At 48.9% G+C, this 143,560-nt stretch overlaps 2 protein-coding genes across 9 annotated transcripts; both read right to left on the reverse strand.

The window, feature by feature from the left end:
- Window positions 1–10,127: 10,127 nt before the first annotated feature.
- On the reverse strand, window positions 10,128–18,400 carry CUNH13orf46 (chromosome unknown C13orf46 homolog). The gene is made up of 7 exons (XM_042697237.1): window positions 17,860–18,400; window positions 16,244–16,295; window positions 14,998–15,172; window positions 14,004–14,051; window positions 12,832–12,899; window positions 11,063–11,141; window positions 10,128–10,422 (listed from the first exon to the last, which is right to left on the reverse strand). The coding sequence occupies exons 1-7, from the start codon at window positions 18,044–18,046 to the stop codon at window positions 10,417–10,419; spliced, it is 615 nt and encodes a 204-aa protein (XP_042553171.1). The 5' UTR covers window positions 18,047–18,400; the 3' UTR covers window positions 10,128–10,416.
- A 2,259-nt stretch (window positions 18,401–20,659) lies between these two features.
- On the reverse strand, window positions 20,660–112,705 carry Rasa3 (RAS p21 protein activator 3). Of its 8 annotated transcripts, none has more exons than XM_042697333.1 (25): window positions 112,474–112,692; window positions 109,241–109,320; window positions 75,931–76,048; window positions 60,545–60,648; window positions 55,568–55,662; window positions 50,620–50,696; window positions 46,018–46,098; window positions 45,553–45,625; window positions 44,082–44,158; window positions 42,083–42,187; window positions 40,684–40,840; window positions 39,596–39,744; window positions 38,469–38,583; window positions 37,750–37,824; window positions 36,498–36,621; window positions 34,870–34,976; window positions 33,575–33,652; window positions 32,670–32,747; window positions 31,769–31,842; window positions 28,952–29,058; window positions 28,512–28,594; window positions 26,726–26,934; window positions 25,585–25,688; window positions 23,408–23,591; window positions 20,660–22,069 (listed from the first exon to the last, which is right to left on the reverse strand). In XM_042697333.1, the coding sequence occupies exons 3-25, from the start codon at window positions 76,005–76,007 to the stop codon at window positions 21,994–21,996; spliced, it is 2,409 nt and encodes an 802-aa protein (XP_042553267.1). In that variant the 5' UTR covers window positions 76,008–76,048; window positions 109,241–109,320; window positions 112,474–112,692; the 3' UTR covers window positions 20,660–21,993. The 8 variants fall into 8 exon arrangements, with proteins under 8 accessions (XP_042553267.1, XP_042553266.1, XP_042553265.1 ...); XM_042697332.1 differs by having other exon boundaries at window positions 109,241–109,330; XM_042697331.1 differs by lacking the exon at window positions 109,241–109,320.
- Between the last annotated feature and the right edge of the window lie 30,855 nt (window positions 112,706–143,560).

Genomic DNA, 143,560 nt, shown 5'->3' on the forward strand with positions numbered 1-143,560 from the left:
CTGCCTTGCCTGGGAGCTTGCAGACAGGGCCTCGGACAAACTTACCTTCCTGATCCCACCTGAGACTCGTCAGCACCCCCCTCTCTGCATCTCCTCTAGCCTTCACCCTGCAGGCCTGTACACCATTGGCTTTTGGTGCTTGCAAGGTCCTGACTGACAAAGTACAGCTCTACCTGCCCTGGAGGAGCATGTGACCCCAGGGGCCTATTCAATAGGACATCCAGAGAGAATCACTTGGCTTGTGGCTTGTGGCTCTGGGTGCCAAGGATGGCAATGGAGAGTTCCCACCAGAGCTCCTCATCAGACCTCTCTGTGGTAGGCCAATCAGTACCTGAAAGTAGACCCGTCAGGCCACCAGGCAGCAAATGGGGTCTGCAGAGCTGCGTCTGCTCCACTTATTCTATCTCCCAGTCTGCAGGCCACTTCACCCATCCTCCTTCCCTCTCCAGACCCAGAGGGCAGCCCTTGCTTCTCTCTTCTGCCTTTGTCTTTGGGAGCCGCTCACAGGAAATGCTTGTTACCCGTGCCAGAAGCCAGGCTTCCCTACTAGGACCCACCTGTCCCCAGCCCTCAGTGGGTGGAGTGCTCATGCAGGCATCCGTGCACGTCAGCAAAAGCAGAATAGTTAATGACTGTGACTCAGTTAGAAGGCTCAGTCATGTCTGGATCTGCCAGACTTTCCAGCTCACTGGCCAAGTGTGAGATGAGCTGCCTGGCTCACGTCTGTCTCCCAGGGGCCGGCTGTCCGTGGGCCTTGGATAGACAGAGCCACTCCGGACTTTCAACTGTCAGTACCCCAGGCCATCTTTCAACACGTCTCCTCATGCACACTCACAGCCTGGAGCGAGGAGAGCCTTGCGGAGTGAGCGGTCCCTTTCCCTCTGTTGATAAAAGAATGTGGTGTGCAGGCAGTGACCCACAAAACCCCGCTAGATTCTTGGAAGAGAAAACATTGTGTTCCTCCAGATGTGTTGAAACATTAACTCTAAAAGTAGCCAAAGTATTTTGGAAGGAGAGGGAGTTTTTGTTTTTCCTTTCAGGCAACAGTTATTCGCTGTGCCAGTTCCAGAACGAGTAGGGCAGGGGTCCTGCCCCAGGCTCGGGGCACAGACTCAGCCATCTGGGGAGGCGATTGCACTCCAGAGGTGTGAGGCTGGACGTTTGTTCTGTGGGCTCTGTAGAAGCCAAGAACTCTTTTCGTGGATTTAAACTGAAGTGCCAGAGGCGTGGGTGGGGCCGACTCATACTGGGACCGTGGCCCACCGTCCTGTGGAGAGGCTTCACGGTGGCCTCCGGCCTCCACAGAGGCCTCAGGCGAGCTGGAGCCTCACGGGACACCAAGGCACGAGCCTGTACTGCTCACGGGACACCGAGGCACGAGCCTGTCCCACTCACGATGGACAGGGTGGAGTCAGGGGGAAAGGATTGAAGCCCAAGATGAGACAGGAAGATCCTGGATGCCCCCAAGGGGGGGCTGCACCGCATCTTCAGGGTGCATCTGTGCCCCCCCAGGTGATTTCACATCACCGCAGCCGCAGTGCTCCTTTGTGTCCCCTCTGTGATGTGGAGTGGAAAGCAGAGCTACGCCACCCGGGGCGCCCGGGGAAGGCAGAGCCTACCGCCCGGCGTGCCCCAAAGAAGGCAGAGCCACACTGCCCGGCATGCCAACCACCCGTGAAGCCAACCACCTGAGGTGTCCCATGAAGCTGTGCTGTCCGGCACACTCTGAAGTACTCCTGGCACAGAAGGAGCACCACCCTCTCTGGCAAGCTGTTTTCATGCTAATCAGTCTGTTTCCTTTTAAGCCTTTACACATCTTCAGTACCCGGGAAGGCCCGTTGCCAACTCTGACACCACGCTCTCTGCCCCCTTTGCGCAGCCCAGCATGGGGCAGGCCATGCTCTTGCTCAGAGCGGCAGCTTTGAAGGATGGGACTGGTCCTTGGCTGTTCTAGCTGGATCCACGGGCTTCGGACATCAGGTACCTGCAGCAGGGCTGCAGATCTGGGGGAAGCCTGACCCCGCACGGGGTGCCCATCCTGCAGCCAGGCCCCGCAGCCGTCTCTCATGGGGCTGTCAAACAGGGTGCACTGAGGGCACCTGACCCTGAGTGTCTGGGCAGTGGTAAGCAGGCCTCGAGGGAGGTAAACCTTCCTGCATTGCATTCCCAGGCTGCTTAGCACCCAGCAAAACACCGGGAACGGCACTCACTCCCGAGCCATGTGGCTCGGGAACTGGCTGGCTATCCACATCCCAATTCTATCTACACAGCCCCTGGTATCGCATACAACCACCCACCTTGTGCAGGGGCTCCTGCCGCCTGCCCTTGGGCTATGGCCACTGTGCGGGGCTGCCTCTTCCTCACCAGGTGCCCGTGGGTATCCAGGAGGGCAGGAACCTGCCAGGAAGGCTGAGCTCAGCCCTGCTCCAGGGCAGAGGTCTGTGTGCTCCATCTGTTGGCTGCCAGATGTCTACATAGAACAACCCAGGTGGTTCTCTGTGTGACATCCATGTGAGATGGGTCTTGATGAGTCTTTGCCTCTGAGTCAGGATGCCCATGTCCCAGGGCTGAGTCCCTGGAAAGCCCAGGCCTGGCCAGAGCGGCCTGGGAACCTGTATTCCACTCATGTCTCCAGGACCTGCTCAGTGCTGAGGACCTGCAAAGCAGGCTCAGGGAGCCAGGATTGGACATGGTGATCCCGGGGTTTTCCTTCAGCAGCTGGGGTATGAGACTGGTGACTGGACTGTGTTCTGGACAGAAGGGTTGGGCTCTAGGCAGGGGCTGGAGTCCTGTGTGCACTGATCATGGGTTCTAGGCAGGGGCTGGAGTCCTGTGTATGCTGATCATGGGTTCTAGGCAGGGGTGGAGTCCTGTGTGCACTGATCATGGGTTCTAGGCAGGGCTGGAGTCCTATGTGCACTGATGGGTTCTAGGCAGGGGCTGGAGTCCTGTGTGCACTGATCATGGGTTCTAGGCAAGGGTTGGAGTCCTGTGTATGCTGTCATGGGTTCTAGGCAGGGCTGGAGTCCTATGTGCACTGATCACGGGTTTTAGGCAGGGGCTGGAGTCCTATGTGCACTGACCATGAATTCTAGGCAGGGGTGGAGCCCTGTGTGTACTGAGTATGGGTTGTAGGCAGAGGTGGAGCCCTGTGTGCACTGATCATGGGTTCTAGGCAGGAGTAGAGTCCTGGGTGCGCTGATCACAGGTTCTAGGCAGGGGTGGAGTCCTGGGTGCACTGATCACAGGTTCTAGGCAGGGGTGGAGTCCTGGGTGCACTGACCATGGGATCTAGGCAGGGGCTGGAATCCTGCATGTGCTATCCACCCGTGAGGAGGCATGGTGGTTATTGTACCTCAGGGCCTGTCTTCAAGTCATCTGAGAGAGGTGGAGACTACACTTGTTCCCTTGTGTGTATTACCTGGGGTCGGTACTGATATGTCGCATAGGCACTGCTGACCAGCTCCATTAATGAAGATCTGGACTGAGATGGACCCCAGCTCCCTGGCCTTCTGAGGGGTGACCTAAATGCCAGGCTCTCGTGGACTCCCTTACCCATTCCAGACCCTGGGATAAATGGAACTGCAGTGAGGAGGTCCCTGCCACAGTTCCCACTGGATAATGTAGCAAGATTCGAAACACCTTTCCTTAGTCGTGCACTCTAAATACTCCAGGTAAGGCAATGTAGCCTTGACCTCCACGATGCATGGAGGGGTGAGATGAATCAACTGTTTAGTGGAAGAATTCACTCAGGGGTGTGTGTGTGTATGTGTGTGTGTGTGCGCGTGCGCGCGTGCACATGTGTCTCTGTGAACCACAGTCCACTGTGTGAAGGGTATGTCCACTAATTACCACTGACCTCCTCAGGGGACGTGAGCAGCGAGGGGTTAGCACTATGACAAGCAGACTCTAGTTCAGCATATTTTCCCAAGCAATGCCACGGACCCAGCCTGTCACTCTGCCAACCCAAGTCTGTCTCAGTTCAGCTGATACCACTGGCTGTGCTTTGCACCTGTTTCCATATTCGGCACATAATGAAATGCCCATGAGGTATGGTGACCATCATGGTCAAGATCATGACGTGTCTGCCATCCACAGAACTTCCTCTCCCTGGCTCCTTTCCTGTCCCTATTTCCTTTCTGTCACTTCAGAGCAATTCACAGGCTGTGGAATTCGCTAAGAATGGCAGAGTACTTTCACTTCCTGACCTTGTCCATGCACTATCATTTTGAGATTCATCTAGTAATGTATTCCTGTTAAAATGCTGCTGGATGGGCCCCTTGCAACTTTAACCACTAGCCCAACACTGGACATTCTGGTTGCTTCCAGATTTTGGCACAGTAAAGCTTCTGGGAATATTTGTGTTCCAGTCTCTGTGTGGGCAAACCCAGAAAAGGAATGTGTAAGAGGAAAGCTCGTGTTCACCTTGTTAAAAAAAAACTGCCAAGTGATTTTCCAAGTGGTTGTTGCTTCACCACCGGCCAACATCCTGGTCAACACTTAAATGGTCTTGTTTGCAACTTCAGTCCTTTGGTCAATTTGCAATTGTCGTAATAGTTTTCCTTTGCATTTCCCTAATGACTAAATGACATTCGGCATTGTTTGTGTTTCACTGCTATCCACACATCCTCCCTGTTTCCTGCTTCTTCACAGAACAACCTACCTTATTATTGGGTTGTAAGACTTCATATTTTAGATCAAAGTCCTTGTTAGGGACATTCTGCAAATATGTCCCCACGCAACTGCTGGCTTTTCTTTTTTTCTTTTTTTTAAAGAGTCTCTTGAAAGACCAAAGACTTAAGTTAGCCGGGCGCTGGTGGCTCACGCCTGTAATCCTAGCTACTCAGGAGGCTGAGATCTGAGGATCACGGTTCAAAGCCAGCCTGGGCAGGAAAATCCGTGAGACTCTTATCTCCAATAAACCACTAGAAAGCCGGAAGTGGTGCTCTAGCTCAAGCGGTAGAGCACTCACCTTGAGCTGAAGAGCTGAGAGATAGTGCCCAAGCCCAGACTTCAAGACCCATGACCGACAAAAACAAAAACGAAGGCTTAAGTTAATGAAATTCAGCTTACTGGGTTTTTCCATGTTTTACAAGCTGAAAGTCACTATGATTTTAGCTTATATTCATTTTAGGAGTTATGTGAGCCATATGCTCAGATTACGCTCACTTCAAGTTGATCTTCACATTGAGAATGGGGATGTCTCAGTGGTCCAGCCTCTCCTGATTAATCAACTGCTCTTCCTTTCAAACTGCCAAGTCCCCCGGCTATGCACAGACGGTTCTGTTCCTGGGCTTTCTTCCTTTGTTTCTGTTGCAGTTCTGTGGATGGAATCCAAGACCTCACACGTGCTAGGCCAGCACTTCCTATGAGTCACATCCCAATCCCAGCTCTGTCTCTGATAAGCTTTAAAATCAAGGACAGTAGACTCTTGCTATCCATAGTATGTACATAGTTCCAGGAGTCTGCCACCGAGGAAAAAAAAAAACATGCTCAGGACACAGAGTTCATTCTGTATTTTGGTGATTGATTCATTTTTCCAAATAGTCCCAACTTCTGCTAAAGATATGCCACCCATCAACAAACCTAAAATGTTCACTTCAGCATTTAAACGGGTGCCCTTTGCTCACTGGGAGCATTACCATCGCTTTTGTTGGCAGATTTTCACAAAATGAAGGGCAGGGAAGCACTTAGTGGCTTCCCCAACAACATGCACACAGCTGATAGCACCTGATCGACTGAGACTGCCCAGCACGCGTGTGGGGAGATTTGTTTGGAAATTCCTTTTTACCTATTTTTGCCATGCTTGGTCAGAACCATATGAAGTCTGTGAATAAGTTGTACTCGTGTCTGTTCTTCAGCTCTGTTCTTCATGCTTGCTGAGTCACCCTAAGCCCTTCCCAGTTTTAGATAAATCTTGGAAATAGCCCATCACTTTCCACAAGGCCTGCTGGGATCTGGGTTGGAATTGTGTTGTTCAGAGATCAACTTGGAAAGATTTGGTGCCTTCATAACTCAAGTTTTCATCTTGAACATGGTATGGCTTTCTTCTTACTTCTCAGCCAGCTTTTCAGTTCTTAGTGTGTGGATTTTGTGAATCTTCTCTCAAATATACTTCCAAGTGTTTTTTTTTTTTCTTTCTTCTTTATGGTGCTGGTATTGGAGCTTGAACTCAGGGCTTGGGCAGTGTCCTTGAGATCTTTTTTTTGAGGCTACTGTTCTACCACTTGAGCCACAGCTCCACTTCTGGCTTTTTTGGTGATTAGTTGGATGTAAGAGTCTCATGGATTTTTCCTGCCTGAGCTGGTTTCAAATTGTGATCTGCAGACCTCAACCTCCAGGGTAGCTAGGGTTACAGGTGTGAGCCACTGGTGCCTGGCTCCAAGTGTTTTCAACTCTGTATTTTGCACTAGTGACCTCATGGAAGTGGTAGGATATTCCAGACAGGTGCAGTACCCCTGCACCCTGTCCCATGCAGCTTCCTGACAGGGCCTCACTAGCACAACTGGCGAGAGGTCTTCCCGGAACACAGACTGGACGGCACACTCCTATCTCACCAGGACTATGTATGCTCACTGTGTTTATAGAGAGTCTCTGACACTGTACTTTGTGTGTGGGTTCCTGGAGCTGTGGCACAAGGCTGGACAGTATAGAGTACATGCCTATAATATCAGCTAAAAAGAAGTGTAGGTAGGACAACTTTGGCCTGAGATCACTCAGCAAAAATATGAGATCCCATCTGAAAAATAGGGCTGAGGCGTGACCCAAGTGGTAGAGCACCAGTGTAGAAAGTGCAAGGCCCCGAGTTCAATCTCCAGTAATGTCAGCGGTGGAGGCCAACACCCCCCAGTCCTGAGTGTCGGGCAACACAGCCTATCCCCCATCTTCTCCTGGGCCATTGACGAGGTCAGAGTTCATTGTTTTCACTGGGCACCCAAGGCCTGTGCAGTCTGGCAGCCTCCGGGTTCTACCCAGGAGTTGGACGGCTCTGCAGGAGACCCTCCCGCCCAGCAGCCAGCTGGCTCCCCATGCTGTCCTCCCTGCAGAGCACCTCGTCCCTGTCCTGGACAGGGTCAGCGACGCCTTATCTTCCCCAACACCCGACAGAGACATCTAGGAGACACCTGCCACAGACAAAAGCCACCACAGTCCTGACAGGCCACAGCACTGCAGTGGGGTCCCACTCCAGGCCACAGTGGCTGGGGGTCTCTGGGAGACAGGAAAGGCGTCATAGAAAGGGGACCTGTGTCCCCAGAGGGGCATTGCACTCCGTGTAGGACAGGGCACCACAGAGTCGACATGCAGCATGCCTTTGAGGAAAGCAGGCTTTCCACACGGTCCTCCTGGATTCCAGGGAGTCACTCTGAAAAGCCACTTTCAGGAACAGGCCTCTGGTCCTGGCTGTTATTTTTGTGTGAGCAAACTTGGCAGACACTATTAAACCAAAAATGTTTGGCCTCTTCACCCCCTGCTGTGAAAGGCTGGGCTGGAGATCCAGGGCAGACAGCCACGGACTGGCCTCCCACGGGGCAGCCACCCGACTCCGCCAGCCCCAAGTCCTGCTGCGCTTCAAAGGTCCTTACTGGTGTCCCTCCCCCCCCCACCAGTTTCCCCTCCCTTCCCACCCCACCAGTGTCCTCCCCCTTCCCCAGACCCCAGGCTCTTTCCCCACGATAGAGGCAGGGCATCTGCCTCCTCCTGTCTCACTGCAGGGTGGCAGTAGCAGCTAGCAGCACCTCAGGCTTCCTGTTACCCTTGGAAACCACTGTTTGGGTAAACTGTGTCCAAGCCCTGGGGCTGGCGACAGCGTCCAGCTGGAGCGGGTCATGTGGTCTTGCCCTTCCTCCCTCTGCTCTGACCCCCAGCCTGTGGGAGCTGCTGTATGGCTTTGAAATGGTCACATCTCCTACCTGCCACCTAGTGTCAAAAGCCTGAGACAACAACTCTGAAGTTTTGGGGGCAGGGGACACTTGTCATCCTACCCCTCCAGAGGCTGCAGGAGCATCATAAATTCAAGGCCAGCAGGGACTACATGGAGAGGTCTTAACCAACCAACCAACCCTGAAAAGGCAACTCTAAGCCACTGTCACAGACAAGCCTGGTGGTGTGTGACCTGGGCAGTGCTGAGCTGAGTGTTGTCTGAGAGTTCAGAGGTGAGCAGGGCTGAGCTGCCAGGTCACTGGAACTCAAAGTCACTCACAGCTCACAGGGCTGGATGGGGGGTGCTCACCAGGGATAAAGCTGGTAGGAGATGGGATATGTATGTAGTAGAAAAGAAGTTTCTTAACTGCACCATCAGGAGCACTGAAGAGATAGGTCAGCTGATGGTACAATGAATGAATCTGGGGCTCTGGGAACGTGTATTTCCTGCATGACAGGTGCTGTCACAGCCAACATGAAGGCCATATTAGTCTACCCAATGAGGTGATGCTGGGGATGCTCAGGATGGCTTCCAGAGGACCCAGCCTGAGGCCCCTGTGGCTCTGACAGCTACTGCTGTCTGTAGCAGATACTTCCCTGAGTGCTGCGAGTTTAGTGAACCTAAGGGATTGAGCTCACAAACTTTGAAGTCACTGGAAAGCAGCATGGGTTTATGGGGCTGTTTCTGCATGTTCGGTGTGAGCGGGACAGAGTCCCAAGCTTCTGGGTCTGTGGTGACAGCAGGCTGTGTGGAAACCTGGTCGGCTCTCCACCAGCTCGGCTAAGGCTGGTGAGGCTCTGGTGGAGGCCCCGGGTGTCAAGAGCTGGCAGTCCCATTGTTCATTCTCCTCAGCAGGTCCAGCATCAGCCTGTGTCCTTGGCTGTACACGCTCTGACTAGCCTTTCCAGGGGTCTCTGGGGTTTAGGCAAGGTTGGGGCTGTTCCTGGCTACATTCATGGGTCTGTGCTGGTTACTGGTTTGCATTTTATGATGAAAAGGTCCTCTCCTGTCCCCAGCCCGGGAACTGGGAGGACCACATTCTCCTTAGGAAACCATGCTGACAAGTAGAGCAGAGCCTCAAGACTCATACTCTGCAGAGCTCTGTCTGACAGACAAGAGCCCAGCCCCACAGCAGCTGACTCCAGCCTGGCAGGATCCAGGTTCTAGGATGCCCCAGTGCATTCCACCTGTCCTTCCAAGGCTGAGGCCCAAGCAGCTCCCTGGAGTCCGAGGGTTTCCATCTCAGGCAGCAAACTCAGATAGCCGCATGTGGGTTCCCTACCCCTCAGTCCTCAGATTCAGAAGGAGGTGGCCTGGAAGATTCTAGGCAAATCCTGGGCATGCCAGGGCCTGTCCTGCAAGTTTCTGCTGACCTCCAGAACTTCCCTAGTCCCTGAACACCTTTTTTGTTTTCTTTTTTTGCCAGTCCTGGAACTTGAACTCAGAGCCTAAGCTCTGTCTCTGTCAAGGCCTCATGTACACCTGGCTTGGGCTAACAACCCAACATCCCAAGTGCTTGCTCAGAGGTGAGGCAGGAGAGGCCTTTCCGATCTCACACAGCCTGGTGCTATGTCTGGCCTCAAGACTCAGTGGTCTCAGTCTAGTGGAGGCCACCAGATCTCAGAGATACCCTTCCACTCCCAGGAGAAAGAAAATATCTGCTTGGGTCTAATAGTCCCTGCTTCCTGCCTGGGCACTTCAGTTTCCTCTTCTGTGAAGTAGGGAGCCCAACTGACACCTCAAACTTTGCTAGAACCAAACAGTTTGGCTGAACCTAGGGGTTCACTGTAGGCCAGCCTCCCACCCCCTGCACATGACTGCTCACCCCACCAAGCACCACATTCCAGGTCCTTTTTGTCAGAACTCCATGTAGCTGTGACATTCACTGAATCCCAAAGATGGGTCACAAAGCTTGCACAGCAGACAGACCCTGAAATGTCCCTGCAGGTCATCTTGGGGTCATCTCTTCCTGTTGTCCTCCCCAGTTGAGGCCAAGGTCTTTCCCTATACAGGCATTGGTCCCATTCTGTCATCCCACAAGAGCCATAGACTGTCCTTGTGCCCAACATGCCTCCTAACAACCACGTACATCTCAAGGCCTTCAGCTCCAGGGCTGTCTTTGGCTCTGGGCCCTCCAACCCACACCCACCCTGGAACCTCAGGTATCCACATGTAAAGTGTTTTTTGTGGTTTTTTTTGCTTTTTGTTCTGTGGGGTTCATGCGGGAAAGTGCTTTGGGGGCCCCTCACCACCAAGCACCGTCTGAGGACAGGGGTGCCCAGATGAGAGTCTGCATCCCTCAGGGCTCGGAGGGATGCACAGTGGAGTCGTTGGCTGCCCTGAGCCCCAGCTGCAGCCCGGGGCATGGTCATTGATGGCTCAGCAAACACGTGTCACATTCTAGCTTGTCCTCTAGTGAATAATTCGCTGAAGAGTTGAAGTTCTGTGATGGTGACCACGAAGCTCCAGCCACCGACGTCCTGGATGGTCTATTCCTAGGACTGAAGAGAGCTTTGGGTAATCCTGACCACCAGGTGGCATTGTTGGACCAGCTGGGACCTGCTGGGAGTGTGCACTGAATGTGCAGAAGTGCTCCCTCCCAAAGCTGCAGGAAAGACTAACTCAGAGCATGTGTCCTCACTCCATGAGCACCCAGGGGAACAGTGACATGCAGACATGCAAGGCCTCTGTGGCTTCTAAGTCCCGAGGGTCTCATCACCTGCATGCATGTGTGTATGGACTGTATAATTGTGGCAATGCATGAGAGCTGTGTATTTGAACCTGTCGCTATGCACATGCCAACATGTACATGTTCACACATGCACACACATATTGCTGTACTCATGTGTCCACACATAATTGTGGACATACATGAGATCATGTATGCATACCCGTAAGTACAGTTGTGTGGGTTCTATGTGAGTTGTGTGGCTGTGTGTGTGGCTCTGTGTGTGTGTGTGTGTGTGTGTGTCACACCACCATCTGCCCTGTTCCCTCTACCTCTGGGCCTTTTCCATGGGACATGGGAACCTGGGATCCCAGGCAGAGGGCTTTTAGGAAAGAACAGGGCCTGGCCAACCCTGTGCCCTGCCCCTATGCCCCACCCCTGCCTTCTCTGGCCCCCCTCTAGATGCTGAGTACCTTCTCCGGGGCTGCTGTGCTGTCTCGCGCCCTCCTCCTCATGGGGTATGGGATGCAGCACACCCAGCTGGTCCTTGTTCTGGAGGCCAAGAGTGCAGGGGTGAGTAAGGCTGCCTGGGCGTCATTCCAGGGATCTCACCAGCACCCCAGGGCACCCTCCACCAGGGCTTCTCCTACTTCTGCCAAACCTACTCCAGCCCCAGAGCGTGAGGCTTGCCCACAGAGAGCCTAGGGGTTGTAGATTTCTCCAGAGTCAACCAGACTTCTCTTGTCCTTTGTCCTTGTTCTCTGGCCAGGAGAAACCCTGGAAACACTAGCAACCAACGAAGCAAGCCCATTCCTGAAGCCCTAGAGCCTCAAGTGCAGGTGGTGAACCACTGGAAACATGGTAGGCCCATGCTAGACCACTCTGAGTGGTGGCTCATGGTTGTCTTCACAGTGCTCACCCTAGCTCGGGGCAGAACCCGCCTGAGCGGGCAGCAACGGACCATTGGCACATAGCTGCAGTGCCTACCATCTGAGCAGGCCTAGCTGGTAAAGTTGAAGACAACAGAGCACATGGTGGTCAGGGTAGAGCAATGAACCAGTCCCGTCTGTCCAGGCACAGACCATCCAGGTGCCTTCAGGGGTCAAGGACATCTCCTGCCCCACCACACCGGACAGCTCCTTGCAGGAGCAAGCCCTGAGCAAATTCCAGGCCAATACCGAATATCTGCTTGTCTAGCCTCTGCAGTAGAAGGCAAGCTGCCCAAGCTGTACGCCCTGTGGCCAAATACAGCCAAGAAACAATGTGAAACATGCTTATTTGCAAGAGGCCTGCCAATCAGGTCTTGATCTGGAGACAGTCTTAATATCCGGTAAAAGCTGATGTGACCTGGTCATGTGCAGGAGGCCACAGAGACAGAGGCCTTCTGAGTGAAGATGGAACTGAGTTTCCCCACTGACTTGCTCAATGATCATACAAAAGTCTGAAGCAAGGTAATAAAAACAGTAATAATGTCTCAATAGTGAGCAGAATGCCAACCCTCCCGGGGCACCAGCACCCGGGGCATCCCGACACCTAGAAGGCATTTCAGACATGGAGGAGAATGCACCCCATTTGTTTCTAATAAGTGGATTTGGGGGTGATTCTCAAACACTCCCTTTGTTGTGGTACTTCCTACAGTTTGAGTTCCCTCAAGATTATGTATCAGTTTTGCAAACCCAATAGGGCAAGTTTTCTTCTGCAAAAATGTATAAGACAAACTACTAATATAGCTATTAGCTCTCAGCTACTCATTTGGATAATTGCAATTTACTCCTTTGTATGTATATTGTTTGAAATGAAACAAACCCTATCCATGGGCCTTTCTTTGTGGCCAAGGCCCTTGTCCTCAGGAAGTCTTGGGGTATTGCTAGTACATCAGGGTTTGCTTCAAAGGGGTGTGGGTGTTCAGCACCAACATATTCTCCTACCTTCAAATCTGAGGCCTGCTCCAGAGGGCCTGGGCACCAGGCCTGCCTTCCACAGCCTCTGGGCTGCAGCTAAAATCCCAAACTAAAGATGCAAGTACCACACACACAGTCCCCTTGGCTCATTCTCTGTCTCCTTCCCCGTCTGGTCATTTGCTGGCTGAGGATGTGGGGAGATGGAATGGTATGGGGCCCCTGGAGAATGTCCCTGGAACCCACAGAAGCTCTGCTTCCCCTCTGCCCCCAGCCCTTCAGCCCCCATCCAAGCTTGGTCTCTGCCCACACCCAGGGACCAGTGGAAGCTCAGCATCACTTACTCATCCTCCGACAAGTCCCCTGTGTCCACTTCAGGCCGCTTCTCTTCTGCTACGCCACAGATGAGCTCCTGTTGGGAGGGGCAGGAGAGGTTCAGGGGGATGAAGGTGCCAATCTGTGCGATCTGCCCAGGTAACAGGTGGAGACACAGATGAGGTATGGACTTCATTTGGTCCCGGGCATCCCCCACCACATAGGCTCTGCTGAGCATGAGGGTACCCTCACTGGGTACTCTGAGAGGAACTAACATTTGTGTAGGCCTCCAACTCTGCCACTGGCTGATGTCCTGGGGTCCTAAGAACTCAGAGCCATCCTGAGTAAGGCCTAGGGAAACTTAGTATGTCTTTTCAAGGGTCTGGTCTGAGGGCAAACTTGAATAAAAGGTATAATCTGAAAAATAACCAGCCCTTGGGTGAGAGCTTAAAATCACCCATAGATCAGGTCAAGAGGTTTGCAGGGCTGTGGTTGTTCACAGAGGAAGCTCACAGCTAACTATGCTGGACGGGTCCAGACAGATGCACAGTCAGCCTTATTTTTAGATAGTCATGATGGTAGTGATGGTGGTAGTGCTGTGAGGATAGCCATTGTGATGGGGATGGTTGTGGTACTGTGCTTGTGCTGCTGCTGCTAGAAGTAGCAATGAGGGCAGCGAGGATGGTGATATCAATGGCGTGGTGATGATGTGATGTGATGGCAGTTCTGGTCATGGTGGAGATTATGGTAATGGTGATGCTGATGGTAGTGATGATAGTGATGATGGTGATACGTAACACTAAGGCTTTCTGGGCACAGAGCAGTGTTCTGAGAAGTCTATGCAATAACCCTGGGCTATGGGTACTGTGAGCTCCATTCTGCAGGGAAACAGCCAGGCAGGGGCAGTACACAAGTTTGTAAGCAGTTACTGATGGCGCTGACAGCTCCACCTCTGTCAAAGTCTGCTCTCCAGTAACCCAGTGTACTTTGTCCTCCATCCCAGCACGATCCCACAGAGACCCAGGCTGGCATGACGTCTCTGCCAGGATGCACCTGCCTGTGTAAAGGGAGGTGAGGCCCTGAGGCCAGCCCTCGACCCCTTGGTTACCCTGGAGCTTCTGGGCCCGGGTCCCAGCTCCGCCTCTGGCCCAGCCCAGACAGTGCGGTGATCTGACTTTTTTCTCTGGGGTTTTGTCCGTACCTCCTCGACATGGTCTTCCAGATCAATCTCCACAAACACTGATGGTTTCTGTGGGTGGAAACAAAGACATGTGAGTGAGAAGGAGGAAAAGATGTCTCGGGAGGGCCTGTCGACCCGTGGCCTGTGGAAAGCCAGGTTCTAGCAGCTACCAAGGGGCCCACCAGGTGCTAGTGCTAGTAGGGGGGCAGGAAGGAGGAGTGGGGAACAGGAAGACTGGTGAAAAGTCCATGCAGGAGGTATCCATGGGGTCCACTCTGGAGAAGAGCAAGAGAAAAACACAGCCTTCCCATTCCTCCCTATTCCTATTCACTGGAAGCAGAGTATCCCTGAGACCAGTCTTCACCATCAACTTCTGAGTGCAAGGCCTCCAGGAGACAAGGCAATGCTGAGACCAGAAGGAGCCTCATCTCCTCGGGCCTGCTCCACAGGAAAGCACTTAAGATTCTGTCTCTACACACCTTCCTGAAGCCACTTGGCACCAAGGTGGTGGAGACCCATGCTGGCTTGGGACAGGCTTGGCAGCATGTTGTGGGCTTCCCTGTGGTTTCCATCTGGGCATCATCACTGACCCAGAACCACAAGGGCCCCATGTTGTAAGCACTGGTGAACAGTATGCCCAGCTGTCTCCACCCGGTATACTGTCTGAGAGGAAGAGTCAGAGCCACATTCCCTTGTGAGATGCTGTGGGAACTCCTATCATGGTGCTGGTGTGAGGCATCTGTGGCCAGCACACAGGTGAGCTGCTCTGGGGTATCCAGCTTCATAGGATGGTGCCTGCTCAGATGACACCCTGACTGTCTGAGAGAGGCCTGCTTAGCAGTCCTATGCATCTTCCTCCTGCTACTAGAGAAAGCAGCTCTTGCTTCCTTTTCCAGAAGGCTGCTCTGCCTCCCAGACTCTGAATCTTGCTCCTTTAAGTCAAAGAAGATACCCACAGGTGAGCAGAGGGGACCCGTGCAGGAGGACAGAATTCAGAGCTGAGGGTGGGCCTGACCTCAGCCTCTGGGGTGCGTCTTCCCTTGAACTCTCCATCCTGCTCCTCCTTGGCGCTGACTTCAGAATCACTCTTCTCACTCTCTGGCTCTATTTTCCCACTCTTATGGTCCGGCTCCAGCTTTCCCCGTGTATCTAGACTTTTTTCTTTCTTGTCTTCCTCTAGGCTTGCCTGGCTGTGGGGGAAATATAGAAGGAGTGGTTTGGAGCAGATGGCACAGACAGAGGAGAGACTTGGAGCAGATGACACAGACAGAGGAATGGGCTGGAGCAGATGACACAGACAGAGGAGAGACTTGGAGCAGATGACAGACAGCTTCAGGCTAACAACTGCTCTCCATCTCCATCTTGGGCTCCTTCCTTAGTGTTTTGGGGAGTGGATGAACCTGAGGCTGTTGTGGAGATAGAGAAGGACCCTCTGGGAATAGAATAGCCTGGTCTTCCTAGCTCCCTCTGATGACCCATCTTGGCCACAGACATCCTGAGCTCCCCATTTTTGTACTGCCAACAACATAATGGTTCACTGGGGCTTATTGCTCAACTGCCTATATGGTAAGCAAAGACAGGCGGCTCACCAGCAGCTGTGTAGCTCTCCACATGGAGACTCCTGGCCCTGGAGGGAGCAGACTGGAGCAGGCCTGTGTCTGAGTGATTATTCTCTGCGCGAGCGCTTGCGCGCATGCACACATGCTTCATTGGTAAGGCCAAGACCAGAGGAACGTGGGGGGTGGGAAAGGCGGGACTTCCCCACCCAGCAACAGGGGTGTGACTTCTGACTTGGTGGAGGTGGAGAGATACCTCTTCCCTTGGCCAGCCAGGGAGGATGCTCACATGATGTGCGGGCACCTAGTACAGCAGCCAACAGCATCTCTGGTGGTGCTTCATGGCTCAGACACTCAAGAAGGACCACTTGTGAGGGCTGTGGCCCTGTCTTATCTGTGATTGGGGTGAATGGGATTCTAGTATCTGGTTTCTAGCTTCTTGGTGGCAGGGTAAGTAGGTGGCTCCCATCTGGGGCTGCTCTTCCTTCTAACCTGTCACTGGTTATATCAGCATGGCAACTCGGCCTGGTCTAGCTAGGGATGAGGCCTACACTGGACGGATGGGGTTGCCTGAGAGAGGGCGTGTCCTGAGATGCAGCCAGGGGGCCTCTGTTTCTCTAACAAGTCTCCCCCAGGGTCCTCAGGCACCTTCCTCAGGGGCTCTGCTCCCTTGTCTGTCTGTGTTGAGCCACCGCTCCTGCTTACCAGATGATGTCCTCTACTCCACTTCTTGGGTCCTTCCCCAGGTCTTCAGACTCTGAGAGGCAAACACAGCTGGTCAGTCCCATCGGCACCCCAGGCCGTGCCAGTTCAGCCCCCACACTTACTCTGAGCTATACCACTCACCACTCCCTAGTGCACTGCAGGGCCCTGCAGCCACCCAGGTGGCCTACAGCAGGCCTCAAGGAGGTGGGAGCAGCAGAGGGGTTTCTTCCCTCAGCCACTTGGTACCCTTAGCCCATGCACCTTTGTTTTTGCAGGTCCATCACCTTTCACACGCAGGCTAGAGCCACGCAGCCAGCAGCACAGACCCACCCCTAGCTCTTCATTCTCTCTGTAGAATTCAGATGAGCTATCCACTGCATCTAATAGTGTGTCCAAGACCCCAAGGTAACAAATGCCCTCGGTCCATCACAGCTGACCCAGAAGCAGAGCAGGGTGTGGGGAAAAGGGACACCTTCCCGATCCTTCTCCATACACAGACAGAGGGGATGGCTCCCTGAGGAGCATCTCACAGTCCTCTTGTCCTAGGGGGCAGGAGGAAACCTGAACCAACTGCCCAAGGGTGAGGGCATCCTGCATGCCCAGCAAGCAGCACAGGACACGAAGGTAAAGGTAATCCTGGGAGACAGCGGGCTCTCTAGTCCCGTGGCTCCTCAGGGTGCTGCTTCTGCCTGCTCAGAGCACAGCAGCTGTGATTCAGCCCAAGAGCTCTGAAGAGACAGGTGACTCCAGGATCTGTGGGGATCTCTGGGGGTTCTCCCAGGCCAGAACTCAGAGCCTCTCCTGTGCCCCTGCTGCTGCCTGGGCCAGATCTGAGTCTAGAACTACTGGTATCACCTGCTACCTGTGGCAGCCCTGGCATTCAAATCGAACCTGGGGGTTCCAGAGCTTTCAACGAGGCTTTCATGGTTTAAATGGAGGAGCCTGAGCAGGAAAGGAGCCTTCCTGTGAGAACTGGCCAGACCTTCTGTCAGCCTGGGACATGGTCAGCACTCGCCTGCTCTCCAGTCTACCGCTTGTGGAGAAGCACATCTCACACTCCACACTTCACCTGGGCTGTGCATTTGTCCCCTTTCCCACGTGACCCGCTGCTGATCTATCTGCTGACTGTAGTGTTGGACTCGCTTGTGGACCCCTGGCGGGTGGTACCTTCTAGCCCACAGAGAACACAGGAGGCCCAAGTTGTTTGCTGGGGCCGTTAGGGGACTTTCACTACTCTACAAAGTAGCTTTAGACCTTGGTAGCTCTCAAAGGAGAGCTCCAAAAAGAAAAGGCAAGTTGCAGTTCAGTCTCAGCCTTATGTAAGCCCCTTCCAAGCAGCAAGAAGCAACCAGCTTGTGTGTGCACACATGTGGATGTGTCCTAAAACTCCTGAGCGGTCCCCAGGCTGATCTTCCAGGTCTGCCCCTTCATAAGTACATCTGGTAAGGAGTGGGGTTGTAAGGACTGCAGGCAGGGCTACGGCTCAAGCATTCCTGGAATCAGTAGCTACCCACCTACTCTCCACTGGGATGCAGTGCCCACGGGCTCTGTCCCTCCCTGAGGCAGGGCTGGGCCTTCTGCCTGCCCTCCCGGCTCTCCAAGTATCAGTCCCCTACCTGGCTCTCTGCGCAGCTTCCTGACGTGGCTTGGAGGGTCCCCCTTCTGGTGCAGGCCACCCATGCTCCTGCTTCTGTGGAGCTCTGCCCCATCGCTGGCTGCCTTGAGATGTCCGGGGACCATTCCTGGGGGCAGGGCCCCGGGGCCAGGCCGGTGCCTCCTGTGCGTGGTGGTATCCTTCTCCATCCTGACCCCACGTGGAGGAAGGCACTGCCAGGGTACCACCTCAGACCAAGGGCATCGCGGCCAGCCTCTCCTCACCTTGTCTCTTCTAGAATGTGCTCCAGGCCTCCGTTGCCACGGCACAGCTATGATGTCACCTCAGGCTTGAGGGTCAAAGGCTGGCAGCCCCGAGGCCCCTGCAGCTCAAGGGTTGGAGTCTCTTCTACTTGGGAGTTTCTCTTCTACTTCCCCACACTTACTGGTTTCTCCACTAGACAAAGGTTCCCAGGCCAAGTCCACGCTGGGGCTTTCCATCAGAAACAGCCTCACGACTGTGTTCCTACCCAGAAGCTCTGCACTGTACCTTCATTCTTGAAGGAATTAGTGCTAGGGATAAAACTCAGAAAAAACAAATGAGGGAGGCAGCCATCAGACTCTGAACCTAATCTAGCACTGTGCAGGGACAAAACAAACCCGGGGGGGGGGGGGGCGGTTCTGGAGGAAGCCTTTTGGGAAGATGTGCGTTGTCCAGCCATGAGAACCAGTCCATGGAAGACCACAGCTGGCTGGTCTACACCCGGGGTGTCTCGGGGGTCAGCTCCTCTCTTGGCCGCTCAGCATGTAGAAAACATCTTCCCTATGTCCTTGCATGGTCACCCTGGCATCTGGGCCTAATCTTGTGGACACTGGCCACAGGGAGTCAGGCCCCCCTAACGATCTCGTTTGCTTCATACCACCTTAAAGCCTCTCCCTTACCCCCAGCAGTTACCTTCTGTGATGGAAGGACTACAGCGTATGATCTGGGGTACAATTTAACTCCTAACAGAATATTCCCATCTACTGCTCTGAATTCTACCTTTACCCTCTAGGGTTTTGGTTGGGGAGAGAGCTAAACTGACCTAAACAGCAGGCGAAAGTTGATACAAATTTAGTTTTTCTTAGGCACAGAAGCCTCATAAGGAATGTGGCTCAAAGTGACAAAATAAATGCTTGTCTACCAGGTGGAGGAAAGCTTTGGATGGTTGCACAACAGGTGTGTGTATGGGGCTGGGGTAGTGTATGTCCATCCTCAGTGACAAGGCCATTCTTCTCCTGAACAGGCAGGGTGGTGGTCGGTGTGTGTGTGTGTGTGTGTGGTCGGTGTGTGTGTGTGTGTGCGTGTGAAATTCCTCTGCTGGAAAGGACAGAGGCAGGTGAGAACTCTCCAGATGCCTGCTGGTTTTTCCAGTGCCTTTGCTAAAAAAAGCCTTTTTACCAAAGAGGTTTATTTCAGAGTGCAGAGGGCTGTTCTGTCCCTTCAGGGTACCTACTGGTGTGTGTGTGTGTGTGTCTCATTTCCTGACAGCAGTTTGTCCTGAGTGGACTCAAGAACACTCACAGAGAGGCAGGATGGCCCCAGACATAGCCTTCTCTCCTTTCTGGTTGTTTCCTTGGAGTGGCTCTAGCATCTAGGCAGGGGCTGGCTAAAGTACCCAGCCAGCAGTGTTGGGTGGCAACCCCGACCCACATCCAGACGTACTGAAGGTGGGAGCCCAGAACGAAAGCCAGAGGTGGTGTGTGGAGACAGCTTCCTCGGTTCGAAGACAAACAGGCTGTGTGTAGAACAAGAGGATGCATCACTCACCACTGACTGCTCACTGGAGGTCTGCATTCCCTAGTGTTGCCCTTTTTGCCTGTGTGCCTCCTACCTCCATGGGCTGGGCTCACCAGGCTCCCAGTTCCTTCCCATGTGCCCTGCTCCCTTGTGAACTCAGTGTTAACTAGGCCTGCTAAAATGTGAGCGGAGTTAACCAGGCATGCTCCAGTGAGATTTCAGTGTAACTAGGCCCACTCCCCTGTATGCTGCAGTCTAAGTTGAGTATTAACTTGTTATGCTTCATTGTGAGCTAGGTATTAAATCGGCATGCTACAATGTATCCTGGTGAACTTACCCTCTGTGGTGTGATCTCAATGCTGTCTATGCATGCTTCAGTGTGACTTGAGTGTTAACTAGGCCTGAGACAGTGAGTCGAACGTTAACTAGGCCTGCTCCCCTCTGCTCAGTGCCAACTTCTTTTGCTCCAATGAATCCTCTGGCCCTGGGGCTGCCAGAGCTTTCACGGCTGCTTGGGTCTAAGTGCCTTGAGCGGCTCAGGACAGGTATCCGTGGGCAGAGCAGCCATCTGCTACTCACCTCTTCATTTGAACCATAGACCAGGTGGGTATAACCTTCCCTGACCTGCTCCCTGCCCTTCTGTGATGGAGGCTAGTGAGGGGCCCACTCCAGATTCATCTTATTGGGTACAGTTTGTGTGCCTGAGACTTTCCCTTGGTATGCTCCTAGAAATGCTTACTTTGGTGTTAAAATCAAACCCCAGGCTTTCCTCCTACTGAGGGTAGCTCTAGATGGATTTAAAAAAGAAAAAAAAAGTGTAAACCAAATGGAAGACACTATGAAAAACACTAAAGAAACGTCAGAGTGACATCACCCACATCAGAGAGATGCTGTCACCAGAGATAATGTCACCTGTAAGAGGTCATTAGTTATCAAAATACAGCCACCCATATTCCTACGTGTGCCCTCCTGTACTGGGACACCCCCAGCCCCTCCTGTGTAATTCCAAGCACACCCCTCTAGAAAACAATCCAGCCCTCACAAAGAATAAAACATCTGTTTTAATTGGCCAGTAAAATACATCGCAAATCATTAGTATTTTATAAACAGAGACATTAAGTTACAAATCCATGTTAAAAATTGCAGCTCAGTGCAGCAAATAGCTGTGTATCCAAAAGTGTGTTTTTCGCACTTCCACTTCCGCAGTGATGACAAGTACTGTTACTATATGCCATCTCCAGACTATAAGTCTGGACTGTAGTCCAAATAGGAGCAGAGACACGGGTACCAGGACCAGTGGAGTGTCTTCCGAGTGCCTTCAGGCTCTGCCCCGCGGGGAGACCGTGTAGGATGAGGTTCCAGAAGCAGTGTGTGACTCAGCTGAAGTGGTCTGCTTGCCCCTTTTAGGACCCTCCTCCCCCCAACAAAAAGTGACCCAGCCGTCGCCCTGCCCGGCCTCCTGGGGCTGAGGTGTAGGTGGACACAGCCTCAAACCCAGGTCCCTCCTTCTGAGGACTGCAGCCGGTCTGCTGGTGAGACACACCATTCCCTTTGTATTTGTTCTCTGCAGCATCTCCTTTCATGAGTACATTAAAGAGCTAGTTAAAAACGGTCCTTTAAAAACATTACAAAAAACAGCCTGAAAAATGAACATTTCTAGTTAAAAAGTCCTCCCCAAATTTCCATCCTAGTAGCTTAACATCTAGATTCTAGTTTTAAAGACACCGTGTGCTCCAGCTGGGGGGTTAATGGTCACCTAGAGATAACTAGACCTGCTCTCCCAGCTAGGGACTCTGCAGAAAGGGCTTCATTTCCCTGAAGACCAAATTTGAATTTCTCTGCCATTCTGTGTATCCATGCCATAAAACTGACCCTTCAGCCAAGAACAAAACCAACACAAGCCGAATGGAGAGGCTACCTGCTCAGGGCAGTTGAGACAGCAGGCTTGAAAAATACTGCTCTTGAGGTTCCAAATACAGTGAAACAGGGTGAGGGACGGAAGGCCACATAGGTGCAGGCCAGGCCAAAGGGCAACAGCAGGGAACAGAAGTGCACACACTGCAGAACGCACAGGGCTGTGACTGGGCCGGCTCTGTTACCCAAGGAAGGGCAAGGCGGGGTTACTCGAAAGCCCACGCCGCCCCATCAGTCCATGGATCTCCGGATCCCCATGAAGCCAAAGTGAGTAAGAAGATAAATGACCGCATGTTCCCAAATGGCTCATATGGCCTGCCTCTGGCAGATGGGTGAAGTAAGTAAGGTGTAGGCCTCAGCAAGGGCTCTTGTGGGGGAAGGGTTTGCCCGGCTCACAGATGGCCCGCTGGGGCCTGCTCCCAGTGCCGTGGGTTTCCTGAAGCATCTGGTGGCACCAGAGACTTTAAATGGAATGGGTGGAGACCTCGGACTGTTGCCTGATGTAGTTCTGGAAGCTCTTGTCTCCAATGGGGTGCTCCCTGGAAAAGCAAGGGAGTGCAAGTGTCACGCAACACCTGAAGTGTCCACTTGTGCTTCAAAGGGCATTCTTACTTACTTGTAAGTGTGTGATAACTATGGAAAACAGGTAATTTTTTACAAAAGAACTAAGCACAAAGCCTTCTATGGAAGTATCTGCTACAACTGTAATCTCTCATGCACACAATTACACATGGCATGTTGCACTGTGTGTGCACATACATGCACGTAATGCACACACATATAAATGTATATAAACTGCAACCCATGTGTTGCAGCCATGCATAGTGTGTGCATATATTGAAATACTTACACATGCAAATGTGTAGGCTATGTACACATGTATATGGGTTGTGCCTGTGTGCTACAGGGACCATACAACATTGACAGTGTGCACACTCCCAGAGGGCATGGTTCTGTCCTCCTGTGTGCTGCTGAGGCTCTGCACTGAGGGCAGCAGCTGGTGAGTCACAGCACCCAACTGCTGGTTTGGGACTATAAAGCTGACAAGTGTTTAATATCACAATGCAAGGTTTTTACAAGGAATCTAGGTTCCCCAGTTAGAGGCAGTCCAAAGGGACCTGCTGTGCTGCTGTGGTGGTCAGGAGCAGGGACAGGTGGGTCTAGGGTCGGTCCTAGGAGTGACCTGGTACAGTTGGGATGAAGGCCTCTCCACACCCTTCCGTGGGCAGATGTAGTGGACATGTGAGCCTTCATCTTTCTCAGGCTGTGCCACAGCTCTGTCATGGTGGTCCTGGGCACCTGCTAGATGAGGCCAAGGCCCCGCCACCCTCTAACTTGGTACCAAGGCTGTTCTAGTTTCTTTGTAGAAATCCACCTTAATTTTCCCGCATTCTTCCCCCTGTGTAGGCTGGCCTGCCTGAGGCCACAGTCTAGAGGTGGTAGTGGCTGGGAAGGCCCCACCTGGCTCGAGCCTCAATCTTTGCACACCCCGCATTTCTTTCTCATAGGAAGTGTGCCGCCAGTCCAGAGCTGGCCTTGCTGTTGGCACCTTGGGTAGCCTGAGGAAAACAGCAAGGAGCATGTGACACCAAAGCAGGCAGGGCATGGCTCTGAGCCACCACGGATGCTGGAAGTCCAGAAACATTGGAGAGGGACCACTTCCCTGGACCTGGCCAGTGAGCCGCTTGTCCTAAAGGGGAGAGTGAGGCCTAACCTTGGTGGTCACACAGCACGATCAGGCCTCCAGCTGGGCTCCACTGGCACCCTCCTCTGCAGGACGGTGGCCACACAGGGAGGGAGGCCTGGGGGGGCCTGGCCCTGGGGGAATTGCCCACATCACACCCTGCTCCCACAGCCCTTGGCTTCACAGCACTCACTGGCTGCCATATCTCGTCTTCTTGAACTTATCCCTCCGGTACTGGGCATGCTCCTGTTCCAGGGTTCCCACCCCGGCAATGACCTGCTTCAGCGTCTTGTAGGTCTCCTGGGGGTCATCGATGATGAAGGTGGAGTACTCCTCCTGCTCTGGGCCGTCATACACAGACTTGCTCCCACAGGCCTCTGCAGCACAAGGTAAGGGTCAGTGTGGGGAGTGGCCCAGGCTCCAGTGCCTCAGCCCTGACTTTGGTCATCTGTCCAGCTCACCCGCAGCACTCTCCACATCGGCCCTTTCCTGAAACGGCTGCAGACAGAAACAGAAGCCACTCCATGGGCAAGTTCTGCCCTAACGGACCCTGGGAGTGCCTCAGGGAGGCGGGCAGCCAGGGCCCTGCCAACCAACCTCCTGAGGGCCTAATGGCCCAAGCCGCAGCCCTTCCCCCAGCTACACGTCTCAAAGGTGCCTCATGCATCTGTCTAGAACCAGGAGAGAGGACTCTACACTTACATGTTAGGCTGGGCTAGCTCGAAGGCCCCAGTCCAAATGGGAGCCCAAGTGGGACAATCATCTATCCTACAAAGGGCAAAATTGGCACTCTTACCCACCTACCCTTGGGTATGTTCATGGCCAGGACACACTGGCTCTGGGGACAGAAGGTCAGACAGATAACCTAGTAGTTTCACACCTATATCCTTACCCCAGCCAACTCTGGAGGACATCACTGCTGGGGAAGGCTGTGCTGTGGTCTCTTGCCCCTCACGCAGCCCATTCAGCATGCCAGGAGCTCCCACAACCTGTCCCTCAACACCTGACCAAAGCTCCCCCCCCCCCCCCCGTCCCCCTGCCAGTCCCCAGGCATCTCAGCAGCTGCCACCTGCTCCCAAACACTGCCAGGAGCTGCTCATGGGGCCCATCATGCACCTAGGCTCCAGAACCCAGGCCTTGCAATTCTGAACATGCTGTAAATGGAACATTTCACCCCAAATACACATACTGAAATCTTAACTCCCCAGGTATTGTAGTTAGGCGGCACACACGAATGCATTTGTCCATATGCACACGCAGACACAACACACTCACCATCACATGTTCACATGCATTCTCACAATGTAGACACACAGTGACATGATACACATGTGTACCTGTTTATACTTACCCGTGGCCATACATGAACATATGTGCCCACATAATGCTCATGTGTCTATCCCTGTGCATACTCACATTTGCCTACATGCTCACATATACTCACAGAACACACTCACACACGCCCACTCACACAGGTGTATATATATACATGCATATATGTATGTATATGTACATATATGCATGTATATATATATATATATACACACACATGACATACATTCATAAAAGTGCCCCATGCACCCATGTGCCTCCTATATATGTACACAAATTTCCACACTTATACTCACACAATGACCACTCACATAATTCATGTTCAACACAGGCCTACAACCACACAAGTGTCCACACACACACATGTCCATGCGTATACATACATATACTCACACATGCACCATACAAAGCATGCTCAATGACATATACATATACATATATAGTTACACACCTGCTCACTCATATCTACTCCAACAAAATGCACATTCACGAACAATAGAACATTACGAATCATGTGTACATCCACACATAAGTACCCCAGGCATGTGCTTAAACATATACATATACCTGCAAGTATGCACATGAAATACATACATGTCCACCTTACTCATTTGTGTACCCCTCCCACATACACGCATCCACAAGATGCCCACATACATGTATATACATGTGTGGACAACCCCCCACGCATAGCCATACCCACACATATCTACACATGTACACTCACACATCTCTCTATGAAACAAGAAAATCCTGCCTGTAGTATAAAAGTTATTAAGAAAGAGTCTTCGAAAGAATTTGGCAGCTCAGAGAATGAAAGTTACATTCCACCTAAAACATCAATATAATAACATGTTGTCAAACTGCTTTTTTCCCAGTTGATGGCCTGTGTGAAACTTCCCTTCAGTGGTATACCAGACTCGGGCAGGGGCTACAGGGCCCCAAGGCTCTGGGCAGTGTCTCTACTATTCTACATCCCAGGACCTTTTCAGAAGCCATGGCTGCAGCTCCCGGGTGCAGGGTCTGGCCTGCACTCACCCTGCATCTTTTCCAGCTTGCTCATGTACAGGTTGAAGAGGGAATAGATACGTTCTGTCTCTCGGTCCCCGTCAATGTCCAGCTGGATGTTTGCAGGGAGGCCACTGTCCAAATACAGCAGGAACAGAAAGATAAAAACAGTTGCTTAAGCTTTTAATTATGTTGTTTAAAAGAGAATCACTGAAGAGAGAAAGTAGAGAGACCTTAATTAAGACCTCACCCCAAGTTGAATGCCAGTGGGCTCATTCCTACAATCTTAGCTATTCATGGTTCCAAGCCAGCCCAGGCAGAGTAATCTGTAATTAACTAGCAAAAAGCCAGAAAAGGAGGAGTGACTCAAGTGACAGCATCAGCCATGACTGGAATCATCCTCAGGCATAGGTCACTGACAGGCTGGCTGTCCCAGGGGACAGGAGGCCATGGGCTCCAGCTTCTGTGCCAGTTTGATAGAGGAGCCCTTGATCCTCTCTTAGCTTGACAGGCAGCTTCTCTTAAGCTTTGGCTTCTGTGCCAAAGAAGCTGGGTACAAAAGTGGCTCCTCCTCAGGCTTGTGACAGAGCCTGAGAGATGGATGACTGTTGACACACACGAGGGCGTTACCACTGCTGTCATGTACACAGTCACATGAGGTCTAACAAGGGCACCCCAAACCCCAGGGTATCCAGTGAGGCTTGGGTACTTGGTGACCTTCTGGGACTGGTAGAAACGACAGAATCTCAGTGACTGCAACATGTCAGCTGGCAACAGGGCCAGGAGATAGGAGCTGCCTCAGTCTCTGAGGGGGGTAGGATCGAAGCAGTGCAAGGGAGGAAACCAGGTGTCTGTAAGCAGATGGGACTCCCAGGTATCGGTGCTATGTGTCCAGGCTCTCCTTGGAAGAACGGCCTCTGCCCTGGATCCCACTTGGCACCAAGCCCCTTCCTCCCTCCCATCACCAAGGACAGCCATGCTCCAGGAGAACCTGCTAACCTAGCAAAAGCTTTGGAGAGAGCCTGACCTAAGGTTTCCTAGGTGGGACTACTTACCAAATAGCAGGAGTCTGGGCTACATTCAGAATGCATATAGCTCTTGGCTGAACCTCCCTTTCAGTGTACAGTTCAGGTGACCGTGGCTGGTGAACAGGGACTGCAGAGACACTTACCCAGTGCAGGGTGTGCAGCCAGGGGCTGTGTCGGAGGAAGCCCGGCAGCACAGCCAGTGACCATTCAGGTAGGCAGATGGGTGGAAGACAGTGAGGCGCTTCTGGTTACACTGGCTCACTTTGGTAAGGGTGTCGATCCAGTCCTTGGCCTCCACACAGTTGTTGGCCTGAATGTACAATGCACGCTCGGGCTGGATCACCTGGAACATCTGAATACACAGGATGGGCTCAGGGGACCACAGGGACCTCCGGCTGGACTAGAGTCCAGCAGGTGCCAGGCCATCACAGATGCCGTCAGAGGGGCCTCCCAGAATTCTGAAGCTGATGCAGGCCAGGTTGGCCTGGGTCACAGCCTGGCACTGGCTTGATGTTCTGCAGCTCTGAGCACAGGAGAGGCAGCCATGGGTGCCGAGGGTTTATGCACCCTTAAACTGAGGGCTGAGAGGGACGGAGGAGGTAAAAAGCAGTCTCAGGGTTAGGATGGCCAGGGAACTTCCTATCCTACACCTCACAGGTCTCCATCAACATGTTCCAGAGGACATCACACCATCTGAGCTCTTACAGATAGCGACAGGTGTTAGTAACATAGCGTATGTCTGAGTCTTCTTGTGTAAGCCATCAGGAGGCACTGGGGCCTGAGCGCCCACCTCCACAGCCTCAGAGCCCGGGCACATGATACTCTCACCATACAGCAGCTCTTCTTCCCCCCAGATTAGCCAGAGTCTTCCTCATACCAGGTGTAACTTCCTCATAAGGCCTCTTAGGGAATGCACTGCCTTTGCCATTTGTTGTTCATGCAACAAACGTTGCTGAGGGCCAGGTACTGTCCTAGGTCTTGAGGACAGTGTGGATCAGAACCTTTGTCCTTTGAACTTCCAGACAGCAGGAAGACAAAAGTGAACAGAAAGCACAAGTGGCTGTGTAGGGGTAAAAGCCTAATGGGGTTAGGGGGAAAAAAAAGACAGTCCTGTAGCCAAGCTCATATGGGGAACTAAAAATTAAGTGTGTAGAACATGGGAAGTAGGTGATGGAAGGTGTCCAGGCAGAAGAGAGTGAGTAGGCAAAGGTCCTGGGGCCAGAGAGGTAAAGTAATTGGGAGGAGCAGGCTGGGCTGCACACAGCAGAGCAGGCCTAGTGGAAGCCAGAGCCTGGGAAAGACACAGATCACACTGCCCAGGAATCAGGGAGTAGCCAGGAGTGAGGACTTCTACAGTTGATTTGAGGGGCTGAGGGGCTCAGACTCCAACTCCCCCGGGAAATAGCTGGGGCCTCACCTACAGGCCCCAGGTGCCTCCCTGAACAGCCCAGGAGGCCACAAGGCCCAGAGAGTGGTGCAGGGCAGTTAAAAGCTGGGAACAGAGAAGTACCATGCAGCCTGTGCCTGCTCATGTGACTGCAAGGCAGGGAGCTGCGCAGGGTGGGTGGACATTCACCTGGTCAGAAGGTGTGGACGATGCAACGGCACTGTGGTTCTAAAAAGAATGCCTTTGTTTTAGGAATGTGCCTGAAAGGACACAGAGATCACATACTGGGGGCATGGAGGGGCCTGCTAGCTCAAGCCAAGGGGACAGAAAGGAAGGGTCTTGACTGCAGAAAGCTGCCAGGGAGGCCCCAAGTGCTTGGGCCTGGCTTAGGGCCTGGGCAGGGTATGAGGCTTGGATGGACAGCACCTAGACACCAAGGAGATTCAAATTTGGAGACGCAGGGTGGCTGGAGGGCTATGCTCGCAGCCCATGCAGAATGGAGTGTGAGGACGGTTGCCCAGAACAAGCAGGGCCATACTCACGTTTTTCATTCTGAAGGACTCCTCCTCCAGCCGCTCCACAGCCAGGATGTTCTCAATGGGGATGCTGCAGAGGGGCTGGTCTCCTGCCGCAGAGAGGGTATGAAGCTGCACTTGGCCGCAAGCTGTCCTGTGTGCTGGGCTCTCCACAGCACGGGCCCCATCACTACCACTGGCCCAGGACGTGTGCCTCCTGGGTGCATGGGGAAACTGATTTCCTAAGACAGTCTTCCTCACTCAGGAAAGGTAGAGGGAAGAGAATAAGGTCCCTGGGCGGCCCAGCTCACAGGGCCTGCCTGTCCCCTGCCCCTGGGGCTGCAGCTGGCCTGAGCTAGCACTTGGAGGCAAACACCTTTTCTGGCATTCCTCAGAAAGTGGAACTCCCCCCAGAGCTGGACGGGGCTCTTGAACCTCTGAGTGAGGCAGAATGGGAGGCCCATTACCTTTGCTTTTCTGGTAGGTGAACTCATGGTTTGTCAGGCGAAACCATCTCTTCTTGAAATTCTTCATCCCAAAGCGTTTTCTTCCTTGTGCCCTCTTAATCATAAACCTGCCATGAAGGGCACATGGACCAGTGAGTGTCCTCAGCTCAGGGGACAAAACCCTCTCCTCCTGCCCCAGAGGCAAGATCACATGCTTCTCTTTTGTGCGCATAATCCTAGGGTGGGTGGGGGTGCTCAACCTCTTCTTGTTTTTTCCTTTTGTCAATCCTGGGGCTTGAACTCTGGGCCTGGGCACTGTCCCTAAGCCTCTCTGCTCAAGGCTAGCACTACCACTTGAGCCACAACGCCACTTCTGGCTTTTTCTGTATATGTAGTACTGAGGAAATGAACCCAGGGTTTCATACATGCTAGGCAAGCACTCTACCACTAGGCCACATTCCCAGCCCCCCTTGTTTTATTTTCTAATGACAAGAGAAAACTTGAAGGACACATGCTCTGCTTGGAGAAGTATGACCTCCTATAGGTGCCCACCTTACACTACCAGAGGACTGACATGGGCTTCGGCAGACATGTCTCCCTTGCCCTGGGTGCCAACAGAGCAATGTAGAAAACACCAGCAGACACACTCAGGAGGATGTGGTACCGCAACTCACAGAGCATGAGGGCTTGTACTGGGAACTAGAAAGGTGGGCCGGCCGAGAACAGGGAAGACATGGCACGGCTTGGGAGGCAGGGGGATAGGAAACATGAATGCAGCCCAGCTGGGGGTGGGGAAGGGGGTGTCAGCTCACAGGCTTGTCACATGCTAAGAAGCTGGTGCGCCCCTTTGTCCAACCCACCTGGGCTGCTACTACCAGACCTGGTCCCCCCTACTCAGGAGATCAAAACTACTCCTTAAGATCCATGGAGAATGAAACTCCAGTTCATCATCGTTAGTGTAGGATCTTTAATTGATCTAGTATGTTGAGCAGAAAGAGAAGAAAAGAGGAATAAAAAAGAAAAGCAAAAGCAACAGAGAGCAGGGGACAGGTAGAAGGGAACAGAAAAGCAAGGCTGCAGATGAATGTTCTGCTGGGAGGAATGTGGATGTGGAAAACCATGCTAAGGGACTGAAAGCAAAGTTCTAGAAGGAAGCAACCGGGCCTCACAATACAGGTTGTAGAGCATCTTTTCCCTATACTCCCAAGGGCCACAGAGCAAGCCAGGAGTGGCACTCCCAGCCACTGTTGGGGACTCAGCACAGATGGAAAGCTGCATGTCCCCACACACATGGGCAACCTGGTCGTGGTAAGGCTGGCAGCTGAAAGCCCAGCCTGGAGGCGTTACCTTCAAAAGCCAGGAAACACTTATGGAGATTCTGGATCATGCAACAGCTGAGTTAGTAGGTGGAGAGTCCTAAATGTTTTGACTGTAAGATTTCTTGGAAAAACAATTTTTTTTACAGCTGTACATACATTAGGCTTTGTAAATTGTGAACTGTACACACTGCAAACTCTGCATTACTAGGAATTCTAGTCCGGTGCACAGGGAGGAACTGCTGAGTGTAGTTACATATAGAGGATTTGGAGCTCTCTAGAAAAGGGATTTATGAGAATTCATTTGCTCAAGACCTGGCTCAGGCCCAGTAACTCACTCATTAATGACTTGTTTCTATCATCACCCTTCCCCAATGGGAAAGAGGAGGTAGGAGTGCAGGGCTGGGGCAGAGCACCTCTGGCTGCAAATAAGGCATTCTGATCCCATGTTCATAGGATGGCTGAACCTGACACACATGCTAAACTCTGTGGCTCTGTGTCTTGCCAAGTGTGTGTGTATCTTGGGACACAAGCACCTCTACAAACATCTTCAGCACCCTGAGTAAACCTGGATGATCAGGTAGGATATGGTGATCCCTCAGAGCCAAGATGACAGATCTGTTTCAAGATGCCATTTAGGTTCCCCCCGCTGGGCTGATCATAGCTAGGGACACAGATGGGAGGCAGAGGAAGAATCAGCAGCTCAATGTGAGGTAGAGGCTCAAAAGTATAAATGCCCAGGACGCCAGCAGGAATGGCATGTGGTGCCACTACTTGGAAAACCAGTAGGATCTCAGCTTTGTTGGCAAGGGCCCAGGAGAAACCACAGTTCCATGCTGGCCAGTCGTCTGCCATGTATCGCTGCATGCATGTCCATAATTCCCTATACTCATAGGTGATCTGAGCCAGGTCCAATGACTCATGCCTGTGTTCCTAGCTACTGAGATCTGAGGATCGCAGTCTGAAGTCAACCCATTCAGGAAAGTCTGTGAATCTCTTACCTCCAACTAATTACCAAAAAAAGCTGGATGTGAAGCTATAGCTTAAGTGGAAGAGTGCTAGCGTTGAGCACAGCAGCTCAGGGATAGCACCCAGACCCCAAGTTCAAGCCCCAGGACTGGCACCCCCCCCCAAAAAAAAAAAGCAGATGGTTAGGGCAATCTAGTGCTGAGCCAGGAAGGTCTACTGGGACCCTACAGGAACGCTGGCCAAGCTGAGTGAGCAGAGCCCTGCTGGAAGATGGGAACAGGGCCAGGGACAGGACTGGCAGTCATTGATATTCAGACAAGGGGCAGATTATTCTGATGTTCTGGAAGGAAACCCCAGTGCTTAGAGGCAGGACACGGATTGGTCACAGAGCATGGACTGCTCACCAACAAGGCCACCAAGGTTCAGTGGAAGACCTCAGGGTGCAGGAACCTAGGCGTGGTTCCCATTGCCCAGCAAGTCTCTGACCCTGGCTGGCCACCAGTATGACTCACCATCCCCACTCTCTCCCCATCCAGCAGGACTCACTGCTTACCCTTCTTTAAGCAGGATTGGCTGCTCTATGCTCTTGGGGTCCCTTCTTCCCGAAGATGAAATCAAATCCAAGAACTGAAATGGAAAAAGGCCAGACTCAGGTGGGAAGCATATAGGTCCCTTTGTTCTGATAGAAACAAGATGCTAATGCCCCTCTCTCTGACATAGTGGAGAGAATGTGGGGATGTAGGGACCTGAGTCCTGTAAAAACTATAATCTGAAGTCCTCATCTCTACCCAACAGCCCACCCAAGTCCAGTCCTACCAAATCTCTATCGCCCAGGACCTCCTGAGGTGCTGGCAGTGCCAGACAGGACTTCATAGGGAACCCAGGTTGGCCTCTGCTGGCACAGCCAAGGTCAGGAGGGGAGTGGACTGATCCCGCCAGCTCTCCAGGGTCACAGCTGTTCCTTTCTTGGGCTCTCTGTTTTGGCCCAGGACTCTCCCACTCTAACCGACTGTCTTGAGACTTCTTTGGATTCTCCCGTCGTGAAGGGCTACCTTGAACCCCAGTCCCTTCCTTCTCTTCCTTTCAGTGCTTTTCCAGTTTCTGAGAGAAATAGTGGGGACTGCTTCTGATCAGTAGAGAAAAATGAAGCTTGGGGTCACTCTCCCCATGCACAACCCTAATGTAGGGCACAGAGAGGGTGTTTGGGACAACCGCTGGGTACCCAACACACAGCAGGGCTGCTAGGACTGGAGCAGCACACGTGGGCCTAAGGCTGTGGCCACAGAGGACTGAGGAGGAGAAAGCATCCAGACACCGACTCCAAAAGGAGCCACATCCTAGGGGCACAAACAGGGCTGGGTTTGAAGCAGGCATCTGGGATCAGAGAAGCTGTCTAACAATACAAACTAGGTGATAATGTCCTGGGAAAAGTGCACTGACAGTCTCATACTTACATTTTTTACAGCATCAGCATACTTCTGCTCATTGAAGAATTCGTAAAATGTTGCCATATATGACTCCTTAAAACTTGCCTAAAACGAAACAAGTCACTGATGATGGACAACTGGGCCTGAAAGTGCTAGTGTATATGGGGGAAGACAGACCCAGTTCACAGCAAATGAGGAGACCCTAGTTCTTGTGGATAAGCTAGAAGATGCAGGCCCATCCCAGGGCTTAGCCTGAGCCTCTGAACACTGCACACTAAAGGATGCCATTAGAGGTTCAGAATGGACATTTCCTTTGGTACAAAGGACCCAACATGTCCCTGTATGTCACCAACATCTGAGCTCCAGGTTTACAGAACCACATACAGCCTACAGATGTTGACTAGGGTCTGGGGCCATGAGCCCGGCCAGGGCTGACACAGAGCCCTGGGAGTGGCTGGGAGGGTGGTGCCCCAAGGGATGCCTGGCCTACATACAACTCCAACAGAGTTGGACGATAATGAAGAGGAAATGAAGATCCCTTCCTCAGCGTCCCAGCACAGACACTGGAGGCTGCACACAGATGAACTGCTGGTTGCCTTCTGGCACTATGGACATACCCTGGGACAATCAAGTGCCCCCCTGGCTGTCTGTGGTTAGGGGTTCCTGGAGCAAAGGCAGCTTAGGACACTCCTGAGGAGACATGGCCACCCTCTTCATCCACTGAAAGAAAGTCAGGTTGGCCGGTACCCCACCACAGGGAACAGCATGATCTGTGCTCTTCCCAGAGCAGAAGCAGCTGGGAGATGCTCAAATGACCTGTGTCTGTAGCCGATTGGTTTATCGTTAGACATGTGTTGAATACACACTTCATAGTTTCTGAAGAGGTCTATAAAAATCAGTGTTGCTAAAAAAGACAATGAGAACAGACTTACTGACTTGGACTTGGACAAGCTTCCGAGAGTCTGGATTGTTTTTGAGATAAGTGTCAGGGTTCTGGATGTTTGTGGATCCTAGAAGATGAGAAAAGGGCAATACTGGACTTGATTCAGTCCTACAGGGTGCCGTAACCAATTCCAGGGCCACAGGTGACAAGACAGACAACATCATCAAAGCTGCCACAGCGTGAACACTCGGACTAAGAGCAAGGAGGATTCTGGAAGGTCCTTGGGGCCAGATCCTACCCGACTGGCCCGTCACAGAGAGACTCCAGGCTCTGCTCAAAGTGAGCAAATTGCTGCCCAGCTCAGCCTTCCAGCTGACACACAAAGGCACAGCTCAAAATGAGAGGCATCTTGCAGGGCCACAGCGGAAACCCTACCCAGGCTATTAGAGAGCCGGGAAATTTAAACTAGAACCAAGGAAAACACAAGTGTGCCATCCTGCATGCATATGCAGACACCCTTACCAAGGGCGATTTCTCTCCAAGGGGGCTCTAGCTGGCACGTCTATCTGGGATAAGGTACTCTGTTAGCCTAGCAGAGCTCTAGCCTCACAGGCCTGGCCTGTGGCAGGTGCTAGACAATATTGTTCCATGAATAGACAAATAACCAAAACAGGATGAGCACATTGCTTTTCTCATGTAATCAGCCATTTAGGCCCTGGTCAAGCCATTCATATAGCCTTTAAAAATAGTATGCTGGGTACTGGTGGCTCACGCCTATAATCCTAGCTACTCAGGAGGCTGAGATCTGAGGATCACAATTCAAAGCCAGCCTGAGCAGGAAAATCCAGTAGACTCTTATCTCCAATAAGCTGCTTGGAAAAAGCCAGAAGTGACACTGTGGCTCAAGGGAGTACAGTGCTAGCATTGAGGGCAAAAAGGCATAGGCATGGTATCTAGGCCCTGAGTTCAAGCCCCAGGACACATATACACACAAAGTATAGTTTAGTATGGATTAGTACAATAACTTAGCTGAGGGGCTGGGAAGGTGGCTCAGTGGTAGAGCGCTTGCCTTGCATGCATGAGGCCCTGGGTTTGATTCCTCAGCACACATAAGCAAAAAGAAAAAAAAAGCCAGAAGTGGCGCTGTGGCTCAAGTGGTATAGCGCTAGCCTTGAGCTGAAGAGCTGAGGGACAGCACCCAGGCCCAGAGTTCAGGCCCCATGACCGGAGCCCCCCCCCCCCAAAAAAAATAACCTAGCTGCAAGAACAGAAAGGCTGATGAACCAAACTGAACAGAGAAGGGCCGTGCTGGCATGTTCAGGACTGGCTGGCCAGGTCACTTACCGTATGGTGAGGTGTCAGCTGGAAGAGGTTTGGGGACAAAATAGCAGGAGCAAAGAATCTCAGGAAGATGAAGCTACTCACAGCAGTGTACCTCACATCCAGGTCATCTGCAGGTAGATGGAGGATTAATTTCCACTAGGAATTTCAGTGCTAATGTATGGGAGCTCCCAACCTTACCCTGCTGCTCCTTGGGACCTCATAGAGAAGTGGGGTTCTGGTTTTGCCTGCCTCCCTCTCCCTTCCTCCCCTCCCATCTGCTTTTCCCTGGTTCTGTTTCTCTATGCATGCCTATATGTCTTCTTATGTCTCTCTCTCTGTATATTTTCTTCTATTTCTATGACAGTATTTCTCCATCTCTCTGTCCTCAATTTTTTTAAAAATTTTATTCTTTGGAGGTACTGAAGTTTAAAGTTGGGCTTTTTCTTGCTAGCCGGGTGCTATACTGTTTTATGCTGTTTCTTTGTTGTTGCTGCTGTTGTTTTGGTCCAACACTGAGACACTGGTGTCTGAGCACTGTCCCTGAGCTTTTTTTTTTTTTTTTTTAATCCAATTGTTTGGTGATTAACTGGAAATGTAGAGTCTCTCAGATTTTCCTGCCTGGACTGGCTTCCAACTGTAATCCTCCGATCTCAGCCTCCCAAGTAGGTATGATTACTAGCATGAGCCATCGGCACCCAGCTTGCTCTGGTTAGTTTTAAGAAAGCGTCTCTTCTTACCTAGGCTTTCTTGGTCCACAATCGTCCTATTTTAAGCTTTCCTCCATAACTGGGATGACAGGCACAGATTACCATGCCTGGGTTCTATGCTGAGATTAGGATCTCAAGAACTTTTTGTCCTGGCTGGACTTAGACCACCTTTTCTACCTCAGTCTCCAGAGGACCTAGAATGATAGGTATGAGCTGTTAGCTGCTGACCCTCACTTTATTGTCACCGCAGGGCACACTCTCTGGTGGCTTGGGTCACAGAACTCTGGGTCTGTCTAGGGACTCATTATGGAGTGGCCTGGTCTCAGCTGGGTTAAGATGACAGTTTTATCATTTGTTTCCTTCCAGTGTTTCCTTTGGGAACTGCATTCTTGACCCTCTGTACTTGCTGATCCAAGGCTCTGGGGACAGGGCAGTCCTGGGGCTGGCAGGTTCACATCAACCCAGACTGCTAAGCCTGGGAGCAAGGAGCCTGCTCTGCCTGAGAAGTGACTCTAGCCTGAGTTCATCAAACTTGTGCCCTGCTCAGCAGGATGTCTGTACGGGGTGGGATGTCTGCTCAGTGGGATGTCTCTACGGGTTAGGGGATCCAGGGCTGGGAGGTCTGTGTGTAGTGAGGTCCTGGAAGTCAGGAAATCCCATGAGGTTGGACCCTTGCACCCCTAGGAACCACAGGAAGCCCTCTTTTCCTAGCCCTCTAAGGTTCGAGTCACTTGGTGAGGGAAAGCTTCCCTTAGAAGGAAAGGTCTGTTAAAATGGCTCATTTTGACAAACATGGCACAGCGTTCATAACCCTGAAAAAGGAGCTTTAGGGGAACAGGCCCACACCAGGGGACTGATGTTCCTCCCACGAAGCTGGCAACTCTGGATGCCCTCTGTGGCCTGGCGGCTGCGTGCCAACTTGGGCCCTGGCAAGGGGCTCACCTTGGAAGCGCTTGGCAGCTGCCTCCCTCAAGGAGAAGAAGATGTCACACATGACAGTGGGGCAGCTCACCCCTGACTTGGTGATGACGGTGAAGATGCGGTCCACATACTGCCGAAGGCTCTCCTGTAATGGGTGTATGGTTGGTCTGGAGTCTCCTGAAGGCCACAGCAGTGCCAGCGAGCAGATAACCCTCCGTGACATTTGTTTTTTTTTGTTGGTCGTGGGGCTTGAACTCTGGGCCTAAGCACTGTCCCTCAGCTCTTCAGCTCAAGGCAAGCGCTCTACCACTTGAGCTACGGGGCCACTTCGGTTTTCTGGTGGTTTATTGGAGATAAGAGTTTCACGGCCCATGTAATTGTAACTCCTCTGTATGGTAGTCTCACAATAAAAAATAAATAAATAAATAATAAAAAAGAGTTTCACGGACTTTCCTGTCCGGGGCTGGCTTTGAACCGCGATCCTCAGATCTCATCCTCCTGAGTAGCTAGGATTACAGGCGTGAGCCACTGGCGCATGGCTCCTCCGTGACATTTATAAACAACCTCCCTTTAAAAATGCCCTGTACAGGGCCTGGAAGGTGGCTCAGTGGTAGGATGCTCGCTTTGCATGCACAAGGCTCTGGGTTTGATTCCTCAGTACCACATACACAGAAAAAGCCAGAAGTGGTGCTGTGGCTCAAGTGGTAGAGTGCTAGCTCAGGGTCAGTGTGCAGGCCCTGAGTTCAAGCCTCAGGACTGGCAAAAAAAAATAACAAATGCATTGAACAACTCATAGTGAAATAATCATTGCCTTGTCTAGAGGCATGGGCCCCTCTCCTTGGACAGCACAGAGTGGACTGAAGTCCACGAGGGTGCACCTCTGAGGGTTAGAATCTGCCTGTTTACAAGCATGACCCAAATGGAGTCCGAGCTGCATGAGGGTACCACAGGAAGAGATGAAAATGCTAGCTTTGTGATCCCAGTTCCGAGCAGCCCGAGTGCCTGTGCTTTTCCTGAGAAGGAAGCTGCTGGGCACACTGGCCAGATCAAATTTTGGGAGGGCAGCAGGAACTGATGGAACTAGGAGGGGAGCGAGGATACAGGCAAGCGTGACAAGTGTGTTCAGGGCTGTGCGCAAGGCCAAGGGTCAGGAAAGCAACTTGGTGCCCAGTAGTCCTCCCCTTCCCCCCGCCCCCCCCCCAGATCTTAGAACAGTGTCGGAGGGGCTGCTGGTGGAAGCCAGCTGGAAATTAGCTTTGAGAAGGGGCCTCACCATGTTGTTCTCAAGGTTTTCGCCATCTCGCAACTTGACTGGGTCGATTTCACAGGACCTGTGGCTCTGGCAAATCTGGAAGGTGTGATGGAGATGGCATTGCATACATTGCACACAGCACAAAGCAGAGCCCCAGGGTTCTTGAGAGAGGAGGCTTGTTTAGAAGTGTCTGCCAGCAGACTGTCCAGCCAAGGGCACTCTGTATGTGTGTATGTGTGTGTGTGTGTGTGTGTGTGTGTGTGTGTGTGTCCCAGCTGAGAATCCAGTGTGTGTGTGTGTGTGTGTGTGTGTGTGTCCCAGCTGAGAATCCAGCAGTCTAAGGAAGGCCCTGCCTCACGCAACACAACACAGCAACACAGCAAGAGACAGCTGGTCACCTCTTTCCAGACGGCTGAGAGGAACCCAAAAATGTGGACAAAAGCCAGGGAGTGCAGCACTGTATCACAGCCAGTGAGCTTAGGCCCTTTGGACACACAGAGTATAGAAAAGGGTCCCTGGGAAGACCTGGGTTCTCTTGAATGTCCTTTCATCTTTGGCAGAGTAAGGGATTTTCTTGAGTATTTTTTCCATTTGAGAAAGTTAAGATTTTGGCGCTCATGTAGAATATTCCCTCTACAAATCTAATAAAGGGAGTCCCCATAGAGGGACCTTTGCCCACTTCCCTTATTTGTCTTGCACAGAAACACCAGCCACCACACGGCGATGACAGACTGTCTCACCTCTTCTATGGTGGACTTCAAGGTGACATGTAGGTAGTGCATGCCTGCCAGCTTCATTGTCTCATCTATGCACTTGGATGTCAGTGAGTTTCCTCGGAAGATTGTGTTGGGGTCTCTGGAAAATACCATCAGGGAAAGTATTTATCTCCTAGAGGCACTGAGGGAGCAGAGCCTCCCCCGAGCGTCCACTCATCAGATGGAGACTCGAGTCCCCAGTGTCTATTTCCCGAGTGTCCACTCATCAGATGAGGACTCGAGTTCCCAGTGTGTCTATTTCCCGAGTGTCTACTCATCAGATGAGGACTCGAGTTCCCAGTGTGTCTATTTCCTTGAGCATCCACTCATCTGATGAGGACTCGAGTCTCCAGTGTATCTTAAACAGAACCCAAGGTGCAGGACTGTGCTGTGAAAATAACCCTGTCCCAACAGTGTACTACTGTGCCATGGGTCACCCCCAAGCTGTCTCTGCCCTCTGCAGGGTGGCTTCTTCACACCCCAGCCTTAAGCAGAAGGAACAGTGTCCCCTTGTGCTGGTCACTGTAGGAGCTCTCACTCCTGACTATTCCTGACCATCAGGCATTAATGTGGAGGAAGCAGCACCCACAATCCATTTGTGCTGTAGAGATGTGGGCTCTGGACATCTGGAGTTCTCTAGAGCTGGCAGGGTCAGTCCCTAAGCCCCAGAGCCTGTTCCCTTTCCCTATTTCTCCTTTGATCTCTGGAGAAATAGTACTTTCTGAAAGAACCCATATCTGTATCTGTGCAAAGACAGCACGAATCTACAGAGCCCCCAGAGAGCCCCATCGTTTTCATGGACTCTATACTTGGATGTGGTTTTGGAGGGAAACTTGCTACCCTGACAGCCCTGCTCCTGAGGTCCAGCTTCCCATTGTGGTAGGGGAACGGCAGGAGGAAAAGGGAGCAGCATGGGGGTGGGGAATGGGGTGGGGGGGCAGAACAGGAACAGAGACACAGGGGGCAGGGCTGTGAAGGATGTGCAGCGGAGACAGGCACAGAGGGAGGGGAGACAGCAGGCAGGGTGGGGTGTAGTCATGAGAGACAGACTCAGTGGGAAGGGCACCGCAGGTGGGCGTGGGCCCAGCAGGGGAGGGTTGAGGCATACTCACTGGGTCCTCTTCACCTCTGCACTGGCAATGGCGCTGATGAAGGGCACCACCTTGCCATAATGCAGCAGCAGCCGCACCAGGGGGATGGCTGCCTCCTGCTTCTCTCTGCACACCTCACCCAGGATGTGAGCGGCTGAGGCTGAGACAGGCTGGGGAAGGACGGGGTGAGGGTCAGCACCCTGGGCACTGCTCCACTCCCGGGGTAGGGGGGTTTGGGGCAGGGGTGTCCACTGTGAGGGCCAGCACCCTGGGCACTGCTCCACTCCCGGGGTAGGGGGGTTTGGGGCAGGGGTGTCCACTGTGAGGGCCAGCACCCTGGGCACTACTCTACTCGGGGGGAGGGTGTCCAGTGTAAGTGGGGCACAGCAGGGTTACCTGCCAACTATGCTAAACACTGCACAGTTCTCTGCTTTTTTTTTTTTTTTGGTCATGGGGCTTGAACTCTGGGCCTGGGTGCTGTCCTTCAGCTCTTCAGGTCAAGGCTAGTGCTTTACCACTTGAGCCGCAGCACCACTTCCGGCTTTTTCTGTTTATGTGGTGCTGAGGAATCAAACCCAGGGCCTCATGTGTGAAAGGCAAACATTCTACCACCAAGCCACCTTCCCAGCCCAGACAGGGAAATACGACTTTATGAATGCCTACACCAAGACCTCCAATGTGTGCCCTGTCCATCCATGCCTTAGGGTGGGGCTTTTGCTTCCTCCTGTCAAAATCCAGCAGTTCTGAGGCACCTGGCAGACAGTCCCATGATGCTGAGCCACAGCCAATCACAATGAGAGGTTGAGAAGGCCAGGTTCCCATGGCCCTAAACTGCATGGGGCAAGGTGTCCTTGCCCAGCAAAGGGCAGTAAGCTGGGCAGGAAAGGCTCCAGGGAATATCACCAAGGCATTCAGGGGCCACTAGCAGGTAGACAAGGCCTGGACAGGTATCAGGAGAATGAGTGGTACTAGGGTGGATGACTGGGTGTGGTCTGACAGGTAAGTGGGCCTGATAGGTGTCTCAGAAGCTAAGTGAGCAGAGCAGGTGGGCCTGGACCCCCACGACACCTCCCCCCACTGTAAATGGTGAGTGTGATTCCCACAGACACCTCCACATCTGCAGACTTTAACAGCAGGTCCCGCAGGGGGCTGTAGTAGTCGGAAGAGAAGACGTGGTCCTCGGTGTAAACTACATTCAGCCTCAAGGAGCCCAGGTCATCAGGCTTTAGGCTCTTGCTGCCGTTGTCCCGTGGCTGGAGGAAATACCTGGCATGGAGGGAACACAGGGAGAACTGAGAACAGCACCCTCCACAGGCATTTCAGGGCATCTTCAGAGCAGTGGAGCACCTGTGCACAGTTACCCTGCCTCATTACTGTCATGTGGAAAGAGGCCGGGACAGCAGGGCCATTCCACAAGACACTCCAAGGTGTGACCACCTTGGCATTTACAGAGCCACAGACTAGGAAGCCAGTTGATGACAGAGGGATAAGAAATAGGTTTAAAAAAAAAAAAAGAGCAAAATGAACCTGGAACCTGCTAGGAAGAAAGATGAGTAAAAGGCTAGGGAACCTCTGCTGTCGATGTGATTAGTTCTGGACCACAGCACCCATCAGCTCAATATCTGAGCAGCTCTGACAAGTGTGGGGCAGGTTGGCTTGTACAGATGCCCAGTGGTCACTGTATTCTGAGTGGAATTCTTCCCTCCTCCCGCCCAGTCTGGTCATCCCTCTCCACCAGATATTCCTATCCAGAAGGCTGGGGCAGAGCCTCCTCCGAGGCCCTGGACATGGTGCTCTCTGATGATTTTCAGAGACTGCCTCTGACAAGTATCACGGCTTGTAAGCACTGCCGGAAGATGGATCTAGAGGAAAGCCTGAGAGGGTACCACCCTTGTAAATGGGGAAATGAGTGACACAAGAGTGACACAACAGCACACTGGGCCATTGACCAGACACTCAGCACCATGCACCTGTGCTGTGAAGAAAATGTATGGACTAACCACAAAGTACAATCACATTTCCTCTGCCAGATGCAAAATATGGAGAAAAATTAAGGTGCAAGTTTCTCCTGCACTCCAGTGGGCCCCAAGGCAGAGAGAGGCTGCACACGAGGCAAGCCTAGGATGCAAGAATGGACAATTCATCCTGCCAGGGACTCAAGAACTAAGGTGAAGACCATCCACAGGGCCTACCCTGATGATAGCCACCCACTGGCTGGGGAGACCCAGCTCTGTCCAATCTCAGTCTGGCGTTTATCACTCTCCTGTGTTTCTCTTAAGGCTCTGAGTGTCATATCCCTTGCTCCCAATGTGCTTGCCTGTCACCTTCCCTCATCTGCTGTTTCTCATGTGCTGCGAGAGCAGAGACTTGATCAACAAGCTCAAATAAGCCCAAACTACCAACCAAGTAGAAGCAGGTGGAGCCAGGTGGGGCCTCGGCCAGTGTAGAAGTGTCGTCCTGTGGCTCAAGACCACCTGTGGATACTCTGTCCCCATCATGTGCACCTACCATGCTTCATAGGAACTAGACTGTCGCAGCACTTTGAGCGGGATCCTTAGCTCCCCTAAAAATTCGTCTCCAAACTTCAGGTTGCTGGCATTCCAGAGGTCAACTCTGAAAAAGATGAGTGTACTCCAGTCAGCCTGATGAAGGAAGGACTTGGACTGTGCCAGCCTCCAGGCTGGGGGGGTGGGGCAAGAGGGGTGCAGCAGAGGCCTCCACTTCCAGAAGTCAGTGTCTGTGAGGATCTGCCCCGAGAAAGGGTAGGTCAGGCCATGTCTGGTCATTGGATAGGTGGTAAGAGACAGGGCTCTGCATCTGGGTCTGGGGAACAACAACAGGGACACAAATGGCCTGGCAGTGGAGAAAACTACTTAGCATGCCATGCACAAAGGAGACAAGGCTGCCTCCACTCTTGGCTATGGTGGCTTGGGTTCCTTTACCCAAAAGAAGTCAACGGCCCCCACGTGGACAGGGGTCAGGGGGCTCTGGGTGCCTCAGCTCTGCTGTAGCACACAAGCCTGGCTCTTTAGTGTGGGCTCAGCATGGTGGATGGGGAAAAAAAAAAATCTCAGAACCCCAGCAGCTCCCTTGCATGAAGCTGCTGTGTGGCAGGGATGGCTGCCACACTCGCTATGTTTGACACACGTAAGAGGACCAGTGGGTTACTGTGATGCTCCTGCCGGGACACTGAGCCCTGCTTCCCCTGGCTCTGGGATTGACCTGCTGGGGTGATCGCAATCCTCGGGCATTGCCCATGGGTAGGCCAACTGCAGCTGAGTTCCAAGGAGCCAGACACACCTAGTTGGTGGCATCTACACAGTCCAGCCCTTGCCAGCAGGATAGGGCCATGCATTTGATGCTTTTCCCAAGGGGAATGTCTAGTACTCTCATATGTGGGGACATAGAATTATCTGCATCTGGCAGTGACAGATGCTGTCTGTCAATGGTAGGAAGTGCTGTGCAGGTTCTACCACTCTGACTGTCAAAGCATCAGTCAGTCTAGAAGCCTCCGATGGCCCTCCTGAGGCTGTCCTTCCTCATCAGAGTGTAACACTCCACTAGGAAGAGAGGCCTATCTGGGGATAGAGAGGGCTGCTGCATCTTCTCCTGATCATTTCCATACTGAGGAGCACATTCTCTAACAACAGACTAGGGACAGGCCACAAACCAGGCATGGAGAGAGGCCAAGACATAGACGTCCAACATGCTCGCTGATGCGTCCATCCTGTCCTTTCTCCTTTCTCCAGTCCTATTCCTTTCCTCTTTCACATCCTCTTCATGATGAGTGGGAGGCTTAGACCTGAGCCTACCCCATGTCATTGTCCTACAGATCCAGCTTCTGGGATCTAGGATGTCACATAGCAGGGCAGAGTGCAGGGGAAGGCTTAGGAGGATAAGATAGGAAAGACCCACACAGAAACTGCAGCACGGGACAGGACAGGAGCTGTGTTGAGACGTCCAGCCCCCTGGAAGCCTGGCTTCATGGACATAGGAGGCCTTCTACACAGAGGAGCTGTGAGGAACAGACCTGCCAGCTCTCAGTAGGAGCCCCCAGGGACAGTACTAGTGGTAAAATGACTTGATGGTTTCAAAACTAATCCTGGATCTTTGATAATGGCAAACCCAGGGTACACACCAAGGGTTTCAGGAGACCCCAAACCACCCATGGCTATAATGTGCTAAGGCTACCACTTTGACAATTTGGGTTGATAAGGATGGAGTCTCACAGATGCCAAATTATAATCCCCTAATGCTCACTTCTTAGATGGTGCAAAGTGAACCATGATGCTACACTGGCCCCAACATTTAAGTGTGCAGGAGTTCATAACACAGAACATTCTATTCTAATTGCTACCAGTTCTGGTGCTGTACTAGTCAAGAAAAGGACATTCATCTCTATCTGTAGCTCTACTTTGAGAACAAGACAAAAAAAAACAGATAACAAAAGCTTGAGTTCAGATTCAAACTATCCAGTGGGAAGCATGGGTCCTGACTGCTCACTCACCGAATTTCAAGTTTGTCTACATCTTCCTCTTCAAAGTCAAAATGGGACTTCTTGCTGTAGCTGCAGGGTCTGGTGACCTGGAGTGAGACAAAAGCTGAGTCAAAGGGCCACAGGGAGAGGGTGGGCTACAGGCCCATGGGGGTCTGACAAGTACACCACATCATGGCTCTAGTAATTATCTAGGGCCTTAATCAAGGGAGTTGGGACCACTTCCTTAGCAAATGAATAGACGTGTACCATACAGAAACACAGCCTCCCTTGTGAAACGAACATAGGCAAAAACAGATGGAGGCACCCAGCCAAGGAGAGGCCTGTGTCTCATTGCTTGCTGTGTTCAAACAGCATGGGAGGGAGATCAATGCAAGAGGTAACACTGATCAAGACGCACTGACGCTGGTCAAGATAAACTGATGTGCTGAATTAAACCCCTTTGTGCAACTACTTAAAGATGATAAAAATACAAATAAAAGTTAAAAACAGGGATCCTCTGGCCTGAAGCACTCCGTAGCCCACGCAGGAAGATGTTGCTGGTTTGATTTACCTTTCCTACTCAAGCATTCTCACATTTTCTGACCATGGGGACTTTCCTGTTTTGGAGATACTTGAGGTTAGAGTGAAGCCCAGATGCTTCCTGCCTGTTTCTCATCTATGAAACCTTCATCTCTGCTTGGCTATTAAGGACTTTCACAGCTGCCCAGGGCACAGCTCCTTCCTGTAGTATTGGTGAGCCTTCTCTGAAGACCTGCCTCCAGACCTATCAGCTGCCTCTCCCTTGACCTGACCCATGATCTCTCCCTTCCATAGTGCCTGTGGTCACCCACAGGCTAACCACAGGGCCTTTACAGCGGACACACAACTGTCCTGCATCCTTCCCTCCTCAACATGTCAGCATGAGATGAGGCCTTAAGCCACTGGTGCTTCTGGCTTTCTCTCCCTGTAAAGGGCATGTTCTGAAGAGGGGAGCTGAGGTCTTGCTCACATTCCCTCCCAGTGCACATGGTCATTAGGAAGAGCTAAGGCCCAGAAGGAACCTGGCTGCCTGTATCACAAGCTCATGGCTGTGTAACCACAGTCTACCCCACTGTCTCCAGCCTCACCCACCTGACTAATGCCAGCTCCACGTTATACCAGGCAGCCAGGGGACTTCTGAATCATTTCCCCCTGTGCTCAAACCTTCATTTCCAGTGAAAGGAGCCTCTCCCTGCTCAGGGACGCTGGGGTGAATAGCCAGAAAAACAATCCGAAAACCTCTAGCACAGAGCCCCTGTCTAGTGGTTTGGATGATCCTGGCTCCCCATCTCCCCATGCAGTTGGAGAAGTATCCTTTCTCTCCAAGGAGGAAAACCCTGGGGAACTGGCTTCCCATAGACCCCCACAACGGGGGTTGGAGGGGGAGCATGAGTTGGTTCAGATGGAGACTCTGCCCAAGCCTTGGTGCTGTGTTCCAGCATCACCACCCAACAGCACCAACCTCAAAATAAAACACCTCATCAAACTGGGGGTTGTTGGTCTTCTTCTTCACTTTTGTCTTCTTGGCTTCCGACCTTTAGTCAAGAGAGGAAAGGTTAGGGTTAAAAACAACCATCAGCTCCAGAGCTGTTGGAAAATGGAGCTATCTCAGCACAGTGGTTTATTGCCTTATTTATCTTGTAAGTATTCCTGCTTGTCTCCTCCTCCAGACGGTATGCAAATGAGGAAATGTTATGGAGGTCCAGACAACCCAGTGAAGACCAAAATGCTTTGTTTCACAAAGCAATTTTAGAGCAATAAAGGAAACAAACAGGAGCTACAAAGCGCATCCCAGCCCAGCCCACATTGTCCACACCCCAAAGGGCTGCGGGCCTCTCGGCTCACAGGGCTCTGAGCTTGGCCTGGAGAATCCTGTGCCTCAGAACAGATGCGAAACCCCACAGGACAGGACGGGAGGGTAACTTGCCTGAAGGGTCCGGCCAGGGTCACTGTGGCATAGGGGTCACACTGCCCATTCACAATGGGCAGTCCTTGGCACTCGAAGATGCTGAGGGATAAAGGAGCATCGTGAGGTGCAGAACACATGGGCTAAGGTAACCCAGCACAAGCCTGAGGAGATGAACAACTAGAAGCGCTGGAGAGGGATGGGCCACCACAGGCACGACTCCCCACAACACCCTGGCTGACTGCAGTGATGCCTCACTATCTACAGCCCCTCATATACACATCTCCTGCTGATTCCCTAACTGCTGCAGTCAGAACCCATGTTGAGGCTCATAGCTGCCCTACATTCTGGAACAGTCCCTCCTGCTACCCGCCATGCTTTCCAGTTCAGATCATGTCCCAGCTGACTGCTGGTTTTAGGTCACACTTCCCACTTGTTGGCATGAGGTATGGGCAAATACTGGATACTGTGAACTTTGTCTCCCACTGCCATTTGTTGCTCTCTAGTAAACAATAAAGATGACAGGAGAAGCCTGTCGGCTGGACCACAGGAAAGGTTTCAGCTAAGCATATCAATTCTTGTTTTAAAGGATTTTCTCATACAGGGATAGTCTAGCCCTATTACAAAGCTGTGCCCTGTGCCCTGCATGCCCTGGCTGATAACAAGGCTCTCGCTGTATAGGGGGATCCAAGGGGCCCTTTGGTGTTCCACATCCACTTGAGCTTTCTCCTCTAGAACTTACCCCAATGCTGCAGACCCCCTGAACCCTGGCCAGCCTGCTAAACCTCTTCCTGGCAGGAAGAAGAAGACCTAAGAGGAGCGACGTCACTTCCCAGAGGGGCCAGAGCCCTGCCCAGGGAGCCTACATCTGAAATGGTGTGTGCACATGGAATGCTCTTGCTAGTAAGGGTCTAGTGCGGTGACTCCATCACTTGGAAGCAGGAACTTCAACCCTGAAACTGGTGTTCTGAGCTTACCATCATTCCTATCAGCTTCATCTTGTACTATTCAACTGTTTCCTCTGATCTCTGGAGCAAGTCTGCTTATCTTCCACACTGCCTAAGTATCCTTGATAACCTTCTATCCCTACATTAGTTTATTTACTAGACAATTTCACTTGTCCCCTAACATACTCATTGGAGACGTATCTGTCCAGCTCTTTCACCTCTAGGCTACACTGGGAAGAAAACATAGCAGAGCTGGTCAAAGCCAGCTCTGTAAAGTTCATGTCTGCTTGGCTACCATGCTAAATGTGAGACAGTTGTAAACATCACAAGGTTATCCACGTTGCCACACAGAACTGTGTGTAATAAGCACAAGGAAGGAAACAAACTCAACAGGAACATGGTGGCCAACCTCTCAAGGTGGCTGAGACCTCTGAAGGAGAGGAGGTCCAGGGTGAGTCCCTCCCAGTAGGTCAATCTGAGACTCAGCTGGGGGCAAGTCTTGGGCAGTAGGCATGTGTGAATTTGATGTCCTGGGAGGGAGTGGCCTCACACCCCTCGGCATGGACAGCACCACTCAGCTCTCATGTGACCTGTGCAATGCTAGCATCCAGGTGTGTGTGGTTGCTACAAAGAGCCCCAGGCACTGATCTCTTCTCTAGTCCAGTAGATTCTTCTGCAATGGCTGCACAGACATGAGACATCTCAGAGCAAACAGAGAACCTCTGGCAGAGTGCAACTGAATAGCATTGTGCTGGCCTCCTGCACTTTGGTTGCATGATGCCAGGCAATAGCCTCTGCCTTGTAGCTGTGCAGCCCTCGAAGATGAGCACTGGGGTCACTTGAGATCACAGAGAGCCAAGTTTAATCACTTGAAAACAGGGATAGTTACTTAAAACACTACATGAGATAAGTTCCATGAGCAGAAAGGCTGACAAATGCACAAACAAGGGAGTAAAAGGTCTATACTACGTTTCTTCTCAAGCAGCAGCTGATGCCCAGGAACTCTGGAACACATCAAGTCACTGAATCTGGACTCTGAAGTACAAATATAACATTTTGTATTTAAAAGTTTTGATATTCAGCCTACACCCCAAGACAAGGTTTTGTTTCCTGGCCAGGTCAAGAGCTGCGGCTGCTGTGTGGTTAGGGAGTCCTGAGTAAATTTCCTTCCTTTCCTCTTCCACGAGTCTGTGCTGGTCTTTCCCTGCCTGCCACCAGGACAACGTGCTGGAGCCTCCTGAACCGGGATCTGGAGCTCAGGGCCAGTGAGCACATGCTGTGTGAAACAATGATACCACCTGATACCTCTCCCATCACTGCCCCTCCCCTTGTCCTGTGAGAGTCTCCAGAGGGTTCAGAAGGGCAGTCACAAAGCCTCAGCACTCATTCTCTTCAGAACTGCTAATAGCAGGAAACAAGCATTATTTGGTTGCAAGTCTGAAAAGGGACTTCTTATTTTGTCTCCTCTTCACTTGTACTCAACTCCAGTGCTCTCAGAAGCACTCTGTTCTCTAGCTCAAACCCTAAGACTGCTTTCTCTGGGCCTGGGAGGAGAGCCTGGTGATGGTCAGGGGTTAGCTCTATGACTCAGGATTGCCCCCAAGACTCTCTAGCCTACAGGTCAAGCTTGCACTGAAAAGACAGCAGAGCTTGGTCCACAACAAAGTGGATCAGGATGTCAGGAGAAAGACCAAGCCAAAGGTGATAATAGAAGCTCGTTCTCCAAGTCCTGGTCCAGGCGGGTGGCATGTACACTGCTATCTGTTTCTCACACACAGAATCACTTGATAATGGACCCCTAGGCTTGTAGCAGTGTTTATAAATAAAATCCCTGTTATCATTAGCCTAAGGTTCTTTTGTTAAGTTGGAAATAGATATCAGAAATAGGCAAATATAACCTGGATGGGGCTTTACTGGGGTTTATACTTGTACATAGAGAGACAGCACAGGAGACAGTTCTCAGTCAGGCAAAGAAGAAAGCTGTGTAGTCTCAGGTGTTCACTGTCACCACCAAGAATAGTCAAGAGCTGGACATTCTTCATGTTGAAGGAAACAGGTTAAATAAACAGGGGATTGGGGGGAGGGAAAATGATGGAGGGGGTAACAAGTTTGACAAGAAATGTACTCACACCTTACATATGTAATTGTAACCCCTCTGAATATCATCTTGACAACAAAATTAAAAGTAAGTAAATAAACAAGGTCATCCTAGGATAGATAACCTACCTTTTTTTAATATAAAGACAGAAACATAATTGAGAAATGACCCTTTCTATGTCCTCTTCTTATACCTTTATTCAGGCAAGTGGCCAAAGACAGATATGTGCATTGAGCCAAAAAGTGATTGTCACCTGCAAATGGCTACCTCATTCAAACCCAAGCCACTGGCTTCTCTGTGTCTGGAAGCCACCACCCTGCAGACTTTCCTGATAATTTCCTCAACTAACATCCAGAGTGATACATCTATGTGCAGGCCCAGTATGAACATTAGCTCCAGCAGGGTTAGCATGTGGTAAGGTCCATTAAGGGGCTGGGTTTGCTCAGCCAGGAAAGCAACAATGATCCTCCTGAGTCTATCCCTTAGTCCCTTCCCCTTGAGTAACCTCATCTTACAGCATAGACTCTGCCCTCTCTTCACTATATGTTTTAATGTTATAAAAGTTGCCTGCAGCTGGGCACTGGTGGCTCATGCCTATAATCTTAGCTACTCAAGAGGCAGGATTGTGGTTCAAAGCCAGCCTGGGCAGTAAAATCTAGGAGACCCTTATCTCCAATTAATCACCAGAAAACCAGAAGTAGAGCTGTGGCTCAAAGTGGTAGAGCACTAGCCTCAAGAAGAAAAGCTGGAACAGGAACAGGAACAGCACCTATGCCCTGAGTTCAAGTCTTAGGACCAACCAAAAAAAAAAAAAAAAGTTAACTCACTCCTGAGATAATGCCCCAGTTGCTCACACTTACACAGTGTGCCTGCTGCAAAGGCCACAGGCTAGAGCTCTCAGCTTAGCTCATATCTGCATCAGCCAGGCTCTTGTTCTATAAGGACCCCAGCCAAGTCCAGGGACTAGCACTCACACTGACCGTGTGCTCCTGGAGGAATCCTGAGAGTTACCAATGTGAAGTGCCATGGTTGGGGTGCTCAGCAGGTATTTATTAATGAATACATGAGATGCCTGACCTCTGGAACATGCGGTCATTGCTGATCACCTCCTAAAGATGGCATCCTGTCATATCAGCATGTACATGTGTGCACATACACACACACATGGACCATGTGGAGGGACAGAGCCATTGAGAACTGAAAGATGACAAGGCAGAAGCTCCGAATGGTACAAACAACCTGCCCGGCACATTTGGGGTCACAGCCCAGAGGTCAGGGCCAACCCACATCATGTGCAAAATAGAGTAGAGGCATCAGCACTATCCTGGGGCCCACAGCTCCCACCAGATTATTACAGGGGCCTGCACACAAGGGAGCCAGAGACCTGAAGTGAACTCGCGGAACTAACTTTAGCCAGGTGTAGCACATGACCAGGCATTTCCACCTGCGTGGAAGGCCTAAGTTCCAGCCTCCGGGTCCCTCTTCTCTAACACCTGAAGTAGTACCGACCTCTGCGGAAGTGTGGCATGACTAACTGGGCATCTGTGAGAGTCACACGCCACCCGGGGTAGGACTTACCGTGCTGCAAGCTTATGGCAGACAATGCCTGTGTCAGTGATGACCTCACTCAGCCTCAGCTCCAGATGGACCTTGCCCTGCAAGGCACAATGACAGTCTCATGAGATACGGAACTTGGAAGACTTACCTGGTCTTAAAGGTGTTCAGCATGTCCAGAGCACTAGGCTCCAAACTGGCCTCAAGCACCACGAAGGCCTCCTTCAGGAGACCTGCCATGCCCCACCGGCCTGGCCCGCTTCAGAGATAGGTACCAACGTGTTAGTGAATGATACTGGATACACTAGTGTCTACTCACAACACCATGGCCAGGTGTGTTCACCTATAGCCTCAGCAGGGAAAAGTCTTCTGCAAGGTTTCCTATAACCTGAATTCATGTCCTGCTTGGGAGGTCAGAGGCCTGGGTTCTGTTCCTCAGCCAGGAAGTTGACTACCATAGATGCATCTAGATGAGCAACAGATGAACACAGCCTCCAAAGTCCTGCTGAGTTCAGATAGCAACTGAGTTCAGAAGGGCAGCAGACAATGAAGGGCTCAGCCTATAGGTAGGACACAGAGGGGCCTTAGAGTCCATGAGGGACTGGGTACACGAACATAGTAAGATATCTGTTACTAGAAAGGGGAGACTGAACTGGAAAAATCTCTTGAGTTCCCTTCCAACTAAAAACCCTAGACCCTCCCACTGCAGGCCTTCAAACACAGCCTGCTAGGAGAATCAAGGACCTGAGGGAACCACCAGGGAAGAGACACAGGCCTGTTTATAGTAAATTACGACCAGGTCGAGCAATGACTACAAAGAAAGGCTGGGCAAATGGCCCACCATCTAGAGACTCCAAACCCATAATGACACTGCAGCAATGCTGGCACTTCAGGGAAGGAGGCTGCCTTCAGAAATATGTTAAGACTGAAGGGCGGCAGACCTGGGCTACATCAACCTGACCTTAGGAGAGAGAAAACTGAAGCCCTCAGCCTCTTCAGAAAGTAGATGCCACTTCAGGTTTGGTGCTGAACCTGGTATGTGGTACTAGAGCAAGGCCTGTCCAGTTCTGATCTAAATGCCCCTCCTCTTTCAGTGTTACCCTAAGGCCACTGTGCCTTTCAGCATCTCCTTCTCTGCCCCATGCAAATTAAAGCCCTAGAAAGCAGAGGAAAAGAACGAGTAAATTGAGACCAGAAGTCAGTGAAACCGCAAACAGGAAATCAGAGAAAAATCAAAACCCAAATCAGATTGTCTGATAAGATCATGAAAACGATTGGCCCCTTAGCCAGGCCGATCAAGAGCAAAACAGAAAAGACTCAGCTTTCTACAGCCCTGGCCCTGAGGCTGGGCCTGGTGAGTCAACAGCCAGGTCCCACACAACACTGAGGGCAAATTTGAGGCAACTGGATAGGATCCCAGGAGTTGCAAACTTGGCTCTGCTCAATTTCCCTAAAAATGTAAAACCCTCAAAAAGTATAGCTTATTAATTAAAACAAAAACCCCAGGTGGTCCCTATCTATTTCTCAGAAGGTCGTTCCACCAATACTACCTGCAGAACCGAGAACATGCCTCCAAGAGTGCAGGTGAGAATAAGCAGCATCCCTGACCGGCCCCGACTGAAGTATCAACACATCTGAGAAGCCACATGGTCAGGGTAGGCCAGAGAGGAGTCTGGATCCAGTAGCAGAGGAGACAAAGTAGAGGAAAAAGAAGACAAGTAGAGGAAAACTGAAGACAAGAATGGCAGGTAGACAGGCAGGCAAGGAGGGAAGAAACCCACCTATAATTCGGCTTCTGAGACACTGTAAACCTTCCGAAATATGAATGCCAGGCCCTTGGTCACAGAATACACACACACACACACACACACACCCCACACACACACCCTGGGAGCTGTGTCACAAATGGGTCTGTCCTCTGCCCTGAATACAGCATGCATTTCACAACCAGCTTACAAACAGCTTCCTGGAGGGGAGAGAAGCCAGGATCCAGATCCCCTCCACATTCAGAGCCATAAGACCCTGAAGACTTCAGAGACTGGGCAACCCCAGCCCCTACCTCCTGGGTGGGCCCTCCTTGTATCCAATCATTGTGCCAAGTAAAGTGCAGAGGCAACTGACTGTACATAATAAACGGGCTCACCAGAGCCCTTTAAAATCATCCATTCTAAGCTGGGCACCGGTGGCTCACGCCTGTAATCCTAGCTACGCAGGAGGCTGAGATCTGAGGATCACAGTTCAAAGCCAGCAGGGGCAGGAAAATCTGTAAGACTCTTATCTCCAATTAACCTCCAGAAAACTGGAAGTGGTGCTGTGGCTCAATTGGTAGAGCACTTGCCTTGAGCTGAAGAGCTCAGGGACAGTGCCCAGGCCCAGAGTTCAAGCCCCAGGACTGACAAAAAAAAAAAAATCATCAGTCCCAGGGGTCAACAGTGGCTTACACTTACAATTATAGCTACTCAGAAGGCTAAGATTTGAGGATGATGGTTCAAAGCCAGCCTGGGCAAGAAAGTCCATAAGACTCTTATCTCCAATTAACTACCAAAAAACTCTGGAAGTGGAGGTGAGGCTCAAGTGGAAGAGGCCCTTGAGAAAAAAAAGCCCAGGGACAGCACCTAGGCCCTGAGTTCAAGACCCCAGACAGGCATAAAAGCAAAATAAAATAAAACAAAAAACACATCAGTTACAGAAGAAAGCTAAATGCTTCTAAACTGTTTTTTCTCCACTTCTATAATACAAATTTTCTCAAGTGGGCCCTGATTGCAATGCTCTTTCCTGATATATGTCAATTTCAGAGCCAATTACAGAACAGGTAGATCTCGGAAGCCACATGCTGCCCTCTGCCCTTCTAAAAACTGTAAATATGACATTTCAAAATGTACAGCAGCTATGGAGCAAAGATGGTGGTTGAAAGAAGAGGGTCAGACTGGAGGGGGACACTGCCTCCCTGTCTCAGCCACTTTGTAGATGAGAAATTTCCAGAGCTATACACACCAGAACGGAGGTTAAGTACAGTGCCCACTGGGGCCACAGGCATCGTAAACTTCCTCAGCCTCTTAACAGCAACTTCATTCTTTCACAATCTACATTGTGCCGGACAGAATCTGGGGTCAGAATCTACACTCACAGATATGAAAGTCACACTGCTCCAGGGAGGGACTCACCCCTACACTAGCTGCTTTCCGGCATTAGTTAGGAAATTCCCCTCCAGCTGTGAGATTCACATGTGCATTCTTACTTATAGCTTTGTGGTGACAGAAGTTTTGAATCTTGATAATGGTGGTGGCAGTTACACAAATTTAAACATGGGATCAAGTTGTAAAGAATATCCAACAGCCAAACGGCAGTGACTGTTACTCAGCTTTATGAAGGTGGAGAAGCCTGACACATGCCAAACACCGCGCTCAGTGAAATGAGTACCCTCTGGTACTTTTTCCGCTTCCATCAGACATGGGAAGACATAGGTCTCAGGGTGTGCTCCTGAGGTTCTGAGAGTAGCACTCTGAGACAGCAGCATGTAATGGGGATGGAGCTCCAGTTGGAGAAGATGAAAGAGCTCTAGAGCTGCCTCACAGCAGGGTGGAGGCGTGGAGGGCCTCTGGACTGTACTTGCCAGTGGTTAAGATGACATTCTTAGGAAATGTACACACAAAAAACACGAGCCTGTGTGCATGTAAGCTGGTGAGATTGGAGTCTGCCAGGTACAAAGAGAACATACAAACTTTCTGATCACTATTTCCCAAGAAATAAAAATCAAGTAAAAATATAAATGAAAATGCAAAGGCCAGGCAATGAAATGAATAAAATCCCAATAAAATCAAACAAACCCATAGAATAAAACCAGAAGAGATCTAGGTGGTCTCTCTCAGGGAGCTGGGAGGAACAGATTATAGGTCTGCAATCAATGCCGCACACCCACCGCTGCCTCTTCTCAGAGGAGCCAGGGGAGGGAGGGTGTGTCGTGCTGCTGTGCTAAGGTGACCTCTGGCGCACACTCTGCTCTCCTAGCTGGTTGCTTGTACTTCTTCTGCCAGTGGTTACAGCATCTCCTTAATTCTCGCAGCACCAGGGGCTCCAGGAGGCTGAGGTAATCGGTAGGGAGTGCAGTTAGATGCCTCCCTCTAGGCCCAGGGAGGCCCCATCCTGGCTCAGGCTCCACAGGTCTCCAGAGCCAGGCATACCCCAGCAGGGGGAAATTCTGAAGCCCCGACCTGTGTCCACCCTGATGAGGAGGGGCTTAAGGGAATGAGGTAGGCAGGCCTAACAGCCTAATGCCTAAAAGTGCCTGGATATAAGGCATGGAGCTCCATCAGGGGCCCAGCTGTGGAAGAGCTTTTCTGATCTCAGGTCCTGTGCTCCTGGGGTGCCTATTGTGAGGAGCATGCCCCAGATGGGATTAACACACAGAGCTATTCCCCCCACCCCATCAGGTACACCTTGCTCCTTCCTATGCATACCTCTCCCAGCCTGCTGGAGGCTCACATAACAGAGGAGCAATCAGGCATGGGAGGAGAGCCTCACTGCTGTCCAGCTCACCACTGTCCTCGCTCACCTCTCTACGGCCCAGCTCACAGCTGTGCTTACCTCTCTACTCTAGACATCACTGCTGTGCTCACCTCTCTACTCCAGACGTCACTGCTGCGCTCACCTCTCTACTCTAGACCTCACTGCTGTGCTCACTCACCTCTCTACTCCAGAACTCACTGCTGTGCTCACCTCTCTACTGCCCAGCTCACTGCTGGGCTCACACATCTAACAGTCATTACCTCAAGGCCCTTCCCTATCTTTTGCATTTTTAAAGCTGCTTCCATATGCTTGAAAAAGTATAGCAATAACCAAAAGAATGGACTATAATTGTAATTTGGGCAAGAGTAAGTAAGCACGTTTGCTAGGCCTCCTTCCCTTCTGAGGCCCCAGGACACCGTGATTGTGCCTTGTCCAGGACCAGACCTGCCTGGTGCCCGAGCCTCACCTGCACCTCTGAGTCCGCATCTACGTGCTGCAGCTGGAACCACGTGTCCCTGTTGTGGTACTTCTGCAGGTCCTCCTTCTGGATGGCCACCTTCCCTGAGACAAAGGCAAAGCAGGTACACGCATCATGGAGACAAGACCCAGGTTCACAGACAGGTTCACAGACCCAGCAGACACCACTCAACGAGGTAAAGATGTCATGCTCCACACTCCAGGGCTGATTGAGGTCAGGACCAGCCTGCCTGCACAGGAGGGGCTGCCTAGCATGGTGGATGCACACAAGACCCCACGTTCACAAACATGCCCTTTCCTGCCTCACAGGTTATCTGAGGCTGCTGTGGAGGTCAAACGGAAGGGGTCAGCCTTGTCTTCTGAGGCCAGAGGCTCAGGATCTGAGTGGCACAGCAGTCAACTCCTCTTTGCTGCTCTCTCCTCTCCACAAACTATAACAGATGGTGTCAGAACTCACTTTGTAGATTCAGGGGTTTTGGTGACATGTGAATTTAGCTAGGAGATTTAGTAAGGAGCACATGTTCAGCTTCAGTTCACATGATACATGTGTCTGTGCGGGTGCAGTGGTTTTAAAGGCTCATGTGGGCATCCAGTTTATTCAGAGACAGGCAGTGAAGGTCAGCTGGAGTGAACTGCCTTCTCACCATGGTTGTGTTTGGATCCATGCCTCACCAAGTGCTTGGCCCAAGGGTTCTTGGGATAGTAGGCCAGTGTGCCCACTGTGCAAGGAAAGACAGCAGCAAGGGCTGATGTCCACTGAGGGGAACATGTGCTGTGGCCTCGAATAGACCAGCTGCACACCCAGGATGTGGGCGGGCACACCTGAAAATGAACACATATCACAGGATTTCTTATACCTCAAAACAGAATGAAGAAAATATGTTTGCAGTTCTGGCACTTTCTATCTGCACCCAACGACTTCCGCCTTCTGCAGGATCACATCCACAGCAAGAAACCCTGCGTCCTTCCAGCCTGCATCCCTCTGAGTGTGGCCCTGGCTCTTACACCAGCAGCCACCCTGTAACTCCAGCATGCCAAGAGTTCTCTTTTCAAAAGAAGGTTTTTATTAATGCTTCAGAAGTCTCAAGCCTTCACAGGCCCATCTGCCCAATCCCAGCAGCCCCAGGGTGGCCTGTCTCTCCAGCCTGTTCTGTAGTTTCTAGAACATTCTACCTGCCATCTCCTATCATCCTGCAGTGGTCCTGGATGGGCAGAGGTTATTATACAAACACCCCAGTGAAGAAATGGTGGCTGAGTGTGGAGAGGTCTCCGCTGCCTCTTTCCACACATTATCTTACAGTGATGACCCTCTGGTTCCTGGAGGGCAGCACGGGGCACAGACCCCTCTGCCCCAAAGGCTGACAGGTGTGAGCTGCAGAGAGGCTCGCTGTCTGTCCCTCCACAGTCAGCTTCCACTGTGTCTGAGGACTTGACTGGTCTTGTGACAGCCCTCTGTTCCGGCTTCAGACCCCAGAGGTTTCCCTGTTAGGAGGAGCCTCATGCCAGAGGTTTCCCTGTTAGCGGTTTCCCTATTAGGAGGGACCTCATGCCTATGTGGCATGGGGGAGGTCTGGAGGGTGAAACAAAGGGCAAGTAATAAGCTCCCAAATACCTGAGGGTGGCCCAGATGAAGCACCTGCCTTCAGGCTTTGTGTACTGACATTTGTGCCACTGTTCACCACCTCATTCCCATTCTGGTTTATTCTGGTATAGTGTAGAGAGGCAGCTGGGCCCCATATGTCTTCACTGGGAAAAACTCTAGAACAACCTCTTGTCTCAGAGATTCTAAGATTCATGGCTTAGGCAAGGTTAGCCATTTCACATGCCTATTCTACTTGGTTCAACACAAGGGGCATCACAATCGGCCATGGTAAGCCTGTGGCTCAGCTGCTGTCTGTCACATGCAGATTCTGGGGCATGGAACTCTGACAATCACAGCTATTAATGAATCCTGAGAGCTGTCACAACTTGTGGGAGAGCTGAGTGTGATGCAAAAGCAAGATGCAGGTAGGAGAAAGACACCATCACACCCATACAAGCCCACTCACCCACCGTACCTCGTTTCTTCCAAACGGAATCATACAAGGGCCAAACTCCCCCATGGCTCCTCTCCTCTCCTCTCCTCCCACCCTACTTTCCCTACTGGGTATTCCTTGTATTTCTCCATCATTGGGCTCCATGACCTTTCACCACCATCCAAGCTATTCCAGAAGGCACAGAGCAATCCCTCCTCCCCACAAACGGCCACATGGCTTTTGCAAAACAGACCTTACCCCCAGTGGGACACAACTTTTGAGCCTCTCAGGAACAAGATGACTTGAAACAAGTTTCTTAAGACTGAGCGGGGTAATATACTTCTGTGAAAAGGGATAAGGAAACCTCTGAGTGCTGGGATTCATTTGCTGAACTGGAGGGTTGCCTTTTCTAATGGAAAAGCTATTTGCAATGCTGTTGTTTGTGTTTTAGTGGCACAGAGCAGACATACAGTGAGTATTCATGTGAATCTAGCACCTTACACACCTCGGCCATCTTTAGTTTCAGAAGTTCTTCATTTAACTTTTAGACAGGCCATACAGAAACACTGAGCAAAATTCAAAACATTCAGAAGTGTAAAACACAGCTGAGCATGAGCCTTTCCTCCTGGCCTGGTTCCCAGCTGTTGCCCAGCTCCAGCTTGTCTGCCTCGAGGTCTCTTGGAGGGTGCCTCTGAAGGGAGCAGAGCCCCCCCCCCAACGTGGGATGGCTGTATGGCGAAGTGCCCATGTGACTGGGCTCATGTGCCCCATCTACACATAACTCACTCAGCTCCCTGCCAGGCTGTAAGGCAGCCAGGGCTTCAGCAAAGCCAGCACCTTGCAGCTTGGACTCTCCACCTCTTCACTTATATGTTCCTATCACAGGTGTTTGGTTATAGAACCAAAAATGGGCCACAGCATGACACCAGCACTGATGATCTGGGCAGCAGAGGCAATGCAGTGATTTGGGAACAAATAACTCTACAATACCAAATGCAGCTAATTAAACATCTAACTGAAGCTCCACAGATGGCAGGACCAGCCAAAGCTCTGGCATTTTTTGGTTTGTGTTCTCTCTTGTCAGCTTCAGAGGATATTTGCTTGACTTGTTAGATTCATGTGGAAGGTCTCACACTTTTGCCCAGCTGGCCTGGACTGCCGTCCTGCAGTCTTCCATAGAGCTGAAATGCTCAGCTTGTGCCAGCATGACAACCTTATTGGTTGAGATGGGATCTCTCTAACTTTTTTCCTGGGTGGGACTTGAAATACAATACTCCTGATCTCTCTTCTCCAAAGTAGCTGCAATTACAGGTGTGAGCCACTGCACCTGGCCTACAATTTCATTTTTAGGCTTCAGCAGTTCTGGCATTCCTGACATGTGTTCCTGTGGTATTAGAGGTTTTATTTTGTCAGGTATGTTCTTTTATACTATTCCTTTGTAAGGTGTGGCTTGTTTATACTCTTACTCTGTCAGATGTAGAGATGTATGTGTGTGCATGTGCACACACTGGTCCTAGAGCTACCTTCAAGCCCTGGACACTGTCCCTGAGATTTTTAGCTCAAGGATAACACTCTACTACTTGAGCTACATCTCCACATCCAGCTTTTTGGTGAATAATTGGAGATAAGAGTTTCACAGACTTTCCTGCCTGGGCTGGCTTCAAACTATGATCCTCAGATTTCAGTCTCCTGAGCAGTATAACAGGCATGAACCAGCCACTGGCATCCTGCAGGTATGCCCTTTTTTTTCCTCTTCCTTTATCAGATATGTCCTTTCTTCCTCTTCCTCTGAAGCTTCTGCTAGATCTTGCATATCACTTCTAGAATGCAACTGAACATACACGGAGCCTCTACTGTGACCAGACTAGGCTCCACAGGCTCTTCCCACTAAGCTCTCTAACAGATGAATAGACATAGTCTGTGCAAGTGAGACATGTTCAGTCCTCACAGCCAAGGGAAGTCAAACCAGATCCAGGGGCAGCCTGCTCAGATAGCAGTCAACCACATTATACACTTAAGTGGCATGAACTGACACTGTGCAGCAGCTAGTGACAGAACCAACATCCAAGATGGGCCTCCTTCTCCCCAGGACTCTCTCCTTAATGCTGGCACCACTGTGAGAGCACCCTAGAACCTTAGACAGCACCTTGAATATTCCAAGTACCACTAAATCCTGAGGTGGGGAGCCCCAGTACCTTAGGACCTCTAGACCTCAGAGATATCCCCTAAATCCTACAACAGCACTCCATTTGATTAGGGGCTAGGCCTGACAATAGTAGTCCAAGCTTTGTACATCACCAAGAACAGCTGGAAGGAACTGGTCATCCAAGTGCTGATGCCCATACTCAGGAGGGTGGCTTCCTTTGCTGCCCACTAGACTTGGGTCTAGACCATGTGCCCAGTGGAAGAGTCACCTGGACTTTTCACTCAATTATCACAAGAATCTCCTTGAAGCTGGAGGGAAATGGAGGCTCAGGGACCTAAGGGGATCCACTGATCTGGGTGCAAGTCTGCTGGGCCCCAACACCTCTCATAGCTCTTCTGTCTTTACAATCACTGGCTGGAGTCAGGGACAAGAGCAGCTTGGAGGCAAAGAGAAGCTTCTCCTTGAGGGACCCTGGGAGGAATCCATCTCAAAGGTTGTCTGGAGAAGGTGTGGGACATGCTATGCTCCAGCCTTGAAATGCTGCTTAGAAATTGTTCTGAACTCTCTGATATGAAATCTTGGTAGGAGCCAAGATTCAGGAAGACATGGGAGGCCACACACACTAAGACAAGATGACAGGCACCACCATACTCCTGTCAGGGGCTACTCGACTCCACATGCTCACCCTAAAGGCTCCAGACTAATACTGACATTCCCTCTAGGCATAAGAGTAGAGGGTACTTGAGAGAGTATAGAAGAACGAGAGGAGAAAAACAATGAAGGAAACAGCCACTTAAGTACCTACCTATGATGGAATCCCTCCGGAAAACGTCTCTATCGAAAATGTAAAACGAGAGGTGACGAAAACTCCGAGGAATTTCACAGTAAAAGTCTTCTCCATAAAAGGGACTAGACAAACAAACAAAACAAGCATTGTTAGAACCCATGCTGCAGTCAGCTTGTGTTGGCTGAGCAGCAGCCCGGCCTCCCTCCTGGTCAGCCCTGCTCTCAGGAGCACATCAGCGGTCTTATTTTCACATGTGCCATGGGAACAACCATTCTGAGTTCCACTTGTGAGATATGAAACTGGCTCAGAAAACAGACTGCCCCAAACCCTGGTGGAGTGGCTGAGCATTCCTCTCAAAGAACGAACCTCTGTACTTGGTTTAAATAATCGAGTTCAGGAATCAAGAGCTCAGTGTGGATCTTGGCCTTTAACAAAGTGCCCATGTTCAGTGCAGATCCTCAAGACAGCTATGATGTTTTAAAGGCAAATGATTTAGGTAAAGGGTAGCAGTACTCAATTACACATTTAAAGGAAAAAAAACATACAATTCCAGTCTCAGGCACACTTCTCTTTCCCCTCCTCCCACCAAGATCTAGTGCAAAATCTACCCAAAGCACTGTCTTTGATTCTGATGGGGAAAGGTCCCTACTGCTCTTGTGGCTCACAGCCTATGTGTGAGTCATTCCACAGCTGTGGCAGCCTTACACTTAAAAATAAATGAAAGCTCTAATCAAGGGGCAGAAAGCCAGTGGGCTGTCACTAAACAAACCTCCCTATTGTCTTGGAGGGGTACTTGGAAATATCAGCTCTTGACATCACAAAGACACCAGTGGACCTGGTGAGCTGCTTAGGAAACCAAACGACCACTTCAGTACAGACACTGATCTAAGTTGCCATTAGATGCTTCATGTACATTTCTGGCTAAATTCCAAAACAGGAAGCTTGATTATTCAAGGAGGAAGTAAAGCAACGTGTCATGTTCTGAGGCAGAAGCAGGAAGGCACCCAGCACTGGGCCTTGTCGGGTGTCTGTGTGAGATAGCCAGAAGCTGGCCACTGTCATAAACAGAACTAACTCAAAACAGATCACACACCACATGTGAAGGCTGGAATCATAATGCTCTCAGAAGATGGATAAATCTGTAACCTGGAGTCTTATAAAACACTTTTTTTTGGGGGGGGGGGGGGTCTAGTCATGGGGCCTGAACTCTGGGCCTGGGCACTATCCCTCAGCTCTTCAGCTCAAGGCTAGGGCTCTACCACTTGAGCCACAGCGCCACTTCTGGTTTTTTTCTTTTTGCTTATGTGGTGCTGAGGAATCGAGCCCAGGGCCTCATGCATGCAAGGCAAGCGCTCTACCACTGAGCCACCTTCCCAGCCCAATATAAAACACTTCTATATTTTAAACAACACCAATAAGAAAGTAAAGACAGACTTGGGAAATATATTTGCTAGTCAATAATCTGTCCAGAGTATACAAAGGACCTTAACAACTCAGTGAGAGCACATAATTTTAAAATGGGCAAAAGATTTGAACAGATGCATTACCTAAGAGGATAAACGGGCAAGCATATAAAAAGTGTATGAGTGTTGGATGCCTTTGGCTCATGCCTATAATCCTAGTGACAAAGTAGACTAGGATCTGAGAACTATGGTTTAAAGCTAGCCTAGGCAGATAACCCAGAAGACTCTGATCTTCAATTACCAAAAAACTGGAGCCGGAACTATGGTTTAAGTGGTAGAGCTCTAGTCATTAGTGAAGAAGCTGAACAGCAGCATCTGAGTGAAAGAGTTAAACAAGAGCGTAAGACCCAAGCCCTAGTACCAGCATGTACACACATACACACACACACACAGTGCATGAACATATACTGTGGACACAGCTGTGGTTCCATGTGTACACAAACATATACACATGTGCATAAGAACATGTGTGTGGGTTTGCAGGTATCTTGAACGTGTACACAAACCAGCTAGTGTGTAAATGCCATAGACACATTTATATGTGAGTGTGTATGAATATTTGGAGCCAGAACTGTGATTCAAATGTAGGTTGGTGAGCTGCTCCTGGTCACTCAGGCATGATGAGATGAAATGGGCGAGACCCCTTAATTAATTAATTCTTAGAATTACCTGTTTGTACCTTCAAACAGACAGCCATTCTGATATCTGCCTACAGGACTAGGGTGAGCATCACCAAAATACCACAAGACCTTAGTTGTGACCCTGGCTCTGGAGGCATCATTATTATCCACACACCTATAGAAAACTGGGCTCGAAGAGGTTGCTCACTGCTTACTGTCTTCCCGCTCCGCCTGCCAAACAGCTCACAAACTAGACTTCCCACCCCTGCCTGGGCACCAATACACATCTACCAGCCACGCTTGGCCATGGCTGGGATCTGGGTTGAGCTCCCTGTGTTGGAGTTTAATCCTCATTGTGAGAAATTAGGAGGGCAGAAATTTAATTCAACTCTCATGTTTGGAAGGGTGCCTTTGGACGGTGACAAGGGTTAGATAAAGTGAACTAGGCTCCATGGCTCATGTCTGTAATCTCTGTTACTTGAGAGGCTGAGATGGGCAGACTGAGAACTAAGGATATCCTGGGCTACAGACAGACCCTATACCTCCCAAAATTTAGTTCAGGTTCTCAGGATAGACATCCATGGCCGAGGCTTGGGTACAGGCACAACAGCCAGTAAACATACACATGTGCTCACACACATGGATGCATACACACATGCTTACTACAGTCATAAATGTGACGTCACACACCTATACATCCTTATACACATGTACACTGCTCCCATTCTATCCCTAACATGATACATGTACCACAAGATAGCTATCAGCAGATGTGGCTCTCGTCCTTGGACCAGAATGACAGTCTGCCTTAAGTATTTCATAAAACACAGTGTAGCTACTTCAGTCTAAAGTGATTAAAATTAATTCTATTCAAAATTCAGTTCCTCAGTTTCCCCCAGCCACATGTGACCAGGGGCTAGCAGAGTATACGGAACAGGTAGAAGCTGTGTCCAGATTTGTGTGAAGTTCTGTAGAATCTGCTGGCCCTAGAGCAAAGGGGCTGTGTGTTTATTTGAGGTACAGATCCAATTCCACCCTCAGGAGAAGAGTGGCTCCTTCTCTCTCAGGGTGATTCGAACCCTTGCCTTACTGTGAAAACAATATTCTCCTTCTGCAGGCCCTGCCAGGGAGTGGCAGGGAGGCCCAGACCTATCTGGCCACTCTTTCTAGTCCTATCAATCATCTGCATGTCAACCACACAACCGTGGTACCAGAAGCAACTGTGGTGCCCATACACAGGCTGCTTCTGTCCCCAATTCAACCCAAGACCCACACAAACCACTAGGCCCTCCCCCGACATGCAGGAAAGATGACAATTCCTGAAACGTAAGCACTGGCACTGTCAAAAAATGCGGCCCTCACAGCCAGCCAGGTGCAAACCTGGAGGAGTCCTCATGTCCATGTCATTAGGAAAGGGGGATGGAGCCTGGCAGCTGCTTCTGGGGAGTACACAGGGTCCCTGAGCACTGAAGTGTGGCGCAGCTCTGGGAGCTTTGACTGAGAACGGAAATACTACCACTGCTCAGAATTGTTTCATGACACCTGGACCTGCATTAACCAAGCTCATGCTTGCTTCAGTGGACATTCGCGTTGCCAATCCCTGTGCAGACTCTGCAGCAAGGGGGAAAGGCGACAAGTCAAGGCTTTCCAAGGCTCTCCCTATGGGGAAAGATGAGCAAAAGACAATGACATCTGGGCACTGCAAAATGATGAGCACTATGAATCAGGACATTACAGGGCTGCTTCCTGTGGTGAGTGGCAAGCTGACCGGTCAGTGTGGACCATGAAGAGAACTAAGGAGGAAGATGCAAAGACCCTTGGGCCACCAGGGCTCACGACTGGCAAGAAAAAAGTGCAATGAGGAGGACAGGTATCAAGGCAGTGTGAGACAGAGCCCTCTAGCCCAAACACGAGGGTCATGGCGAGAGCAGTAGCGAGCTAGACATGTAGGGCAGGATACCCAGAGTCTCCTGGACCATTAATGGGATGACACTGTGGTGCAGTCCTGCCCCAGCTCCCAGCAGGATCATGACAGAAGCACAGAGGCTCGTTCAAAGGATGAGGGGGCTGGAGGTAACATGGCAGGAAAGCAGACTGGGAGTAAGAATGCCTCCTACCACCTCTGTGGCGCCGAGATAATATACCAGACAAAGGACAACTGGAAATATGGACAGCATGTGTACACAGGCATGCTCAGAGTGGGACTTGGGCTTAGAACCTCATGTAAGAGGAAACCGCCAAGGCCATGCCCCCTTACTGACTTAGAGGAGCAATGGAAGACAGAGACTCCGAGCTGTCCTGAAACCTGGTCACAGAGAGGATAATGGCACTTTATGCCCTTGGGAATACAGAACAGAAAGAACAAATGTCACCACTTGAGACTCTACCTCATAGTACTTCCATTCTTCCATCTCTCCACCAAGCATTCCCAGGAACACAAGAAGACAGACAGGCATCATCAGTCCCTGTAGCTCCCTCTCTCTTCACCCTGTCATGTGGCCTGCTTAGTATGAGGGGCTCTGGCTGCTTTAGGTCTTGCATAGAACTGCGTTTACCTTTAGCATGCAAATAAAAGCAGCATGAAAAGGCTGTGCTGAGGTTTCACCCTGGAGGGGGCTCCTTGGGCAAGATGAGGGTCACACAATAGAAACTGATATCCACACAGCCATCCCTCAGAGTCCACAGGGAATGAGGACTGTTGAAGATACCAACATCCAGCAATGCTTGCCAGCTATCCTATACCAAGGAAGAGGGCATATAGAGTAGCCCAGGATTCCCTAGACTTCGTTGAAGCTGGGCGTGAGTCCCACATGACACCTGACCTCTGTAACTGTGGGTCCTCCATTCCAGCACCCCACCCGTGTATATGAGATGTGCCACAGTTAACATAGAGGCCTCTGTCCACAGTGTTCCTTACAGGGTGGGACAGGCACCTAGCACCAAGGCACAGGGAAGATAGGCCAGCCACACCAACTCTACACAGCCAGCTCTGTGTGGAGTAGTGGTTCACTGGTCAGGAAGGATTCCACAGTGAAGTAGATACCAAGGGCAGATCGGGCCAGGCACATATGCCTCACATGCTAGCAGCAGTCTTCCATTCCCACCAGGCTGTGCCTGGACCTTTCCAGAGACTCAGCAGTATCCCAGAAGACATCATTTTCATGACAAGGTGACCCATAATTATATTTTAATACAAAATTTAAAATTTGTCTGGTATTACTCTTTTGTATTCTGAATTTAGTTTGCTTTCTTAAAAAGGATGCACTCAGGCTGGACACTGGTGGCTCACACCTGTACTGCTAGATACTCAGGAGGCTGAGATCTGAGGATCTCGCTTCAAAGACAGCCTGGGCAGGAAAGATCGTGAGACGCTTATCTCCAATAAACCACCAGAAAACTGGAAGTGGTGCTGTAGTTCAAGTGGTAGAATGCTAGCTTTGACCTGAATTGCTGAGGGACAGTGCCTAGGCCAAGAGTTCAAGCCCCACGACTGACAAAAAAAAAAAAAAAGAGGATGCACTCATGGCAAAGAATACTTCCTTCCATTTTAACTAAAAATAAGAAAATGCTACTTTTTAAGAATGAAAACTAATGTGGACCTACTGGGATAGCTTTGACCAAAACAGATGAGGTGAGGAGGCAGGAGTACAAATCCACTTTTCTAGGAGGGCAAATGTGCAGCAGCTCTGGAGACAAGTCTGGTAGCTGCTCAAGCAGAGTTGCAATTCCACTGAAGCACACACTCAAGCAAAATGAAAACAGGTACATGGGACACACTTGCAGGCATCCAGGGTAGTATTCATAATGGCCCCAAAGTGGAAATACTCAACTTCTTACTGGATGACAGGTGGCTGAAGTGCGTAACTGCAATGACAACAGCCATCAGAAGAAATGACGCTTGAGCCATTGACACAGGTAAGCTTCACCACACCTGAGTCAAGAGGCCACGCAGCATATAACTTTACTACCAGGAGCTGCTCACAGTGGGCAAATCCATGGGAACAGAGAGCAGCTGTGGTTGCGGAGGTAGGAATGGGGGTGGTGGGAGGACATGGTGACAGTCACAGGGGCTGGCTTTTCAGGTGTAAAATGAAATGTTCTAAAATTGCTGTGGTGGCTGCACAACTCTAAATATACTGAAAACCAGTGAACTGTACTTTTAAATGACTCAATTATATGGTCTGTGAATTACATCTCAATAAAACTGTTTTTTCTTAGCTGAAATTCATGTCAGAAATTAGAGATCAGAAAACCAGAAACCAGAACTAACATTTAAGATAGGCCCTCACTGCTAGGGAACGAATCATCCTTGCAGCCAGGAAACTGCTATGAGAAACACCCACACTGGTGCCTTGGGATCTTTTCAGGCCTTCACCATCAGAAGCCGTGAACACCAGGAAAAGCTGCCAACAAAGCCCTAACAATGGGGTTGCAGGTGGAAGAAGAGTCACTGTTCTAAGCTTTGGGGAAATGCCATAGAACCCTCCAGAAATCTGAACGGATTCACATCTCACCCCAATGAGCCTCACCAATATGATAAATGTACTTGGCTGGGAGTGGCTCAATGGTGGACCATTTGCCTAAAGTGCAAGAGTACCTGTGTTCTACCCCCACCACCACCAGCACCACAGCTAAATAAATAGACTTTGCTATATGGACATCAGGGAAGGATGAAAGGAAGAAAGAAGAAAGGGAGGAAGAAAGGGAGGGAAAGAGAGAAGAAGGGAGGGAGGAAGGGAGGGAGACAGGGAGGAAAATGTTCTTAGCTTGCCATGTTTAAGTTGAGTCCTAGTACTACCAGTATTATGTGTCTACAAGCTTGTTAAAGCTTTGCATTCTATTGAAATGCCTGGGCTGTCTTCTATTAGCACGACCACTCTTCTCACACTCAGGATATTAATCCCCTGGGAATTGTGTGATATAATTGGAGAGAGGACAATTCACATGGCTTAAGGAACCTTTTCACACCATAAACTCCACACGTTTGTTCAGTTACCCTCACCAGCAGGCAAGTCTATACAAGGGATCCCCAGATTCTGAAATAGCTCCCTGAGTTGGACGAGAGCCCCTGCACCTGATAGGCCAGGATGGCCAAACTGACCTTAGTGCTGCCCCTCTGGGCAAGGTGGCCACTGGGACCAGCCAAACATCGTGCACATGGCAAGGAAACAGCAGGGTGTGGCCGCAGCACAACAGTGGAAGTTGGGAAGAACCCTTCCAGGCTAAGGAGGACAGGACACCAGGTCTTCTCTTCAGCAAGGACTGGGGCAGGTCCAGAGCGGGAGGGTGCAGGCACACAGCCAGCCCCAGCTCCACACCTTGTGTCCTTGTGTCCTCTCATCACAGAAACTCTGCAAGTGTCTCTTACTAGGCAGCAGAGGGAAAGTATTTTCGCACACAAAAATGGAGACCAGCTCAACATGAAGACATTTCTCCCCCTTGTCCTCCCCTCTCACTGCAGGCTGCCCTGCAAACAATGACCCCTTTTTGCAGAGCTCCAAGGGACATACAGAACCACACTCTCCTTCCCAGAGCAGCACAGCCCCGGGTGTGTCCAGCACAGGCAGGCTTTGTCCAGACTGCAGCCAAGGGCAGTAGATGCATGAGTAATGGGGTGGACAGGCGGCCCCCACCAGCAGCCAGAGGGCTCCAGAACCCTCTTCCAAAACAAGAAAGTCTGCAGGGAAGGGCTTGGCTCCTCTCAAATACTGCTGTTTCACAAGAGGAAATGAATGCAGCCTCTGCCCAAGGTTGCCAGGGTGGCAGATGAGCTCTTTTCACTTTGTATAAAGAAGCCAGTGGAGGCTCAAATAAAGCTTCACAGAATCAATCAAAACCTTCATAAAGAAAAAAGGAATCCTCTTAGAAAACAGTCATCTTCTTTAAGTGATACTTTCGGTACCCCTAGTTTTCTCTTCCTGCCTCTCATCCTCGGCCCCTCCTATAGCCCTCTGAATCCTTCCTCCTCCTCCTCCCTCTTTTTCCTCCTCTAGAGCCTTCTGAATCTCCCCCCCCTCCTGCTTTTCCCATGAGAGCCTTTGAACCCCTCCCTCCTCTTTCCCCACCCATTGCCCACAGAGTTCAGGCCCCACTTGGGTCTTGCAGAGAAACCACCAACCCACCCTTGAGTCATTTCCCGACATCTGCTGGAGGCTGCGGCGGCCCCACCCTACCCCAGCTGCTGAGTCCCGTGACAAGCGGCACTGGTCATGAGAAAGTGACATGGCTGGGTCCCCAGCGCCCTCCTGCAAGCTCCCATATCTGAGGTGTAGGGTGGGTGGATTTGGGGAGAGGGCAAGGGCTGTGTGAGAAGGGTGAAACCCCAGGGATATTTCCATAGGCCTGGTCTTTGTGTTCCAAAGACTGAGGAGCCAGACAGACACACGGTCAGGTTCAAGGACCATTTTGGGGAGAGAACACATGTGGTTCCTGGTGGCTTCCAAGGTAGCCGGTGGCCCTACAGGTGAGGAATGGCTCAAGAAAGGTCACTGTGTTTCTCAATGGATGAATTTTCAGCTAATGAAATGTGCACATGATAAAGTCATTAACTAAAAGCTGGATTGAATTTGCATTAAAGCAAACACTGTATCAAATGTCCACAGGAGCGGGCTGCTCTGGGATGTCAGGCCGCTCACTGTGAGTTGCCACATTCCCCAGAGCAGCTCCGGGCTGGGGATGTCTGGAGACTTCTCCTCCTTCCTCTCACTGGGACCCTAACGCTGTCTGCACAACTCCACACTGTGAGCTTCCACAACAGGCTGCTAGGAGACAGCTGTCTCCTGCTCGGCCGTGGAATCACTGCCTGCATGCTCCCCTATGGGGAACATGCTCTGACACCCCAAAACGACACTATTACCCTCGGGTCCCTAACAAACCTGCTAGGGAGACCGGTGAGGACCTCTGCACTCTCCTGAGGCAGTGGGGACCTGAGGTCAGGTCACAGTTGCTTCTACCAGGGCAGGTTTCCTGCCCTGGGGCCGCAGGGTTGGGGCAGGAAGCCTGCAGCACTTGCTGGGCTGCAGGGTACCTCTGTGTGGTTTAAGACACAGGGTGGGGTTGTTTATTTTGAAATGTGGGCACACAGAGCTGCACATTTTCAAACCAAACCCAGAGACCTGATGAGAAGAGCAGAAGTGCTGAGTGGAACAGGATTCAGTGTGGCCCGCACTGAAAGCATCCTCAGCCCAAGGTCCAGCAGAACAAGGAATACCGACCAGGCTGCTGTGCCAACCTGTTCCCGGGCCCAGGAGGCCCCTGACCCCTGTGCCACTGCCCTTGGGAGCCTGGTATCAAGCCGGTTTCAGGACAGAATGGGCACACCATGGCTGGGATCAGAAGCACTCATCGACATCTAGATACAAGGTGCTTCCTGGTCTAGATCCACAAGGTCATGCAGCCATGACCTCTTCCCTCTGAGACTCTGTTTCCCCTTCTGTATAATGGCAGCAAGAGCCCACTTGGCGCAGAGACTTGTGAGTGCTAAGTATAGCACTGACCACTCCCTGTGGTGCCTAGAGTGCTTAAATCTCAATTTTTCCTTTTATTTCCACAGCCTCTTTCCTCTACCCTATTCCATATCCCAGAGAGAAATCCCAAGTCCCTAGAAACATACTAAAATTGAGGCCTAGCTACGATGCTCAAGAGGACAGGAAGAGGGATTCCTGGGAGAAATACCAAGTCAGATGCTAGTTAATCATGCAACCAAAAGGCCCTGCCAGGGGACATGAGGAGCTGCCCACAGTCAGGAAAGGACTGCAGTCTGGGAAGAGGTGTTCCACAACCCCCAAGAGGAGCAGCAAGAATCCCAGGACAGAGGAAGGTGACATAGCGGGCCAGGCTTCCTTGTGTTTTGTGTGGGAGTAGACCTGCTATCCCACTCTACAGTGTCCCGGCCACACCTGTAGGTAGCACATGCTGATCAGCTCCAGCCTAGTCTGCAGTGACTCACTGAGTGCAGAAGTAAAAAATAAATGAAACATAAAATCCATGCTCTGATGTGTGTTCTGGGTTGGGGAAAAATCCTCAGGATGCTCTGGTGAGTGAGGGTTGGATCAAGATGCTCCACTGGCTTCCCTGCGAGTCTGACGGTAGCTGCTCACTGTCAAGTGTGAGACACCAGAAGCAAATACATTGTCTGAAAGTGTACCAGGACTGGCAGGCTGATGGTGACACATATCCCTCCTATCTGGGGCCAAACAAGATGAGAGACCGCTACTGTAACTGTGAGCCTGGACCACACTGAAAGTAGAGGCAAAGGGCTCCTTGATGCAGGGTCAGCCACAACTGGTGCCCATGAGCCTGGTAGTGTGTATCAGGGACCCCACCAGGCCTGGCCCATATAGCCGACCACACAGCACACACGCGAACCCTGAGACCATCAGGCCTGGCACGTACAGCAATCACACAGCACACATGCGAACCCTGAGACCACCAGGCCTGGCCTGTACAGTGATCACACAGCACACACATGAACTCTGAGACTACCAGGCCTGGCCTGTACAGTGAGCACACAGCATACGCATGGACCCTGGGACCACCAGGCCTGGCCCGTACAGCAACCACACAGCACATGCGTGAACCCTGAGGCCACCAGGCCTGGCCCATATGGCGACCACACAGCACACATGCAAACCCTGAGACTACCAGGCCTGGCCTGTACAGTGACCACACAGCACACGTGCAAACCCTGAGACCCCCTTCTGTGAATGAGAAAGAAAGCTGGGGAAGCCTATCTCTGGCATCATTTCTGTAGCTCCATGCTGAGGGCAGACAGGACAGCAAGAGTGGGTGGACCCCTGCAACTCCCCTTCCTCTGAAGGCTCCTACTAGTCTACTAGGGAACACCTAATGTCCTTTCCAGCCATTTACACCTTACACAGTGACTTTGCCAAATAAACCAAGCTTTAAGGGCAGGACCAAAGCTGGAAAAGCAGTTTCGGGAGGCTGCCAGGGGGACACACTGCAAGGGCCACAGCCACCTGCACAGAGCAACGGCTGTAGTTAAGCTGCAGTTTGGTGTCCTGGCCTGGGCCAATTGCTCTCCCTGTTGTCCCTCAGCTCATTCTTCATCCTCACAAGTCTTTAGGACTGATTCTCCCGCCCTTTGCCTTTACTACAGCAGATACTCAAATTGCCTCTGCTTCTACAAAGCCCACACAGGCCTCCTGAGAGGACCCAGTACCTGTGTACCCCTATCCCTCTTCACACCTTGCTCCGCTTCCTACACTCCCCACCAGGCAAGCTGTGCCATGTTTGCTTCTTCAACCTTTCTAACTCTCTCTCTTGATCTTTATATTTCAGGTTTACCTTCAGTTTCCCATTTGGCTATGGCTATCAGCTTAACTCTTTTAAATCTTTAGGCCCTTGTAGTGTTCAGCTTTAGAAATTTCCCTTTTAGATAAAAATGGCAAAGAAACACATGAAGAAATGTTCATCATCCCTGGCTGTAAAGGAAATGCAAATAAAAACAACACTGAGATACCACCTTACCCCAGTCATAACGGCTCTCGTCCTAAAGTCAGCCAATGACAAATGCTGGAGGGGATGCGGAGAAAGAGGAACCCTACTGCATTGCTGGTGGGAATGTATACTAATACAACCACTTTGGAAAACAGTCTAGAGATACCTTAGAAAGATAAATATGACCCAGCCATACCACTCCTAGGCATCTACCCTGAGTAACAGGGACCAGTATACCAAGACACATGTACCTCCATGTTTATGTAGCACTGTTCACAATAGCCAAGATTTGGAAACAACCCAGATGCCCCACTACTGATGAGTGATCCAAAATTTGTGGTACCTATATACAATGGAATATTATGCAACCATTAGAAAGGACAAAATAATGGCATTTGCAGGGAAATGGATGGAACTAAAGCAGATTATTTTGAGCAAAGTAAGCCAAGAACAAAGTGACAAACGGCACATGGTCTCCCTGACTTGTGAATGCTAAAGCCAAAATACAAGAAGATATGGCAAACAGGACTCAAGAAACAAAGGACAGCCACCCATTTTGCCATATCATTGCTAAATGACTCCATGTTCTGGATCATATATATGGTAGATATATGCACACAACAGAAGGAAGCCAGGAGGAGGAACAGAATAGGTGGGAACAGCCCACACTAAGCAAAAGGAAAGAAATGTAAACATCACCTGATGTGGAAAAAATAACTTGTAATGTCAAAGCTCATACAATTCACAAACTGTACAGACCACGATAATGACAATTTGCCATGTGAAAATTAAAATGTGACTCTAAGTATCACTATTCCACAATACTGTGAAATATGTGAAATTTATGTAATCACCTAATCTCAATTTTTAAGAAAAAAAGTGAGAGAAGGGATGTGTTTAGAGAGATGAGTGACAATGTTGTCAGATACTTTGTACTCGTATACTGTTTTGTAGAATGGCAACTTCTTTGTACAACTACTTTAAGATAATAAAAAAATTAAATTAAGAAAAAGAAATTTCTCTTTTGTTTCACATTGGCTTGGTGATGCTTTATGACTTTTTATCCCACTCATGTTTTTAATCTTGTGTCTCATTACTTTAAACATGATCAACTTAAGCTAGGCACTAGTAGCTCACGCCTATAATCCTAGCTACTCAGGAGGCTGAGATCTGAGGACCACGGTTCAAAGCCAGCCCAGACAGGAAAATCCATGAGATTCTTATCTCCAATTAATCACCAAAAAGCCAGAAGTGGAGCTGGGAATCAAGTGATAGTGCACTAGCCTTAAGCACAAAAGCACAGGGATAGTACTCAGACCCTGAGTTCAGCCTCAGGACTCTTTCTCTCTCTCTCTCACAAACACACACACACATACACACACACAATCAACTTCATTTCTGAGAAAGATAAAAGCTCAGAAACAATAATTCTAATTCTCTCTTTCAAATACACACACACACACACACACACACACACACACACACACACACACACACACATGCTTAACTTCTTTGTGCACTCTCTCCTCTGAGCTCACGGTATTCATAACTTCATGTAGGAAAATTCTTTGAGTCCTGAACTGAGAGATGACTGGATTTGCCCTGACTGTACCTCATGGCCTCAGTAGATACCACTCACTACTGACCCAAGGCACACCAAGATTCATAAGATGAGGCTCTGGACCACACCTGTGTGGAACGCTCTGCACTAGGCTGGACAACAAGCTATCCTGCCCACTTCTTTCCTGAGTGGTAGGTCACTTGCTGTTGGTGCTTGCATCACAATGGAGTTTGGGGTGCCAGCTTTCCAACCCCCAATATGGGGAGGGCAAATGGCCACCTACCATAGCCAAACATACATGCCCTTTTTTAAGCAAAATTTGACAACAGTTTTGTCTGTGTGCATCTGCTCCTTTGCTGTCAGTGTTCTGCCTGTACAGCCTCTCCTTGGACCTGGCACACACCCCCATAAGCACTCTGTGAGAATCTCTGAACCAGTCAATACATGAGCAAACAACAATCAAAGCCTAGTAAGACTATGAGGAGTCGGCTGTGTGGTGCACCCAGGTTCAGGGCTCCCTTTGTCTGTTAACTCCTGGAGACCAAGATCATTGCTCCCATCCTCGTTTGCCTTCAGCCTTCTTTTCTGCTCCAGAGGCACAGTGCCCAGGGACCCACACAAGAAGCCATAACTCCTATCTCTAAACCTGCTGATATGTCTGAAACACAAGGGCCCTTTCTCACCTCACTGGATGGGGTGCCAATGGGTGCGCTCCCATGGCCTCCAAGGAGAAGTCTGCAAGAGCCAAGCCTAGAAAACAGCTTCCCTTCTCCAGGCCCACTCAAACCCAGAAGGCCTTGCTTAGGTGACATCAGCAAACTTGCTAAGTAACATTTTGTTCCTCTTTTGCAAAGTAGAAATTATCACCCTACTGTTATTTTCTTATTCCATAGACGTTCTTCGAAAACAAACAATTCCTGACAATACGTCTCAATCTACTCACTCTCAACAGTTTACTTCAAGGAATCTAAGAGTATGTCAAGTAATACAACCAAATTATTACTCAGCCTCAGTGGGCCAAGTCTCTTTCCTCATTAGGGGCAGGCCTAATGGTTTTCTAAAAATTAAACTTACTAGGTCAGCAGAACAAATTGTTGGTTCCCATGTAGAAATAGCAATAGGCAAGGATATAATTCAACTGCTAAAAATGTCTTCAAAATCAGAATAGCTGTTCTGAAGCCACATGCACCATAATTGCAGACCCAACGGTGGAGTCCCTGGCTCAGAGTTGTCTCCTTTGATCCACCAGTTGGCTCACCACCCAAAACCACTGAGGAAGCTGGTGTGCTCCCAACACCGAGTACCCAACAAGCATCTAGCAACACATCCGCTGGCTCCCTACCTCCTCTCTTGTTTTCCTCTTCTCTGACACCTGAGGCATTGCCACCTCCTATTCCAACAGTTGCCAGCAGCAACTTTGGCTCTCTTCAGATCAGGAATCAATTTGGAAGGCAAAGTCCCTTAGACACCCGGTGACCCCTCCAGTCCTCAAACTGTACCTATAAATGTTTCTAAGTCTCTCTCTTCAGTAAGAAGTCAGCTCAGTTACCTTGGTGCCCATATACATTGAGTCTCTTAAGAAACTTTAGAGCCCAGTGTAGTGGCCCACACCTTTAATCCCAGCTACTTGGGAGGACTGCAGCTCAAGACAAGCCCATGCAAAAACGTCATCCAACAAATAAGCTAAGAGGTGATACTGTGTGCATATGATTCCAGCTACATGGGAGGTAATAATGTGCACATATGATCCCAGCTACATGGGAGGTGATCCCAGCTCATGGGAGATGATACTGTGTGCATATGATCCCAGCTACATGGGAGGCATAGGTAGAAGAATCGTGGTTCAAGACTTGCTCTGGACAAAAAAAATAAAAAGTGAGATCTTGTCTTAAAAGCAACAAAAGGAAAAGGACTAAAATACCTGTCTAGCAAGCACAAGGCCCTGAATCCAAAACCTCAGAACCACCAAAGGAAAAAAAAAAGATGGTTTAAAAATTTAAGTTTTAAAATATACTTCCCCTCCCAAAACTTTAACTTGAACTCTTGTTGCAGTCATCTCTAAAAGAGTTCCTCCTGCCTTTTGGGGAAGAAAGTGGCTCTGGGTGCCTCAGTGCTCAAGGGTCCTGGACATCTGGAGCACCAGCAAACGTCAGCATCCCTGCCAAGACACATCACCACCCACAGCCAAGCCCCATGGGTACTACCTCTTAACCAAGACATGGAAAAGGGCAATGGCCACATAGGGCTTGAAAGACATCTGGATACTGATTCAGAACTAGGGAGAACATTAGCAGAAGTTACCAGAGTGACTTTTCCACAATCTTGGTCCGGAAAACCTCCTCCTGGTCCAGGTTCACAGTACAATAGCAATCTCTCATCTTGTTTGGCCCCGGATAGGAGGGAAGATTCTTGGCTTCACCTAAAAAGCAGAGGTGACACATATCATCAACTCAGCAGCCTGCCAGACCTGGTACATGTCCAGACAATGCATTTGCTTCGTGACCAGGTACCTGCTCTTACATCTGTACAGTCACTTACACTTCACAGCCTTGGTTTTCTTCTACCAGTGAAAATACTGACAAAACGCCATCTGTACTGCTGACTCACAAAGTCACATGCAACATCAACTTCTGGAACAAAGTGATGAGAGCAGAGTTCAACCAGCCTTGGAATTTATTTGATTTTTGTTTTACTACCCACATTAGTCCCTTTAGTTCTCAAAATTTTAATTGTGATAAAATAAATACACATAAATAAACTGTACCTCCATTGCTACCTCTAAAGATAGTGGTAAGTACCTTCCCACAGGTGCACACTGTTATCTCCATCCACTGACTTCATCTTCCCTCTGGAGACCCATGCCCAATGCAATACTAATTTGCATGCCCTACCCTAGTACCCCAATCTGTCTTCTGTCTCCAGGACACTGGTGAGTCTAGGGACCACTTGCTCTTCTGCACTGGTTCGCCTCACTCACAGCAAGGCACGGTGCTCTGCATAGGGGCTGGCCTTCTCGGGGAGGTGGAGCCTGGAGGCAGGGTCAGGTCATTGTGGCCAGGCCCTTTAAAGAGTCCATGAGACTCCAGCCTTTCTCCCTCTTTTGCTTCTAGGCTGTGAGTGCTAAATGGACTGTTCCACATATGCTGCTACCACTGCCACTAGCAAGCCCACCAGATGCCCAAAGCCTGGGTCCACCCAGTCTTGGACTGTGGACTGCAACCTCCAAATCCGTAAGCCAGGATAACCCTTTTTCTATTTATAAGGTAATTATTTCAGGTATTACTTATTGTCACAAAAAGCTAACACACAGCAGATATCAGAATTTCCTTCCTCTTAAGAGTGAATACTATTCCACGTTTATATAGAATACATTTTCTTTATTCGTCTGTCAAGTGCCTTTTTATTTTGAATTTAACAGTATCAGGTCCAAGAATGATATCAAGGAGAAGGACTCTTTTTCATTGGCAAAATTAAACTATAAACTCTGGCTGCTGAGAGCACAATGTGATTTGCAAGTTGGGAAAAAAATCTAGGAGAGACCTAGGATGGATCTCAGTCTTTTCTCCTATAGGCCCCACTTTGTGGAGCCTCAGAAAGATTCTGACCACATTTGGAATAAGTGGGAGCTCCTGGTGTAGCCAGTTTCAGATGGACTCTGCAGAGACACCTGACATGATTCTGTCCAGTGGTCACTGTAGAGCAGCCAACAGCACAACCTATAGTGGACAGTGCTGCTTGGCCCTGGTGGTCAGGTTGGCACTGGTGGTGGCTTCCAGATCTGACACTGACACGTACTTCCATGGCAGTGAGGTCAAGGGAATCAATGTCAAGATGTCTCATTTGTCTCTGAGCTATTCTGACTTTCAAGGCAAGACATCTAGCAATAAATGATAATACACACACACACACAGATAGACACGAAGGAAAAGTGTAGAGACACGGGGAACCCAAAACATAAGACATGCTGATGCCTGTCCACACTCCTTGGGTATGTTGTCTTATGTATAGATCCTGCAGAGCAACACAAATGGCCAGAATTGGGGCTGGACCAATCACAGCTACATGCCTGCTAGGCACATCCAATATGGTACAGAAAACAACCCATCCAAAAAGATGCTGTTTGGCATTTCTGGCCATCTAGTTTGCAAACCAGCATCTTTTTGGATGAGTTGTTTTCTGTACCCTATTGGATGTGCCTAGCAGGCATGTAGCTGTGATTGGTCCAGCCCCAATTCTGGCCATTTGTGTTGCTCTGCAGGATCTATACATAAGACAACACACAGAAGGAGACTAGATGGCCAGAAATCCCAAACCGCAGGGTGAACTCAACTTGATCTTTTTTTTTAACTTTTTGTTAATGTTGTTAACATAAGAAAGTCACTGAGCATATGAGCAAATTAATAGAAATCCTTTTCAATAACTGGGTGATGTCTTCTATGTCAGTAAATTTCTGATTGCCAAAGTGCTGGTATATAGCAGCACCAGCATAATCTACCAGAACTATCTGCAAATGTCTCATGACCATTTCCCGCCCAGAGGCAGCACAAGATCAGACAACAGAAAGTAGCTATCTGGGGCCTCTGCTCTGGACGTGTCAAGTTTAAAGGCCCTGGAATCAATGACTACCCGACTATCCGTGGTGAAGGCAGTTTAGCCATTACCCTGGAAACACTCCACATCAGAGACACTGCAGAAAACCCATCTCTATCTGTGTAGACCACACCACCAACCTCCTGAGAGGTGGTGGAGCTGAGGCGCGCCTCAGAGCTTCGGAAGACAGGGCAACCTGTAGAGCTTAGGATGAATTCTCAGGCACACAAGCAGGCAACGAGGCTTGAGGGCCCCACAGGGAGAAGGGACAAGCTGGCCTCATGGGGAGAAGGTGCTGAGGTGGCACCCACACACATCTGCTCCCATAGTTGGTCTGAGAGACACAGCAGCCCCTGGCCATGTTGGGAAGCACTCTTTCAACCCAGTTCTGGTTGGGGACTGGCATCTCTCACAGCATTCACAAACCCTAAGCCTCCAAACCAGTCCGATCAGGCCTACACCTTTACCACAAGCATTAGGGCTGACCCTAACCTTTGAATTTTAACTGATTTCCCATTTTGGGTTTTTGTGAGGATTTGTTATTGCTTCTGCTTTTTTTTTGCCTTTTAAACAAATGAGTGTAGAATGCCAATAATTAGCTCCAAGTACCTGTTACTTTCTTTCTTTCATTTTAGATGTTTTATTTATGCCTTTTGTCTTTTGTCCTGAAAATGTTCGTTCATAATAACATTAACAAAAGTGCTCATTTGAAGATGTTACCACATCCACAGGCTAGTTTGAAAATAGCAGCAACAGTACCAGTCCTTCCAGAGGGCTAGACATCCCTATCCATTTAAGAAAAATTATTATTAAGGTGATGTACAAAGGGGTTACCATTACACAAGTCAGGTAAAGAGTATATTTCTTTTTAGACAATGTTATCCCTTCTCTTCTTGCTCTCTCCCCACTTTTTCCTCCCATCCTCACCCACAGGTTATATTTCAACATAGTATCTAGGGAGTACTACTGGTGCATTTGTTCACCTTTTGGTGCCTATATCTTGAAAGAAAAAATGTCAAGGAGTCTTTAATTGCCTGCTCCTCATGCAGGAAATAGTTCTCTCTTTTTCTAGACCTCTCTACTTTAACTGTATTATACCTAAGTAAATCCTTGCTAAAACTTAAAAAAAAAAAAAAGTAGCCCTTCATTATTTTGAACATGTCAGCTCTATTTTGTTGGAGCCCTGATAAATGTTGGTGATCCAACTCTGGGCCTTGCAGGTGTTCAACAAATACTCTACCACTGAGGAAAGCCCTGACTAATCCCGGTGAGACTGCAGATATCCCAGTTACGGAGAGAAAGTTCAGGGCCAAGCTGAAGACAGATTCAGAAGCAAAGATGCCCAGAAGAGGAGCTGACAGGTTCCTGCACAAGTAACGTCAGCACAGCTACATTAGGAAGCAGGAGCCCCTACGTGGGAGGAAGAGGCATGTACCAGAACTCTATACACAATACACAACTTTCCAGTGGCTCCAGCCACATCCATCTGCTGGCCTTCCAGCTGCTGAGTCCCACATGAGTACAGTACCTGAAAGAAGTAGGAAGGGGAGAGTTCGGGTAGCTTGGCTGGGAGAAGGGAGTGAAAGTCTGCCAGCTCCCCCTGAAATACTGGATTACTGGAAGGCCTTTGTTCCCACTTCCCTTTGGGGAACAGAGGGAAAGACAGTGGACAGTCAAGACATAAGCCTGAGGTGACTCTTGAAAGTCCTATGGGAGGCAGATGGTCTTTGATAAAACAAAACAGATTTTGTTCCTCTTTATTATCCAGAAAACCTCAAAACATGAGCAGCAGCAGCTGACACTTTGTTGAAGGGTGAGGTCAAAGAAACAGTTGTGACGCCTACTGGTACTGTGATATCTAGTCCCCACACAGCTTTGCATCCCACCAGGACTGCCCTACCTGCATGAGAGTGCAAGTATCTTGGTTGCTATGACAACAGCAATACAGAAATGTAGCTGCTTAGTCTGAACCAGGATTAAATAGGCCTCTCAGACCAGGAGGACCAAACAGCTGCCACATGTGCCTGAGGTCTTCCCCTTGCCACATCCCTATCACTGGGGGCTCCATCTGGAAAGAGCCAAGAACAGTGTTACCTTAAGTAAAGACTTGGATGACTGGATCCAGCTAGACAGGCTGCAGGCCTAACAGCTTCCTAGAGGGCCAAAACCATTTTGGCTGCAGATGTCTGAGTTCCTCCCTGTCATACATCACCACACATCATGGTGTCTCCTCTACTCCCTCCTGACTACACTTGGCGGGTTTCATTTCACGATCCAATTTCAAAACTACAATGCTATTAACCATATTTCAAAAACACATGGTTCTCACTATCCTGTATTACCTAGTAAGAAACAGATTTTTTTGTCTTTTCTTTTGTCTTTCCTTTTTAGTAATAGCACTAAAGTTTGCACTCTGCCTTGCACTTGCTAGGCAGGCGCTATCTCATTTGAATCATACCCTCAGCCTGTTTTGCTTTATTTTTCATGTAGTGTCACGCATTTTTGCCTGAGGCTCACTCAGACCAGCATCTCCCTACCTATGCCCCTCACATGGCGAGAGGTAACATATATAAGAGTGTGTACCATAGTGCCCAGCCTAGGAAACAGGTTTTGAACTGAAAGCCAGGCCCATCCTCGGGGCACTACAGGAAACAGTTCTCAGTTGCTCAGGTCTGAGAGGTTCTAGAAGACAGTCCTTGGTGACCAGGCCTCCTTGATGGGCAGAAGGCTCTAGTGCTAATATGGCCCATCCAAAAAATCTCCCAGGCACAAGGACCAACATCTTCAGAGTCCCAGAAGATACTGGTCTTTGCAGAATGCCTATTAATATCATTATTTTCCAGAAAAGAACAGTTTTGTGATTAAAATATCCCACCTCCTTGAATAGGCGGCTTCTCTGCCTTACCATTTAGTGTTTAGTATTAAATTGAAACATTTATAAAGCTAGATTAGAATGAATTTCTAAGTCACATTTTGCACAACCTCCATCCACACTAGACTAGAGAACCCTTCGGAATCATCCTCCTCCTGGAAGAACCTGCATAGAATGGTCACTGCCTACACCTCAGACTCCTGATCTCCATAAAGGACTCGAAGCACATTGGAGTATAAAAGACAAGTTCAGAATAAGACTGTGAGAGTGGAAACAAGATCAAAACATGACAAAAGGAAGAACAATTATATCTATCCAGCCCCAACATGTGTGACTCAGCACTCAAATGAAGCAAGTTTCCCAGCAGCTAACAATGGAAATATGGTGGGAACAAAACTTTCACAATTTGTTGTAAAATAGAACACACACCAGCTCTCCAGGAAGAAAAAAAAACAACTTTATTGCCAGATGGCATAAGCAAGAACTAATGAGTGATGAACCAAACTATCTTCCATGATCACTGGCAGATTCACAGTGTGTTCTAGGAGGCCCCACTCTCCACTCTCCTACAAACTCCCAGAAAAGATTTTGCTACATAAGAGCTGGCACTAATCAGAATTGCAATGTTTTCAAGAAATTCTGATGCATCTTCCCACTAACACTTTGTCTCTTGGCTGGGCTCCTAAGGACATCAGTAGTTAGTGCTCTGTTAAGGTGAAAATGCTATCAGCAGACCTTCCCCTCCCCCTCCCTCCCCCCCACCTACCCAGCTACAGCAAAGTCCTCTCCCTCCCCACCTCTCACAGATCTTCCTCCTGATTGAGCATCCTGGGGACACGACTGGGCCTCAGCTCTTCTTTGCATTCCAGCACCCAAGTAGCATGTGACCAATGAAGGGCTTCCTGCCTGTGGGGAATACTGAACTCTTTAGATGTGGAAAGAGCACCACTCTGGGAATCCATCAGGAATGTGGCATGACAAGCATGTGGCCACTTCTAACTGTTCCGGCTCTTATGCACAAGCACAAATGATAGTACACGAAGTGTATCCATCCACGGCGACAGATGAGCAGCTGAAATAACGGAAAGAGACAAAAATCACAGAACCAAGCACTTCTTCACAGACAGTGCCTATCAGGAGACTCAAACACAACCTGAACATCTTCAAGCACAACTCTGCTGCAGGCCAAACACCTGGGGAAGTTCTCAAAATGTCCTAATTTAGGAGCTCATGAATACAGGCTAGAGACACCAGATTCTAGATCTGAGAACAGAGGATTTTGTTGTGGAGGCTGAGGTTCAGCCTGTGCCTGTTCCCAGCACCAGCATACAGGGAAGTAGCTAGAAGCCACAGCTAGAAGTCCCTTCTTAGACAGAGTGCAGAGGACAAAGGGAACAGGGTCTGTTCCCAAGCCCCCCAGAGTTGAAAGAAAAACAGCTGTATGGCTGCATCAAGCCTCAGGAGGCAGTGAAGAGAGCATGCCCTCAGCCTATGCTGAGAGGCAGCGAAGAGAGTATTTCCCCAATCTATGTTGAGGCCTAACGGAGCCAATGCCTGCTGGAAAGGGAACTACTTTGCTAGGCTACATCTCTACCAGCAGAGCAGCTGGCAGTAGGAAAGACAGGCATACGTGGGTTTCCACAGTTTATCATACATTGAAAAGGGGTGGGGGGGAGATTATAACACACAGTTCACAAGTACTCATGAAATCCCACTATTTAAATTCACAAGGCTAACTGGTTCTCAGGATGGCTTTACTCCTTTTCTCCATGGCCAACCTGGGCTGCGTGTAATGGAACTTGTACTTGGAGCAAACGTGCCCATCTGCTCACTCTTTCCAAGAACAGGTATCCTGAACCTGTGCTGGCCTAAAATGGTTGCCCATAAACCTCTTCCAGCCTCACCCTAACAGTGTTGGGACTTCACTCATTTGTCAGGGTCCTACGTGCCTTTTTTTTTTTTTTTTGTGCTACTACTAGGGCTTGAACTCGGGGAGCTGTCCCTTAGCTTTTCACTCAAGCCTAAGCCACACCTTCATTTCCTTTTTTGTTTTTTTCCCCCCATAGTTCAGAGACGAGAGTCTCGCAGACTTTCTTGCCTGGACTGACTTTGAGCTGCCACACTCCAATCTCAGGCTCCTGAGATAGCTGAGATAGTGAGTCATGGGCACCCAGCTCTCTAAGTGACTCGAGTCTTAAGTTTTAAAAGTGGAAGATTTTCTCAATTTTCTGTGCTATATACTACGTGACAGTTTCAGGCATGATATTTAATTCACTTTATTAACAGTTTTCTCCATTGTCTTCTTAAGCTTAAGCCATAAGCAAGCAATCTGCCTAAGAGCCTGATTTGCCCTACTCCAGCACCTGCTGGACTATGTGGTGCAGATGTTCTTGATGGGCTTCAAGTGTCACTATAGCCCAAAGAGAGCAGACTATGCTGTCTGCGACCTCATGGTGTAATGCACATACAAATCCTTGAGATGAGCAATGATGTGCAGAAGTAAAATCACTCAAGTACACTTCCCTCAATACAGTGTGTATAATCAAGGCTATATGGTGTGCTCCTGAACACAAAAAATTCCTGCAGATACTGACTGGTGGAAACCACTTGTGACCAGATGATCCAGGGGCCTCATCATGCCCCTAAGTACAAGAAGAGCATTTAAGTGAGAAGTTAGGTATACATGGTGTATAACAAAGACCAGCATGCTGAGAATTATGCAGGCACCTGTAGAAGGCAGAGGTGATGCCTCTTATGGACAGCTGCATTGGAAAAGCCAAGGTTCTGTCATTACTAACCAGCTGATAGACCAAAGAAGAGCATGTCCTACTGAAGAACCAATACCACCACATCTATCACCAGCTACCTAGAAGGAGAGGATGGTAACCTTCCTTTCTGACTTCCACTGTCAGCTGACTACCCCAACAGGCTTGCTGGGCAGGCAGTGGGGACCATATATATCCCGACCTGTGACCCCGGATGGAGGTGCAAGGAGAGGGCTCTGCCAAGCTGTCGGAACAGGTGGTCCAACAGGTGTGTTAGCACAACCAATCCTTCTGGTCCTCATATCTCATCTACTCATTTCTTCCTCAGCTCCACAAGGCACAAACCTGAGTGAAGGGCACTGACCCAAAGGCTTCCACCTACACACACAGGAAGCGTCCTGACCCTGAACCCCTCACAGAACTGTCTTGAGAACTCTGTTTTACTCTGGTCCCTGTATCTGCAAAACAAAAAAATAAAGGATAGAAAACTAGATGTTTATTTGTTTCTGGTCTGGTTACCCTGTGTATCTACTGTTACAACACCCTACAGGAAAGTTACAGGCCTCCAGGACCTGCAGCCAGGAAGGTGAAGTTGTTAGCAGTGGTCCTTGAATGCTCACTGTGTTGGGATCCAAGCCAGCTGCCTAGCCACCAGACTGTAGCACTGAGAGCCAGGTCTGCTGCCTGACCTCCTTGGGCCTCAATTTTCTCTCCCACAGGGGAGAGTAGTTAGTGCCAGGATCTGAAGTTAGCCCAGTAAGTATGTTTGAAGCCTTCAAGACATACCCTGGTTCCTTTTATATCCTCTTCAAGCATTTGCTATTGGCAGTGACACACAGGGAAGCCATGTGTTGGGAAATCCAAGCCAGTCTGCAAAGGTCCACATAACTCATCACTTCTCATAAGTAGGGTGCTCATAATGCTGGATGCTGGGGTTCACACCTGTAATCCCAACTACTCAGGAGGCTGGAATCTGAGATTTGAAGCCATACTGGGCAGGAAAGTACATGAGACTCTTACCTTTAGTTAGTCATCAAAAAGTCAGAAGTGGAGCTGTGGTTCAAGGAGTAGAGTATCTGCATTAAGCAAAAAAGCTCAGAGACAGTGCCCAAGACCTGAGTTCAATCCCCAGGACCAGAGAAAGAAAGAAAGAGAAAGAGAAACTGAGAAAGAGAGAGGGAGGGACAGAGGAAAGGAGGGAAGGAGGGAGGGAGGGAAGGAAGGAGGGAAGGGAAGGAAAGGAGAAGAGAGGAGAGGAGAAGGAGGAGAGGAGGGGAGAAGAGGGGAGGGGAGGGGAGAGAAGGGGAGAGGAGAGGAGAGGAGGAAGAAGTGAAACTATCCCTTTTTGCAGATGGCATGACCCTATACTTAAAGGACCCTATAGACTCCTCCCCCAGACTACTACACCTGATTTAAAACTTTGTTAAAGTAACAGGTTATTAAAATCAACCCACAAAAATCAGTAGCTTTTCTGTACACCAACAATAAGAATTGTCAAGTGAAGTAAGTCAGGCCCAGAGAGACAAAGGATGCATGTTTCCCCTTATATGTGGAAGCCAGGTTTAACTTAAAAACCAGTAATTGAATATGTTTGGTGGTATGCAAGTGTATACAAATGTATTAACTGAAATACAGTAGATTCAAGGAAGATCTCAAATAGTGTAATTCCTTAGAAAGGCAAAATCAAAGTTCAGCAAAATAAAACACCAGGAAGTAGATACTCAAAAGTAGTTGGATGGGGCGAAGGGAAAAGGGTAGATGAATGAAAAGGAGAAGAGGGGTAGAATGCAGACAAGAATCCAGTCTAAGACTGAGATTGTGGCTTAGTGGTAGAACGCTTGCCTAGCATGTATAAGGCTCTGGGTTCAATTCTCACTACCACATAAACAACAACTAAAAGTCATTAAATAAATCATAACTTAAAAAAGAAGAATCCAACGCATAGTCTATAAAATGAAGAAGAGTGAGGGAAGTGGTGGGCAGGGGAGGAACGGGTAAGAATGCTGAAAGGAGTAACACTGATCAACAAGATATAGTGTATCCATAAACTGCTGTGTTCATGGTAGCTCCTTTGCACAACTACTTAAAGATAATAATCAAAATGAAAAAAGTAATGTTTTGGAAAAACAAAGCATTAACATGCCCTTGAGTTAGAAACAGCTATTGTATGATGGGCTTTGCTTTCCAGACTGGGATGCCTTTGCGGTCCACTGGCATCCCCGCCCATGCCTAGCCCCAGCCTAATACATGCCTACACTCACCTCTTGCTACAGTGGCTTCCCAACTACCAGATGTACTTGCTTCTGCAATTACATTGCCCTAAACTGCCTCCTTCCCTCTTAAAGCCTAACCCTTGAAAGGATCAAGTGAGCAGCGGCCTCCACGCCCCCCAGAGAGCCACAATCATCACAGGCAGAAGGCTGGGATTTCCAAACTACTTCCTAAAAGCAACAGAGAAGCATCTGAGAGAAAATAGAGAAATGTTTAAGAAATAAACAGAGGTTGGAAAACAGCAACTCCCTCCTCACTCAGAAACAGTAACACCCAGAGCAACTGTGCTCCTTGTGCCTTCGTGCTTCTCTCGCTCCTTCAAGCTTTGGTTTTCAGTAATGGCACAGTTCTAGTAGGTTTATCATTAAAGGGGTGGGATGAGAAGCCCAGGGTAGCTAAGAAGGGTGAACAGAAGAAAGGAAACAGATATCAGGAGTTATTACAAGATTAAAGAGAAAAACCCTTACAAACTAAAGTCAAGATATTATAGGCACCCCTGAAAATGTGAAAAGAACAGTGATTTGAATAAAATCTGCTCTGCCATGGAAGTCTGCCTTCCCCTAAAACACCTGAAGGGTAAAGAAGGGATAGGAAATGCCCTAAAAGCACAGGCTCTAACAAAGGTAAGAATGCCAGACAAGAATAGGAACCGTGTGTGTCCTCACAGTTGGACAGGAAATTCAGAGGGGAGATGCCTGCCATCACCCCACCAGAGGAAGCAGAGCAGGGGGAGACAAAGGCTAGCCCCACAGGTACCCAAGACTTCTGCTCTCCATGATTATGGTGTTTGGATGTCAGTGTGTGAGTGTGTGTGTGTTTCTTCTTAAGCAGCTCTACTGAGAAAGCATGTCAACACTGCACAGCTCAGTCCAATGGTTCCCAAAACACTCAAAGGGTTGTGTAACTCTAACACAGCCAACGTTAAGAACATTCTCATCTCCTGAAAAGAAACCAACCCTGCAGGCCACTGCTTCCTCTTCCCCACCCTGGCAACTATAGGCCAACTTTCTGCCTCTGCAGATTTGCTTGTTCTGGACATTTAGGTACCACAGATGGAACCCTGTGCCATGTAGTCCTTTTATCAGTTTTCTCTGCTTACTCATATTCTCAGGGCTTACTCACATTATGGCCTTTGTCGGGCTGCACGCCTTTTCACGGCTCCATAGTACTCCACTGCCTGGATGGGCCTCATCTTCACTGACTCCACACCTGGAGGACACTTGCTTTCAGCTGCTGCAAGCAGTGCAGCTGTGAATAATCACCTAAACATTTTTGTGTGGATGCAGGTTTTTTATTCTCTTGAGAACTTGCCTAGTCTGCTGGCTCATGGGGTAAGTTGATGTTTGCTCATAGTAACTGCTGCGTTGCTGTTCATGGCTTCATGGTTCTACATGTCCAACAGCAGCACACAGTGTTACAATTTCCCCCAAGTCCTCAACAACACTCATTAATCTGTCTTTCGATTATACATTTTCTTTAAGTCAGAAACACTTGTCTTTAGACTTTCTGTTTTATGTTGACACAATAGAGGATGAGGGTATCAACAGCTTTGTGAAGAAACCTGTATTTCTGGCAAAAGACGAGGCACATAAAAACTCTGTCTGGGGGCTGGGAAGGTGGCTCAGTGGTAGAGTGCTTGCCTTGCATGCATGAGGCCCTGGGTTCGATTCCTCAGCACTACATAAGCAAAAAAGAAAAAAGCCGGAAGTGGCGCTGTGGCTCAAGTGGTAGAGCGCTAGCCTTGAGCTGAAGAGCTGAGGGACAGCACCCAGGCCCAGAGTTCAGGCCCCACGGCCGGATCCCAAAAAAAAAAACAACAAAAAACTCTGTCTGAAGGGAGCAGCCTGATGTGCCTCCCCACACAACCCAACTCCCTGTGACCTCCTCCCAGATGACAAGAGCCAACCTGGCTGCCTCCGCTCTGCCTTCTCACAACGGGTAGATCAGTGTGGAGGGGAAGACAGGGATCTGGGATCCTGAGGACAGTATCTCAGGCAATACTGTAAGGACTACATAAAGTGGTTAAAAAAGAGAAGAGAAGAAAGCACTTTCACTCACATGTCTGATAGGGTGTAGTAGTATCTACAATACATTTTTTTTTAACTTTTACACTGAATAACAACAACAAAAACCAGCTAAAAGAACCTGAAGATCCTTCCAAAGAAGACACACACATTGTCAACATCAGTAGTCATTATGAAAATGCAAATCAAAACCACAAGATACCACTTCCCACCCACAAGGCTAGCTAAAACTTAAAAAAGAAAGTAGCATGTGCTGAGGAGGCTGTGGAGTAGCTGGGATGCTCCAAGGTTGCTGCAGTGACTCCTCAAGACGTCACACGGGACCGACCACAGACTCCAGCAGGCTACGCAGGTGTCCGCTCAGAAGAACTGAAAACAAGTGTTCAAACAAAAAACACGCACGAAACGTTCACATCAGAGCTAGTCTTCACCACTTGCAGATGGGAACAACCCAAGCACTCACTGACACACAAACCGACAAAATGTGGCTTGTCATCAGGGTGGAGACGGATGTGGTCACTTTAAGGGCACAGGGTGTTCTACAGTGCTTAATATGTTTTAAAACTAGAAGCCAGGTGTTGGTGGCTCACGCCTGTAATTCTAGCTCCCAAGGAAGCTGAGATCTGAGGACCTAGGTTCAAAGCCAGCTCAGGCAGAAAAATTCCTAAGACTCTTATCTCCAATTAATCCCCAAAAAGCCAAAAGTGGAGCTGTGGCTCAAGAGGTAGAGTACCATCTTTGAGGGGAAACAAAAACAAATACAAAAAACAAACAAACAAACAAACAAACAAAAAACCCCTCAGAGACAGTGCCCTGAATTCAAACACTAGGACTGGCATCAAAAAAAAGTTTTAAAAATAGAGAAATGTATAGCTATACAACATTGTAAGTTCTTTAAATATCGATGAAATATCTCAAAAATGACCACAATGCTAATTTCATATTGTGTATTTTGCAGCAATTTTTTTTAAAAAACAGAGGTAATCACCTACATGTTGACAGAGATGATCACTGGAAAATATGATTCCATTACAGTCCACTACATCCTTCTAAGGAACAAGAAAGGGCACAAACACTTCTTTTAGAGTTTATACTTAATTTTATTATTGTTCAGTAACATACTTTTTGTTGGGACATGACATGCATTTGGTAAACTCAGCAGTATATTCAGAACAGCAACCAAGATGCTGACAGCACCAGTGTGCTCTTTCTCTAGCTCAACATACTGCAGAATCGTAGAGGTAGCTATACTTTGCTCTTCATACATCCAAACAGCATGTCAAATGGGACATTAATGCTACCTTTCATTTTAAGTTGAGGTAGTATGAGGAGCCCTTCCTGTACATTAGTAACCCACAGTGTGGCTCACAAAAAGAGTTAGGATAAATGATTGATCACCCCTTTATTTACTGGGTTTGCTAATGAAGACATGACTCCCTGTCACTCTCAGAAGGTGAATGATCTGGAGATTTGTCCTTTTTCTTTTTCTTTTTCCAAGTCTTGAAGCTTGAATTCTGAATCTAGGAACTGTCCCTAAATGCCTTTGCTCAAGGCTAGCACTCTACCACTTGAGCTACAGCTCCACTTCTGGCTTTTTCTGTGATTTAATTGGAGATAAAGAGTCTCATAGACATTCCTGCCCAGGCTGGCTATGAAACAAGATCCTCAGATATCAGCCTCCTACGTAGCTACCATTATAGGTGAGCCATCAGTACCCAACTAATTTTTAGTTTTGTTTTGTTTTTTTTGGTCGGTCATGGGCCTTGAACTCTGGACTTAGGCGCTGTCCCTGCACTCTTTAGCTCAAGGCAAGTGCTCTACCACTTGAGCCACAGCGCCACATCCTAATTTTTAGTTTTTTAATGAGATGTTATCTATACAATTCACCCTTTAAAAAAAATACAACTGAGTGAGGGGGGGGGAGAGTGGTCTTTTCTTTTTCATTGGATTATATTAGTTATACAGGGGGGACTTTCATTGTTATGTCTCCACATATGCTTACACTGTATTACAATTAACTTCACCCATACTATCACATTCCCTGTCCCCTCCCTAGTGTTTTCTCTGTGAGTGCACATGTGTGTGTGAGCACCAATTCTAGGACTTGAAGTCAGGGCCTGGGTGCTTCCCTGAGCTTCTGTGCTCTACCATTGAGTAAGAGCTCCACTTCTGGCTCTTCAGTGGTTAATTGAAGAGGAATGAATCTCATAGACTTTCTTGCCCAGGATGGCTTTGAACTGTGATCCTCAGAGCTCAGACTCCTGAGTAGCTAGGATTACAGCGTGAACCAATGGCATCCAGCTCATTTATTTTCAATATGTCATGGAACTATGAACCATCATCACAATTCCAAAGACCATTTGTCAGCTAAGAAAGAAACTCCATACCACAAAAGTCAGACCACATCTAGAAAACCCAACTTCCATACTGTCTCTACAGATTTTCCCATTTGGACATTTCAAAATCATGGATCAGACATGTGGCTGTTCTATATAGTTTCTGTTACAGAGCTACGCTTCAGAGCTCTTTGGTGTCACCGCCTGATTCACACCCCACTTTTTCTGGCTGAATGACACCGACATTCACCCAGCCAACACCCACAATCCCCATGGCACCAAGCCACAGAGAAGAGACATGGGAAAAAACTGCATCTGACACCATCTGCTTCTGACCCACCACTTGATGGAGTTTTGGGTAGACTCCTGCCTCTTAGACATCACTACCATGAACCCATGAGGCAGAGGATTCCCACCTGGAATGACCTGGTCTTCACCATCCCAGCACCTGCTCCCACCATATCCCACAGCCTCTTCCTACCCCATCCCAGAACCTCTTCCTACCACATCCCAAAGCCTGCATCCACCATATCCCAGGGCCTGCTCCCACCGCATCCCACAGCCTGTTCCCACAACATCCCACACAGCCTGTTCCCACCACATCCCAGAGTCTGTTCCCACATCCCAGAGCCTGTTACCAAAACTTCCCAGAGCCTGTTCCCACCACATTCCAGAGTCTGTTCTCACCACATCCCAGAGCCTGTTCCTACCACATCCCAGTGCCTGTTCCTACCACATCCCACAGCCTGTCCCCATCATATCCCACAGCCTGCTCCCACCGCATCCCAGAGCCTCCTCCCACCACATCCCAGCGCCTGCTCCCAACACATCCCAGAAACTGCTCCCACCACATCCCAGAGCCTGCTCCCACCGCATCCCAGAGCCGGTTCCTACCACATCCCAGTTTATGTTCCCACCACATCCCAGTGTCTGTTCCCACCGCATCTCAGAGCCCACTCCCACCACAATCCAGAGCCTGTTCCCACCCTATCCCAGAACCTGTTCCCTCCACATTCTAGAGCCTGCTCCTACCACATCCCAGAGCCTATTCTGTATATTTTTTAAAATAAAGCATTGAAAAATCTATTTTAATTTAATTATAATAGCAATATATATTCACTGATTTTGTCTGACTTCCTAAAAGCATATATAATGAATACTAGTCCCCTCCTTTCAACCAGTTCCACACACAGAACAACGAAGCTGACCAGCTGGCTTAAAACTGTGTCCCTTTCTCTTTAAGCACACAACTATACAAAGAAGGACTTCATTTACAAATGAGAAGGGGAGTTCAGAACTTTTTACTAACTTTGTATCATCCTGATCTATTGAGCTAGCTCTTTGTTCTCTAGATTATAGGGGAAAAAAAGTACTCTGTGTTCCTAACTATAACTTGCTCTGAATACTTCTTAAGAAGCACTATGTCAAAGACCCCAGATACCCTGAAAATACTACAGGAAGGGATAGAGGAAACACTAGCACTCCTTGGCATGGGTTGAAACTTCCTAAGTAAAGATCCAGAATCACAACAAATCAAAGAAAAACTGAATAAATGGTACTGCATCAAACTGAAGAGTTTCTGCACAGCAAAAGACAAGATAAATGGAGAGCCCACAGAATGAGGCTATTAGCTATGCATCAGACAAGGGTCTCATAGCTAAAATAATACTTAGAGGTCAAAAAATTAACAACTCTCCAAAAAAAACAAAGCCTTAAAGAAATAACAACCCAATTAATTAAATGGGCTGAAAGAGAGACTTCTCAGAAGAAGTAAGAAGGGCCAACAGACACATGAAGACATGGTTCAACATCTCTGGCCATAATATAAATGCAAATCAAAACAACACTGCAATTTCACCTCACCCCATTATCAAGAAAACTAACAATAACAGACACTGGCAGGGATGTGGCCTACACTGTTGGTAGAAATGTAAACTTGTTCAATCATTCTGGAAAGCAGTATGGAGGTGCCTCAAAAGACTGAACATAGAGCTTTCCTGTGACCCAGCAATCTCACTCCTGGGCATCTATCTATCCAATTGACCACAAACTATGCAACACTAAAGCCACCAGGACAACCATGTTCATTGCAGCATTGTTTACCACAGCCAAGATATGCCTCTAAGTGGACAAACAGGTCAAGAAAATGTGGCATATAGACAAAACAGAATTCTATACTTCTATCAGAATGAATGACATTGCCCCATTTGTAAGAAATGGAAAGACTTAGAAAAACTTACATTAAATGAAGTAAGCCCAATCTAAAGAAACATAGGTTGCATGGTTTCCCTCACTTGAAATAATGTCTCTAAATCTACAAGTAAACTTGATGGACAGTAAAAGACAAAAAATTACACTTGGATATGACGAATTAAACAGGGCTTTAAACATTCACACAGTGAGACCAAAGGAGGATATTCTTAGGAGAGAATCCCCCCAGGGACTCAATAGCTATGTGCGTGTGCTCATATAAAATGGTAATTATCAAAATAAACTCTAAGGTATGAAAATGAGAGTTTTTTTAGTTTACTCTTTGTGGTTTTGTTTTTGTTCTTTTTTTGTTTTTCCCCTTTTGTAGCTGTTTTTGATTTCTGTACCTTTTGTCTTATACGTACATTTATCTGCTTTGGGGAGGGGAAGAGGAAGCACAGAAGTTGTGGGACAAAGAGTGAACCAATTCAGCAGTGATACTAGACATTATCTTGAAAATGAACTATACAACTTGTGGGGGTTGAAGAGTCAGGAGGAGAAAACTGTGAGAAAACAAGGGAAGAGGTGACACTTCACTACCTGACTTATGTAACTGTAACCCCTCTATACGTCAACTTTACAATTAAAAAAAGAAGCACTATGTTCTATAGGATGACAGTATCAACCCATAGTAGTCATAGTATTCATATGACTTCTCTACAAACAGTATCGAGATCACAGTATATCTGCCCTCACTTCCAGCAGTCCCATCTCTTCAACAGGTCCTGTCTCAAAGGCTGTTCTGGGAACTACAGCAGCCACACACCTGCCAATACTGTAGAATTGTGCCAACTGTGCCATTGGAACCCCCATAAACATCTCATCACATGTGTGGTGCATGCTTGTACCCAGTGTGACAGGGTTCTGGGTCATAGGCTATATGCCCCAAATACTGTGGGATCTGTGCAAAAATATCGCAGGGCTCCCTACATTTCCCTGTGTGTTTCTAGAATATGTGGTGGGATCAGATGAGTAGATTAAGGTCTATATCATACAGGGTACAAGCCTCCATAGGGCTTGCCTTAGGGAGGTATATGTCACCAGTTCGTGGGACTACAGCTACTATAGACTACAACTGTCATTTAATGTCTTGTAATACATATATTTTTAATTTTTGTATCTGTGTCTGTGTACACGCATACCAGTACTAAGACTTGAACTAAGGACCATGGTATTGTCCCTTCGTGGGTTTTTTTTTTTTTTTTTTCCCTGCTCAAGGCTGGCACTCTACAATTTGAGCCAGACCTCCCTTCAGCTTTTTGCTGGTTAATTGAAGGTAAGAATTTCACAAACTTTCCTGCCCAGGATGGCTTCAACTGTGATCCTAAGATCTCAGCCTCCTAAGTAACTAGTATTACAGGGGTGAGCTACCAACACCCCCACTGTGTATGCACTTTAAATAGTTATACATAATACTCCTTCAGAGTCCACTTGGGACACTGTATTTGGGGCCCGGTACAATGTCCCTCCAGAAACCAAAATCTACAGATGGTCAAGTTCCTTCTATAAAGGGTATAGTATTTACCGGTAACCTACCTCATTTTCCTGTATACTTTAAATCATCTCTAAAAGACTTAAGAGTCTACGCAGTGCAAATGCTATGTAAGTAGCTGTTACACCGTATAATTTATGGAATAGGGTATACATGTTCAATAAAGTTAGTTCTTTTTGTTTAGTGTGTGAAACCCATGGTCAGGTATAGTGGAGACCAGATCTGCCACATTTCCTTCCTCTGTTTTCTAGTTTTCTCTTACTTGAAGAAATTTCTCTATGTTCAGAGGCTCTACACAACATTCTCCAATGTTTTTTTGCTGGTATTTGTTTTGTACTTTTAGATTGTCACCTTTAATCCAATGGAATTTGTGTTTTATATAGGTTTTTTGTTGTTGGGGGGGTAGGGAGGCATGTGTGTGTGTGTGTGTGTGTGTGTGTGTGTGTGTGTGTGTGTGTGTGTGTGTGTGTGTGTGTGTGTGTGTACCTAACTTGGGGCTTGAACTCAGTGCCTGGGCACTGGAGTCTACCACTTAAGCTATAGGTCCACTTTCAGCTTTAGGGAGGGTTAATTGGAGAGAAGAGTCTCACGGACTTTCCTGCCTGGGCTGGCTTCAAAGTGCAATCCTCAGATCTCAGCTCCTGAGTGACTAGGATTTCAGGCCACCTTTTATATAGTTTTTATGTGTTTTATACAAAGTTTTACATAGTGTGAACTAAGTGTAATGCCTGCTAAGGATTACAGGGAGGCCATGAAGTCACCTCTGTTTATAAAATTCACTCCTTTCCTCAGTGAGCTCAGATGTAATCTTCAGCATCAATCAGGCTCCATGTGCATGTGACCTGCTTCTGCACGTCTAGGGTACTTGCTGGCCACCACAGGTGGGCATCCTTGATGGTACACACACTGCACGCCACCTGTTTACCACTTACCCCCCTTTAAGTTTCCCAAGAATAACCATGTTTGCTTTTCCTTATAATAACCTTGTGTCTACACATTAAGGTACACAGTCCTTCATCTTCTGAATATTTTTCTTATTTAAATTTAGCTATAGTTAATAACCAAACTTTAAAATGTCACATTTGTTCTTAAATTACTGAAATTTAAAGTAGCCAAAAGAACAATCTATATATGGCAAATGAACAGACAAAAGAAGAACTATAAAATGGCTAATAATTTCATAAAGAATGTTTAACCACCTTAGCCAAAAAGAAAATGTGAATCAAAATACCACTGAGGGGCTGGGAAGGTGGCTCAGTGGTAGAGCGCTTGCCTTGCATGCCTGAGGCCCTGGGTTCAATTCCTCAGCACCACATAAGCAAAAAGAAAAAAGCCAGAAGTGGTGCTGGGCTCAAGTGGTAGAGCACTAGCCTTGAGCTGAAGAGCTGAGGGACAGCGCCTAGGCCCAGAGTTCAGGCCCCACAACCGGACCCAAAAAAAAAAAAAAAAATACCACTGAGATTCCATCTCACAACATTCAGAATGGCCATCATCGATAAAACACAACAAATTCTGGCAAAAATGTCAAGGGAAAAAGGACTCTTATATACTCTTTCTGGGAATGAAAGTTGGTCTGGCCATTATAGAAATCAATACTGAAAGCTGGGAGCTGGTGGCTCACGCCTGTAATCCTAGCTACTCAGGAGGCTGAGATCTGAGGATCGAGGTTCAAAGCCAGCCCAGGCAGGAAAGTCCATGAGACTCTTATTTCCAATAAAAACCACTAGAAAGCCGGAACTGGCACTGTGGCTCAAGCAGTAGAGCACTCTCCTTGAGCTGAAAAGCACAGGGACAGCACCCAAGCTCAGAGCTCAAGCCCCATGACAGACCAAAAAAAAAAAAAAATCAACACTGAAAGCCAGGTGCTGCTGGCTCACGCCTGTAATACTAGCTACTCAGGAGGCTGAGATCTGAGGATCTCAGTTTAAAGCCAGCCTGGGCAGGAAAGGCCATGAGACTCATCTCCAATAAACCACCAGAAAACCAGAAGTGGCTCTGTGGATCAAGTAGTAGGGCCCTCACCTTGAGCTGAGGAGCTGAGGGACAGCTCTCAGGCCCAGAGTTCAAGCTCCATGACCGACAAAAATAAATAAAGATTCTGAGGATTCTCAAAAAAACTAAAAATAGGATTACCATATGATCCTGCTATACCACTGGAGCATATATACAAAGAAACTCAACATATAATAGATCCATCTGTATACCCATGTTGATAACACTGTTTACAGTAGCCAGGCTATGCATTTGATCCAGGTGTCCATCAACTGATAAAAGATAAAGAAAATGTGGTAAATATATACAATGGGTATACTATTCAGCCATAATAAAAAATGAAATTATTCATTTGCAGAAAACTGGATGGATCTATAAATTAGCATGTTAAGTTAAATAAGGCAGAGAGAGAAAAACAAATGTCACATGTCATACACAGAATACAAAACGAAAAAAGAATGACAAAAGTATAAATAGGAACTGTTTGGAAGTGAGAGCCAACAAGAACAGGGAGGGTAACAGAAAAGGCGAAGAGGAAGTACATATGATTGAAGTACTTCATAAGCATGCATGAATGGGAAACCAGGGAAAACAGATGTTGGTAGCTCATGCCTGTAACCCTAGATGCTCACAGGCTGAAATCAGAAGATCATGATTTGAAGCCAGTCTGGCCCGAAAGTCTGCAAGATCCATCTCCAATTTTATCAGCAAAAATCCAAGCTGGAGGTGTGGCTCAAGTGGTAAAATGCCAGCTATGAGCAAGCCAAGCAATAGCCCAAGGCCCTAAATTCAAGCTCCAATAACAGCAAAAAAAAAAAAAAAAAGTAAAGGAGTGAATGTGATCAAATTACCCTGTTAAGTATATATGAAAATATCACAATAAAACCCCTTTGTACAACCTATCTGTATGTGTGTGAAAAATCACTTTAACAAAAAATAAACAAGTATTTACTGCCCCTAAATTTAAAAAAAAGAAGAAAGGAAAAAAGAAAAAGAAAAAAGCAGTGACATTCACAGGAGTCTCTGGTGCACTGGCACCCACCTTCCCCGAAGCTTTGTGCCCACATGTCCATTTCTTCACCTTACGTTTTTGCTCCTTAGAGTTTCCTCTCCAGTTTAATCCTCCACTAAGCTACTCTTTTTTCCCTCCACTTCTATTTTTAACTCCAAGAATCTGAGCCTTTAGCTGGTGGTTGACTGCTCACTATCCAACCAAGGGCCAATTGTTGATCTTCCATGGATTAAAATAAATTGCTCTCACAGGAAATCCCAGTCTCCACTTCCACCACCATATCTAAAAACTGCAAAGTATACAGAGCAACAGAACCTTCTCTGGCTCCTCTCTGGAGCCTGACAAAGGAGCCCAAGCTGCAGCGGAGGACAGGAAGCACAGTATGTATGAAAAGAGAAAATCAGAAAGGAGATACTACATCTAAGCTTGGGACCAATTCCCTAGAGCCCAGCATAGCTCCCATACGGCCATGGGTCCCTCTAAATCATCCTGGTAGACAGGTGAGGGGGGCCAACTTCCATCTTCCCACCCTTAACTGCTAGATCGTGTGTAGGTATAGCACACCTTTTTAACACCTCAGATTAAAGGGCATCTGCTTCCTTCCCCACCGCCCCACCCTCAGCCTTCAATCCTGTCAAGAGTTTGAAGGGATGAATCCAAAGAAGCAGCAGCCAGCTTTAGCAAGGCAGGGTGAATCAGTCACCACAGGGGAGGAGCTCATGTTACAGCTGCCCTTTCCAGAGGGAGCCACAAGAAACCAGCAACTCAGAAGCAAAGGTCTGCAGCCACTGCAAGGTACTCGGCCCAGTATTCTTGCTGCTGAGCCACCACCGACAAGCAGACACGAGCCTCTCTCAGCCCTAGCACCTACCATTAGAAGAAGACCCTCCTGGCTTGGTTTTCAACCCACACCTCCAGAGCCATGAACCAGCCTGGAGCCCTGTGCCAGGGGCCACATGAAGTTTCACACACCTGTGCCCATTGTAGAAATGCGGGAATGGGAGAAATCCTCCTCAGTAGACCACAGCCACAGCTGGAAGAAGCACCACCTGAGCTCTGGGAGGAAACACCACCTGAGCACACAGGAAGGGAGCTCCACCTGAGCTCTGGGAGGGAACACCACCTGAGCACAGGGAGGGAGCTCCACCTGGGCTCTGGGAGGGAGCTCCACCTGAGCTCTGGGAGGGAGCTCCAACAGAGCACTGGGAGGGAACACCACCTGAGCACTGGGAGGGAGCTCCACTTGATCTCTGGGAGGAAGCTCCACCAGAGCCCTGGGAGGGAGCTCTACCTGAGCCCTGGGAGGGAGCTCCACCTGAGCACTGGGAGGGAGCTCCACCTGAGCACTGGGAGGGAGCTCCACCTGAGCACTGGGAGGGAGCTCCACCTGAGCCCTGGGAGGGAGCTCAACCTGAGCACTGGGAGGGAGCTCCACCTGAGCTCTGGGAGGGAGCACCACCTGATCTCTGGGAGGGAGCACCACCTGATCTCTGGGAGGGAGCACCACCTGATCTCTGGGAGGGAGCTCCACCTGAGCCCTGGGAGGAAGCACCACCTGAGCCCTGGGAGGGAGCTCCACCTGAGCTCTGGGAGGGAACACCACCTGAGCACTGGGAGGGAATACCACCTGATCTCTGGGAGGGAGCTCCACCTGAGCCCTGGGAGGGAGCTCCACCTGAGCACTGGGAGGGAGCTCCACCTGAGCACTGGGAGGGAACACCACCTGAGCACTGGGAGGTGGCTCCACCTGAGCACTGGGAGCTGCCTATGACTGTACAACCATTTACACTGAACAAAAGGAGCATCGAGATGTATTTACTCAAGACAGGTACTGGTCAGTTCATCTGAGAGGACCAAGCTACTTCTAACAAACCTGGGTAATGACAGCAACCTTCTAACAAGAAAAACACACTGGCAGCATTCGCCACCCGAATTCCAGACCCGGGAACAGTAGATGTGAGAGATCAGGCAAACTTAACTCACCTATCCCTCAAATGCTTGCCCTGCATTTCTAAGTTCTAAGCAGACACTAAGCGAGGTGCTTAGTGAGACATTCCTCATCCTCGGTGAGCTGACTGGTTTCTGTGCTATTAGTAAGTCAAACCACAAATTTATCTGTGGACCTTAAAATGAATTTCCTCTGCCATGTGCTAGCTTTCTATTCTGGATTTCCTGAGGTTTCCTTTATTAGACCCAAGTCCAAACCTATCTTGGAAAGAGCTCTAGTACATCCGGGCCTCACATGTCTCCTGAGTGAAGAGAAGGAGGCCTGGAACAGACAGATGAATTAATCAGCATTTCCCAGCTCTGACAGCCAGCATGAGCTCTAGCCATAAAAAGTAGCTGCCCACTTGCCAAATGGTACACAATGAGTCCCAGACCTCATTTTACCCTTAAATTTATAGATAACACCGTAAGCCACAGTGGTGAAAATTAATTAAACCTAATTAGTAATTTACTTATCAAGGCAACTTTGGTTCACTTTGGTCACTTTAATAAGATTTGGCCATCGGTATCCCTACTTACAAAGCATCAATGAAATGATCCAACTAGTCTTGGAGAGGAGGGAACAAGCCCAGGGGATGCCAAGTACTACTACTCAACCCTGGCTATAAGCAGTCAGTAGGCCTGAGCAAGAAAGGAGACCTCCACAGACAGGCTACAGAATGAGGCCTGGAGAGAAATCTGGCAGCCTGAAAACATCTGCATTCATTCGCAGCAGAGGAGTAGCATCATCTTTGCCCCTGTGCAAGGAGAGTGTCCCTGGCATTCTCCAGCTGGGACAAACCAGTCATCCAGCAGATGAACACAACGCCTCGATGGAAGGCAAACCAGCTTCCCAGGGTATGATGCTGGAAGCATGCAGCTGAACCCTCATCTGACCTGACTACATAATACCCAGTGTTCTCTCAGGGAGGCTAGCTGCAAGATCGTTTCCTATAGTCTGTCAGATCATCCAGGATGTGTTCGTACTGGTTCCATTTTGGAAACTCCAGCCCATAGTCAGTTGGCCCACGGCTTGCAGCCTGTTGCTGCACCTCATGGTAGAAGTGTGGGAGGTGTGAGGCTGGGAATGAATGAGCAGGACAAGGCTGGAGTCTGTCTCCTTTGAGGGAAATCTCCAATGACATTCTTTCTGATGGAGGCATAGAATTCCATTGTGTATATATACCACATTTTCTTGATCCATTCATCTATTGAGGGGCATCTGGGTTGGTTCCATATCTTAGCTATGGTAAATAATGCTGCAATAAACATAGTGTGCTGGTAGCTTTAGTGTGGTCTTTTTTGTAAACATTAGGGTAAATGCCCAAAAGTGGAATTGCTGGGTCATAGGGGAGTTCTATGTGAAGTCTTTTGAGGAACCTCCATACTGCTTTCCAAAGTGGTTGAACAAGTTTACATTCCCACCAACAATGAAGTAAGGTTCCTTTCTGTCCACATCCCCTCCAGCATCTGTTGTTGTTAGAGTTCTTGATTTTTGCTGTTCTAACTGGAGTGAGGTGATATCTCAATGTTGTTTTGATTTGCATTTCTTTTATGGCTAGGGATGTTGAACATTTCTTCATGTGTCTATTGGCCATCCTTCTTTCTTCTTCAGAGAAGCTTCTCTTTAAGTCTTTCACCCACTTACTTATTGGGCAGTTGTTTCTTTGAGGATTTGTTGTTGGGTGGTTTAATTTTTTGAGTTCCAAGTATATTTTAGATATGAGACCCTTGTCCGTTGTATGGCTAGTAAAGATCTTCTCCCAGTCCGTGGGCTTTCTATTGATCTTGCTAGCTATGTCATTTGCCCTGCAGAAGCTCTGCAACCTTATACAATCCCATTTGTCCAACCTTTCTTTGATTTGTTGTGTTTCCGGGTCTCTATTCAGAAAATTTCGGCCTGAGCCAAGGAGACCCAGGGTTTCTCCTATTCCATCCTGTAATGTTTTCAGAGTGTCTGCTTTGAGTTCAAGGTCTTTGATCCATTTGGAGTTGATTCTGGTGCAGGGTGATATATAAGGATCTAGCTTTAGTTTTCTACATGTAGTTAACCAGTTTTGCCAGCACCATTTACTGAAGAGGCTGTCTGTCTTCCATTCTATTGTTTTAGCTCCCTTATCGAAGATTAGATGGCTATAGGTCTGTTTGTTAGGAAATGGAAAGGCTTGGAAAAAATTATATTAAGTGAAGTAAGCCAGGCCCAAAGAAACATAGGTCCCATGGTTTCCCTTATTTGCAATATCTAGTATAGGTATGAGTCAAGCGGAAAAAGTCAGAGATGTGATGTTAGGAAAACGAACACTCAAATATGTATTTTAATGTTTTTGTTTCTTTCATGCATGTGTTTCTAACGCATTTATAAGATTATTTCTTTGTTGCTTTGTATGTCCCTCCCCCACAGTGTAACCCCTGCTTTCACTATATTTGATGTCAGTATAACATGTGGAGGAGATGGGGACAAACAAGTCGTTTAAGGATTCAGGTGGACCTGTTGCAACAATGAGAAGTACAAAATGTCATGTCAAAACCAGCTTTACAATGTCGGAGGCGGGGGGAGGGGGGTATGATTGGGTGGGGGGGAGGGGGGAGGCTGGGAAGGGAGGTGAAGGGTAAACAAAGGAGGAGGCTGCAATGCTTGGTAAGAAATGTATGCATTATCCTGACAATGTAATTGTAACCCCTCTGTACAGTATGTTCTCAAATAAAATAAAATAAAATTTAAAAAAAAAAAAAAAGAAATCTCCAATGACTCCAAGGCCTCCAACTCAGCCACCTCCTAATGGCTCTGAGACTCCCCAGTTGTGCTAAGATAGGAAGTAAGCATCTAGCCCATGAACCCTTGGGGGTCATTCAAACTCCCTACCACAGCACATACCCTCTTCCTGTCACAAAAGCCACAGAAGAGAGCCACTGGATGGTCTAGCAAAGGGCACAGAGCTGAGAACCAAGCTGAGTACCTTAGGGGCCACCTGGAATGCATCCTGCCCAGTGGTACTGTAGAAGCCTGTCTTTAGTCACATCTTGTGCCCTGTGCTCTGATTTACTACGCCTATACCAAGTGGCCATCACCAGCTGCAGCAAGAACCAATGCCAAGTTCCCAGTCAAGATCTGGGGAAAGTGGCCAATGATGCCTGCACACCCATGCTTACTCCCCCATGATGCTGCAGTGCATCCATTAGAAGACATTATGCCCAGGATTCTCCACTCAATTAATATTTTACTTACTGTCATAATCAGCATTTTTGCAGCAGTAACTTGTACATCCTCCAGGAGGAAGTGACACAGAAGCTCCCTCCAAGGCCAAGGCCCACTACATTCCAGGTCTACTTGGAGACTGTCATCAGCCCGGTAGAACGAGTGGAAACCCAAAGTCCAGGCAGCCAGCACACAACAGGTGGGGCACATATGGGGCCACAGTGGCCCCACAGCCTGTGCCCTCCTGTCCCAGCTGAGATGCACTCCTAGAGCTCATGAAGAAAATAACATGTGCTCAAGAGAAATCTTTTCTGTTAATTATGTCCTGAGTAACCTTCAGCTCACCCACAGAAGATGAGGCTGTGGACAAGCTCCATACTGCTCCTGTAATAAGAGTAATATTCTCAGAAATGGGCATGGAATTAACACCCAATCTTTTAACCAGCCTACAAAGGAGCAATTTTTATCAACCTCAATAATGACGCTAAAACCTAGAGAACTTAAATAACTCTGGCAAAGGTCACACACAGCTAGTAAGCTACAGGGTTAGAGTTTACACCAAGCAGACTGGCTCCCAATGTCTCTGCCACTCAGCCCTAAGATCAGGACAGTCCAGTCCCACTGGAATGGTTAGTAGCAACTGTGCAGTCTACCATCAGACTACTTTCTCCAGCAGATATGCACAGAACCTGTTTGTTCTCTACCCCCAAAATGTGACTGACAGCTCCAGAGATCCCATTTCCTAAAGAGAAGTTGAAAGACACACCCTCAATACTCCTAGAGTCCAATGCTGTTGATTCAACAACATCCAAGAATGTCACTCAACAAGGGCTTCTCACCCTCAGCACTACATACTCTGGGGCTCTCTGGGGACTACTGTGAGGAGTATGGGGTAATGAAAAAGTGCCCCGCCCTCCACCAGTGGATGTCCATGGTATACCCTCCCATACAGTGATGTCCCAACCAATGCAGATGTCCTCTGGGGAAAGAAGGGACCTGCCTGGAGAGAACCTGTGCATAAAAATAAAATTTAAAAAAAACGTTAAAAAGTTGCTGCTCTGGAAAAGCTCCTTCCCTGGCTAAAAGGTCTAGAAGACCAAGGCAGATGGCCATGCTTATTCTGCATCCACAAGGCCAACCAGCTCTCAAGAGCTGGGATAGGGAGCTAGTCTCCTGAGGACAAGAACTCAGGAGACACTAGATGGTCTCTCTCTCCCTTCTTGGTCATCTTCAGTTCTTGACATTAGGAATGACTTCTGAGCCATGTGTACCAAAGCCAACAAGCCGGGATGATAGGGCTCACAAAGCTATCAAGCCAAGCAAGAGTGGCAGGTAACTTGGCCACCTACTAAAGGTGCTTTTCCACCTCCCAACAGCACCAACTTGGGCGCTGACCCTCTAACACAGAGGCCTCTGAGGACATTCAACATCCCAACCACATCACATTCCTTCTTCTTGTCAAAGGAGACAGTAAGCCAACCAAGGGTGACAGGACCCTACAAGCAACTGCAGGTGCTCATGATCAGCATAACATTGTCCTATATTGCCCTTTAATTGCCCTTGTGACAAGGACCCTACAAATAAGTGAGCACCTTAAGAGAGAGAAGACAAAGGCCAGAACATGAGCCACCTCTGCCTGTTTCCCCTGGGAGACCAACAACTGAAACACATCCAGAATCTGAACATAGAGAACTGCATCTGCATCATCACTCCCTATGTCTACAGACGGCCTCCATGTCCATGTTTTCCTACACAGCACAGGCAGACCCTTCCCACATCACTGGTTCAAGGGGAGCTAGGCAGCAGGTGTGACTGTGGCTTGGGGCGGACATCTGGCCCCTGGCCAAGCAGTGCCACGTAGAGCCGTGGCGAACACAATCACACTGTTCTTGGTGGTGGTGAATGGGAACAGCAAGGAGGAGGCAACGCCAAATTTGACTCAGGAATAATAACTCTGCATATCCCTCCAGCCTACTCATTCCTCCAAACCCTCCCTCCTCCTGCTGTCTAGAGGACCCAGAAAGAAGACAAGGAAGAGAGAGGATACCCTAGATAAAATATGGAAGTATACTTCATTACACAAAATAATTGTAAATCAAGTCATTCAGCAAAGGCACAGTAAAGAATATTTTTTCTTTCCACGTGATCCTTTATTTCCACTCAGATCATGCATAAACACATTCTTGGGTCCTGGTGCTGAGAAAAGCTCTCCAAACACTGAACACACTGCCGGCTAGGAGCAGGAAATGATGAATGGCAAAAGGAATGCCGCAGATCACCAACAACGGATGGGGACAGCGGGGGAGCCGGAGAGCCACACTGAGGGCTCTGCCTCCGCCTCTGCAGACCCTCGAGAGAGTCATCACAGCCTTCCTGGAGCCCAGGGACACCAAAAGCATATGCAGCAGCATGCTCAGAGAGGACTGAGCACTTCAGCAAGGCCCTACATATTCTGTGCCAGCAAGGTCATCTTCCAGGAGTCTACATCAGTGAATTCTGGCCTGAAACAAGCCCTAAAGAGAAGTTACCCACAAGCCTGAGCCAAAGTTACTGATGCGGGTACATCCACCTGAATTCCAGTACCACTTCCTGGGTACAGCCTGGGCATGGGACTGGCCTTAGATCCTACTAACACACAGGTGGAAAACAAAGTCATGAGAAAAAAGTCATGAGAAAGACCCTAAAGGCAAGGTGGGGGGGGGGGGGGGGGGGAAGGAGGGTCCTTAGGGTATAAAGTACTACGCAAACACAAAATATTTAAAATTCAAAAACAATTGGTGAGGTGGGAAGGAAGGAGGTACTTAATGGTAGAGTGCTTGTCTAGCATGCATGAGGCCCTGAGGCCCTGGTACCACATAAACAAACAAACAAACAAAAAAGTGGGAAAAGGTGTCAAGTGCAGACAGGAGAAGGGCAGGTACACCCAGCTCAAAGCCATAGAAGCAGAGACCAAGATATCTTAAGCAGGCTCTCAAATCCCTAAACATACACCTAGAGTGATCCTAAACACACACACTGTGGAGTCAGATCACATGACCGGAAGTGTTAGGTGGCCCAGCCATGTTGGAAAGAAAAAAAAGATTAAGGGTTATGCTAGAATCAAGGGCCATTTTTTACTCCACGTGGCTCACAGGGCCAGGACTGACCTATTCCTACTGGTGTGGATCTCAGCAAAAAGGGACCCAGCGGGAGTCACCCAACTGTAACAGTACACACCAGGGCGTGCACCTCTATCCTGAAGGTGTCCTAAGATGTACATGTGTGCTGTGCATGAGCAGAGCCTATGAAGGTTGCAGATGGTGTGTCCACATTCTTTATGGGTGTATGTGCATATTGTGTAGAGTACCTGTGTACATGTACACCGGTGAAGGCTGTGTACATGAGCACCTGCATATGCGGTACTGTGTCTTTGTAATCATATCACAAGTAGATATTGGTAAAAAGGGAGAAAAGAAAGACTGGCACTTGCCTTCACCTCGATGCCTGCCTCAGGGGTGCAGTCCAGTTCTCTCTCCCTACCCCACTTCTTCACAAGCCCTATGGGTACCAGTCATCAGGCAATGCCAGGTGTGCACAAAGCAATGAGAGCTCTCCCTGTGAGCAGAGAACACAGTTCCCATCCTTAGAACTCAGCCCAAAACAGTAGATAAAGTACCCTGTTATGTGGTCCTAGGTTAAAGCCTATTCACAGCTGTCAATGTCATTCCTGGGGGTCCTGGAAACTCGGGAACAGATGTCTTTGGAGTCCTTCCTGACTTAAAGCTGGGAATCTACTTGCCTCTGCTGTGCACTCAGCCCATGTCCACACCTGCAGGCTAGGCACCAGAAGCACATCCTCCCTGCAAGAAGCCAGCAGAAGGCACATGCCTGTGCTCTACCTCCAGCAAACAGAACCAGCACAAACCCTCAAATCCAGAAGTAGGAATCTGAGAGGTCAGCCAGGGGAATGAGAGATACAACTCTCTCCAAGGGCCCTGGCAACAGAACTTTCCCAGGATTCCAGTCCCACAGCAGCCAGCCATCAGCCATCAGCTCCAGGCCAGCCCAGAAGGACTTCCGGAGAGGGCTGAGCTTGCCAGCTGCAGTACTGAGGGTCTGGAATTCCCCAGCTCAGCCCTCATCCCAAAGATCATGGGAAAACCAGCCTTGTCCTAGCACCCACCCCAGACTAGGAATAGAAGTCCATCCCGGCCGGGGCCCCTGGGACTACACACAGATCAGTTCTGCAGAAGTAGTTCATGTTCTTGGATCTCTGCTAATAACCCTGTGCCTCAGTCTGACCCCAGGGGGCCTGTGGACTTGGGGCTAAATCACCCTTCAGTATGCCAGTTGAGTTACCCCTCCCACCTGTCAGAGCCATCCTGGGGAGCTGGAGCTGAGAGTTGGCCATGATCTACCCAGAGAAGGAAGTCAGGATAGAGGGTGACAGCCACTTCCAGAGGAGCCCCACCCTGTGACCCTGGTCTGAAGGCTGTCAACACAGACCGCCCCAGGAAGCACTGTCTACCAGACAGTGATCAGACCAGGCCCTCACCCAGAGCAGTGCTCACAAGCAGTAACTCCTGAAATCGACTCCTCAGCTCTGTAGCTACAAGAGCTGGTCACCTTAAAGGCTGAGCTCTGCTGACGAGGCCCCAAGAAGGTTGCCTTCAAGACATACCAAAAAATATAATGATAATGGGCCATAGTCTGGGGGGAGTGGAAGGACACTGAAGAGTGAAGGGGCTGGAAGTTCACTATACACATGCTTGAAAAGTAGAGAAGGAAATGAAGATTAAAAGGGTGTGTATGTTCAAAGTTCACCATACACATGTATGGAATTACCACAATGAAATCCCCTAGTATTATTAATGTATGTTTAAAAAAAAAAAAAAAAAGGCAAAGGATTGGCCATCTGTGGGAAGAGCATCCACTGCTGTCAGAGGCAGGGATGTGGCTTGCTGACCACAAGATGTCTAATGTCAGGCTCCAAAAACTCATCAGAGGACCACTGAGTGGCATGGCCCTGGGTGTCTCACCCTGACAGCAAATCTTCTGCTGGGAGCATGACACTGGGAAAGCCACCTGGCTTCTCCAAGCCTAGGACAAGAGGAATTAAAAATACCTGCTCTATACGCCACAGTCTGGACTAGTGCCAACTACCGCACCACACCACAGGTGTCTGCGTGTCCCTGGCTGGTGTGCCGGCCTAGAAACCGGGGCCAATGCTGAGGCAAGGGAAAGGTGGAGGACATAAAACCAAAGCAAATCTTCCACAAGTAGATTTGGAACTAGAAAGAGAAGCCTCAAGAACTTTTAAACAGGAAAGTGAACATTTTTTCCTCAGAAGGATTTTTTTTAATGAAGCCAGAGAGAAGATTCTGAGGCATAGTAACGTCCTCAACTACAAGAGGGATTCAGCTGTCTTAACAGCAATCTTCCAACAACAGCAGACCGGCAGACCAGCAAACAACTGGTCCAGGTCCAATCCATGCCTACTTCTCGTGTCTGGCCTCGGCTTCACTCATTCTTCAAAAAGCAGACCACATGTGGTGGTAAAATCACTCCTATAGCCTGCATTTGCATTATTTTGTTCCTACTTTTTTCTATTTGGTCATTGAGCTTTGAAAATGAGTAGCTCTCAGGGCCTCTACCCTGATATCCAGATCCCAGCTGAGATGGTTAGTGGTCAGGCCCAACTATCCCTGACTCCTGTCCTAGCCCTGCACTTGCTGGGGAATGAGGCTCAGTCCCAGATCTCCTCAACCAATGTTCAACCTACTGTCTGCATCTATCAATTCATGGTCCCTTCCTACCCTCCTGATCCCTAGCAAACCAGAGGAGGAAGCCATGCTGTGACCTGACAGGCATCATTCAGAGGGAAGGAAGGCAGAAATTTCAGGCCACACAAAACTGGACAGTTCCTGCAGTCTTTAGGCAGACTGCATTCTATGGGCTTCCCTTCCTCCATCTCAATCTCCTGAAGTTGAGGATTTAAACAAAGTGAGATGATAGACATAAATCTCTCACTTAAAACTTGCACTTCTCACCACCCCTGACATACAGCAAACCCAACCACCTCCGAGACTGCACCTGAGATCTCAGGCTGACGCCACCCTTGCCAAAGCTTCAGCCTCCACAGGTGCCAAGTTCTGCACTTTAGTCCTGAGCAGCTAAAAATAGTGCAGACAGCTTAGCTGAGCTCGGTTAATGGAATACCCAAGCTAATTTTAGCATCAAAGAGTGCAGGAGAATTTAAAGTTTCTGACGCCAAGGAGCACACATGGCTAGCACGGCACACTCCCACCCCCAGACACTCTAGACACTGTCACATACCTGAGGTAACTCCATGGAGTAACAGAACAGCTCTCCTCTACGACTCTAGCCTGGCCCGGAAGACACGACTCTGACAACCTGTCCAAATGTTAAGACAAAGTAGACCTGGCTTCTTCAGGTCTACTGCCCGCCCTCCTGCCTGCTGTGATCCCCATCTCAGCCCTGGCACCCAACTGCCAGGTAGAGCTGAACCAGAATTCCGTGCTTCTAGACCATACCTAGAGCTGTCACTAGCCACCTGTTCACCAGGTGACTGGCCAAGGTACCGCTCAATGACCCTATCTTGTACTTGTGTCTGTCACCACCAGACCTGTCCTCTTCTGGTGAGATTTTGTTTGCCATCAGGCAAGCAGCCACTAGGCAAGAAGCCACCAGTCCTGGCCTGCAGCTCCCCAAGTCCTCCTGAATGGAAGGAATAGCTCTAACCGCCAATGCCCTTCCTCACCACCAAGTTCTAACCTCTCAATAAAGGAATGGAGCAGCAGATACCAACAGCCAAGAAAAGCTTACAGGAGTGGCTTAGGGTCTGAGGGCAAAGGAGATAAAGCCTGGCTTTCCAGAGATCCACAGGCTCTCAGCAGGCCTGACTTCTGATAGCACCTCAAAAAAAAAAAAAAAAAAAAGGAAACCAGTCACAGCTGTTCAAGAGGTCTTTTCTGCTCTAGGAATGAAAGGTTATGAGGTTTAAGTTTTATTCATAGCAGCACACCTTTTACTGAATGTGTTTATCAAGATAACACAGCACTTTTGTAAAAAAAAAAAAAAAAGTAGTAAATATTACACAAAAGGAAAAGTATGAGTGGAAAATAAAGCTATACTGAAGGCCTCAGAAGTGCCAGACCCAAAATAATGCTGCTGAGCAGAAGGGCTTTCACAGTGGCTGTTCCCCAAATCATGGGTCAGTGCTGGTGGTGGAGTCAGACCACACACTTCCTCAACACAGCAGCCTTCAGGAAGCAAGGATCAGTCACATAGGACTGCTGAGGCATTGCTGTAACAAAGAAGTAATTGTTACCAGAGATACAATGCTTAAGATTCTAAGGGTACAGGAGAACACATCCAAAATAACCCTGCAAAATTTAAATGGGGAAGTAATAGATTCTTCAACACAAGTACTCAAAATGGTCACAATAGAAACACCGTACTTCTTTTTCCCCTCTATTATCCTATTTGCAAAATGTTGAAGGAACAAGAGTTCAGAAAGAAGAAAGAGGAAGATTCCTCTATTTTCTTCAGCTAGACTCTGAGGAGACCAAATCCCATACTCTGAAATCAAAACCAAAAGCAGCCAAGCCCCATAACTGAAACTCCCCCTGAAAAATAGCCTGCCTACTACTTTCCTAGCAACAGTGTAGCGATGCAGTTATCTGTAAGATTTTAGGGACAATTTTCGGCTGCCCGCCACCCCCCCACACACACACACACATACACATTTTCTTGGGGAAGGCTATTGACTAAGCCTCAACAACACTGCCTTGTAAACACCCATCAGATGAAGCAGGCAAGGACAGCCTGCCATGTGCAGATGAGAAAAGGAGGAGGTGAAGGGGAAGAGATTTGCCTACATTGTTCAACAAGTCACTAGCAGACTTGGCCAAAAGTCAGCAGCCTGGAGACAAGGCTCCCAGGCAAATGTGAGAGCTGAATGGCACCGGGGGCAACTGTGGGGGTGGAGAGAGTAAGGTACTTCTGCTCTCCTTAACTCCTACACCACCTAAAATCAGGAGCTCTCACCTACGGCAATCCCAGAACAGTACAGAGAAGCATACAGAAAGTAAGCCCAGCAGGGCACCATGGCTCACACCTCTAATCCTAGCTACTTAGTAGGCTGGGATCTGAGGATCAAGGTTCAAAGCCAGCCCCGGCAGAAAAGTCTCCATGAGCTTCTTATCCCCAATAAACCAATAAACTAAAAAAAAGCTGGACATGGCACTGTGGCTCAAGTGGTAGAGCACTAGCCTTGAGCACAAAGAGGCTCAGGGACAGCACCCAGGCCCTGAGTTCAAGCCCCAAGACCCAAGAAGGGAAAAAAAAAAAAGAAAGAAGAAACCTGGAACCCTGGCCTCCGGTGTGCACAGAGCTGTGGTGGCCTCTACACCCTAGCCACAGAAGACATAGGTGTCAGGCCTGACCAGCTCTGCAGGTGAGAGTACTTGAGAGGAAAACAGGGGCCTTGGAGCCAAAGAATACAAGGGGGATTCGAGCAGCCCCAGCTCAGGCCCTTCTACCCATCCTCACTGCCACTGCCCCAAAATTTCAAATGCTAAAATGTTACCCAGCCCTCATCTTATTGGAATGAAGACATGGTGGATGCTACAGTCAGTGTTTCAGCACAGAGCGGAGGACAGACTCCTAAACCTGCTGCCTCCCAAGCTGCCACTGCCTATGGGCACAGATTCTTCTGTGGCCCACCAGTGCTTCTATACTGAGCACCAAGGCCTTTTCTCACCCTCTGTCTCTCTACACTCTTTTAGAGATAAGGAAATCGTGTTTGATTCCACAAACACACAAAAAAGGACTTCACAGGCAGGCTGAGGAGCCAGATCTCTGGGCCTTTGCCAGGCTTTGTGACCTGGAAGCTAGCTTCTCCCTCCAGCCACTCCTCGCCCAGGAAGCCTCAGCTGCTCCCTCGGATGGCCTGGCGCCCCGTGGGGTCACTCCTCCGGGCAGAGAAGAGGATGAAGGACCTTCACTGGAGGAAGGGTGCTGGCTGACGTGCCCGGTTTGACATGGCAATGGGTTCTGCTACCAAAACGCACTGCTGGAGCCGAATATCACATCCACCTGCAGTGCTCCTTTGCCTCAGGCCCAGCCGTCTCCTCAAATAAAGCAGACAGGAAGCAGCACGGTGGAGCGGAGCGCTCCGCAGCCTCGAAGGTCACCAGCAACCGGCTCCTTCCGAGGACCGCGGGCTGCGGAGCGCCCTCGGGGGATGGCCGGGGATGCCGGCCGCAGGATCCGCGCGAGGCCAGGCCAGCCCTCCCCACAGAGCCGAGACGTCCTCCCTGCCCGCCTCCCCGCCCAGCCGGGCCAAGCTGCCAGGCCCGAGCCCGGCCACGGCCAACGGCGGCCTGCGGTCCAGGCTCCCGCGGCCGGCTCTCCATGGAGGGGTGCGGAGGCTCCACGGGAGACCGGCCCCGGGGAGGGGGGGACCGGCTCCGGGGAGGAAGGGAGACCGGCCGGGGGGAAGGGAGGGGCCGGTCTGGAGGGGGGGAGACCGACCCTAAGGAGGGGGGACCGGGCCCGGGGTGGAGGGGTGACCGACCCCAGGGAGGGGGGACCGGCCCCGGGAAGGGGATCCCCACCCCCGGATGAAGTTTCCGGGGGTAGGAGGGATACTAAGCGCGACGAGGGAAGACAGGGCGAGGGCAGATCGGGCCCCCACACGGGACGCCCAGACCCTCGGGCGCGCGCACATGCATGACACCGGTGCCCAGCGCGCGCCCAGCGTCCCGCCACGCGACCACCCGCGGGCAGGCCCGCGTCGCGCGCTCATGCACGCCGCGGCCCAGGCGCCCAGCTGCGGGCCCACCTCCGCCGCCGCGCCCCGACCCGGGCCCGCTCCGGTGGGCCCGGGAGGACGCGGAGCCGGTCCCGCGGAGCCGCCGGTCCCCGGGACGAGGGCGCCTTCGAGACGCCGGCCTCGGGCCGCGCTGGCCGCGCAGGACCCGAGCCGCGGGCGGGGAGACCCTGGAGGGCCGCCGGCAGCCCGCCGCCCGCTACCCGCCGCCCGCCGCGCTCACCGATCTTGATCCGCACGCTCTGGAAGACCCGGAGCCCCTCTTCCTCCACCGCCATGCTGCCCGAGGGAGCACGCCGACCCTCGCCGAAGCGCGCCGGGCCCCGGGACAGCGCGGCCGCGGCGGGCAGGGGCGGCCGCGGCTGGGGCGCTCAGGGGAAGCCAGCGAGGCGGAGCCGACCGAGACCGAGCCGCAGGTCCAGACGGCGCAGCCGAGGAGCGGCGTCGTGAGTCCCCGCGCTCCGACAGCCGCGCCCGCCCGCCGGCCGACCCCGCCCGCCGGCACCGCCCTCGCGCCCTCTTATTGGTCTGGGAAGCCAGAGGCTCCGCCCTCTTCCAGGATCCCGCTTCCCATTGGTTGAGATGCAGAAAGGGACGTGAGCGCGATAGTTCCGCCCACAGCCCAGGCCCAGCTTTCCATTGGCCGATCCTTCGAGGGGGCGGAGTCTGGCCCGGAGGCGGGATCGGAAGGACGGACCGCGGCGAGCTGGAGAGCGGCACCTCCGGTACGCGCGGGAGTCCCTTGCGCGCGAGGTGCGGGGACACGGGAGCTGCCTCCCGCCGAGCTGGAGCCCTTAGGGGTCTGTTCCCTCACCAGAGCGGTTGCTGCCGATAAGGTGCCCACGCCGCAGGCTTCCGACGCTGGGAGTGAGAGGTTAATTAACGTTGAAACCCTAGACTGGGAGAACCCAGCGTGGAGACCCCAGAGCCCCGGAGGTAATCTACCTGCGGCCGCCCGGGAGTCCGGACGTGACACAGCCAGCCACCGGGAAGCCGGGTCTGTTTGGACCCCGCGCCGCAGGTCTACCAACCCGTCCTCGGCTTTCCGTCGCGGGCCTCCGGCCACCCTGGCCTCCTTTCAGGCCGGCCGCCCTGGCCTGCTGGCCGCCCTGGCCTCCCGGCCACCCTGGCCTCCCTGGCCGCCCTGGCCTCCTTTCAGGCCGGCCGACCTGGCCTCCCTAGCCTCCTTTCAGGCCGGCCGACCTGGCCTCTTGGCCACCCTGGCCGCCCCAGCACTCCCTCTCCCCCCAGCCTCTTGGCCGCCCTGGATGCCCTGGCCTCCCTGGCTGCCCCGGCCGTCCTGGCCTCCCGACCTGATTGCTGCAGGGCCTGCCTGTACAGTGTTTGCTGGAAGTCCCTGCACCCTCTGGAGTGACATGTGGTGTGTCATCCAGAACCTCTCTATTGAGAGACTTTCTAACAAATGGGGTCAAGAGGAAAAAAAAATTTTTTTAAGTATTAAATCCCTAGAATGCAGGGCTGGTCCCCGAGCTTCCAAAGAGGGGCTGCTCCTGTCTGCTCCTTCCCTTCTCTTATGGGGCATTTCCATACCAATTCCTCACACAGATCTCTGTCAGCCTGCTTCTGGGAAACCATCTTCAGGAAAGTGGAGCCCTGGTGGGCCCCAGGCGGTAAGTGGGGCTCCTCTCAGCCTTGCTTGGCCTTGAGGACCCATCCCTGCCAAGGGGCATGGGCACGTCTGTTGTACCACAGCTATGAGCCAGGAAGGAAACAAACTGGCATTAGGAAGATTGGGAAAATAGGGACTGCATGACCAGTGGCCTTGCCTTATGGAGGGAAAGATAATGAAGAAACCTTCATACCATATGAAGACATTGCCACATTCTGCAGACAGGGAACACACACACACACACACACACACACACTGGACATGATCCGCCAGGAAAGTAGCAGAGCTACACACACACACACACACACCAAACTGGACATGATCCACCAGGAAAGTAGCAGAGCTGTGTCATCCCAGGTAGACTCTGATTTCAAGAAGAGGAGACACTGGATTCATGCACTCAAAATTCCTACATGCCAGATTCCTCCAGATCAGCTGGGTGTCAGAGGTCCTACTGCTCCTGTACAGGCGTATGATCTGTGTTGAAAGCACCCACACCTCTGCAAAACAACATGGACATTCCAGTAGTCCATCAGCAGTCCCCACTGTACTGGACCAGCAGCATCCAGCTGGAGCAGGGCAGGTTAGGGAAGAGCCAACAGAGCTTTAGGGCAGGGAGCACAGGCAGCAGAAGCTGGGGACAAGGCTAGATCTAAACTACATCTGAATGGTGTCAGGCAGAGTCCACCAGGCAAGTAGTCCTTGACATGCACAAGACGTAGCACCTAGCTGCTAAGATGAACTTGTGAGGCTTTTGAAAAGTAGTCTCCCCAAATCAGAAGTAATAGAACCAAATTACCATGGAGGACAACAAAAGGTGTCACATTACTCAGAGTAGTGGCATGCAAGAGGAGGAATAGGCTTGTGAGATTATAACCCAGGTCCGACAAGACATTCCTATAACAAGGTGACAGGGATATGCTCAGGGTGGCTGTCCATGGTAGGACTGAGCTGAAGGAGAGATACTGTTACAGAACTGGGCCCTCTGAGAGCAGCAAGGACAGTCAGACCATGCACTGAGAGAGGCCAGGTGATGGTAAACCGTCAGCAGCTAGGCTGAAGACAGAGCAGCCAGAAAGATCCTAACTAAAATGAGTCACAGAAATGGATTCTTGAATGAGGTGCTTCCAGGAACAAGGTAGGGAGACAGCCAATAAGACTTACTTGAGTTGAATGTATAAAATCAAAGGAAATCATATGTAGACATCAGGAGATTAAAGACAATTGTTCCCCAAAAGTTATGATCCCTGTCCCACTTATAGAGTGAGCCATTCCAATACACATAGCCTGATGCGTGGAGTGAGTGATCTCTGGATGGATGGACATGTGTGGCACTGTATCAGAAATGCAGGCTGACCCCCGGGAATCATGAAATGTTCAGCTACTTGATGTGGGCAGATGCACACCATTCAGCCAACAACCTCTGCATAGTCTGGCCCTGGCAGAGGACTCCCAGCCTTCAGGCTATTCCATAGCCATTATGAACTTGGTTCTGAGATAGCCACTGAGAATGTTGGCAGGCCCAGCTGCTACCTATCCTAGGCTGTAGATGGTACTGGCAGGATCTGATGTGAGCAGGATTGGGACATGATGTACCACACCGTCTGAGCCCCAGGATTTCTGCCACTTTGGACCAGAGCATCTCTGTCTGGCCTTGCCAATAGCTAAGGCCTACAATCTCCCCAGCAGCAGAGCACTTGCACCTGAAGGACTATTCTGTGCTCATCATACACTTGTTAAGCTGGTGCGTGCTTGCCCCCAGACCTGGGGCTATCTGCATTCCAGTACTGAGAAGAGCGAGCAGGTGGCCAGAACACCAGGCAGCATGTCTCTCCATGTGCTCCTGCTCTCGGTCTTCTGTGCTTTACTAAACAGGGTTTGGGGTGATTGTTCTGTCATAAACCTCCTTTTTCTTTTGAAGCATCAATGCCCAAGAAGCACAAGCCCAGGGTCCCACAGGGACCTCTACTGATGACTTCTTTTAGAGATGTGATGTGAACACTAGGAAAATAGCAAAGAGCTAGAGGAAATGGTGATGACTCAGTACAGAAATCCTATAATTTCTTTATTCATAGCTCAGTTACTTTTTGCTCTTTGATATAATCTCCTACACCCTCCCAAAAATGTTTCTTTTTTTTTTTGGGTCCGGTCGTGGGGCCTGAACTCTGTGCCTGGGCGCTGTCCCTCAGCTCTTCAGCTCAAGGCTAGTGCTCTACCACTTGAGCCACAGTGCCACTTCCGGCTTTTTTCTTTTTGCTTATATGGTGCTGAGGAATCGAACCCAGGGCCTTGAGCATGCAAGGCAAGTGCTCTACCACTGAGCCACCTTCCCAGCCCCCCAAAAATGTTTCTTGAGAGGTATTAATCTATCAAGTAGATATTTCTTGCCCAAACAACATTACTAGATCATTTGTTATTAATATATGATTGGCCTGCTTTCAAGGATTTGAGGAAACATAAAATAAATAACCAGTATATGAAAGAATAAGTTTTACAAAAAATATACTTTTTATAAAATAAAAAATTAAAGAACTTGTGGGGAGAACCATCTCAGTTGAGAATGGCTATAGTAATGATCATAAAGCTCAGTGATAAGCTTTCTAATACTCAAGTTGAAGTTGAAAAGGAAATGTAGAGATAAGGTACCTTATACAAGCCACTTTGTCGAATAAAAGGAAGTAAGTCAGTTTTTTAAAGAGTTTTTGGCTAACAGCAACACCATGTTTTAGAGAATTATTTTTAAAGGTATGTTCATTACAAAGTACTTTCAATCTGTAATGACATTAGAGCATTGGAAAATAATGCTCAGTGGCTTCTTGCTAAATAAATGTCTTGGTTTGTTACATTATTTCATGAAAGGGTAGAAACAAGACAAGGAAGCCTGTTTCCTAGTAGCTTGAGAGGCTCAGGGACGTAGACAGAGAATAGAGACATACATAAGCAGTGTGCCACTGGACATTCCTTCCCAGCTGACAGCTGTTGGGCCAGCTGGAAGATGAGGGTGAGAGGTCTACATCACAGACACCTTGCCCAGAGGCTGGGCATCCAGTAGAAAGGAGACCTTATGACTGTCTACTGCAGCACCTGGAGGTGCTATAAGCAGTTTGCCCTTGTCCTCGGGGGAATACAAAGGCATATTTCCCACTTCCTCACAGCTATACCAAGATGTACACATGGAGGAACCTCATTCTGAAATGCAAAGAAAGTGGCAGCCTAGATTCCTGGTCACCACATGGCCACCAGCTCCCCAAGGGCGCTGAAACTACAGGTGTCTCTGCAAGTGAGAAATGAGCTTCTTTGTGTAAATCAATGAAACCTGCCTGTCACCAGTGTGGCCAGGCTTGTCCTTGCTAACAGAGTCCCCCACAGCTTAACCAGAGAACCTCTGAGCACCCCAGCCCCCAGCAGGCAAGCCGACGGAAGAGACCCAGCTGTTTGGAGGGCTGTGCGTATGGACAGCAGGGCCATCTTGCTGATTATGAGGATGTGAGCAGGTTCTCACAGGATCATCATTTGGTTTTTTACCAAATGGAGGTTTCATTTTTGGTTTTTGAAGTTAATTTCTTAAATGATGAGGATCAGTCAATTGTCCAAATGTTTTTGAAACCTCAAAATTGCTGAGTGGAACAATTAATTCGATCCTGAGGCTTTGCCTCCTCAACAATGTCAGGGAGGTATGCCTTTTTTCATCTAAACTCGTCATGAAATTATTTCTGAGTTTTAAAAAGACCAGGGGACAGGAATTTACTGACAGAATTCCGCATTGCTCAAAGGAACATGAGAACCCTTGAGCTGTAGGAAGCTCTGGGCTGACTGCAAACACATCCAGTCCAAGGAACCAGGTGCTGGAAACACAATGAAAAATGCAACAAGTCTCAAACTACTTCTAAATACAGTTGGATATTGTAAAGGCCAGTACAAGCATCTCGTTTGGTAAAACCTTAGATTCAGGGACCCACCATACAGTATAAACTACTTTAAGGAGGCAAAATCGTGTGCCCACCACTGCAGTACTAATATTTTTATTTCTTCTGTTTCTTTCAAGGTTCAATAGGTTTGTACTATTTTCCTTTTTGACAACTCATCTCATTTAGAAAGCCTCTACTAGGCATGTAGTTATATCTATAACCTGCCAGCTGGGAGTGGCCCAGCATGGTATGTCCTCATACCTGCTCTCTGACACAGTGGCCCTGGGCTGCAGAGCTCCTCTCCAGGGTAACTGAGTGGACTACAGTGGAGCACCACAGTGCACAAAGGGAAAACTTCAGATGTAGCCCCAGCAGCCACTCGCTGTGAGGAACCAAAGGCATGTGTTCTCAAAGACACTGGCTTTGAGGAGATGAGGACATCATCATCGGTTGTATCACATCCAGGCCTGGGCGCCACCGCCTCCTCCTCAGCCACTCCTCCTGGCTTCAGGATCATTGGAGGATGGAGTGTGGAGGACATTTTCCACCTTTGGTGTCCTCAGTGTTAAGCAACAGAATGGACAAAAGTTTCCAGGTGTGTGCCTTGCCTAAAGCTGGCACTGTGTGGGCGTTAATAAATTCCACTGCACTGACAAAGGAACAACTTGTGGGTGTGAAGAATGGATGATAGACATTGCCTTCAGTTCATTCAATCTGTGCACAACACATAAATTATCTTTTCTTCTTTGCAATAATGTGGAGTAAATACCACTCCCCTCCGAGACTACCCTGAATCTGTCCTAAGGTAGGTCTTCTGGTTGTGGCTGATGCTGGTCCTTAGTGTGTGCTGAGTCCCTGGACCAGTTGTGGCTAATGAGAAGCGGACACTTGCTGGAGCTTTAGCAAAGTAACAATACCATTTCCTTTCCTGAGAGCCAGGGTATCTCTCCCCTCTCATCCTCCTGATGGTGCCCATTGTGCTGAGCACAGGTAGGTTTGTAGATCTCATACCTGGTCATGGGAGAAGATGGTGAAACACCCACAGCCATCCTGTCTCCAGAGCTGTACCATGCCCAGGAAGCTGGCATCTTTTCCAGGTTCAACCTCCTCCAAGCACGGTGAAGGTTCTGTTCTAAGAGAGTCTGGCTGCCTCTCCTCAGCCTCCCTGTGCTCCTGAGACAGAGGAACGTTGACTGGAGAAGCCCTTACACCCTCATGCCCAAGCCCTTCCCACAGTCTGTTCCTCCCTCTGCAGAGAGGAGATGCCCTTCAAAGACATATGTACACACAGTGAGGTCATCGCACCATTGCAAAAATGGCTCAACTGGAAATGACCTTGGATGGCTCCTGCAGCAGGTGGATGTTTGAGCAGACAGAGAAAAACACTGCTTAGCAGGACACTCACAGTATGGGGACAACTCACAATGACCCTGACTGAAGCAGGAGTGACTGACAGGGGCAGGGAATGGAGCTGCGGCTGCAAAAAGGGGCAGGTGGGACCTGGAGGGATGGAAATACCCTGCATCTCCACCTGATCTATATATGTGGTGAAACGGCTCAGGTCTAGTGCACACATGCTCATACACACTCACATCTCAAAGGCCTGGTGAATTCTGGCAGTGTTTTGCATGGTGTTACCCTTGAGAGAAGAGGGACTGGGGTCTGTTTCACTGGTTAAAACTGCATATGTACCCATGCTTGTGTCAAAACAAAATGTTCAAGAGCCAAGGACATGTGGAGATGCTCACTGATGGCCCAAAGACCAAGGCCTCTCAGGAGGAAACCAAAACTCCCAACAGGAAGGGTGGGTCTCGTGTTTACTCACCTTACAGGGCAGAGCCCAAGGTGAGAGCTGCACCTCTATGTCAGGGAGGAAGGCTGAGGTCAGGAGAAACCACCAGGTCTGTGGGCACCTGCTGCCCCAGCCCTGAGGGTCTGACCAGAAAAATGGGGACCCCCATGGAAACAGTTCTGGGCCAGGGGCTCCTCCTAGCCAGGCCCCATGTTGCCTCTCTCTCTCTCTCTCTCTCTCTCTCTCTATCTATCTATCTATCTATCTATCTATCTATCTATCTTTCTCTCCCCTCTCCCTTTTCCTCCTCTTTTGTCTCTCTCTGTTCTACCCTTCTTCTCTCCCTTTTCCTCTCCATTCTCTTTCTCTTCCTCTCTGCCTTTAACATCAAGTCATACTCTTCTTTCTGAGACTTTGGACACTAGGCCTCCTGCCCTGGGTAGAAAATAGCTGACAGCATTGATTTGAGGAAAGATCACAAGCTAAATGCATTTAGATCATAGCCACACAACACAACACACACACACACACACACACACAGTGTTACATTCAACTATTGTATCCTTAGTAACCACGACACAACCTAATATTTTAATTTTATTCTAGACTCACATGAATCTGGTTTATGAAATGTTAAAAACTTTATTTCAGGACCTTCAGTTCAACTGGGAGCCAGTGGTATGCCAGAGGTGCTGGCTCACGAGCCTGGATCGTGATTGCCCAAAGGTCAGTTATTTAAATTAAATGGTGTATGTTTTCAGAAGTCATAACATTATTTGACTTACCCTCGAGGGTACCGCTTCTTTGGTGTGTGAAGGTGACACATGGAATGGCTGTGGTCATCTCTCTGCTCCCCACCTCCTCGAGCCCCACTGGCCTTGGAGTCCCATGGCTAAGCATGCTGCAGTGCAGATGGTCAAGACGCATTGACGTTAGCCCCCACTTTACCCCACCAAGGAGCGGCTGGGGGCAGGCTGGGGAGCACCCTGGGTGTACGGGTTGGGCCTCTTGGGGCTCTAGAGCAGGAACAGGCCCTCTCGTTCCATCTTGAGGCTGGATGTGAGGAGGGCAGGTCCTGTGGGCTTCCCTGGAGCTGGTTTGCCCTGCGGAGACCAGGCCAGGCTCCCCTGGAGAGCTAGGTGGAAGCATAGCCAGCCAGCCCTCAGAGATCAGGGCCAGCAGCTTGCTCTCTGTCCCAAATAGTTGATATAACTTTGTACTTGTGCTTTCGGGGCTTTTTAAACATTTATTCGCATATATTAGTTGTGCAAACAGGTTTCATTCTTATTTCCAAATATGTATATGATATACTTTGATCAAATTTACCTCTATTACTCTTTTTTTTTTTTTGGTCAGTCATGAGGCTTGAACTCTGGGCCTGGGCGCTGTCCCTGAGCTCTTCAGCTCAAGGCAAGTGCTCTACCACTTGAACCACAGTGCCACTTCCGTTGTTCTAGTGGTTTATTGGAGCTAAGAGTCTCACAGAGTTTTCTGCCCAGGCTGGCTTTAAACCATGATCCTCAGATCTCAGCCTCCTGAGTAGCTAGGATGACAGGCATGAGCCACCGACACCCAGCCCCTTCCCCCCTTTTAAAGAGTAATTGTAATCGATTTTAATGTTTTCATATATGTATATAAAATACTTTTTGTTCACTCCGTTATAATTCACCCATAAAAATTTGAGGAGAGGGAAGAGATGAGAGTAAGGACAGACGAGGAAGAGGAGTACCCTGTCCTTGATGGTCTCCCTTCAGACTTGTCCACTGGGGAAGAACATGTTGCTCACCTGCAGAGTCCTCACCCCTTGAAAAATGTGTTTCACAGCGGGATTAGAATTTTTCTCTCTTCACCAATTCCAATCACTATAAAAGCAACATGGGGCTCTGAGCCTAGCTCTCCACAACAGTTGCTCCCACATTCAGGCCCACTTACACGACCTCATCCTCCTGCTCCCCTTGCTCAGGATTGCAGCCAGTCCCGGCCTCGGGAGCTCGGTGCTCTCCTTGGGAGAACTACCGCTTGCCATTCTGCAGTAGGCACAGGAATCCAGAGGCCACCCACCAAAGCTGGGGAGCACTGGCCTGGGCTCTGCTGACTTCCTTCCTGTGGCAGAAGTGGGGAGGTAACTGAAGCCTTGATTCCACCGCCAACACAGCTCTCTACATGTGTTTTCTCAGTTTGAATCAAAGCAAATAGTGCCTCTCACGAGCTCCTAGCCTGATTGCTTGGCATGTGCCTGCTTTCCCTGCCCCGGCTGGCTGCAGGGCTTACTTGGCCAATGGTCAGCTACAGATACAAGCAGATGGCATAGCTCAGAGAGAAGGTGGAAGCGCACCCAACTGGAGGGCCAACGGGCTGAGCCATGTCTGGGCTCTGGGCCAGCCTGTGGCCATGAGACCCTCAGCTGGATCATCATAGCTAGGTAAGTTCTGGCTCATTGTGAAGGAAGGGATCAAGGTATAAACGTGAAGTGGTGAGGTAACTGGGCTTGGTGACATCATACTGGCCCTCTGAGGGTCTGGGGGCCCTGACTCTGTTCTAACTGTCCTCCATGCAGGGATGCTAGGCTTTTTTTTTTTTGAGACTGTTTTTATGCCTCCTCTTGCCCTGTTTCTCTGGCCTCCTTGCTGTTCCTCTTCTCTGTACTTCTTGGTAACATTTGTCAATTTCTGCTCTATTTCACAGTTATTTGATTACTTGTGTCCACTTTCCGAGCTTCAAGGAGTAAAGACAGTGCTGTCTTTTAGCTGTATCTCAGTTCTAGTTAGATTAGTAAAGAGTCATCCATTCAGACTGTTGATCCTTCTTAGTTTTCTTCTCAAATACTTGGGAACTGTTCCATAGGTAATGCCTAACAGTAACAGTGACAGTACTGAGAGATGGAGTGCTGGCCCTAGGCAGCATGAGAGACCCCTTCTCAGCCAGTGGCCAGACAGGGTGGTACACACTGCCATCCCAGCTTTCTGGAAAACACAAATAGGCAGATTGCAGTCCAGGTATGCTTGAGTGGAAGCAAAACGCTATCTCAAAAAAAGTGCAAAAAGGAACTAGATGCTTGGCTTAGCAGTATAACACCTGCATAGCAAGTGTGAGTTCCTGAATTCAAGTCCCAGTACCACAAGGAAGGAAGGAAGGAAGGAAGGGAGGGAGGGAGGGAGGGATAGGGAAGGGGAAAGAAAGAAAAAAGAAGGACCAAAGGAAGAAAGAAAAGAAAGAAGGAGGGATGGAGAGAGGGAAGAAGAAAGAAATGAAGAGGGAGGGAGGGAAGGATAGAAAGAAAAAGAAAGGAAAGAGGGAGGAAGGAGAGGAGGAAAGGAGAAAGAAAAAGAAAGGAAAGAAGAAAACAGGGGGAGGAGGACACAAGTCAAGCAAAGAAAGAAGGCTTAAGGTCTTTGGTATAGAGTCACAATTGAGGGTATTTGCAGCTCAGTTGCAAGACCAAGTGGCCAGGACCCAATCTATATAGTGAATTAAGACCATGGAAGGTAGCAGTGGGAGAGGGTCTCCATGCTGAGGGCCAGGCCAGCACACAGTCTCCTCCCTGCTGGCTCTGGAGGGAGCAGCCTTGCCTGTAGAGAATCCCCTGTGGTCCTTGGTACAGAACCATAAGGACAATCTAGAGACCTAATGTAGTACATGTTCAGGATTATTCTCTAAAACTTCAGGAGGGTTCAGGCACAGAGCTGAGGAGACAAGAAAGTAGAGGGGGCTGCCCAGCTCCAAAGAAGATTCACTTGCTGACAGACAAGCTCCCAGGCATTTTTACAGCGCCCTTGCAATGGACTTTCCTGCCAGACCAGGCCTGGAGGCTGCCACCTGGGCCCAGTGTGTGCGGTGATGTGCTCTGCCCACTGCCTGGCTTTGTGCACTGCACAATGTTGGCTTTATTCACCAACTTTGAAGTAAAATTATTCTACTGATGACATCACAAATCACCACCAACCTAGTGTCACAAAGTACAAAGCATCATTTCTTACGGTCTCGAGGTTGGGTAGCTGGTATGAGGCTTCACAGGATAGGAGTAGCCAGTCAACTGCTTTCACCTACCTACCTTAGAAGAGCAACTCAGCTTGCTCACCCATTCACCTCGTAGCTGAAGCTTCCTCAAACAAGCAGGCAAATCCCAGACTCCAACTACCAAAGTGGAGTTAGCAAAAGAAAAGAGACGGGCTGGACGCTGGTGGCTCATGCCTGTAATCCTACTTACTCAGGATGCTGAGATCTGAGGATTGCAGTTCAAAGCCAGCCTGGGCAGAACAGTCTCCCTGAGACTCAGAAACTGGAAGTGGTGCTGTGGCTCAAGTGGTACAGCACTAGCCTTGAGTACAAAGAGGCCAGGGACAGAACAGTGCCCAGGCCCTGAGTTCAAGTCCCAGGACTAGCAAAAAATAAACAAAAAACTAAACATGGAACTACCCTATGATCCAGCCATACCACTCTTGGACACATACCCAGAATACTATAAGTCAGCATACAGTAAAGACTCTTGCACATGTTTATTGGTGGTGTAGTCACAATAGCCAAGCTATGAAAACATCCCAAATGTCCCACAGTGGCTGGGTGGATGAAGAAAACACGGTACTATACAATGGAATTTTACTCATCTAGTAGAATGAACAATATTATGTAATCAGGGAAATTGATGAATTTAGAAAAAAAATGTTAAGCCAGGCACCAGTGGTTCATGGCTATAATTCTCACCACTGAGGAGGCTGATATCTGAGGAAAGCAGTTCAAAACTAGTCTGGGCAGGAAAGTCCATGAGACTCTTACCTCCACCTAACACCAGAAAGCCAGAAATGGAGCTGTGGCTCAAGTGGTAGAGTGCTAGCCTTGAGCACAAAAGCTCAGGGATAGTACCCAGACCCTGAGTTCAAGCCCCAGAATTAACACCTGCCCCCAAGGAAAAAAAAACCAGCCAATATATGAAGACACTGATTGTTCGAGTTTGCTTGTGTCCGTTTTTTCCTTCAGAGTCTTTGAGGATCTGAGCCTCCTTTCCTTAAACTTTTGCATTTGTTCCATGCTCAAGAAAAATATCTCTGCTTCTTATCTGTTATAAGCCTTCCTTATGCCCATCTCCTAGCTCTGGCTTTTACATAGTTTAATTTCTTTATACCATTTTAGTGAGAAAAGAACCAGAAAACTGAGCTGTCATAGTCTCATTTTGTTTTATCCTGTTACAGATATTTTCATTCAAGTCTCACAAATACCAGCCACAGGAGGGTCTGTGTCCCAGTTCAAGACTGCCCTTAGTACCGGTGCAAAACCCATCTGACCTGAATGGCCATACCTGTTCTAAGTGTTTATACAAATGCCAGTGCATACCACACCCCATTCTCTACCTGGCTTTCCTCCCTTCTCATGATTTAAACCATTGCATACAGAGCTACCATACTGAAATCAAACAGCTGCAGTTCCTTCCGTGGCTGCCCCTAAATTGACCACTTTTCTAAGGGTGGACACCTACTTCTCCTTTTACAGGCAGAACTTCCCAAACATACTCACTTCGTTCCTTTCTCTTCAAGGGAAGCAGCAAGGTGGTATGCCTATCTCACCCACGCGGACAGCTTGGGATGAGGTTCAGCAGGGCTGCAGGTGTCTGTCTGTCTGTCTGTCTGTCTGTCTGTCTGTCTGTCTGTCTGTCTCTCACACACATGGACAGCCTGGGATGGGGCTCAGCGCATCTGCAGCATGTCTGATTGTACTGTCACCTCCCCGCTCGGCTGAAGGGAAGGATTGGGGACAGAGGCCTGGCTGAGGCCTTGCCGGGAGAAGCACACACTGTTCCCACTCATACTCATTAGCAGCAAGCTGACCAAATGACTGCTAGCAGGGTGGGGACATGGAAATACAGCTGACCCCGACACGGGAGAAGCAATGGGATGACAGCTCCAGACATAATTCAGATTTGTGTTTCTTCTTGTCGTGAATCCTTTTCCAATTTTAAGGACTGTCTTGGTCCTTAACAGAATAGTCTCCACGTGTCATTGATAAAGAATAGAAGTTCATTTAACTCATAGCTCTGGAGGCTGTAAGTCTGTGATCAATGGCCATCTCTCCTGAGAACCTCCTGTTGTCGACAAGGATGAGTAAGCACCAGTGGAGAGATGACACCCAGCCCCACAGACTGCCCACTACTTCTTCCTCTTGACCTCATCCCCTCCTTTATCTGTCTCCCTCTCTGTGTCTTCCTTCCTCCACTCCCTCCCTCTCATACAGTCTTGATATCCAGCCCAGCCCTCAGATGTTTGGTCCAGCCTCCCAAGTGCTGGATGGCAGGCCAGTATCACCAAGCCCAGCTTCCTGTCACCTCTTCAAGGACTCACCTCCCAGCACTGCACTGGCAATTACATTTCAACCTGAGCTTTGGAGAGGACAAACCACATGGAGACCATGGCTAGTGAATCACATTCTCCTTGCAAAATGTCTCCTCATCTTTGCTCCCATTCTTCTTAGTGTGCTAGTGTTCTTGTCTATTAAGTAGCCTTTGTCTATGATTACAAGTTGGAGATACTTCCTTTCACGTTTTTGGTTTTTATTATTTGTTTTTTCTCTGATATATTCTATCTTTTAAATCTTATGGCTTATAATTTATCAAATGTAATAATCCTATGGTTTCTGATTATTTTTATTTCTCATTCTTGGATCACATGTGGAAAGAGCTTCCTCAAATTGCTTTTTAAATCTTTCATTAAATCTTTCATTCACTGCTATTACTTTCTCCATTCAGGTTTTTACTTTACTAAGAATTTATTTGGAAACGAACTTTACAACTTTGGTGCGGGGGGAGGGAGGGGAGGGGAAGAGGGGAGGATTGGGTGGGGATTCAGGGGAGGATAGGAAGGGATTGGAAGGGGAAACAAAGGAGGAGGCTACAATGCTTGATAAGAAATGTACTCATTATCTTGCCCATGTAATTGTAACCCCTCTGCACAGTATTTTTACAATAAAAAAAGAATTTATTTGGGTATATGATATAGGGTATAAAACTAAACACTGCATTGTCTCAAGACCTTGCATAAACTATTTTCTCTAATGGGTAGAAATACTCTTTTGCTAGTAGAGTCCTGAGCTTCATAATTTGCTCTCTGGTCCATCAGTCTATGTTCCTATACCACCTTTACCACTGCTAGACCTTTTCTTTTTTCTGATTTTGGTTTTTTACTTTCTCCAGTTGAACCAAAAATACATGACAGGTTGTCCTTCTCCAGGGTCACCTGCTTGCTTGACTGTGCTGCCCTTCTGTTACAACTCCTTCCAGTGCTTTCCTTGCTTCAGAACTCAATGTGAGTCTTTTCACTCTGACAGAAGAGTCAAGCTCACTGATTGGCACATGTTGTAGGAAGGGTGCTTTGCCAACACAATTTGTTATGTTTTCTGGCTTTTGAACTCCACGTGAAGAAATCTACAGTCTGTCTGGGTACTGTTGTTAACAGAGCCTCCATGCAAGGCTCCTATGGTGTGGCTGGCTTCATTTCCCTCCACGATTCTATGCTTCTGCACTTGGTATTCTTGCCCTTTCTTTACTCTTACCCTATCCTTGTTTAGGTTATTCACTGGCTGCAAGTGTGGCTCAGTGGTAGAGTGATTGCTTAGGGTACCCGAAGCCCTGGGTTGGATTCCTCAGTACCATACCAGCAGAAAAAGCCGCACTGTGGCTCAAGAGGTAGAGTGACTGCCTTGAGCAAAAGGATCCTGGGGAGAGTGCTCAGGCCCTGTGTTCAAGGCCCAGGACTGGCCAAAAAAAAAAAAAAAGATCTTGCACTAGCTTCCTCCTTACAGTGACTCATCTATGAGTAGGCAATCCCTCCATAGACACGTTGATGGAGGTTCTAGGGAGTGCATAGGCTAGATTTGACTAGTCAGAGCCCCTGTGACAATTAAGGTGACCCAGACAGACAGGCTGTGGGCTGTTCACAGTCCATGTCCAACTCCATGGCCTGCTTCCTTTATGCAGCTTCCTGAACGTGTGTTTCATCGGGGACACTGGCGCCACATCTTATTGTGCTGGGGCTAGAACATAGCGCCTCCTACGTGCTGGACTAGAACTTCACCCCTGACAAATATCCCCAGCCTAGCTTTACTACTATTTTGTGTGCCAAAGAGGTCCTAGGAAATGCATGGTGCAACCCACACTCTGCTCCTCCCCAGGGCTGTGGCCCCTCCACCTGCTCTGCCTTGACTGCTCCTCCCCCTGGGCCACGGCAGATCCACAGGTGTGGCCTGTTTTGTTTTGGTTTGTTTTCAACTGGAATGAACTCCTCTTTTTTCCTCCTTTTCACACAGCAGTTTCACATTATGGCCTTGTAAGGAGGTGGTGTCTTCCAGCAGCTGCTCTGGGACGTGGCAGGCCCCAGCCTCCTGTCGGGGGAGGTGGGGATTCTTGGTCTCCATTCGCTGAGGTCACCTCTGATCACTGCCACGCTCTTCCTCGGCCTCCGTGGGCTGGAGTCTGATGAGTCACATCTTCTTTCTGTCCCGGGAATGTTGCCTCAGTTATTTTTAAATAATCACTCACTCTTCCGTTTTTCTCTCTGAAACTCCCATTAGTCAGATGTCTCATTCCACTGCTAATTATCTGTAACTCTTATCTCTCCTTCCGTACTTCTCCATGTTTATTTTTTTGTGTGCTATGTTCTGAAAGACTTATTTGACCCTAGATTTCATCTTTAATGTGGGATTTGAAGTTAATCGGTCTTATTTCAAGTATTCTTCAGAAGTGGAGCTATGGCTCAAGTGGCAGAGCACCAGTCTTGAGTAAAAAAGCCAAATGAGAATACAAGAAGATCCTGAGTTCAAACACCAGTACTGGCTCTTTTCCCCCTGATTTTGATTTTTTTTTTTTAACCTTGTCTATTTTTAAAAAACAAGACAGGTTGTCATGGAATACACAAACACAGACACACAGATATAGACACACAAATTGTTACTATCTGTTCTTAAATACTATCCTGTTATTATGGATATACAATTTAAAAAAATCATTCTGAGGACAATACTCACTTTTAATTTTCTTTTGTTTTCCAACTCAGCTGTTTCCTTTAGAGTATGGCTCCTCATCGTTTCCTATGCTACTGTTTCCTTTGTAAAAGGATCAGTTCTGAGACACTGCCACGAGTTTTCTGTAGCCTTCTACAGAGAGACCTGAGGATTTGTGTCTAGAAAAGCGCTGTTGACTGTGCTTTGTTTAGGATGAATAATGCTGGGACATCAGCAGGCAGCCCTCCTTCCTACATTCAATGAACTCTATCCAAACCGGAATACGTATCCCATTCTGTTCCAAAACCATGCTCAAAGTAGCCTAATCTGAGCATTGAGCCAGGCTCTTTGAGTGAGAGCCCTCTTCTGTCTGCTCACTGGAACTTGCCTGATGAAGGAGACTAAGACAGAGGAGCTGTGGAGCACTGTGGCAGTGTATGCTGACAACTGCTTTCAGCTCATACCCACACACCCTACCTCCCCTTCCCCCTCCCCACTAGGCCCCTTGAGCAGGAGGCTGACTTCTGAACTCTGAGCCCATGCCCAGACACCCCCACCCCGTCAAGCCCTTTCAGCAGGTGGCTGACTTCTATCCTCCCTGTTTGTGCCCACTGCCCTGGCCACTGCTCCTTCTCCCCCATACACTTCCAGAAAGCAAGATGTCATGTAGCCCCACTGCAGCCCTCTTCCAGTGCCCCCATCATGGGCACATTCTATACTTGATTTTTCCGATCCAGGGGCCGAGGAGGGAGGGTGTGCTCATGCCGAGTCCCACACCTGCTCCCTACTTGTGGCTGGAGCTCAGGATATGTTCCAAAAGTCCACAAACACATGGGACATTCCACAACTTCATAGTATTCCCAACATCCTTAAAATACGAAAACGAAGCGATATCTATGAGAACCCTAAGTGTGGAGGGTTCTCACCATGCTTAGTCATGCCCTTTAGCCTGCTGTGCTTAGAATACCAACAGCTCATGTGGGGCCTGGCCTACTGGTTTCTCCATACATGCTCTATGGAAGCTGCTACCACTGTCCCATCTGATCTAGTGGTGAGTCTCCATAGGTATTTTGTCTGAACATGCCTCCTTGGTGCTGTTGATGATCACATTTTTGGATGAATTAATTTTCTGGGTAAAGATACATCTCAGAGTGACACACACAGGGGACTTGTGAAGAGTCTGCACAGCACAGTTCAGGAATCCTGTGTCAGAGCTACCAGACCCCCTGTGACCACTCACCTTATCCTCACATACTGCCGCACAGGATGCCGCAGGCTTCCTGAGGTCACAGGCACCCTGACCTCTACTCATTGTGCACTGTCTTCCTGTTTTGCCATCTCATTCCAATTAGAAGAACACTTCATGGTGTGAGTTAAAGCCTGACAGATTCAATAACACACTGCTCCTCTACACTCACATGTAAAGAGAAAACACAGCATCTCACCCACAATATGATCTGCATGTTTCTCTAGTCCTTTCAACTGAGAAGAGCTATGCCAATGTATTCTCAAGTTGACCAGCATCATTCAAAGGCAGGTCTACAAGTAAATTAGTATCCCATGTTTATGGGCAAAACGTCATGTACATTAAGTGTGTTTTAAACTCTACTATTTAAAATACCATCCATGGAATATTTGCAACTGTAGGTTTTTAGGATTTATGAACTCTGGAACATTTTCTTTAAAAAAACAAGCTATACATATGTATATATATGTATTATATATATATATATATATATTTCAAGAAGAGCTGCTCTGATGGAGGATGCAAAGTAATCAGATGCTCACTTAGCTTTCCATCCATTCCCCAGTGGCTTGGGCCAGTCTCAGGGGACACTATGGGAGAGAAAGGGGGCTTTGGGGTCTGCAGAGTTTGGACTTCCCCAGCTTCGTGCGTTCATGCCGGAGGGAGCAACGTGGTGGGACCTGGTCCAGGAGCAAGCTGAGTTGGGCATATGCAAGGAGGGGCAGCACTGGGGAGAGAATGGAATTCTTGGATCTGGCAGTGAAGAGGAAATGTTCACAAGTTCTTGTCAGTGTGGGTTCTTATGAAGTTTAGAGGTCAGAGACCTGCTGTTGCTAGTTGTCAGGAAGCTCTGGCAGTCTTCAAACAAGGTCAATGAACTTCAGACCCACAGCCTCCCTACTCCTCTCCCGCTCCCCCTCGGGCCCAGTACCCACATCTTCAGGATGAAATCCACCCTTGTGCCTCACCCCCTTAGGAAAGCAGCTGCCTCTTGCCTTTAGCTAAATGCCTGGTGAACCTCTACTAGGTGTGTCTTTGACGCCAGGACCTCCACTGTAATGTCCATTGGAAAAACTTGATTATTACTCTGGGATGCCTCAGTGAGCACACATCATAGCCATAAGGGCCTAAGTGACTGGAGGGACATGCCACTGGACCAGTCATCAGAACCTGGTCTGTACCATATCCACATACCAGGATTCGCTCCTGAGCTTGAAGGCCATTTCATACACACACAAAAAATAAGTAAATAAGGTGGCAAGTGATATTGTCCAAAAGAAATGTATTCATTACCTGATTTGTGTAATTCTAACCTCTCTGTACATCACCTTCATAATAGCAATGAAAAATAAAATCACCAGGTACCAGTAGCTCACGCCTATTATCCTAACTACTCAGGAGGCTGAGATCTGAGGATCACAGTTTGAAGCCAGCCTGGGAAGTAAAGTCCATGAGACTCCAATAACAACTAAGAAGCTGGAAGTGGAGCTGTGGCTCAAGTGGTAGAGCACTAACGCTAAGCAATAAGCTCAGGGACAATGCCTAGGCCCTTCATTTAAGTTCCAGAATTGGCACACAAAAAAAAATAAAAAATAAGTCATGTGACCCAAGAATACTTTGGGTCCAAGGATAGCTACAGAGCACACTCCTGAACACAGGCTCCGTTTTGTCTTGGAGTGCAAGCTTTAAGAAGAGCAGGGGGCAGCAGGAAAGCAAAGAATCCACAGGAAACATGAAGGTCATGTTTACAAATCAGTACTACTGTGTAGGCCAACAAATGACTGTTCGTAGATCCAGGCTCTGAGGACCTTGTTAGAGAAAGAATGCAAAGATGGATGTAGAGGAGAATTAAGGAGATGCAAGCAGACTCAGTTATATTAAAGTAAATCAAAGTGGGAACAAAACAAGTGTACCCTCCAGAGGGAAGTAGGCAAGCTCCAGAAGAGTTGAGCTGAGAGTCCCGAGAACCCCAAGCTTGTATTGGAGCCTACAGACACAGTCCATCCCGGAAAGCTGGGTGAGTGTGTCATCCATCTCCGGAGACCTGCCTGTGTGTCATCAACGCCCACAGATGGGGGAGGGGGAATTCGTGGCCTTGGATTGTTAGACCAAAGCTGTCCATTTTTTGCTGGCTGGGGTAGGGACTGAGGTTGGCTAGACCCTGCTGTATGACACACATCATTCTTTTGATGTCGGCAATTCAGGACGTGATTCCTTATCAGCATCCAGGCTGTCATTTTCAGCCATCAAGTTTCCTATCTCCCTGCCTAACTCCTGTATCACCACAATAAGCCAGTATAGCTGGGTTTCTCTCCCGGCTCTGGCTCCATTATGGAGGCACACAGTATATTGTCCTCAGTAGTTCCAGAAACTTCATAACAGGAAATGGGCTTCAATATCTTGCAAATCTGTCTGAGCTTCTCTGGTGTGTTGGAAAGCTCTTGCTAGAAATTTTAATTTTTGTGTAAACAATGTAAAATATGCAGCATTTGTCACTTGGGAGTGACTACAGGTAGAGACAGCATCAGTGCTGTCTTCTCATCTGACTAGGGCTACTCACATGTCTCTGACCATTTCATACAGCTCAAGAACAGAACTAACTGGGCAGTTCTGGAGTCTGCCATGAACTCAAAGGGATATGGCTTCTTGCAGATCTGAAGCCCTGCAGGAAACAGCCCTGGGTTTATGAGTGACTCAGGACCAGCTCTGTGCAAGTCTGACTAGCTGCAGCCAGATGCCAGTTTCCGTTTCCAAAGAGATAATTTCATTCACTGGACTGACAGGGGCTTAGGCTAGGGTCAAGGGTGGAGTCCTATGAAAGACTTTGACAGGTCTAGTAATAAAAAAAAAGCCTTCAGAACCTACTTACAAGAATATGATTGAAGCTGATTGCTTGTGGCTCACGCCTGTAATCCTAGCTACTTAAGAGGCTGAGATCTGAGAAACATAGTTTGAAGCCTGCTCCAGCAGAAAAGCCAGTAAGACTTTTATCCCTAATTAACCAACAAAAGGCTGGAATAAAAGCTATGGCTCAAGTGGTAGAGCACTATCCTTAAGCAAATAAAGCTCAGAGACAGCATCTGAGCCCTGGGTTCACGTCCCAGGACCCTCCAACCCCCCCCCAAATGTGATTGGAGGGGAACAGAGAGGACAAGTTTTCTACAGAATTGAGAAAATACCAAGTCAGAAGCCAAATGCTGGAAGTGTTTCCTGTGGATAAGGCTGGGCTGGAAGGATCATCTATCGGTGGCTCTCTGTCCTATTTTCTGTTCCTCACAGCAATGAAATGCTCATTGCACAAGGGAAGGGGTAACATTGTCCAGAAAGAAATGTACCCTTTACCTGACTCATGTAACTGGAATCCCTTTGTATATTGCCTTTATAATAAAAATAAATAAATTAAAAATAAAAAATGCTCATTGCAGAGATGACAAGGTGAGTTCTAAGAGATACCTAGAGGGCCCTTTGAGGACACGAGGGCCTCGCCTCTAGAAGGTCTAATACACTGCTTGGGACCCCAACAAACTCTGATCTATGTCCTTCTTGCCTTCATTCCCACTGAAGAATCTGCTCTAAGTGATGCTGTGATTGTCCCACAGGAATTATTAAAGAGGATTGAGCGGCTTAGCCTGAGGAAGGGTCCAAAGAGAGGTGCACAGCTGCCTCCAAATATTCCTGAGCTGTCCTGGCTAGAGGAACAGCTTGTTTATAAATAAGCCACGCCCAAAGAAACATAGGTCCCATGGTTTCCCTTATTTGCAATAACTAGTATATGTCTGAGACAAGCAGAAAAGGTCAGATAAGTTGATGTTAGGTGAAATGAATACCAAGATAAGTATTCAAATGTTTTTTTTCTTTCTTGCGATTGTTTCTAACATATTTATAAGATGATTTCTTTGTTGCTTTGTATGTCCCTCCCCCACGGTATAACCCCTGCTTTCACTGTATTTGATGTTGGGATAATTTGTGGAGGGGAAGGGCAAAAACAAACTGTTTAAATAGGGATACAGGTAGACCCATTGCAACAATGAGATGTACAAGTCGTTATGTTGAAAAACGAACTTTACAACTTTGGTGGGCGGGGGGGGGGGAGGGGAGAGTGGAGGGGGAAGGGATGGGAAGGGGAAACAAAGGAGGATGCAACAATGCTTGATAAGAAATATACTTATTACCTTGCCCTTGTAACCCCTCTGTACGGTATTTTCACAATAATAAATAAATAAATAGGCAGAATTAGAGACACAGATACTGGTTACAGAAGTCTGGTCTCCTCTAATTCCTGTTGTGCTCTTTAAGTTCAAGTTGCCCCAAAATTGAATATGCTTCTCCGGAAGTCCAAGTTTCACAGCTCTATGACTACTTATATATTTTTTTTAAAATCTAGCCAGGTGCCAACAGCTCATTCCTGTCATACTAGCTGCTCAGGAGGCTGAGATCTGAGGATGGTGGTTCAAAGCCAGCCCAGGGAAGGAAAGTCTATGAGACTCTTATCTCCAATAAACCACTAGAAAACTGGAAGTGGTACTGTGGTTCAAGTGGTAGAGCACTCGCCTTAAGCAGAAGAGCTCAGAGACAGCACCCAGGGCCAGAGTTCAAGCCCCACAAAAGAAAAAAAAAAACTAAATTAAGATCGGCATTGGTGATTTACACCTGTAAACCTAGCTACTCAAAGAGGTTGAGATTTGAGGATCACAGTTTGAAGCCATCATGGGCAGGAAAATCTGTGAGACTTATCTTCACTAAAGTACCAAAACAACTGGAAGTAGAGCTGTTGCTCAAGTAGTAGGGTACTGGCCTGTGCAAAACAAGCTCAGGGACATTGCCCTGAGTTTAAGTTCCAAGACTAGCATGCACACACACACACACACACACACACACACACACACACACCTGCTGATCAGAGCTGTGCTGGCACATCTGGCCCCAAACATTCCTACAGACAGAGATTTCCTAACCCTAGTAAGAAATAATGGACTTCAGTCCTCATCTGTTGGGTAAATGTGACCTAAACTTCTAAAAGTGCAGTCCATGCATGTTCTTAGCTTCTTGATGATCTTTCTAAGTTCCCTTACTATTCCACTGTTGCCTCTACTGTGGTATTGTGTTGGGAGCCAAGAGACTTTGCTAAGGACTGGACAGTGTACCCAACACTTAACCACTGTGACCATTATCTGGTGTTCATGCCTGCAGTCTCACCTGTGAGACCTACTAGTGGTCCTTGCTGGGGAGCCCTGGCTCCCCTCCCGGGAGAACGGTCACTTCAGGTTGGTGAACCTTTAGGTCTCACACTAGGCAGGAGGAGTCAACGCTGGCATTGAGTTGGTAGAGATCATGGGCTTTGATGCTCATCCTGCAGTCATAGAACAGCCTCCAGAACAAACATCTGTTTGTCAGCAATACTCAAATGAAGAGACCCCATGTTGGGCCATGTATCTGCTTTGCTTGAAACAGTGCCAGCTGGATAAGAGCAGTCTCCCAAAGCATAGACTGTAGGGAGCAGGGCAAGCAGCTTCCCTCCGATTGCTTCCCACCTGGAACACAGTGGAGACTGTCTCTCTGAACTAGGGAGTCTGATAGGCGGCTCAAGGGAGGAGAGAGAAGCTATGTAAGATAGGACAGACTAAGGCATCACAGTGACCACAAGCCCAGTCAGAGGGAGTCACCAGTCAACTGGCTAGATTGGAAGAAAGCCCTCGACTCAGAGCTTCTTCCCGAGCTCTTGAAAATGTGAAGTACAACAACTTAGCACTGACATTTCATGACAAGACATAAAATGATTGCATTGACAATTCTCACTGAGCTATAGATGACCAGTGTGACAATTCTCACCTGAGACCTGGAACCGCTGCTATGACAAATCCCACCTGACACAGAGGCCCATGCTTGTGAACTCCACCTGACACAGAGGCCCATGCCTGTGAACTCCTACCTGACACAGAGACCCATGCCTGTGAATTCCTACCTGACACAGACAGCCATGCCTGTGAACTCCTACCTGACACAGAGGCCCATGCCTGTGAACTCCTACCTGACACAGAGATCCATGCCTGTGAACTCCTACCTGACACAGAGACCCATGCCTGTGAACTCCTACCTGACAGAGATCCATGCCTGTGAACTCCTACCTGACACAGAGACCCATGCCTGTGAACTCCTACCTGACACAGAGGCCCATGCCTGTGAATTCCTACCTGACACAGACAGCCATGCCTGTGAACTCCTACCTGACACAGAGGCCCATGCCTGTGAACTCCTACCTGACACAGAGATCCATGCCTGTGAACTCCTACCTGACACAGAGACCCATGCCTGTGAACTCCTACCTGACAGAGATCCATGCCTGTGAACTCCTACCTGACACAGAGACCCATGCCTGTGAACTCACACCTGACACAGAGACCCATGTCTATGAATTCCTACCTGACACAGAGACCCATGCCTGTGAACTCCTACCTGACACAGAGGCCCATGCCTGTGAATTCCTACCTGACACAGAGGCCCATGCCTGTGAACTCACACCTGACACAGAGACCCATGCCTGTGAACTCCACCTGACACAGAGACCCATGCCTGTGAACTCCACCTGACACAGAGACCCATGCCTGTGAACTCCTACCTGACACAGAGACCCATGTTTATGAATTCCTACCTGACACAGAGGCCCATGCCTGTGAACTCCACCTGACACAGAGACCCATGCCTGTGAACTCCACCTGACACAGAGACCCATGCCTGTGAACTCCACCTGACACAGAGGCCCATGCCTGTGAACTCCACCTGACACAGAGACCCATGCCTGTGAACTCCACCTGACACAGAGGCCCATGCCTGTGAACTCCTACCTGACACAGAGAGCCATGCCTGTGAACTCACACCTGACACAGAGAGCCATGCCTGTGAACTCACACCTGACACAGAGAGCCATGCCTGTGAACTCACACCTGACACAGAGGCCCATCTCTGTGAACTCACACCTGACACAGAGGCCCATGCCTGTGAACTCCTGCCTGACACAGAGACCCAGGCCTGTGAACTCCCACCTGACACAGAACCTTAGCAGCAGCCCCCCTGGTGCTCTCTCCTGCAGATGTTTCCAGCCCTTCATTATCTCTCAGAGGAGCAACTTTCCTTTTCAAGCTTCATTGTCCTTGTTAGTTAGAGAAGGGGGTGTCCTGTATAATTCAGTTGCATCTTCATTGTTTTGGCGGTAGTAGGAATTGAACTCAGGGCCTAGGTGCTGTCTCTTAGACTTTTTGCTCAAAGCTAGCACTCTACCACTTTGAGCTATAGCACCACTTCCAGTTTTCTGGTGGTTAACTGGAAATGAGAGTTTCATTGACTTTCCTGCCCAGGCTGGCTTTGAACCACAGTCTTCAGATCTCAGCCTCCTGAGTAGCTAGGATGACAGGTGGGAGCCACTAGTGCCCGGCTAGTTGCATTTTCGTTTTTTTTTTTTTTTTTTGGTCGGTCGTGGGGCTTGAACTCTGGGCCTGGGCGCTGTCCCTCAGCTCTTCAGCTCAAGGCGAGCACTCTACCACTTGAGCTACAGCGCCACTTCCGGTTTTCTGGTGGTTTATTGGAGATAGGAGTCTCACGGTCTCTCCTGCCCGGGCAGGCTTTGAACCGCGATCCTCAGATCTCAGCCTCCTGAGTAGCTAGGATTACAGGCGTGAGCCACCAGCGCCCGGCTAGTTGCATTTTCTTGAAGGAACATTTGCTGCAAAACAAAACAAAACAAAAAACAAAAAAAGTCCTCATGAACTGCTTCTTTGTTTTTACAATAGAGAGAACAGTTTATTTATGTTCCATATTGAGGTGGAAACAAGGAAGAGTGCTGCTAAAGACCTATGGCCTGTGCTTTGCCAGGGGTGCTTAGAAGCCCATTGGGCATCTGGAAGTTCTCCCAGACACAGCCCCGGGCTCAGAAATGCAGTTATTCTTGTCTCATTGTGGCCCCTGAAGAAGCCACTGAGACACTCATGCACAGCCACGCCAGTCCTGAGCTGCATCCAGCTTGTCCAAGGCCCTCCTCCACAGACCCTGCCTCCCCCTGGCTTCTGCAGCTGAGTCCTGGCTTTTGATCCAAGCACCGGCTGCTGCCTGACACCCTATTCCACACCCCGCAAGGGGCCTCCCTGCAGATGACAGCCTTAAAGACTAGTAACTAGAAATAAAAATAGCTGCTTTAAAATAGCACAAAAGCTGTTGTTGTTCAGATCTGAAAGTCTTACACATTCTATAGCCAGATAAAAAAAGAAATTGGGGTCGGGGCCTTGGGTCAGGCCGGAGCCTTTGCCAACAACCCAGAACTAGGCACATCAGAGCTTTGCTTTCCCTGAACCCTGGGCTGTGAGCTGCTGGTGTGACAGCATGTCACAGCTCCCCAGCAAAAGTAGAGTGAATGTTCACACCCATGTTTCCACACCACAAGAACAGGGGCAGGGCAGCAGCTCCCTTCCAGCCATCATTTCTGGAAACCTTGGGAGCTGAGATGCTTACCATCCAGTGCTGGCTCAGCTCTTGTTCTGCTCTGCAGAGGCCCTGGGGCATCTGGTACCAGGAAAGGTGAGGTGATAAATCACTGAGGCATCCCTTGGCCACATGATTAGAAACTGTGGAAAACAAGTCAATAGCAGATGCCCAGATGCTGATGAGAATTTGTCTACTTTTGAGAATTTTTGTTTTGTGAAGGAGATGAGGTGGCATGTGAGTCACTGAGGTTTTCTGAGCTCAGTGGTAGAGAAAAGGTACCAGGAGAAGGGTGCACCATTTGTGAATAGTATGGTTGGGTTCTAAGTGCACATTAAATAGTTTCTACAACTAGCCATATAATGTGATTTTTTAAAAACCCACCTTGGAAGGTTATGTTGAGGCAGAGAAGAATAGAGGAAATGAGGCACAGGAAACAGCAGCCAGAAATTCAAACACTGAATTAATGAAATAGCTCATTAGAAACACATAAGAAACTTTTCTTTGCTCTAAGTCTAATATACCCTCATAAGCTGCAGTGTCAGTCAAAAGGCTTTTATGGTTTCTATCTCCTGTTTCCTTCATTGAAGTATTTATAGTTTGTGTCTTCTACTTGATATCATCTTGAATGTATTTTCTTCATCATTTCATTTGTCCTTTGTCTATTTTCTCTCTGTATTCTTCTAGTTGCTCATGGACCTGCTCTTTTATTTTGTTGACCAACTTCATTGCTTTAATGATTATTTTGTTTTTCCTCTTCTTCACTCTCACTAAAGTCCTCCCCTGAGTTTTTGTCAGTTTTTTGTTTTTGTTTTTGGTTGTTTTGTTTTTTTTTTTGTCGGAAGTGGGGCTTGAACTTTGGGCCTAGGCGCTGTCCCTCAACTCTTCAGCTCAAGCCGAGCGCAATACCACTTGAGCCACAGCGCCACTTCCTGTTTTCTAGTGGTTTATTGGAGATAAGAGTCTCACGGACTTTCCTTGCCCGGGCTGGCTTTGAACCACGATCCTCAGATCTCAGCCTCCTGAGTAGCTAGGATTACAGGCATGAGCCACCAGCACCCGGCTTTTTGTCAGTTTTTGAGAGTGGCATGTGGTCTCGATTGTTCATGAATTTTGTGATATTTCACTGTGATGTATGCATCTGGGTTCTGGGTTTGTAGAGACTGTTGTTCAGCTTAGGTATTAAGTTCCACTGTGGTGCAACACAGTGATGCTAGAGCTCAACTATCCGTTGGGAAGGTTAGGGTTCTAGGGCAAGGGAAGGTGGAAAGGGAATAATAGTTTGTGAGAGAGATCAGTGGGGACAGGAAATCCAAGATGATAGGAGAAGAGGAAAAAGAAAGAGAAGATGATAAGGGATGAGGGTATAAGACTAGAATAGTAAAAAGAAGGAAAGAGAGACCTTGTGTTCCACACTAATGAAGTAAGAAACTTTGAGAAGTGATAAGTCTCAATCTTTACAGACCAGTACAGCCGATGCTAACCAGCCTCAGCCTGGTGCTGATGTTCACACACTAGGAAGTCTTACCAAGTCCCGTAGCAATCTTTGGAGGTCCTTTGTCTCAGTGGTGGCCTAGCACCGGCTGCTGTGGCTGTATTTTCTCATTCCACGTGCATTGCTGTCTGCTGGAGGCTGAGCTGCCGAGGGTAGCTGAAAAAAAAAGGAAGACAAAAGAAGGAAAAACTGGGAAAGCCCTCAGCCAGTGCCATGTTGGAAAAGTCACTGCTGAGTGACTTTTTTTTCTCTCTTGTAGATGATTAAAGTTTTACTCTTCTTGGTTGGTCTCAAACTTTGTTCGGTTATAGTTTGTTTGGTGTGTGCGCTGTCTTGAGGGGAGTATGTGCAAAATCCTTTATTTCAAGAGATGCCCACATATGAATGACCCAAATTTAGCAAACAGGACAACATTATTCAATACTCTGGCTTAATTGATTAAAAAACAGTGCAACAGTCCAAATGACTAAATGTAGCAGGTTTCAGACCAAAAGAGAGCACTTACCTTACATGAGTCTGTCAAACTTCCAACCTTGTTTTCACCAGTATACACTACATCTGCTTTCAGATGTGTCTGCACTTGTATCTGGGCTGGGCACTGTCTTTCTATCTTCACTTTGTGATAAATTTCCTTGAGCTATACCTCAGTGCATCCTCAAATTCTGTTTGGGGGCAACATGAAGAACTCAGTAGCCAAGGGCCGGACAGAGGCCTCCTCTCTGTTGCAAACCAACTGCCAACTAATTCCTTAGAGCCTGGATAGTCACTGCTTTGATAACAATATCACTTACTCTTACCTATAACAAATGAAGTTTTTCCCCAAGATGCTAACATAGGTTAAGAGACAACTTCTAACCTTCTCTGTTGGGCTTACCACCTTGCGAGTCAGAGGAGAGGCTTTCTGCACAGCCTCCTGTCAGGTACACATATGTTCTCCCATAGAGCTACAGCCTCAGGTTTCCTGTCATTAATTCTGGCTCTCTTCTGAGTCAAACATCCTCTGTTGGATTCCAGTCCTCTGAAATATAACATTGCAGCCATGAGCCACTATGCCTGGCCAAAACTTGTGTTTTATAATTAAGGACACATAATAAGCAATAAATTAATATTGGTGCAGGTCACTGGTGTAATCCTACCTACTTAGTAAGCTGAGATCTAAGGATCACTGTTCAAAGCCAGGTTGGGCAGGAAAGCCTATGAGATTCTTATCTCCAATTAATCACAGAAAAGGCCGGAAGTGGAGTTGTGGTAGAGCACTAGCTTTGAGCAAAAAGAAGCTCAGGGACAGTGCCCAGGCCCAGAGTTCATGCCTCAGCCCAGGAAAAGAAAAAGCTAATATTGGGCCAAAACATTAAGGCTGAGGCCAAACACACAGGTATTATCTGGATAGTAAAGCAAAAAATAAATTTTTATTTTCTGTAGGCTATTCATAGAAATTTTTCAACATAAAACACCCAAACCAGCCGGGTGCTGGTGGCTCACGCCTGTAATCCTAGCTACTCAGGAGGCTGAGATCTGAGGATCGAGGTTCAAAGCCAGCCCGGGCAAGAAAGACCGTGAGACTCCTATCTCCAATAAACCACCAGAAAACCAGAAGTGGCCCTGTAGCTCAAGTGGTAGAGCGCTCGTCTTGAGCTGAAGAGCTGAGGGACAGCGCCCAGGCTCAGAGTTCAAGCCCCACGACCGACAAAAAAAAAAAAAAAAAAAACACCCAAACCTAGCTCAAAATGGAGAAGATTCTCTATCTAATATAAAAACCACAAGGAGCTGGGAAGGTGGCTCAGTGGTAGAGCGCTTACCTTGCATGCATGAGGCCCTGGGTTCGATTCCTCAGCACCACATAAGCAAAAAGAAAAAAAAGCCGGAAGTGGCGCTGTGGCTCAAGTGGTAGAGCGCTAGCCTTGAGCTGAAGAGCTGAGGGACAGCGCCCAGGCCCAGAGTTCAGGCTCCACGACCAGACCCCCCCCCCAAAAAATAATAATAAAATAAAAATAAAAACCACAAAATGTGATGTGAACTACAATTGGGTCCTGGCACCTTAGTATATTTGTGGAAACCAGCATTGCTACTATTAATTCAACTCCAGACTTTCCCTCTTTCTGCCTATATGAGTGATTCTCTGATATGTTCAGCTCAGTGTTTCTAGCCTTGTCTTCAAGACAGACATGAGCTTTAGGAGCTGTTGGCCGTGTCTAGAATCAGACTTTATTTACATCTGGCAAATGTCTGAAAGGCTGGCTGCATGGCTTAGGATGGTTGTCTAAGTTCTCTGGAGGTGTGCCTAACTTTCCCAGGTCCTGCCACGACACACATAAAACAGCCATATGAACTAGGAGATTGTTCCCTAAAAAGCTAGTACAGACTGGGATCTAGGTGACTGGGGTCAGGGTGGCTTCCCTGAGTTCACTATGTTGGCCGGTATGCCCAGGACAGTGCCTGCAAATGCCATATCACATGTTTCATCCAGCTTGCTCCTAACTCATGTGTTGTCCGTACGAGTGAGCACGCTAAGCTGAACAAAGCATCCGCTACTCTGTAGATGGTGTTATATTGAGTATTGTTGGAAACTTGGGAGAAATACAAGAACCCAGAATTATACAATGTCTCCTCAAAGGAATCACACAATACCAACATTGTTATTTCTATCACTTGCTAGCAAGTGTTCACTAGGTATGTCCTGAATAGTGGATTTGTTGTAGATTTTTTTGTTTGTATTTTTCGTTTTTTTGCTTTTTTTTGCCAGCCCTCAGGCTTAAACTCAGGGCCTGGGTGCTGTCCTGAGCTCTTTTTGCTCAAGGCTAGCATTCTACCACTTGAGTCACAGCACCACTTCTGGCTTTTTCTGTGTATGTGGTACTGAGGACTCAAATCCAAGGCCTCATGCATGCTAGGCAAGAACTCTAACACTAAGTTACATTCCTAGCCCTTGCTCTAGAATAATGACACTAACAGGATAAGAGAAATCAACTATTTAATAGAATTTTGGGAATATGAGATATAGATTTTATAGGCTAAGGTCCCTTAATTGAACCTTATGTCCTAAGAGTACTGGTTGTGTTTTTTAGGTAGTGATTATTACATCTATATTCTACTGGATAGCCATGATTTTCTAAGAGCTAATACTTGTAAAAAAAAATTAAAAACCTCATTTTTAGTAACATGTCAAGCAATTTTTAAATTTGCAATACACCAAAAAATAATAAGTCCAAGCCGGGCGCCGGTGGCTCACGCTTGTAATCCTAACTACTCAAGAGGCTGAGATCAGAGGATCGCAGTTATAAAGCCAGCCCAGGCAGGAAAGTCCGTGAGACTCTTATCTCCAATAAGAACCACTAGAAAACTGGAAGTGGCGCTATGGCTCAAGCAGTAGGGCACTCGCCTTGAGCTGAAGAGCACAGGGACCAGCACCTAAGCCCAGAGTTCAAGCCCCACGACTGACAAAAAAAAAAATCAGTCCATGAAGTCTTCTGCAAACATTTGGTAATCATGAGAACCATCCAAAAGCGATGGTTCTTCTGATGGCTAAGTGTGTTCAGAAATGGTCACAGCTTGGTTTCATTCACACCTTATTAACCTTAAATCTGAGTCAATCTAAACTTGTGTACTTTTTCAGATTTACAGCTGCTGAATTATTCTATTATGTGGAATATAACTCCACACAAAATGTCCCATTTATTCTTCATTTACACAAAGCTGAACAATGAGTCTCCATCATTAATTCTGCAATCCAAAGTTTTTGAAATTGTAATATTATAAAGGGGATAGAATTCTGAAATAAAACATTGTCA

Source organism: Dipodomys spectabilis, unplaced genomic scaffold (assembly GCF_019054845.1).
Source record: "Dipodomys spectabilis isolate Male_0828 unplaced genomic scaffold, ASM1905484v1 ptg000215l, whole genome shotgun sequence".
Classification (NCBI taxonomy): Eukaryota; Metazoa; Chordata; class Mammalia; order Rodentia; family Heteromyidae; genus Dipodomys; species Dipodomys spectabilis.

What these genes read in the sequence shown, in the direction of transcription:
- CUNH13orf46 (XM_042697237.1), bottom strand. Translation starts at nt 18,046, where the DNA reads ATGGAGAAGGATACCACCACGCACAGGAGGCACCGGCCTGGCCCCGGG. An exon ending in GGAGTAGAGGACATCATCTG is followed by an intron (nt 15,173 to 16,243) that starts GTAAGCAGGAGC and finishes TTTCCCCCACAG; the next exon opens with CCAGGCAAGCCTAGAGGAAG. An exon ending in TGGAAGACCATGTCGAGGAG is followed by an intron (nt 12,900 to 14,003) that starts GTACGGACAAAA and finishes CCCTCCCAACAG; the next exon opens with GAGCTCATCTGTGGCGTAGC.
- Rasa3 (XM_042697331.1), bottom strand. Translation starts at nt 112,528, where the DNA reads ATGGCGGTGGAGGAAGAGGGGCTCCGGGTCTTCCAGAGCGTGCGGATC. An exon ending in GTAGACAAACTTGAAATTCG is followed by an intron (nt 42,188 to 44,081) that starts GTGAGTGAGCAG and finishes CATCTTTTTCAG; the next exon opens with AGTTGACCTCTGGAATGCCA. An exon ending in AAAACCTTGAGAACAACATG is followed by an intron (nt 36,622 to 37,749) that starts GTGAGGCCCCTT and finishes CACCCATTACAG; the next exon opens with GAGAGCCTTCGGCAGTATGT.